Source organism: Ixodes scapularis, unplaced genomic scaffold (genome assembly GCF_016920785.2).
Source record: "Ixodes scapularis isolate PalLabHiFi unplaced genomic scaffold, ASM1692078v2 PGA_scaffold0__279_contigs__length_252992795, whole genome shotgun sequence".
NCBI classification, from domain to species: Eukaryota; Metazoa; Arthropoda; class Arachnida; order Ixodida; family Ixodidae; genus Ixodes; species Ixodes scapularis.
In genome coordinates this window covers 251,162,281-251,306,459 of record NW_024609835.1, presented here as the reverse complement: position 1 = coordinate 251,306,459, position 144,179 = coordinate 251,162,281, and the positions used below count along the sequence as shown (strand labels likewise).

The following is a 144,179-nucleotide window of genomic DNA, read 5'->3' as shown; positions in this document are numbered from 1 at the left end:
ACCTCGAGCGAAGGCTTCGCTTACCTGCAGTGCACCTGAAGGCGAACGTCATCAGAACCAGAACTTGGAAGCTCGACATCACTCGTTTTCTTCTCACAGCTGCCGGTGAGCGTATTGGAAAAATAGAAAAAAGAGCCTGGCACACACGTTCCATGGCATCCAAATGTTGCTTCTGCACCGCCCACTGCTTGTCCCAAACGAGACACCTGTAGCACAGCGATCTCCGAGGGCCGACGCCGTCTGTTGAGGCTGGCGACCTACATCTTTCGTAGGCGGATGGCGACAGCCAGAATCTTGTTTGTGGCGACGCTCTCTTCCTTGTTTTTCACTCAAATGCATTCGGTTCGCTAATGCACGTGGAACAACCTGCGTGTACTTATCTCTACGCGACTACCGTAGCGACCCAACTTGCAAACAACGTAAAACGAAGACCAGATAATGTCGTCATTAAAACTAGCTTGGAGCAGACTAAAACGCTCCGGCCGCGCGTGCGACCACTTCGTTTTGTTTTGATACGATATTTTTGTTCATGTCCTTTGCGCCTGTCTGCGCAAAGGAGGCTTGATATCGCTGTTTCGAGGACATTTTAAAGGCCTTCACACCAAATAACTGGCAAGGTCGCCGAATGAGTGGAAAGCGAGAGACACTCGTAGACTCAGGTTGGGGAGTTGATTCCCCGATCATATAAACGCCTTCAATCGGAGGGCTCTCGAAGTGCGCCTGCAGCCAGGCTATTGAAGTAAGCAATGATTACCTCATGCTTAATGCTTCAGGTTACAATGTGAAGCTCATATCCGCTCGTATCTTTTCTTCTTAATGAAAGCAGGTGGTTCTACGTAAGTTCGTAAGTCTGTAAATTTCGAGCTTCCGATTTCAGGAGATAATCTCCGCTTGTCGTGACGATCTAAAAGCTAGACCTTTCTATGGGTGTACTCCCGTGAGCTATATGAAGGTGAACAGCCATCTTCTTGTTTTTGACGCTCCTGTAAGTTTTGGAACAAACTCTGTTCTACAAGAGGGCTAGAACGCAATGTTTAGACCGCCAAGCCGCGTGCCATTTAATACATTGAGAGTCTATAGCTTTAGCGACCCGTAAAACAGACAAGAAACCAAATAAGGTGTTCACCTTCATATTGCCGGCGGTGTGCATGGGTATTAACGCAATTACAATAATTAATTGGTTTTCCTCTTTCTATTTTTTTACGTAATTCGTAACTGTAACCAATTCATTTCTAGAAGAATCGCTTTTGTTCGAAATTATTGACTCCTTATCATTGGAATTACAACTACCTTTTCTTTTATAACTTTGGAAAGGTGTAGTTTTGTTCTATGGGGTCAGTCACAGGCGAGAATCCAGAGTCTCTGACTCCTTGCCCTTCTAGCAAGTCGCAAGAAATTGAAAATGCCGAGGTTGTGCTGGGGCACAGACTGCAGGCGTACAGCTGTGCAACTCTCAATCCACAGCACCCGGTGAGGGGTCCATATCACATGAGCGAATGACGTTTTAGCGAAAAGCGACGTTTGAGCGAATCGAAGTTTTAGCGAATAACGGGGGCGCGCGTTAGCCCATCCGCCGCGCTGCGCTTACGCTGCTTCGCGGCGACAGTCTGCGGCAGCTCAATACAAAAATGTGAACCCATTTGACCCACCCGCAAACGCCGCTTCGCGGCGTCCGACTATTCGCTAAAGTGTCATTCGGTGAAACATGGGCGTTCGCTAAAACGTCATTCGATCAAGTGAGTGCCTCCCTCCAGTGAGAGGCACAAAAAATGCCCCGACAGTTTTGTCTACTGATAAGATGGTGTTAAATAACAAAAGTAACTGAATTGTGATAGGTTAATTAAATATATTATCATAGCTACTGGAGAATATTTTCAAAATATATAAGAATTAGCAAATTTTAAAGTAGTTCGAGTATATGTTAGAATTAATCGTTCACTTATTTGAAATATCCCAATAAGCCGCACTAAGAATCATGGTGTATTTGCATAATATTAAACTAACAAAATCCTGAGTATAATAACTCCTAGTATGTTAAAAGTCTAGTTCCAAAGTATTACAGAAGTGGATTCTGACGGATGTAAAACGTTTGTGATGTATTTTAAAGGTTAGAGTAAAACAAAACATTATCAAAGCCATGTCGGAAGGAACCAATGAAGGCCAGTGAGGTAGCTTTGACGTAAAAGTCATTTCGATTTAATTGTATTGCCTTGTAAAAGTAATGCATTATTGTAAACAAATATCTTTGTGCGCTGGCAATTTCGGGCTTAATTATTTTTAAATAAAGTAATTATAGTTCTAATTCCCATACATTTCTTAAAGTAATTTACCAAAGAAAGCTTCCGACCTTCCCCGGCGCGGGCTCATGCCTGCGCTGCAGTAGGATTTAACACGCTGCTAATTAAGTCACGTGGCGGTGTTGGCAGTACGCTTGAACAGGCACTCCTGTCTTCCGCGCTTCCTCCCGTCACTGGGAGGCCTTATAAATTGGATTCCATTCCCACGTCACTGTGACGCTGATTCGAACATAATGCCATCTCTGGCTCCCCTTATATAAATGGCTCCGAACCAAAAGCTTGAATCATAAGAAAAACTTGCGTTAACAGTCAATCTACAATTATATAGAGCCTTGGTGAGGCCAATACTTCAATATGCTGTTCCGTTTGGGGTCCGGGACATATAACATTATCAGACATTTTAGAATCAGTCCAAGACAGGCCAGCTTGTTTTATTCTTTCTAATTATTTCCGTAATGCCAGTTTTTCATCAATGAAAACAAATTTAGATTTATCTAACCTCTCCTTATGCCGTAAATACCTTCGTCCTTGTAATTTTTATAAATTATATTATGCTAACCTAATTTTAAAATGTCGACGTCTTTTTATGCATCTTAGGTTTCACCCCTCAAAGCTCACCAGTGCAAGATTGGCACGCCAACATCTCATACGAACATCTGTTTTGACTTTGTTATTTCAAGACCATTTAACGATTGGAACCACCTCCCGGCTTCATTCGTGTCCATCCATGCCTCAATATATCTCAAGCAGCTTGTCAACGATTTCATTTGTACCACCCACGCCTCCGAACCTTGAGAGGCTGAAAAGCAAAAATACAGTTCTATTTTTGGATAAATTGCTCGTTGACAAGCAGTGGTGTCAGAAGAAAGGGGGGGAGGGGGGAGGCACTCTCCCTTCCAGGTATTTCTGAAATGTCATGAAGACAATAAAGGGATGAGGGAGGGGAATCAGGCTCACCCAGCGCCTCCTCGACATGAAAGCAGTAGTGCTGAATTTTCCACGTTCCTCTAAAAGGGCGAACGCGGGGCAGGGGCTGGACACGTCAACGTCCTGCCGAGACTCGTGTCCTTACTGTTTGGAGACGAATCTCAGCCGAAAGCTGACGCAACACTCCTGCCCAATCCCTGCCCCGCGTTCGCCTGCGTAGGGACTCGAGGAAAATTGAGCACTACGGCTTTCTTATCTCTAGGTAGGTAACAGGTTAAGAGTTGTGGTGAAGGTCTTCCCATGGCAGGAGCTTCATAGGGTGCACCTAATGATGATGGCGTTGACGGAGAAAACGTCAGTTTTTATGTGCCTTTGCGGTGTCGTGTCACCGTCGTTGGGGGAGGGTAAAGAGTGGGTATAGGGTAGCGGAAGGGGAAGAAGTAGCTGTAGAAGTAGGGAGTCCGTCGTTTCCTCTACTGCGTTCCCATCTAGCACCAGAAGGACCGTGAGGTTGTTTGGGGCGCACAGACGGGCCTCTCTTTCCACTTTGGCAGAGCGAACTCTCGAGTGAACGTCGCCTCCTCCCCAAAGTTCATAATGCTAAGGTGGAAAGAGGTGGGAGGAGATTACTGTGAACTCTTAACCTGCCGCTCACTATAAGTGGTGTTCGCACTTCCACCCCCGTCGCCCTTTCCCCCTCCTAAACTGCCAAATAGTTCCGATGCATCTGATGGCATGAGATGAATGGCCTACCAAGTAAATTAACGAAGAAAAAATGTTTTGCGAGTTCGAGGTTCTCTTTGTATTTCTTATGCTCGGCTGCTGGAGTTAACCGACCCTCCAACTGAGATTATTAAAAGTAGGAAGCATTAGACGATTTTAATTATGTTCAAGCATGGGGGTAGGGAGCTTCTGGAGGCGACATGACGCCACCAGGGGTGAATCATGGGGAGACTTCCGTTTTGGAATGACACAGTGCCAACGATCACCTTGATCATCCCATAAAGTAGGTGTACCGCTATGTAGCACGAACCCATTTCAACAATCTTTCATTCCCGAAACTTCTTTGGATTGGAACCGCCTTCCCACCTCCATCGCCAAAATCCAGGCGGATGATTTGTTTAAAACTGCTGTTTCTAATTTCTATTGTTCATAACTAATATGTGCTTTGCCTGTAGGTTATTCATTGTATATCTTTTCTTGTTGAATACAACCCACTCACCTCTGTAATGCCGTTGGCCCTGAGGGTATTGAAATAAATAAATAAATAAATATTGGACGGACTTCGGCACTTTTGTGGACGTTTTCACCGAACGCGACCTCTACTTTCGGATTCACTTGGGATTTTCTCATATGGCTGCTTTGAGCCGGTATGTCGCCTTCTCTTATTTCTATCTCCGTGTCTTCAGGGGTATGCTGGCTCGAATAGAATAGCTCTGGCGCCATTCTGTCGGACTTCTACGTCTACGGATCACGCGGAGCTTTACGATTCGTACACCTAAATAGAATGTCTGATGGTTTATTTGGAGCTTGACTTATCATCTCGCGCCAGGATGGTGAAAAGCTTTTCCCGCACATTTAAATGCCTTGTTTTTTAAAAGAATACCCCAATGCTTTGTAGTGGTAGATTATAGCGAGGTAATGTCGAGATGTCATAATTATATTGGGGTACGTTTTGAAGAATTTTACTTTATTATTGTTGATCTGTTAAATTCACAAATTTTATCTCGTTTCTTGTTAGACATTACGTTAAATCCACGTGTTTAAAGCGAAATACGTAGTTGCATACCTAGAGTGCGGTAAATGTGATGCGAATAAATTAGGTCTTCTTAGAGACCATGACGCCACTGTGTTTCACATATCTTGGGCATTTGGCTAAACAACTTCAAAAATCTATTTGAACTAAATTGCAATTGTTTTAACTAAAACTGTTTGATTACAAGTAAATTACTAGGACTTCAAATAATTTTTATTACAACAACGCGTTGTTTAAGGTCATGAAACGTCTTCGCAATTACTTTTTTTTGAACCCAGATTCTATTATGTTGATGCCATAGCATTTTTACGCACTGACAGGTATACCTCAATTCCTTATCGCACAGACCATTATGCGGGGTTTTAACTCATCACATCACGTGCCCTTTTCTTTCCAATAATTATTCAAAACTTATTCACATAAAATTGCAGGCAAAATCGTATCTTGGTGCTGACTTCCGACTATGATTGGAATTTATTTTGTTATTTTCGACAGAATTTTTTTTGTTGTTTTTATCGCAGCAGATTTCAGTAAAGTGATATATGAGAGTTAAAGGCACTGAAAGAGATGCACCAGCTCTTCATAATAGTAAAATGGATAACAGGAGTCAAGAAAGGTTTTGAATGTAAGCATGATAACCCAATTATTTTTATTGTTTTCTTTCTATCCGAACAATGATGGTTACTTTTTATATCTGGGACATTATTAGCGCCTTTTGTGGTGCCGTGACTTTGACGGTTGCTCAGCCAAGCGACCACCAGGGTTGTAAAAGTTACTTCAAAAATGCACCTAAGATACAGTTACAGTTACTCATACGAAAATGTACCTAGGTGCGTATCTACCTACTTGCTTAAAAATGTACCTAGGTACAGGTACAGTTACTTCAAAGGTACCTCTTTATTTTCACGTAAAGTATTTTTCTCAAATTTGTCACATTATTATTGGAATAAATCCTTTGTATACTGGGATGTAAACAAAAACAAGTTTGATAAACGTACTTTATTGGTGTCAATGGGAGAAATAAGGCAAAACGCTCACCAGAGCATTCGAAGACTTTGTCTTTTTCACTTGAGTGCTCGATTTGACCTCAGAATCAGGACTTCGAAATATTCATCCTACATCTTCGATCGCAGTTTGGTAGCAATTGTTACTCCTATGCTTAAAACGCGCTTCACCGCCGCACTGCTTGGAAGCCCTGTGTTGAATTTTAAGAAGACGATTTTCAGCAGCGGCATGTGCTTGAAACAGTCCAGACTTCTTGTCGGAGCAAGTTTGGTGTACTGTACAGTCGGCGAGAAACAGCCACCGGAGGAGCCTCCAACTCGGTAGAAGTTGGCACATGGCAAAACAGAAGGGCCCGGGGGGCCAATAAGGTCACTGGACCGAGGCACGGGACGGCGCTGCACAGATGTCCAGATCGAAGTGGAGTCCTCACGTGCCTTACTCTCACGCTTCAATTGGCTCACCGAGGACACAGCTTCCACTGCTTACGACGTCCCGCTCAAACTCGCTTGTGGACGTGGCTTGCCTTTCAGCGCCAGCACTGGCATCGAAGCCGTCGGCGGGCCCTGAAGACGTCGGCCGCATGGAGAAACGAAGAGTCGAGTGCACACGCACCTAACCTTCGCAACGCAACTACGCGCGAAAGTCTTCAAGCTTTCACGTTTTTTCTTTCGTTTTTAGGAAGGAAGAGAATATTTTAACGCGAGCGCGTTTAGGAGCTCGTGTCACAGAAAATCCGTCGGATGTCGGTGGCGTCGGGGGCGTGACGGAAAATTCCTGAATGGTCGATAGGGTCGTGACGTCACAGCCACATGACTTCGCGCGGGAATTTCAAACAACCCACAACGCTCATGTGAAGCGTGACGTCACGCGCGGAATGCAGGTGGTTAAAAACATACGAATTATTGGTCGCAGGATGTTTCAAATGATCCCACTTGATAAACCAATTTATTCGCCTTAAAGAAGAATTTGAAGAATTTACGCAGGGTTGCACCCACGACCCTTCGGTTGCGAGACAGACATGCTACCGACTAGGCAACGGAGGGCTTGGGAATGGCACTGCGATCCTGCCGTCATTAGAGTGCCTCGATGTCTGTTTGTGTCAGGGTAAAGGCATTATCGCATCGAGTGTTGTTAGCGCGTGCCGAGCAAGCACAAAAACAACCTTGCGTGGTAAAAGGGCATCCAAAGCACTAGCAAAAGCTCCTCAATCGCGCCGGGAGTGTTGTATCATAAAAACTAGGTCGTTGTGTGACTCAAGAGCATGAGAAGCGATTGAGAAGGCCATGCGAACGGGGCCCGATGACCCTATCGCCTTCAACTCTTAAAGGCGAAGGTTAATCGTCCACCCAGTTTTTTTTCTTCACAAACATTTTCAGTTTTGTAAAGCGCAAAATTTGAGTTTGATTTATTCAGTGGAAACACTACGTGATGTTAAATTACTTTACGACTGTAATTATAATTTATTTTCAGTTATATGTTATATTGTATTTTCTACGATTTTGACGAAGTGAATAGAAAGTACCTGCAAAAAGTAACTTCACTTAGTTACAAGTTACTGGAAAATGTACCTAAGATACAGATACTAAGAAATTAAAGTACCTAGGTTTGTACCTTTGGTCCAACGAAAGTACCTAGATACCAATTTACAGTTACTCGTACCTAGGTACTTTACAACCCTGGCGGCCACTATCGATATCGCAATGTCAAAAACAACAGTATATCTAACTGAAAACATCTTCCTGGTTCTATTATCAAACCAGGGACCTCTCCATATCAAGCGGAGAGCTCTAACAACTGAGCTAACCGAGAGTTAGACGTCCATAGAGCAAACGGGTTTTTAACAGCTACCACAAAACTAACTTTCAAATGAAAAAAAACAACTCAACACTGCCTTACGCTGCTTCAATAGAAGAGCAAGGTGTTATTGTTACCAAGGAATGCTCATGAACACGTGTTTTTTTATTACTTTTTTATAATAAAAGTTTAATCTAATTTTAAGATCTTTATCACCCGTCGTTTGTAGGCTTTGAAAATTATATGCGCGACGAGTGTAAGGGGTTGACATACTCATGCATGAATATTCATATCTTGGCGTCTAAAATGAAAAATGGCATGCCATTTGCTAATTGGGGACGACCGGGCAGCACAATGTCAAGAGTTGCGTAAATCAGTGTTGTCGAAAAATAGTAACGCAGAATTATAACTCGCGGCCGCTTTCAAAATGCAACTAGTGCATTAATTTGCTACCGAAAAACGTTGCGCTAAAGTACTAATAATGTTACTTAAAGCGTGTTACCGCCAATATCGCCGTAAGGTTCCACGAGTTGGCAGACGGGTCATCATAAAGGCGCTCGGTGTAATTCTGCTTGTCAGTCACTGCAGCTTAAAGGGGCCCTGCAATCATATTTAAGCATCTACCTTTTTTGCGGTTTCCACGTCTCTTGGGGTTCGGGCAAGCCAGCGGTCACGGAGAGAGTAACTAAATATCACTGCGTCATATTTTAACCGGACGACGCGGAAACCTCCTCCACCGACGAGGGCGACCCACGGTACCGAAAGCGCGCAAAATGTGACGTCTTTGGTCCTGGCCTTGCCACTGGTCAAAGCCGCTAAGAGCTTTTTTTTAGTCGAGATACAAAATAAAAGTGTCGCGAACCGTTTCAATTATGTATGAAAGTAGTTTTTGTTCACTATTTTAGATCAGAAAAGAAACAAATGCAGTTTAGAAAGTGCGGAAACGAGAATGACCCGTCGACATACCCGCCACCAAGCGGCGGAGAAAAACGGCGCATACTAGAAAAGGCTAGTGGGATGAGGCTACGTCGAACGAGGAGCGTAGAAAGGTCCCGGATGTAGGCGGCGGCGCTGTGGTCGTATACCGGCTCAAGAATCCGACCGGTTCCGAGCGTTCCGAAGGCCTTCGGCGCGGGCCCTGCTGGCGATTTGGCCATTTGGCGGTGCGTCAGCGCGAAGTGGTTCCCGTTCTGAACTGATCTTTACCCCGTGTTTGCTGTCGTTTGTGGCCAATGAAGTGTTATGCCGAATTAGTGATTAGTCGCGCAGCAAATGTAATGCAAGCTCCCCTGGCCGCCCGCTTCATACAGCGCATCCAACACGTGCATTAGTGGCGCCCTCTCGAGCCGTCGACACGGAGTGCGGCAGCCGTGTGCGCTCGATGAGCTCACTCAGCTCACTACTCCTCCTCTAGTTCAAGGCCACTCAAGCCAGGACCTACAACGTCATGAAGGAGGTTATTTTTCGCTTGTTTTTGTAATTCTAATTTGCCTATAACTTTTAAAATAAAGCGAAATTTGAGAGAAGAAAAGTTGGATTAAGTTACTACGTTCAGTACGCTCAGGTTCAGTGCAAATTAAAAACCAGTCAAAAAGTCATTGCAGGGCCTCTTTAATGTATGTATAACGTAGCCGTAGCGCGAAAAAGTACCAAAAAGTCAGATGTCACAGTAGTAGAGTAATTTAAATGAGTGACTGTAAAAATAAATAAAAATTGTAATAGCTTTTTTTTTTTTAAGCGTCCATCAAACAACATTGGTGGTCGCCATCTCTTGGGCACATAGCGCGTGGTTGAATCCGAATTCCGTCACACGCTGACGCAGCATTCGTTTTCAATACAAGCGGAGCCGAATTAACGCCGAAGGCTAAGGGGGCCGACTTGTCTAATGTACGCTTAGCGTCCGTGATCAAGTAATGGACAACAGGCGATGGCGCGAACTTTTCCAGCGAAGCTGTTATGGGCTAGGGTCTGGGGGAAAATGCGTTCTCACATGTCAGCAGAAAAGTCCCCATTGGTCGTAGAAAGCACGAATAAATAAAAATAAAAAGGGGGGTAACCAGTTCCCCATTGCTCGTGGCAAGTATGAATAAATAAACGTAAAAAGAGGGGCAACCAGCGTGAGTCAGCCTTCCTTGGTATTATTAGATAGTGAGGTCCCCATCCCTTGTTACCACCTCTGGGCATCGCCCTCGAAGTCGTCCTAAAGGTCGTCCTGGACATCGTCCTAGACGTCTACCTCTAGGCGTCGTCCACAACGTCGTCCTAAATGTCGCCTTAAGGTCGTCCTTGAGGTCGTCCTAGACATCCTCCTCTAGGCATCGTCCTCGGAGTCGTCCTAGCGGTCGTCCTCTAGGCGCCGTCCTTGAGGTCGTCCTGGAGGTCGCCCTAGAAGTCGTCCTCGAGGTCGTCTTAGACGTCGTTCTCTCGCATATCATCCTCTAGATCATCCAAGAAGTCGTATTTGAGATCGTTCATGAGGTCGTCCTAGATGTTGTCCTCTAGGAATCGCACCCAAGGTTCACGGAAAAATGGAGGACCAGCTTCGCTGGTCCTCGATTTTCACGTGAACCTTGGGTACGTGAAGCGGATGGGCTCTACATTTTTTTTTTCAAACAGCCTATTACTTAGATTCTAAAGAATAAAATAAATTACAAAGTCCTCAGACGAGTAACAAAATCAGAGTGTTCAATTACAGTAGGTGGATCGTCGCCGAAGTGTAGTCTGCATCCCCTTGTGAGCCACTGCTTATTGCCACAAAATTGTGAATTCACGTCCTCCACACCCAGGTGCTCCAAGATTTTAGCCTAACTGGCAGCCTAAGCGGAAAGTACTAAGAGGACGCCGACCAACTCCTACATGAACCTCTTTCAAAACCATTTAAGGGGTTCACCACACCTTTTTCAATGTCTTCAAGTCCCTTCGAGGATTTCTGATTGGTCTGAAACGTCCCTCTTAGTTTTCTCAGAAACCCTGACGTACCATTCAACAGTTTATGAGGATTCTGAGAACTTTGTCATAGTTTTCTGAGAGGTCTGTGTGGTCTGTCACTCGTGTAGCTATGTTGGAGAGATCCAGGGTTGGGCAGAGATACTCAAAAATGTATTTAGAAATACAAATGCTGGGATACATTAAAATAGCAGCTAAAATACTGAAACTAAAATATATCTGTAAAAATGTATCGCGATACGTCTCGGAAATACAGTTTAAATAGAGGCAAAAATCTATGGAAACACGAAAACAGGAACACATTTTAGGGAGGGCAGAGATACAAATGCAAAAATACTGATACTGCAATACATTTTTCACATTTGTCTGAGACACCAACTGAGACGAAGCTTGAAGTTTGAAGTGAAAGTTTTTGATCCCGAAATTACTTTCCCGTAGGCTATACACTTTGTCTCAAAGGTAGTGGTTTTGGACAAAAAAAGAGTCTTCAATGGGCTCAAAAAAAAAAAAAAAAAAGTTCCCTCAAGCGCTGACCGCGGTCCGTTCCCTGACATCCTGTCTGTCTGACGAGGGATGCGAAAAGACTTCGACATCTGCATAAATTCTGTCACCCTAAATCCCATCAAAACGTCACCGCACCATGTCCAATAAGGACGCCTTTGTCAACGTTGATCACATGACGTCACGGTGGAATGAACTGGTGTTCTTTATCTGTAAATCTGGCTTTGAGCATGAAACATTACCACGCTGATCTATGAAAGGACAGTACGTAATTTCGTTGTAGGTTGCCTCGTTGGAGATCGTGCAAGCAGTGTCATTTGGAATTTTCGAGAATAGTGAACCACCTGAAGCATCCGGGAACATATGTCTATCTTCTGTTACGCTTGAAAAAACGATACGGTGGCATCTCTGTTGTGAAGGTCCTTCATGCCAACCCTCCGCCACCGACGCACGGATTTCAGTCCTCACGTTTCGCCTAGCATCATCCAAACAAAGACCTCGTGAATTGCGACCTGATATTGCCGACACAGGTGCGAGCTCTCCGAGAAAAAGCGCGGTTCAGACGGGTCACAGGTGTACGAAGTCTGGGTCGGCACAGCGAAGTCACGTCTGGCCTCCTCCCTGGGTCTCGGATCACCAGACCAGCTGTTCATGCTCACGTCGGCTGATGACGTACCCTTGAGCCGTGCAAATATTACGGGCGCAGCGAGACGCATTTGAGTATGCGTTGAACTTCACTGCGTGGGTCATCCTACTATTTCTAATCAACAACCTCCAGGCTCGTGCTGCAACGGACTGTGACTCAGCTTTGCCGGCTGGGTGTACTCTGTACGCCAAGGCAAGAGAGACGGTTAGCAGCGGGCATTGGATGCCAGCAAACAATGACTCAAGAAATCCCCCTTAGGACATGCGGCAGAAGATGCTCTGACTCCACTCCTGGCACATCACCTGCTTCGAGTCCCGACTACGCAACACTTCCCAGAAGAAAGAAGAGGACGCATAGAAAAATAGTTTTGAGAATCGGAGGTAACCTTGGTCAGCATTGTAACAATGCCCCAGCATCTCCTTTACTCTAATGCCCTAAAAAGTAAAAAAAGAAAAAAAAACACTTTTGGACTTCTTTTTAATTTTTTTTTTGGGGGGAGGGGAGTAATTCTTAAGAAATGTAACGAAATACATTTCATCCTGATTATATCGCAATACAAAGAAACATTCCAAATGTATTTCGATACAGGTATACAGATACTAGGAAAAAAAATGTATCACGGTGCAGAAATACAGATACGAAACGTATTTCTGAAATACTGTCGCGATACCTTTGTATCGCGATACAGCCGAACACCGGAGAGATAACATGACGCTTCAGGGCAAATATGGCGGAGAAGTCGCTTGACCATTTCGTATTGGGCAGCCAGAGCGAACGGTCGCTCAATACTGAACTCGCGTCACGCGCGTGGGACCTACCTCCTTGAGAATTTCGGCCTGTGGATAAGTAGAAGGTTTCTGAGCGCCCTCTTTTTGTTGCGCCTATTGGCCTGGCGCCGTGGACGCCACCAAGACAGCTTCAGAAAGAACACCTTGTCCGTGCTCACAATTTCCTCAGGGGAGGCGTGTATAGCTGGCTTTATATAAATCTGTTACTGACAGTGTTTCTGCGCGTGCGGTTATCTGTATGTGTAGTGCCACCGCTCGGTTTCAAGATTTGAGGTACCTTACATCCTAGGAATTTACCCAGCGGCATTATAAGTACCTTGAAATATGTTTTTGGGAAAAACAATCTGTTGCGACTATTCGGTCTGATCGCTTATTTCTAAGCGGCATGCGCCTAGGATGAAGCACACGTCGGTGTTTCTTGTATTTATGAGTTTCTACAAAAATGTAAAACTCAGTGTCAATAATAAAGTTTCATCGATGCTTTAAACCACTCCATTTTTAATATTTGGCTCAGTCATTTGGGCGTCTTAATATTTGAATCACTGGAGGGTGTTTGAAAGGCAACATGGTCTGCAGGGTCTGAAAAGTCTGAAGGGCTGTAGGGTTCAAAGGGTTTGAAGGACTGAGGGGTATGATGGGACGATTGGGTTTGAAAGGCTGAGAGCGTCCCCTAACACATCGGGCTGAATAATTATTATAAAGAGTGAAAGTAGTATAACAAACGCTCTCATTTCTCTCGGAAGTTGGAGCGCAGATTCGAAGCTTTAGGTTCCGGCTGGCCTTAGGTTCCAGCTGGCCCATTGCCTACCGTCCAATATTACAATCTAATTGTTTTTGGAAACATGTCAGCACCAGCTCAGTGGGACGGAAGTTTTGGCTTATGCACACACGCGTCGCGTGTCACTACATGTAGCATGCCGCAGAGCTGAAGTTGGTTTAGACTCTGCATTAAGCCATGCGACTGCGTTGTCGCGTAGCCGCACTCCCAAGCGTGAAGACGTGGAAGCGACAACGGGCGACCTTTATAGAGCTACGATCACAATAACAAAAACATTAAACTAACAAGCGCACAATTTCTTGTTTTCGTGGTTCTCCTGACAAACCCGTTTATTGGACATAATTTTATATATTGTTTATTTATTTTGCGCCAAAACCTGATAGCGATAATTTTAATTTCAAGTTGCGCGGTCTTTTGGAGGACAGACGTCTCTTCCCCCCCGGCGGTGCATGCAAGCGGACCTCATAAAGTGCACTCTTTTGTCCTGTTTTCGGAGAATTTATTGTCATGTTGATAATGTTTCACTCAAAAATTTAATAAAGTAATATTACGAAGTACATTAAAAGCGTGTTAATTACAAAATTACAGGAAAATTAATGACTGCAATGGATTGCGTTTCTTCCATGTGGGACGCTCCCCAAAGTTAAATCAGAGCTGAAAGCTGCGAAGTTGAGTAATTCTATAAAAGAAGAGGCTTAGTGTGAAATTCAGGGAATAAGTTCTGCTACGAAAACGTTTGTCTGCTACAAAGTTTTCCGATAAACAGTTTTATAACACATGCACAATGATGATTTGGGGTAAAATACGGATATCGCGAAATGTCCGCTCCCAAGGCGGTGCCGCGACAGCATCTGTTGTGTCATGGAGACGCAACGCGCCGTTATCGTACACGCCGCTATCATATGCCTCTGGAAAACCTAGATGAGCGCGGCACTCGGAGAATAAAAGGGATTCCGTTCCCTGGCTCTTGACTGGCTGCATGCAACATGACACATTATCTGGTGACGAAGGGGGGGGGGGGGGGGGGGGCAACCAGATAGCTGCCATTGACAGCGAAGGGTCGACAGAGCTTTGGGGTATATGTCGAAATTTTGGTTATTCGACAGCTGCGAGTAAGACGGCGAGGAGGACTTCAACTCGTACGTTGAGGAAAAAGCACTACTGGGCGGTGACCTAGATCAAGAACGGCAGTGTCAAAAACACCGCTTTCATCAAACCTCCTCCGGAAACACCCGTACAAACGCTGAAGGACCTGCTGCTGACTGCGACCCCGCAGTTCAAGTCGTTCGAGGGCCTGGTACAAGTTTTGAAAGAATACCACTATCCAGGAAGCCAAGTATTGGCAGAAAGGTTCAGGTTTAACCGTCGGTGAAAGCTGTAAACCAAATCAGTTTCGACGTATGCCGTGGAACTACGACATGTGGCAGCCAAGTACGCATTTAGGGACTTCCTTGACGACGTATTGCGTGACAGTTTTGTCCCAGGTTTGAGGAATCCGGCAGTTTTAGCAGCACTACTTCAGAAGAAAGAGCTGAACTTCGAGACCGCCAGCGAGCTCGCAAGAGTCACCGAACTCGCTTAAAAAAGTCCCAGGTTTTCAGGCCGTCCTAGAGTAGCATTACAGGAGGAGGGAAGCGTACGCGCAGTCAGTAAAAGCGCCGGCCACAATACAACAATAAGTTGAGTGCACCTTTAAGTTTCTCTCCAAACCGTGCCTGCTATAAATTCGGCGAGAAGCGCGACGCCAGCAGCTGCTAGTATAACAAAGCAAGACATCACTGGTGCCAGAACGTCCGTCACTTAGCCTGAGCATCCATAAAACGAACAGGGAAGGCGTTTAAAGCGTTAGGGGCGGAGCGCGAGCACGACCAGTTGCCATTCTTCCACATTCGAGAGATCAGGCAGCTGCGCTAGCCTTTTCTAGTGGAATTCAAGATTTCTGGACGGCCGGCCGTCAGCATGCACATAGATACCGGAGCAGTCCCGTGTCTATAATTAACAAAGCAGTCTACGTTAAACGGCAACGACAACACTGACTGAGACAATGTACGCTAGAGTTGAAAACGTACAGCGGCACACCACTGAAAACAAGAGAACAGGCGACCATCGCTGTAGAGTACGAAGTACAAAAAAAGTCTCTGCCAGCGATTGTCGTGCCGAAACGAAACCGTGCCTCTTGGGTCGGGACTGGCTTGCAGAGCCGAAGTTGAACTGAAACGAAGTGCTTAGTCTAGAAGTGGAACCGAAAGTAAGCGGTCTACTCCAGAAGCACAAGGAGGTGTTCTCTTCAGAAGTAGGCTTGATACAAGGACAACAAGCGAAATCGTCTTGAGCCCGTCCTGTGTTCTACAGGACTCGTCCAGACCCCTGCGCCATGAAAGACGCTGTCGAGTAAGAAATTTAGAACCTTCAAGAACGAGGGATCCTGGAGCCAGTCCTGCAGAGCGACTGGACCACACCACTTGTTGACGTTCCGAAGGCCGAGCACAAGGTGCATCGCTGTGGGGATTACAAAATGGCACTCAATCTATTCATAAAGACGAATCATTACTCGATTCCGTATTAGACGACATCTTCTCCGTTCTTCTTGGCGGGAAATTCTTCACAATATTAGAGTTGACAACCGCATACCAGCAAGTTCAGGTACATTAGGACTCTCAGAAGTTGCTAAACATTAACAAGCACCTCACGTTGCTCAAGTCTTTACCCATTCCGTACGTAATCTCATGTGTTCTGGCAATTTTTAAGTCCGTGATGGACGAGATGCTCAAGGGACTTGAGGGAGCAGCGTGCTACCTGGACGACGTCCTGCTTGCGGGTGCTTCAATCGAGGAATGCCTGAAACGAATGGAAGCTGTACATGGATGGTCCCAGGGCTGTGGAGTTTGACTGAGGCGATAAAAATTAAAGTTTTTCAAACTTCGGTCAAGTACTTTGGTTGCATGATTGCGAACTCTGGTGTGCGACCATACGCGGAAAAAGTTGAGGCTGTGACGAATTCGCCAGCTCCACGAAACCAAATTGAATTGACAGCGTACCTTGGCATGCTCGCATTTTATTCGAAGTTCATTCCCCATATGTCTGCAAAGCTAAAACCGCTCTACGAACTTCTACAAAAGAACCAAAACTGCCGTTTGTCAGAAGTTGATAAAAGATGCTTCAAAGAAGGCCAAAAGTGGCTTACACAAGACAGCCTCCTAATATTCTATGACCCGCCAAACCCATTAGCTCTACAGTCCGTTGCAACTCAAGAGGGTAGGGCGAAGGAAAGGAAGGTCGAGAGGAGGAAGCAGGGGGAACGCTGGAGATATGTATGGGTTTCTCCCTCTCCTTTCCAGAGTTCCGTCTACCTCCTCCTACCCGGCCTTTCTCTCTCTTCCAACCTTGATAAATTACAACGGACTACAGTCGCAGACGCACCTGCCTACGGATTTGGGGCAATGATATATTATGTTGTGTACGGTTGTGAAAAGCCTATCGCATATGCGTCACGAACCCTCAGCAAGAAAGAGCTGGGGTATGTGCATTTGGAAAAAAAAATGCGCTTGCTGTCGTGTTTGGAATAAAACGATTCCACAAATACATTTTCGGCGGCGAATTCACAATCTATCTGGATCATCTCCCGTTGTAGGGGTTGCTAGCCTATACCGGCATCAGCCGCGCACGCATGCTGTGATGGATGCTTTTGCTCCCAGCGTATCCACACACGTGGCAGTGTCGAACAGGAAAATCTGTCTCAAATTCAGACGCACTATCGCGAATTTCATTAAAGAACACGCATGCCGTGAGTGCCTACGTCCAGTTCTTCTCAACAACAGATGAGTTACCCTATCAACCGGTAACATTCGTCGGGAGTCGAGCAAAAACAGAGTACTGTGCAAGGAACTGTTGTACACGCGAAACAGATAGCCCTCCAAAGTACGCGGTGATGATCTGTTGCCATATTTTGCGACACGTAATGAAGTATTGCTCGAAAAAGACTGCATTACTTGGGAAAATTGTGTGGTCGTGCCGAGTTCTCTGCAGCGTTCGGTTTTGCTACTCTTACGCCCAGGCGGAACTAGGAGGAAAATGCTTGCGCGAAGACAAGCCTGGTGACCAAGACAAACTGAGGACATCGAGCAAACTATGAGGGAGTCTCCAGCTTGTCAGTTAACTCAGAACGTTCCGCCGTGCCTCCCCACAACGTCTTGGAAAACTCATCACGACGATGGCAAAAGATCCACCGAGAGCTCGAGTACAGCAATTCTTCTTGGTTGCTTGTGCTTGTGAATACGTACTCTAGATGGGGTTGAGGTTGTTTGCATGACTTTCGCAACTGCTTCAAAAACCGTCTATAAGGGGCGCATCAGTTTCTCAGCTTTCGGACTACCGGGAAAGGTAGTCACCGACAACGGGCCCCAGTTCGTGTCGGCAGAGTTTAAGATGTTCCTCTCAGCAAATATATTACGCCACAAGATTGCACCCCACTACCATCCCGCACGTCGAATGGCGCGGCCCAACGTCTCGTTCAGACTGTTTAAAGAAATCAACAAAGGCAACTGAAAGATGAAGAACAATTCGGAGTTCGCAAAACTATCCAGCATCGTATCAACAGGTTTCCTTTCACTACGAACACTCCACGTGGAGCAACTAGCAAGACGCCAGCGGACGTGCTCCTGTCATGGTCGCCCAGACGCGACTCAGCGTACTGTATCCGGAGCTGAGCGATCGCCTGACAAAGGAAGAGCGTCAGAGTGGAACGTGACCTGGCTCCCGGTGGCGGGGGTTCAAAGGCGGAGACGGAGTCCGTGTCACGGACACCAGACCAGGTGATCCTGTATGGGTAGCAGCATTGTCTTGGGACGGACCAGCGCAGTGACCTACGTTGTAAGCGTGAACAGCCAAGAGCCTTTTGTCCACGTTGATTACCTAGCACAGGCGACGTTTCCCTTCCTGAGCAAACTCTGGTTCGTCGTCCTCTAACATTTCCTAGAAGCTTTTCAGCCGAACCTCATCTGGACTCAACTCTACCGGCACCAAAACGCTAGATTCTGGAGCACTCTGACGATCCTGGAAGGCCGAAGACAACGAGTGCCAATAACGACGCTAGAAGAAGTTTCCGACATCTCCAGCCTGAAGCTACCCCGGCTGCTGCCCCAAGATCACAGCGAGCCATGCAAGAACAAAGCGCCATCTGAGCCAGTACAGCCTCGCCGAAGCACAAGAGTTTCGCGACAGCCGGGACGCTGAGGTTACAATTAAACTAAAAAGGGGAGGGGGGACGTGTGTTGTTTCATGGTGCCGCAAAGCGCCGCTGTCATACGCGCTGTTATCGTGCGCCTCTGGAAAACCTAGGTAAGCGCGGCACAAGGAGAATAAAAAGGACTCAGTTTTCTGGCATTTGACTGACTTCATGACTCATGACACATCAGCATCGATTGACTGTTCGTCAGCATATTTTCCAGCGGACTACATAGTATATACTTTACGTGGCATAAATTTGACCGTTCTCGTGTTTCAAATTATACCAAAAACACTAGCGTAACAGCTCTCCGTCGAAATAAAGATTGTCCCGCTGAGCACCAAGTATATAACACTGAACAATTTTCCTAGTGTATCTGCAAAAGCAAGATTCACACTGTGTTTAACTGCTAAGCGCTTGCTTACGTTTTTATATTTTAATCTAGCGGGATTGTATAACTGGGTTGCGTGAAGGTCACCCTGAATCGGGTTAAGTTAATCATTGTACGGCTTCGTCTTGAGCATTCAATAAATATTGATCACGCACGTTCGCTCGGTGTGTTTATTGTAGCGACATAAAATTTCATTTTTTTAAACTAATATTCTCACACCTAAAATTACCAACAACACACATATTACTCCTACAGCGCTTTCTACTGTTTCTTAAAGTGCACTGACTTACAGCGCTCCCGTTCTGGGGATATCTTTGGTATGGTCCTCGTCTGTAGCTGGAAGACGTATAACCTGTACGAAAAGGGGTTAGCGCGGAACAATCTTAGATGGAGACGTACTTTCGCCTGACGAACTCGAAAAACATAGTGTACGAAAATGTTATACTGAAGAAACAGAAACCTCCCCTCGCGCATGAACTTCTCCAAGGTGTAGACGAGGTTTGACTTGAAACCTAATTGTGGAAACCACATTTTTGCCTCTGCCTTACGGTAATCCACACTCTCAAACTCCTCACGACCTCTACTTCACGTGAAGAATTTTGAGTGCAGTGAACCATTCTTTTCATGCACAGCGTTATTCTTTGTGGATACCATGGTATCCACCTGGAAATTTATCGACGGGTTGAGCCAGCTGCAGCTGGCTCAACCCGTCGATAAATTTCCAGTTAAGATACTCATGAACATTTACGTAAAAAACAAATAAACAATTAACTCGTGCTCTTTCCAACCTCCATATCTGTATCATCCCATCATGTACAGGACTGAAACTAATGGTGGATCACGATTCGCGCCTGCCTTTTCGAGCACGTGCCTGGCACTTACCTTTCTGGCGTTCATTTTTTTTTTAATCTTCCGTACTCTCCTTCCTGCCCCCTCCCCCAGATATTTGCAGGGCCCCTCACTAACATCTTTAGTTTCCTCATCAAAGGTGAAGAGAGCGCTGAAAGGCACTTGACTCTGTATGTACACGAGCACCGTCCCACGGGGCATTCCCCTTCATCCAGGAGGGCACACCAATGGCCTTGACTTGTTTTCGCTCCGTTTGGGCCTGCCACTGGTCAGGCCGCTCCCAACCTCTGCGCACGCAACGGCGGTTGGGCCGCACCATAATAGTATCGTGTTACCTTATCGGAGGAGCATCGCAAGGGCAATGCCAGGCCAAACGCTCGTAGGCCACTACTGCATCCCTCGAATCTCACAGTTGGCGCGTTGAGCGAGGGCCTTTATATTTTCACTCAGTTCAAACTCTTTCTGTGCGACGAAATATGATTTAAATCGATTTGATCTTCCGGGACAAAGAACTGTGCAGTGAAGTGAACCGGTTCTTTTTGTCAGGGGATATCACGTCACCCGACATCGTTGAACAGCTGCACAGTGGAGTGCCGCCAGTGCCCTGCACGACCAAAGGAAGTGTTGTTTATTCACTCCTTTTGCATGTGTTTGGCTTGGGTGAGTTGCCCAATCAAAGTGTCGACTAGAATCGCAATCCCTCACTCGCGCGGTGAGTAGATTCGGCAGTGAAAATAATTCTACAATGAAGATTAAAAAGGGATGGCCATTCGCACCACGTTCTCAAGTTCAGCGTCTCCTCATAGCCCTGGTTGTCACCAAGGTTTCTTCCAGCTGGAATGTTTCTGCACAAAGTAGGAGAACTATTTATTACTTTTTCTTACTGTTCTTCATTTTCTCAGTGTACTAGAGCTAATCATTTCACAAGCACGAGCGAGTGCGCTATTCCCCCAAATGCATCTTCTCAAAACATTGCACTCTGCTCCCGTTTTGAGCACGCGTAGAGAGAAATACAGGCAAAAACGCACGGCATCATAAGGTGTTTTTCTTTGCGCGCACCAAGGCTGCATTTCTACTGCCACAAGGTTGTGCGTTGGTTTTCGCTTTATTATTTTATGCAGACAAGCAGATTGCGAATTGCAAGAAGCATGTTGCTATTCGCAATCCTGGGTTTTTAGGAAATTTTAAACTTTAAATGTGTTTCGAAAGTAATACAATTTGTATAAAAATACGTTTGTGCTTGAAACATTCCCGATATTACACTCTTAAAAAATAGTGACTGTACAGTGTTACGTCCAGTATTTTTCAGAAACCAAAATAGTTATATGGTATTTTGAAATCATAACACTCATGAGCCTGTTTTTCTTCGCAAACTTCTCCCTGCTTTCTTTATACTATTTTTACAAAAACATTTTTTTCTGTGCAGGTTCCTTAAACTAAGAGTTTTCTTTTTCTGAGCAAGATTCTCAGGTGTTCAAGGACATTATTAGTTACCCCCTGTTCGCCTGCGCACTCAAAGTCTTTCCACAACAACGAGGCGTTTCTTTAAAAAAATATTTTTCATGTGTTGTTGTAACAGCGACCAAATGACAGGTTTGTATGTAGTAAGCGCGCCCATACAGCGCTTGAATTCCGTTCTAAAATAAAAAAAAAACGTGTCAAATAACTTTTATTAGTTTTGTTGGAATGAAGTTTTTACCTTATTTTACTTTACGTTTATGTCGTGGCAAAAGAATTCGAAAACACGCCGCATGGATATCTGGCGTCTTTTCTGGACTCTGGAGACAGCATCTTTGACATGTATTGCGAAACAATTTTGTGATGCTAAGGTATTAATATTTGTATTATTGTTAGTATGAGTGTTAATATTAATATTATAATTATGATTGGTATTACAATACTATAAGCGTGAGTGTTAACAATAATATTATACATAGTATTACATTAACACTATTCAGAAGCACGAGTTGCGAGATAAAAACAGTGTAATGCTGCGGTTCTCCAGAACCCTCCCGGTACATAAACAGCCTAGATATAGCTACTGCTCCGAACCGCATCATGAATGTCTTGTTGCCCGTCATTTAACACTTGATCTTGTTATTGTAAGCTTTCTTCGCGTACTTCGTGTCTCTAAATATCGCGCGTTTGTCGACGAATCTTTTATGGCCAACGTGATCTGACATCTGTGGCTTTCAGACATTTTCGTCACAGACTGGCCTACCGAGTCGGCGGGTCGTCCTATCGACTTCAGCAGGATTATTGAAAAACAAGAACAGCAAAAGCAACCACGCTCACGAATGGCCATAGCGTATTGCCAATTGCGGCGCTGAGCGACCGCGTGCGTGGCCGAATGGTTATCGTGCTTGACTGTCCCGAGAAAGGGCTTGGTTCGATTCCAGTTAGCGGGCTGCCCTTTTATTTATTCTTTCAACTTGGTGTTCCACAAAGTTTGAGAACATTCTCGTCTGATCGAGTTCCGAATGTTCTACGCGCTATATCGTTATAGCCTGAATGTTCCAGAGACATACGTGGGTACAAAAGGTGATCCGCATGGCCAGCAGGAGTCAGTTTCGCCCCAGCGATCGATTCTGCTTTTGCACCGCTATCGACGCCCGCGACGCTCAATGGTTTTCTTCTGTTTCCTCTTTGTTTTGAGTACAAGTTCGCCTCATTAAGCGTTTAATTTATTTCAGTTTTCGTCGCCCTATCCATTGTCATTCGTGACAGTATGACTAAGCATAGCAGTGGCATTAAAAGTACCATAGTTGAAAGAAAGTTAATAACATCATGTTTTGACACTTCAGTGCCTCTAGATAGCGCCTTCCCATCCAACATCCGAACACTGCAATCGAGTACAACAATATGCATTGCACGAGCACAATCTCGTTGCTTAGAAAATACATGCCTGACTTGAGTTCAACGCAATGCACAGCGCAACGTCTGAGGCACACAGCGTGTTATGTCCTTGAGTTTAAACGAATATTCCTCCCAAGAATTCTTTATATAATGAAGAAATTTTGTCCAAGCAAGTCCAGACAGACAGGCATATGAATGTGTGCCCTTTTTAAATTAATTTAAGGAAAATGTTTTCAACCTATTTAAAAGAGACAGCATCAGCATTAAATACATTTTCATCTATCTTAAAAATGTGCTTTTTGATGTAATTATATAATCCTTTAACTAAGATGTATGGTACCTAGAAATGCTAATATTTTTATCACTCTAATCCTTGACCAATCCCGTTTTTAGTATGCTACAAAAAAAGTCAAAGCCGTTTACAACTCCCTGTTACGCCAAATTAGAGCGCAGCTCTTGAGGAGGAGTAGGGAAGGGTACTGAGGGGGGAGGAGAAGGGAAGGGTGTTGAGGGGAGGATAGACCCTTCCTCCTTCTCCTCCTCCTTCCATCATTCTTCAATATCCACCGGGGGGGGGGGGTTTACCTGACCTTGGGGGGAGGGGGTCACGTGACCTCGGGGGAGGGGGGGGTCACGTGACCTGGGGGCACGTCACATGGGCGGTCACGTGACCTGGGTGGTCCAGTGACCTCAGGGGGTCACGTGACCTTGGGGAGGGGTCACGTGACCTTGGGAAGGGGTCACGTGACCCTGGTGGAAGGTGTCATGTGACCCTGGGGGAAGGGTCACGTGATCTGGGGTCACGTGACCTCGGGGGGTCACGTGACCTTGAGGGGGTCCCGTGACCTCGCTGTTACGCCTACGGCGACGCCGCTCAAGCCGGGAACGGGCCAAGGACATCAACACTATAAGAATGCACCTGAATAAAAGGTCTCAACAAAGCACAGCCTTTTCAATGTGAAACTGGGAGTGGAAATTTATTTAATTCGCTGATACACGCACAGGCTTAGGGAAACTAATAATTTATATGCTCCGTGTTTTGTTTTTAATGCTACACACCTACCTATAGTAAAAAAAGCGTAATTTATGATAATAAACTTAACTGATAGAACTTTCGCTTTGGCTGGGATTTCTGCATGCTTCTCGGCTTTGACAGTTCCGTACCAAAAATTAACACGCGACGCTGAATCCGCAAACCAAGTTGTATTCCAACAAAGTATTCAGAAAAATAAAACAAAAGTCAGCCTACAATTTATAACCGGCTTATCTAAACTAACGCGGCAATGCGGTCGCGGTGACACTGTGCGCTTTAGTCTCATTCCGGAAATACGTAGCACCCCACCATCGACATGAGGCATTATGACGATCAAATCTACGGCGCGTGGGATTACCAAGAAATACAAAACAAAGTTCCAGTTGGTCACCATTATGAGATTCGAGAACGCAAAGAAGACAAAATGAATGCAAAATAAATTACGTGATAACCTTGTTTGGTGCGCGTTTTACTTTCCGTGTGTTCTGATCTCACACTTATCAGAAGGAACGGATTTATTAATGGTGTGCGTATGCTTATACAACCTGAAATTAGACAGCTCTAGTTTGCGTCTGGTGTCTCAGCTGTTGATGATAAATTTAGTCAGCGCAGTAAAACCGCTAGCCTGGAGTCTTTAACGTGCATCACGTATATTCAAAGCAGCCGAGTGGCCCCAGCGTACATCAGTCAATCGGCGTTTATTTCAGCTTGAAACACAAGCTGAGGGTGGCGAGCAAAAAGCAGTGTCATCCAATGCATGACGGGCTGTGCCACCCTTAGAAGTCAGCAATGTAAATGCAGTATAGAAAAAAATATCGAGACAATAAAAGGTATATTGTGGTACACAAAATTTTGGCGCGTATGTTACACAGCTCAACTACGCACAAATTATAGAAAAAGGTTCCAGAGGACAGGAACAGACATATCACTTCGATCACATAGAGGTGTATTCAAAAACGTAGGCAAGATATACCGTAACATTGTAAAGCCATACTTTCATCTGCTTCTATGTAAAACGAAGGTGTCGTTTTTCATGGTTGCATTAGGCGTATTGTGGGACACAGTAGAAACAACACGTGAAATTATATGATAATCTTTTTCCTATTGTATTTTTGTAAAACACGCAAAGGTATATTCAAATGAATTATATGCAGGCACAATTTTAAACTGGAAGTAACAGCCTATACAACTTAAAAATAGCTGAAACAGTCTTTAAAATAATAAAAACTAACGACCCACTCCCATTACATCTATTTAAATTACCATTACGGAATACGAGGGCTGCAACAAAAAATCTGTTTAATTGGCCACCTTGTAGAATTGTCTATGGAGAAAGGCTTATTGAATTCAACGGTGCCCCAGTATGGAATGATATCCCTACCGACATCAAATGCAAACCCAATATATTGCCATCCTTAAAGAATTATTTAATTAATTTGCAAGCCAATGAATAAGTTCAATATCATGTTCTGTCTATTTTTTTCCATTAGTATGTATATTGTTCTGTGTATACCTCGATATGTGCGTACATTTGTTTTGTTTGCCTGCCGCATTGTAAAGCTTATTTCTAATGTTGGACCCGCAACTAGCCTCCGCGGCTATGGGTCCAAGCAACGATTGTGTATTATAAAGAATAACAAAGGAATAATAAAGAAAAAGAAAGAAAGAAAGAAGAAAGAAAGCCTTCCAGGTTGGAGAATTATCTGGAGCTTTTGTAATAGCCTGGAACATTTTCTTTTGAAAGATCAGGAGATTCTGGATATCGGATGTTGTGGCTTTACCCCCGACAAGGAGTAAGTAGTTTAAATACGAATAAAAGAAATCGCAAAACAAATTAAGTTTAGTTTTTGAGCTAGAACATTCTTATTACGTAACATATTTCCAACAACCTTAGAAAGGGCGTGACATATCTAGTTTATGTGGGCGTCTCATGTCATCGTTGCAGTGACTTACACCGAGAGATATAAACGTTTCCACGTACTCGATTACGGTAACACGCGAATCTAAGTGTGGTGTGTGCAATACATGTTTTCCTCTGCCATAAAATATTGCAGCTTTAGTTTTCTCTGTATATTTTCAACTAGGTGACTAGTGACCACCGCGCTAACAATGTCAATACTCGGTTAGCAGCGCCAATTAGTGGTCCAACGTCGCAGGAGGAAAAGAAAAGGCTTGTATCGTCAGCGTAAATACCGTATTTTGCAAGAGTACTATTATATATATATATATATATTGTATATGGGTGATTTCATTTCAAATCGTGCAGGCAAAAAGGGTCGAATTTTTAATTTCGCCGAAAAAATATATATGATGGTGTCGTCTCCACATATGCAGTAGCCACAAACCGCAAGTCCGTCGGATTTTTTGTTCTCGACTTAAAAATTTTAAAAGAGGACGCGGCGGAAAGCAGTGTTTTTCACATCCGTCGTGGGTCGGATGTTTCGCTCAATCTCCCGCCGTGGATTTTGAGTCTATAATATAGTAACTTTTTTCCAGCACTCTGTGAGGACAGTTAAAAGGCTCTAATGTCATAAAATAATTTTAGTCGTTTTGTTTTTTTGTTTTCTGTAAAAATGTCAAAAACGCCCCTCGGTTAATTGTTTACGAACATTGAGAATTAAATAGTGGCGATCTACTTGGGTTACATGAATATTCTTTAATGTCAATCGAGAGCCCAAAACATGCTCTTTATATATATTATAAAATGTCACGGCTGTATAAAATATCCTTTGCGGGACGTTTACGTTAGTGTTATGCAAAAACCAAAAAGTACCAATTTTGATATCGATTTCCTAAAAAAAACATTTTTAATTTTTTTATTTTTTGTTAAAAGTAGATATGATAGTTGTCTACTCGAATATTAAGTCGATAAAGTGTGTGTTTTGTTTGTATATTCTATATTTAAGCCTCAATATCGGAAAAAGACGTCTTTGTTATGCAAGACCTAAGTCAGACATAGCGACCCGTGCGTTTCTATGAATTGTGAAAAAGTTGTTTTGAATTTTCGTCTGCGTGTTGTAATCAATTATAAACGTGTCTTGTGGCATTGAATACTTGTTCTTGTTTTGATAAGAGCAGGAAACCACGGGAAACTTATCTAACTAAATCAGCAGGCCCAGTAGGCATTCAGTATCGAAGAGGCACAAACGTTATATTGTTTCGATTTATTAAAAAATTCACTGTAAACTCGCATGACTAGCTATTAGCTTTCATATTACCAAGACATAGAAAGTCACCACATCACTGACATATTCTATACAATTATTTCCGAAACCAAACGCTAGGGTTTGTTCACCGCACATCGCAGAGATCCTTAGGGAATGGCCTTTCACTTCCGTAATACACAAAAGTAATGACAATGAAACGATCCGAAACACACGGAGAGACTGTCGTAGAGAGGGGTAGAGAATAAAAATAAATAAATAACAATAAATTTACTCATCTCCGATCTTAACAAAAATTGCGTAACAAAATAAACGATTTATGTTCGAGCGGTGGCAAGGCGGTAGGTCCACGCCTGGTGGAGAGTCAGACAAAGATGCTGACAACACGTAATGGTAAAACAAAAACAAAACAAAAAAAATTAATCAAGACGGAAAAATTCAGCCGCACACGGCAAGAACAAAAACCAACTCCTCCGGGCATTCCCTAAACGGGACACAACCAAATGGGCGCGAACACGCTCTCTACAGCACCGTCAGGCCGCTACGACATGACGAAATAAACCTAGCAACTAAACAATGCTAACAAACAGACAGAAAACAATCAGCAAAAAAAAAAAATTCAGCAGAACTCTACTCGAGAAACAAAGTTCAGCGGGGTGAAGAAACACACATGAAATAAAAATAAGAAAAAAAAAATCTTAACTGACCGACGCCGAGTAAAGTCCCACGACACTGAAGCCTGGCAGGATGACGGCGTCCCAGATGGTGCTCAAACCTATACTTCACTCTGTTCCGCACAGCCACGACGGCTGTGCGGAACAGTGGCTGTGCGGAACAAAGTGAAGAATAGATTCGAGCAGCGATGCGCGAGAAGGTAACCGAGACGTGACATGCCTCGTGCTTCATATCGGGAGAGGAGCTTTCGAAGTAGCTACTGCATTTACTCAAACTTTATCTTTCCCCTTCCCCTTTTTCAAAAGAACACGTCGGCCGGCGCTAACTTTTCATCTTGGGAGAATGCCACTCTTCACAAACGGTTATAGTTGACAAGGAGGCTGACTTCGACCCAACTAGTCTCCCTGCATAATAAACTGAAGTATATTTACCAACACGCTCGTTTTTAATGTTAGCCTCCGGGATTTGCTGTTTCCAAAAGAGATAACCTTTCGGTGCTATCGGATCTCAGCGGAGAGAGATAGAGCACCGCTCTTTCAAGGGATAGGGCGCTCGAAGCTTGGGCAAATACGCGGTATCGTTTCACGCGTGCACAATTGGCTGGTTTCAAAATTTCCCCACATCCCTAACGAAACCGGCCCATCCTCGCATGAGCGTCTGCGGGATTTTTGTCCCTCGCCGCCGGTTTTAGCGCGCACGCGGCGTTGTTTTGGCCGGCAGAACTGTTGTTGACCGTCGATATTGTAAGGCCGTAGTGTCCTCATCCTCCTAGGCAATAGTTCCTTTGCGTTCTCTTGTGATATGCTCTGACTGACTGACTCCTCCTGGGTGGCCTTCACTGTTCGCCACTTCAACGACAGATTCGTACCATTTCACTCCGCGTGACATAGGGTGCGTTGCTCACTTGACTGTTACGGGCCGTCCTATCTAACACAACGAGCGCGAAAGGTTGTGGTCATCTGCTGGTTCCGAAAGGGCGGAACGTTCATATAGGCCAATGAAGGCCCCGAATTAATACGACATCCGCCGATTTCTACACACTAAAACTTTCCGACGCCTGCTGGTCTGTTAAGAAGTGCTGCTTTCTCGTTTGAACTCCTCCAATGTAACTTGCCGTCTATATTAAAATTTAAACAATCAATAAATAAAACAGGATATTAAAATTTAAACAATCAATAAATATAACAGGGTGGAACTACCGTATTTAAGTTTTATGTGGGAACGTTGAAAAAAGACAAAAACATTTCTAAGTTTGTGAAGACGCGCTATTCGCAAGTCCGTTTCGAGCCCTAAAACATGTTTTTGTACGATATTGATGCTTAAATATAGAACATACAAACAAAATACACACGTTCTCGACTTGCGTTTCGAGTAGTCCACTGTCATATCTACTTTTTAACAAAAAAAAAATAATAAAAGATTGTTTTTTTGAGAAAATTGATTTCAAAATTGGTACGTTTTGTTTTTTGCATAACATTAACGTAAACGTCCCTCAAAGGATATTTTATACAGCCTTAATACCATTTTACAATATATATAAAGAGCGTGTTTGGCGCTCTCCCTTGACATAAAAATATTGATGTAACCCAAGTAGATCGCCAGTATTTAATTGTCAAAACTCGTCAAAAATTAACCGATGGGGCGTTTTTCACATTTTTACAAAAAAAAGTAAAACGCCTAAAATTATTTTATTGCATTAGAGCCTTTTAACTGTACTCACAGAGTGCTGGAAAAAAGTTACTATATTATGGAATCAAAATCCACGGCGAGAGATTGAGCGAAACATCCGACCCACGACGGATGAGAAAAACACTGCTTTCCGAGTATATTAAACAAGAGTGGATCAAAGATGCTACCATGAGGAACACCTTTACAAATCTGAAGGGCCTCGCTGCGAGAGTGATTTATGACATGTTGTAATACCGAGCTGAAATATGATTTTATAATATTGAGGACGTGCCCTCGTACAACCCAATGCTCGACCTTAGCGAGAAGTGTTTCATGATTTAGAGTATCAAATGCTATACTAATATAGATAAAAATACCAAGAGTAAGGCGTCGTGATTCAAAATTGTTCAAAATATATTCATTTGAAATAAGCAAGGTTGACTGATTTTGAGTAAACCAATACCTATCCAAACGAATATTACAGAATGCTTTAAGAAAAAGTTATTAAGACGGCAATGATGTATTCGTTCTAACCCTTTAAAAAACAACGGGAGTAAGATATTGGGCTATAGTTACCGAGGTCGTTCTTATTTCTGTTTTTATAAATCACGGCTACACTAGCTAGCTGCATAGCTTTTAGAAAATGTCCTGTCATAAGCGCTACATGATAAAGATGTTTCAGGCATGGTGTAATTATTCGTAGAACATATCTTACCCGACGACTTTTTATATTATGGGGGTCAAGGCAATTCTTATCTTTTAGACTTTTGCAGATTGAAAGAAACCTCAAACTCGTCAGTCGGCTCAAAGAATATTGATTCCGCCAACCTATCACCTGGGAAACACAACTGTAGTGGCTGTCACCTACCTTCGAAAAAAAAGTATTTAAATACAAGATCTGAACCCGATAGTTCATTTCTGCTAACTGTTACCATTTTGATCCCTTAGGCATTCTCATGTCCATTCAAAAGATTTAGACGCCACCAATATTCCTTGCGATTGCTAGAAAAATGGTGACCAAAGAAAATATTGTAAAAGACGTTCTTTGTCGATTTAATTTCCCTCTTTAGTCGTTTGCGTAAGGAGTGATATCCTGCCAGCAGAGTATGATTTTTTATTTAATAAACGTGGCAAATAATTTGTATTTTAGGGCGCAGCTCTAGACGCCCGTTTTCGACTTGAGCGGCATCGGCGTAACCGTGAAGTCACGTCACCCCGTGAGGTCACGTGATCCGCGTGAGGTCATGTCACCTCCGTGATGTCACGTGACCCCCGTGAGGTCGCGTGACCCCGGAAACGTCACGTGACCCCAGTGACGTCACCTGACCCAGTGAGCTCACGAGGGTCACGTGACGTCACGAGGGTCACGCGACCTCACGATTACACCGACGGCGACGGCGACGCCAAAGTCGCTCGGAGGGAAGAGTAGCAGGCAGGATGTAAAGGTGGGGAGGAGGGAGGAAGGATATATTTTCCCCTCAGTACCCTTCCCTTTCTCCTCCTCAAAAGCTGCGCTCTAATTCGGTGTCACAGGGAGTGGTAAGCAGCTCTCATTTTTGTTTACCAAGTACAACTCAACATGGACTCTCCCAGGGTTTACGCTCCCTTCTGCATGGAGTCATTTCTACAATGGGAAAACATTCATTATATAATGATTTGGAGAGGTCTGGAAAGCTGTTCACAGTAACATTTGGAGCGGTCTCATATTAAATAGGCCTCCGATCCACCAAAAATACGATTTTTAGAAAAGTCGAGTCTTCATATATTATATTCCAAACGAGCTTGTTGGTAAGTTGTGCTAGATAACAGAAAGTATAAAACAGAGAGAGGACGAAACACAGACGAGGTCATTTCTTCAACTCTCAACAAAGTTTATTCCGTGGGTTGCGAACGTATGTTGCCCTGCGCAGACTTAGGGAAAGGGGGAAATGGCAGAGACAGAGGGTGGAAGGAAGAGGAAGGAACGGCGGGTGGGAGAGGCGGCTGGGTGCGTGGACCCGTTGGGGTCGGGCCGCTCACCGAGGTCGTCTAATCACCCCAGACAGCTCATGGCTCAGAAAATCGCTCTCTCTATCAGAGAGGGCTAGCGGGGGGGAAGATACATTAGGGAGGTGTAGTACATCGTTTTTCACCTCCGCTACGGTATCCCCGAAGAAAACGCCGCAGCTGCGCATGCGCGCTGCCAGCCTTCTCTGCATAGTTCAATGTCTTGTGGAGGATTACGGAGCGCTATCCGGGTGCTTAGCGGGCGGCGGGAACGGTCTACTACAATTCCCTAATAGGGAGTTTTAGCGAGTTGTTTTTCAAGCACACGGTTCCGAAATCACGAACGGTACAACTGGTCCGTTCTGTGAAACCGTACGTCAAATTTGACACACTTTAGCGAATCGTGAAAGTGGCGCGACCGTGTAAACGATGATGATGATCGTGCTTAACGGTGGCGCCCTCTTCTAGTAAACATGTGAAACATTCTGCAACGTGTAAATCCGTGACGACGGTGGCGGACACCGTGGTGGCGGCTCGTGTTTCCGGCGTACGACTTTTGTAAACAAGACGGCCGACGTAACATTTGCCGGTCGGAATTTCAAGAACTGCGAAGCTAGATAGAGTAAAAAGTGTCTGAACGATCGTGAAGGTATGTGGTGTGTCTCCGTCATCTTGAACTTGAATGATCGTGCACGTTGTGTGCCGTCGAACCAAATCATTTCGTCTGCTCGCGGTCGCCACGGCAGCTATAGTCTGCCCGCAGATCGCAAAAATTTACTAGCATGCGCAGTTTACAGCGTTCACGATCGCTTACCATTGTGAGCAGTCCTCGAAATGATTTGGTTCAACCTCTCAAATGAAGCAGACTAACAGGACGGCAAATCGCCTCCCGCTGTCCTAAGCCTAACGCACGGCTGGGTTGGCGAAGGTGGTCGCCGAACCGACCGCCATCTTTTTTTTACCCGGGTCGTGAACGGTGCTGGCTGCCTTGCGTTGACGACTCCAGCGGCCGGAATGGGAGAAACGAACGAGAAGAGCCTCCCGACTCACCGAACGACTCGCGCGCACATGCGCATTGGCGTCGCGGATGTGTTCGAGGGCGAACCGTTCATGAGGAAACGACCTGCTAAATCTCTCTATTGACTCTTTATCGCAAAAGATTCGATAACTTCCCTGCCGAATGTCTGAAGATGGCGCCCGAGCACGCGCATTTTTTTGAACCTTGGCTCGCATTCTCCGCATGTGCGGCGATGTGCTGCAATCGGGTGCACCGTTCCCTCGCTGGGATCGGCGACCTCTTGGAAGTGCTCCCTCAGGTGGTCATTCAGGCACCGGCCCGTTTGCCCGATATATTCTCCCCCGCAAGAGAAAGGAATTTGAATAGATTTCCTCTCTCCGGCAAGAGTCGAACTGCTTTTCATGTTTCTTGCGACAGGGATTTGGAGGGGATGGATTATTGACCTGACGGCACATCTGCTTCAGTTCGAATTTTCACTTGAAGACGACTCCTACGTCGAAACGTTAGACGAGCGCCTTGAGGCGATGTGAATTAAGTGTTGTGCGTGTACGGAATGACGGCGAATTGTTTTCGGCGGGGTCGGGGTGTAGAGGGAGGTGTGTTGGTGGAAGTAATAAGCCTCTTTATAGTATTTGTCAGAAGGCCTTGTAGATATCTGGCTTTCCGCAATCTATCTGTTTGGAGGATAACGCTGTTTGTGCCTAGAAGAGGGCAGGAACTAGATCGCGCAGTCTTCAGGAGGGACTAAACCAGGCCTAGCTTGACTGTTTTTGAGTGCGCGCTGGTGAAGGGGAGAACTGGTTTTTCTGATCTTTGTTTGAATTCCCAGCAGAACCCCTCGGGTCGGAGGCTAAGTTGTAGTTCTAAAATTTGAAGGGTACCCCATACCGGATCCTCTTTTTTGAACGTGAGGCCGGCGGGGCTTGATGTGAAGGCTTTGGGAATGGTCTCAGGTTCGGTATGTTCCTGGTGCAGCACAAGATAATCATCTACATACCTGAATACCTGGCACCCGGGTGCCGTCGACTCCAGTTTTGCCTTTATAGCCCGATCCACATACATTAGGAAGATTTCACTAAGAATGGGCGCCAGGCAAGGCCCGAGCTGCCTTCTGGATGTAAATTTTTCCTTCGTACTCAACGAGCGTCGAGCGGAGGTAAAGGTTTAGCAGAGAAATGAACCCTTTAACGGAGACTCCCGACGCGTTTTGGAACCTGCACATGCCGTGCTCATCTATGTCGTTGCTCACAGACTCGAGCAGGTAATCGACATCTAGATTATAATACATGTCTTCGATATCTAACGAAAACAGACCGAGAGAGTGGAGAGGGGTGAGGTGTGAGGTCAGGTCAGGAGGAGTTTGTGATTCGGAAAGGTTGAGCGAGATTGAGAGAGGTTAGGTGCTTGAGTAGGAATGATGCCAGGCGCTTCTGCAAACAGCCGTTTTCTGATATGATGCTGCGGAGCGGAACATCGGGCTTGTGAGTTTTTGCGGAGAAAAAGACAGTGAGGTCTGTTTTCAGGGGGCGGCTATCGCGTTCCTCAAGGCTGGCAGGTCAAGGTTCGTGCACAGGTCTTTAACCTTGGATATCAGAGACACCGAAGGTAAAAATACCTTCGGTGTCTCTGAGATCCAAGGTTAAAGACTTGTGCACGAACCTTGACCTGCCAGCCTTGAGGAACGCGATAGCCGCCCCCTCAAAACAGACCTGACTGTCCTTTTCTTCGCAAAAACTCACAAGCCCGATGTTCCGCTCCGCAGCATCATATCAGAAAACGGCTGTTGGGAGAAGCGCCTGGCATAATTCCTACTCAAGCACCTAACCTCTCTCAATCTCCCTCAACCTTTCCGCATCACCAACTCCTCTGACCTGAACTCACATTCACCCCTCTCCACGATTTAACTGCCTTTCTCGGTCTGTTTTCGCTAGATATCGAAGGCATGTATATAATCTAGATTGTCAATTACGTGCTCGAGTCTGTGAGCAACGCCATAGATGAGCACGGCATGTGCGAGTTCCAAAACGCGTCGGGAGTTTCCGTTAAAGGGTTCCTTTCACTGGTAGACCTTTACCTCCGCTCGACGCTCGTTGAGTAGGAGGGAAAAATTTACATCCAGAAGGCAGGAGTCTGCATCGGGTCTTGCCTGGCGCCCATTATAAGTGAAATCTTCCTAATGTATGTGGATCGGACTATAAAGGCAAAACTGAAGTCGACGGCACCCGGGTGCCAGGTATTCAGGTACGTAGATGATTATCTTGTGATGCACCAGGAACAGACCGAACCTGAGACCATTCTCAAAGCCTTCACATCAAGCCCCGCCGGCCTCACGTTCAAAAGAGAGGACCCGGTATGGGGTACCCTTCAAATTTTAGAACTACAACTTAGTCTCCGACCCGGGGGTTTGTGCTGGGAATTCAAGCAAATATAAAAAAAAACAGGTCACCCCTTCAACAGCGCCCACTCAAAAACAGTCAAGCTAGGCCTGGTTAAGTCCCTCCTGAAGGCTGCGCGATCTAGGTCCTGCCCTCATCTAGGCACAAACAGCGTTTTCCTCCAAATAGATAGATTGCGGAAAGCCGGATAAGAAAAAGGTAATTACTAAGATCTTTGTAGTTACGACATCAAACATGTGTTAGTATGCATCAGAAAATGATAGGAATCGATTATAATTTACGGGCTGTAGTTAGAAGTCGCCAGTACTCTCCGGATGTGCGACGAAACAGGCGCAGGGGTCCCGCTTCGCTGTCGCTCGGGCAGTCGCGCGATGAAGCACACCGCATAAAAGGCTAAAAGCGGCGAGCGACCAAGGCGATGAGCATCGTTTTCTAGAAATCCCAAATTAAGCGACGCGACAAGCGACAGTGAAACATTTTCATCGCTCGTAGCCGACTTTCGTCGCTTGTGCCGTCGCTCGACTCGTCGCTCGTCAAATCGCGTTTTTTACTTGGAACTAAGACTTAAAATTTCAATGCGCAAATTAACCAGTAAATGACGTATTCGACGCAAGTTCCTACTTGACACGTCGAGTCCCTTTTTCTTGAGGGGGATTTTAGAGTTGAAATGTAGAGCAGCAAATTTTGCAGTGAAGCAAAAGTTGCAAGCGCGCGCGTTGCTTTGCCTAAAGCACGCGCTGCACAGATGTCTGCGCTACAGGCAGGTTAAAGCGTCAGGTCGTATGGCTTCATGCGTACCTAACATATAATTTACACGCGCAAGTTTGAAGCACCGCGAGCTCGTGCAAACCTGAAGCTAGGCGCTCGCGAAGCTGTCACGTCCACAAGCGATACCACGAGCAATATTATATTTGTATTTGACGCTTTGATTTCTTCAAACTAGCTGAACCTTGAAAACTCTACCTCCAAACGCCACAAAGTGAGATTAAAAACACCCGACTCAAACACCCAAGGAGCGTAGCGCGGGAACGGTTCGTGTTCCGTTTTTGCACTTCAACAGGGAAACGTTTGCGCGGCTACGCCGCCGTCAACCGATAACGAGTACATTTACGAATACGTAAATTAATACCAGACTTGTCCAGATACCCACTCTGCTTACAGAGGGTATACGCAGCAGTACGTTGGCACCGTGGGCAGGAATTGACTAGCGTCTACGGCCAACGCAGCGTATGCAGCAGCGTGCACTATCTTGCAGCATGGCGGCTGCCACTAGTTGCTGTTGCGTACGACAGGTGGCGCTTTTTTCTCGGATGGGTCTATACCATTCCTTTCTCTTGCGGGGAAGAATATATCGGGCAAACGGGCCGGTGCCTAGATGACCGCTTGAGGGAGCACTTCCGAGCGGTCGCCGATCCCAGCGAGGATACGGTGCACCCGATTGCAGCACATCGCCGCACATGCGGAGGATGCGAGCCAAGGTTAAAAAAACGCGCGTGCTCGGGCGACATAATCAGAGATTCGACAGGGAAGTTATCGAATCTTTTGCGATAAAAAACTCCGGAGTCAATGTCTCTTCCCCCTCGCTAGCCCTCTCTGATAGAGAGATAGATTATCTGAGCCAAGAGCTGTCCGGGGTGATTAGACGACCTCGGTGAGCGGCCCGACCCCAACGGGTCCACGCACCCAGCCGCCTCTCCCACCCGCCGTTCCTTCCTCTTACTTCCACCCTCTGTCTCTGCCCTTTCCCCCTTTCCTTAAGTCTGCGCAGGAGAACATACGTTCGTAACCCATGGAATAAACTTTGTTAAGGGTTGAAGGAATGTACTCGTCTCTCGTCCTCTCTCTGTTTTATACTTTCTGTTATCTATTTCATATATTAGCTGACGTCTAAATTTAGGGATATCTTTGGAATGAATTTTTTTTTCTACACCCAGAAAGACGGGTAGGTGATCGCTGATATCGGCGGATATATAACCGAAAAAAGGTGTATCGTTATTACTAGTCATAACTAATTATAAAATGAGAACGGAGAACGAGGAAGAAGTATTACAGCGTAAGAAGCTGTAATTCTAGTTGGATTGTTAATTACGTTTTGAAAACCCGTGGGACGAAGCGTGAGTAACATTTGTTGCTGCATTGGGCTTTTTGTACCAATATCAATGTAAAATTGCCAGCTACAGAAAACAAATAATTTTCACCCCCCCCCCCTCGAAAAAAAAAAAAAAAAGAAGCCTTTAAATATGTAGGAAAAATCACCAAATTTCCCACGAGGTGGTCGATAGACCGCCGAACATATATTACGTCCGGATTTCACGGTCAGCCTTTCAATATCACAGTTGCAAAGACAGTGGTCAGATAGGATATCACATACAAGCGATTTTTTATTAGTATAGGAACACAGCCGCCACACAATAAAATTATACTGTGGACTACGCACGACATCATAATGAGCCCGGTACCAAGTTTAAGAAAAAGACGTCGAAAGAACACAAGGAAGAGTTGGCTCATCATCTTTATTCATGGCAGATGGCATATACTTGCATATACACGTTGCGCTTCCATATAGTCATAAGCCTAGCAATTATGTTTCCTTCGTTTTCTTTCTCGGTTGTAACACTCTTTGCGATGCCATTTTCAGCGAGGTCAAGTGGTACTTGGATAACCCCGATTATTTTATAGCCATATCGTGTGATCCTTCTTTGAGAGTGTCACGCAGGTCCTGAATCTCAACGTTATTCAACTGGCTGCATTGCACCAACACAAAAATCCGTTCTTTAGCTTTCATCAGCTTCTCCGTAAGGCTGTTATTTTCTTTATTTAGCTTAGAATAGTCTTCCCTCGCCTTCTTCACCTCAGAAGTAAGAGCGCGAAGCTCCGTTAAGACTTTCTTGGATTCGTCACCAGAACGGTAACTTGACAAAAGCCCACCGGAGAAACCACAACAGACAAAAGCTCACCCGCCAAAAAGTTCGCCGGACAAAAACTGAAGGCGGCTTCGCACTTCTTAAACATGGTGCGAAAGATAGTCTGCATACAAATCCAATTGCGAGTGACCGCGATATCCTTGCGTCAAATGCCGCATGGATATGAGTTAAAGGAGAAGATTATGGCACGCGGCGTTCGAACCACGGATTTTGCGCTGACCCGTGTTTGCAAACTGTTTTTTTGTATGATGTATGAACAGAGCTTTACTGGACGAAATTCACACACGTAATGGGAACCCGGAAAGAAGTTCACTTCCTTTTTTTTTTTTTTTTGTAAATAGTTTCTACATAAAACAGGTTGGTCTAAGTTGGGAGCATGTAAGAATGAGGCAGACGAAAAGGCAAACAGCGCACAGTAAACGGGGACCAAAGGAAGTGCAAACAAGACAACCGCTGACCGAACTGAACTTTAATCACACGAAAACAAAACAAAGAAAACAGGAACCCCGCCCACGTCACATGATAGATTCAACACATGTCAAAAAAAAAAGTTTTCTTTACTACTCAAGCCCAGTGACGTTTCCTTTACTCATTTCGCGCCTGCTTTGATAATTGCATGCGCCTCTAAAATTTCTCTATTCACTCTGTTCATTCCATTGCCAATGATACCAGTCTTACTGAAGACAGCTTTGCACCCACATCCATAAGAATGCAATGGCAGATGCCCCCCTACAGATCCCACCCATGATCGCAACGACAAGCCATGCTCCCGCGTCTGTGATTAACACATCTGCCCGTCTGACCGACGTATGCTTTTCCACACGTTAGTGGAATCGTGTACAGAACTCCCACCTTGCAAACAACTTATTGATTCTCAAGCTTCACCGAGTAAGCGGGGCCTCTATCCTTCTTATCGCCGACTCTCGCGCATAGTTGCGCCAGCTTACACGGAGCGGAAAACACCAATGGCACATCGTACCTCAAAATAACTTTTTTCAAGTTCTGTGAATTTTTTGGAGATACGGTATTACGAGCGGTCTCTTATTTGGCCTTTGTCTCCGGGGACGGTGTTCCCCCTTGAGTTTCTCTAACAAACCCTCCGCAAGGCTCAATAAAACCGAAGTTGGAAAACCTGCCACTGTCAGTCTCTACCTGCCGTGCAAAACTATCGTTAACCACATGATGACATGACTTCTCGAGTGCAGCTTGTAGGCAAGACGAGGCAATGCTTCTCTTGACCCGCTTACAGTGCGATGAATCATATAGAAGAACACTCTTCTTTGAGCGTGGGTGAAAAGACAAACAAACGCGTTTATCAATTAATTATAATCTCAAATCCTAACATTGTAGGTAAGCCCCATCCTGAAGTTCGTGAGTGAAAGTGAGCCCCTCCGAATAATCTGTGAAAACTTCTAAAGCGGACGCCACAACATCTGCCTCACATATGCCCTTCAACCTAAAAAAAAAAACAGTCCAAAAGTCATCAACGTAACGAAACACTTTACAAACGCGCTCGTCATCCAGTTTTTCAGATATGGCCCTATCGCACTTGACTAAAAAAAATATGACAACGCACAGGCGCCACAGACGAACCAATACAAATTCATCTTTTCTGAACGTAAAGCTTACCGTTAAATGTGATAAAAGTTGACTCCAGATAAAACTTGAGCAGCTCTAAAAACCCATCAGTACACACAGCGCTAACGTTCTGGAAGCCAATCTCGCCATTTCTTTCAATACATTCACGCACCGAGACAACCAGAGCGCTATGAGGTATGGAATAAAAAAGATCCTCAGCATCTATGGAAAAGCCCCCCCCCCCCCCCCCCCCCCACATCTGGGTCTGCGCCAGTACTAAGGTAATCTATGACACTCTGCGAATCGCGCACCAAAAAAGGATCACAGGTCTGTAACCAACTTAAAGGGCCCTGCAATCATATTTAAGCGTCTGCCTTTTTTGCGGTTTCCACGTCTCTTGGGGTTCGGGTAAGCCACCGGGCACGGAGAGAGCAACTAAATATCAGTGCGTCATATTTTAATTGGACGACGCGGAAACCTCCTCCACCGACGAGGGCGACCCGCGGTACCTAAATCATGCAAAATTTGACGTCTTTGGTCCTGGGCTTACTACTGGCCAGAGCCACTGAAAGCTTCCATTTAGTCGAAATACAAAATATAAGTGGCGCGAACCGTTTCAATTATTTATAGAAGCAATTTTTATTCAGTATTTTATGCGAGAAAAGAAACGAATGCAGTTCATAAAGTACGGAAACAACAAATGACCCGTCGACATAACCGCCACCAAGCGGTGGAAAAGGCGGCGCATACTAGAAAGGAGTAGTGGGATCAGGCGCCGACACGGAAAGGTCCCGAATGTACGCGGCGGCGCTGCGGTCGTATGGACAGGAGGATCCGACCGGCTCCGAGCGTTCCGAAGGTCTTCGGCGAGAAGCTTTGTGTGCGGTTTGGCCGTTTCGCGGGATGGCAGCGCGAAGTGGCTCCCATTCTGAACTGATCTTTATCCCGTGTTTGCTGTCGTTTGTAGCCAATGAAGTGCCATGCCGAATAAGTATTTAATCGCGCAGCAAATGCAATGAAAGCCGCTTTGGCTGCCCGCTGTATACAGCCGATCCAGAACATGCTTTAATGGCGCCCTCTCGCGCCGTCGACATGGAGTCCGGCAGCCGTGAGCGCTCGATAAGCTCACTACCCCTCCTCTAGTTCATGGCCACTGTAGGGATCGCTTGAGGATTTGATCGTTTCCCGGAAACTGAGTTAATCGACGTTCAACCGTTCGGATGGGGGCACCCCGACGGCTCGCCCTGAGAATAGGCGGATGAGAGGCTTGAGCCCTTATTAATCTTGGGCCCGGGAAGGTGACAGACATTCTTGCCTGTCGCCGCGAGGTAGTGGCACCCTCCCCGACTTTGTCGTCACGGCGCGTTCCCAGTGACGGCTTGTCCAGTCGGGGGACTGCTACAATGAGGTTTTAGCGATGAGGGGCGCCGGTCTGGGTCCGCTTGAACTCCATTACGCTTTACTCGCTAACTTCGAAGGACACGGCGCCAATTTGTTTTGACGCAACGAAGTGGGGGGTGTTTTCCCCGTAAAGTAGTAAAGTATCGCCCCGATTGGAGAGTTCCCCAAGGGGTTTAGCATTGTTTCTCTTCTTAAAAAAGGGAAATAACGACTTTGGTGGCCTTTCTGTGATTGGTGGAGGACCCGCTTGGCACTGGGGCCAATAGAATTGTATAATCGTCCTGATTGGACAGGCCCTGTGTCAGCGGGGAGTTTTCTCGTCAGCCCTGGCGAGAAAACGATGAGTTTGAACAAGCCCGTGCGCGGAGCAAGTTATTTCCCGCGGTCTGCCGGTCCGCGTAGGTTTGTCGCGAGCGACGAGCAGTTTCTTTGAGCCTCACCGTGCGCGGTGGGCACTTTGCGGCGAGGCGCGGTTTTTTCACCTTTCTACTGCCGTGAGCGGACAGTAGAGTCCTGTAACCAAGTTTGCCGTTGTCGTTTTAATATATTTATTTTTATAAATCGTTCCTCTCGACTGGGAGCGTCTTTCCTCGAGGCTCCGCCACCACCAACGAGCACCGAAGTGACCATCCAGAGTGGCAGTCCACGATCGCCCGGCCCTGACCTGCAACTTCTAGGAGGGACCGGAACAAAACAACCTGACCCTCAGGGAGGGGCATTCTTTACTGCCACTCTCAAGCAACCAAGGACGTCACGAGGGAGTTTATTTTTTTGCTTGTTTTTGTAATTTTAATTTGTCTATAACTTTTAGAATAAAAAGAATTTCGAGAAAAAAAGTTTCTCTAAGTTACTACGTTCAGTGCGCTCGGGTCTGGTGCAAATTAAGAACCAGTATAAAGGTCTTTGCAGGGCTCCTTTAAGTGCTCTTGACCTGTCTCTGCCACATCCCCATCTCGGTAACGATAGTCCGCAGGGGTGCATTCACTTTATGTGTCTTAACAGAAAAGAAATATATCAAGATTACCTTTCGTGGTCTTTCCAAATTCCTTTTCCAGCTTGGACAGTTGTAATTTTTTACGCAACTTGGCTGCCGCACATTTGACCCTTTTTGGCTTAAGAGTGGTAATCTCGAAGTTCTTTTTAATCGCATCGTCAGCCTTAGTGTTCAGTAGGTTCCGGGGTAGCACAACAAATCCTCCCTCCTTATCAGCCTGTAGCAAACTGAGATCGTTGTTTTAAAAATAGGTAACAACACTTTGTAGAGAACCCAACCCAGATGCAGAAGGCCGTTTCGTAGCACAATTTAGTAGGCAGGCAACCCCCTTCTAAACACAGTGGTCTTTTTCCTAAGACGCAGCCTTTTCCGACACTCGCCATACATCAGCGAACAACTCATGCGCCATCATGCTAGGCGCAACACTATACTTTGGCCCTCTTTTCAGATTTCGGGCAACATGCTCAGGAAGTTGGGCCGTCTCCCAAAGCAACCAGTTCACTAGGTCCCCCCCGTTTACTGTGCGCTGTTTCCCTTTTCGTCAGTATGAACCAACTAACCCACATCGTCACCCTTATTCAGTTCATTTCTGCTACGGTGGGTTCTTTTACGTGTTGTAACAGCTACTACGACCATGCCATCAACTGCATTAACCTCATTGCCGTGTCCACCTGCCGTGTAAGATACCTCTCGATTTGCATTAAGACGGGTCAGGCTCCTCCTGAGGTCGAGGCCTTGTCCGGGTGTCTTCGTCCATCTGATGGGCTTTCCAAAAGCATATGCAAGATTCTGCGGTCAGAAAGCTGGAGGCAAGTGCGTTTTCTTCACGACTACCTAAGGATGTTGTGTTTCCAAGGCGGTTATACACCCCTAGCATACCGTCACCGCCAAGAGCATCTGAGACTTGTGACCCAGGCTACAGAGATTTTGTGGCAACGGGTTCGAACTGGGATACCCAAGAAGTCACGTTTGCCTGGGAACAGACCTAGTGGACTGGTCGTTTTGGGAGACGCCCAAGTTCCTGAGCATGTGGCCCAAATTCTGGAAAGAGGGCCAAAGTATAGTGTTGAGCCTAGCATGAAGGCACACGAATTGTTGGCTTATGTACGGCGTGTGTCGGAAAAGGCTGCGTCTGAGGAAAAGGACCACTGCGTTTCGAAGGGGGTTGACTGCCTACTAAAATGTGCTACGAAACGGCCTTCTGCATCTGAGGTGGTCAAAAAAACTGCTCCGACTTTACTCAACAAAATTAACAATTTAATCAAACGTTTCGTCTCCCATGCAGGAAACATCGTTAGTGAAACCTACAAACCTACAACCATTCCTGCTTGTAGGTTTTACTGACGATGTTTCCTGCATGGGAGACGAAACGTTTGATTAAATTGTTAATTTTGTTGAGTAAAGTCGGAGCAGTTTTTTTTATCATTATGATTCCCGGCTTTTGGAATATTTTTGCATCTGAGGTGGGTTCTCTACAAAGTGTTGTTACCTATTCTCAAAACAAGAATCTCAGTTTGCTATAGGCTCATAAGGAGGGAGGATTTGTTATGTTACCCCGGAACCTACTGAACACAAAGGCTGCAGATGCGATTAAGAAGAACTTCGAGATTACCAATCTTAAGTCAAAAAGGGTCAAATGTGCGGAAGCCAAGTTGTTCAAAGAATTACAACTCTCCAAGCTGGAAAAGGAAATTGGAAAGACCACGAAAGGTAATCTTGATGTATTCTTTTCTGTTAAGACACATAATGTGAATGCACCCCTGCGGACTATCGTTACCGAGAAGGGGGAGTGGTAGAGACAGGTCAGTCGATTCCTGCAAGAGCACTTAAGTCGGTTCCCGGACCGACTTAAGTCGGTCCGGGAAGCTCCACTGGGGTCCGACCTGTGATCCTTTTTTCGTGCGCAATTTGCAGAGTGCCATAGATTACCTTAGTGTTGGCGCAGTCACAGATGTGGGGGGCTTTTCCATAAATGCTGAGGATCTTTTTTTATTCCATCCCTCATAGCGCTCTGTTTGTCTCGGTACGTGAATGTATTGAAAGAAATGGCGAGATTGGCTTTCACAACGCTAGCGGTGTGCGTACTGATGGGTTTTTAGAGCTGCTCAAGTTTTATCTGGAGTCAACTTTTATTATATTTAACGGTAAGCTTTACGTTAAAAAAAAAAGAATTTGTATTGGTTCGTCTGTGGCGCCTGCGCTTTGTGATATTTTTTTAGCCAAGTTCGATAGGGCCATATCTGAAAAACTGGATGACGAGCGCGTTCGTAAAGCGTTTCGTTACGTGAAGGACTTTTTGGTTTTGTTTATTAGTTTAGAGGGCATATGTGAGGCAGATGTCGTGGGGTCTGTTTTAGAAGTTTTCACATATCATTCGGAGGGGCTCACTTTCACTCACGAACTTCAGGATGGGCCTCACCTACAATTTTTGGATTTGAGATTAGAATTGTAGCGGCCCGCTAGAGTGAGGAAGAAGAGGACTACTCAGGCACGCAATCGGGTGCGCGTGTGGTGCTCCCGAGACTCGAGCCATTCCTAATCCTACGGATGTTATAAAGCGACTGTTTCAAACATGACGTCTCACGACTCCACAATGGTGCCCCGGGCGTGATCGACCCACTCATCCGGAGTCGTCGAACAACGTAACCACGCAAGCTAACGGTGAGCCTACACCACTAATTGGAGTTGTCTCCCTTAAACGTTTACCCTTTTGGCCCGCTGATCTGGCCTTGTGGTTTGCCCACGTCGAATCCCTATTCGCTACGCGAGGCATATCATCGCAAGTTACCAAGTTCTACTACGCTGCCAGCGCACTCAGCCCCAGTGGAGCTGCCGACGTCAGGGACATCAGCATGACGCCGCCCACAGAGTTGCCATACGACAGGCTCAAGCACGAGCTTGTCAAGCGTACAACGGCGTCGGAACAGCGACGTCTTCGACAACTCCTCACCGAGGAAGAACTGGGAGACCGCAAGCCATCTCAGCTACTGTGACGCATGAGGCAACTGATAGGAACTGCGGCCATAGATGACTCGATTCTTCGAGAGTTGTTCCTGCAACGCCTCCCATGAAATGCACGCATGATTTTGACTACCTCATCGGGCGTCTCCCTGGACGCGATGGCAGAACTCGCGGATAGAATTCTGGAAACCGCGTCATCGACCGTGGATTCTCCGACTCTTGCCATCACGACGCTAACATCTCAAGATACGCAACTACAGCGACTTCAAGCGCAAGTAGACAGGCTCACACTGTTAATCACCGAAAACTTGCATGAACCAAGACCTCGTCGCCCTATTCACAGGTCACGATCCAGACCACGCCGCAACAGCCATTCCAGGGAACGCGGCGTTACAATGTGCTGGTACCACACTCAGTTCGGGAAGCAAGCCCGCAACTGCTATCCTCCTTGTTATTTTGCGGGAAACTCTCCATCCAACAACTCAGGACGTCCAGTGCTGTCGGAACATCTCCAGACCGTCTCACACTATTTTTTCTTACGGAACGACGAACTGGCTTGAGGTTCTTAATTGACACTGGTGCCGAGGTCAGTGTAGTACCCGCTAACAGTTACGACCTGAAGAAAACCTTAACACTAACACACTCGAAGCGGCAAATGGAACTCCCATACACACGTACGGCGAACGTTGTGTAACTTTAGACCTCGGTCTGCGTCGTACTTTTCGTTGGGTATTCATCATCGCTAAAGTCCGACACGCCATAATCGGAGCCGACTTCTTAGCTCACTTCCACCTTCTCGTAGATATTAGTAAAAAACGCCTGCTGGACTGTGAAACCCACCTCACTGTCCACGGAGTTCCGACTCAACCAGCGATCATTAGTCCGACACTCCTGCGCCCTAAACCAAAATCAAGTTTTGAAAATATTCTCTACGTGTTTCCAAGTTTTACACAACCTTGCCACGCTCAACGTCCGATCAAGCATGATGTTCTTCACTACATCAGCACAACAGGACCCCCTGTCTACGCACGACCTCGCCGACTACCTCCAGATAAGCTTTCCGTAGCGAAGCGTGAGTTCGAGCACATGCTTCACCTCGGGCTAATCCGTCCATCTCCCAGCAGTTGGGCTTCTCCACTACACATGGTGCCCAAGAATAATGGCGGCTGGCGTCCATGCGGCGATTATCGGGCGCTCAACAAGATCACAACACCAGATAAGTACCCAGTTCCCCATCTTCAAGATTTCACAGCCAATCTGCATGGAACGAAAGTATTTTCCAAAGTCGATCTCGTTCGCGCATATTACCAAATCCCGATGGCACCCGAAGATATCCCCAAAACAGCCATCATCACGCCTTTCGGTCTTTTCGAGTTCGTTCGAATGCCATTCGGACTCTGCAACGCGGCTCAAACATTCCAACGTTTTATCGACCAGGTCCTACGGGGTTTGAACGTCTGCTTCGCCTTTTTAGATGATATCCTTGTGGCCAGCGCATCAGAGATTGAACATCAACGACACCTCCATCAGCTTTTCGAACGGCTTCACGCTCACGGCATCTTCGTTAATGCCATCAAATGCGAACTAGGTGTTAAACAACTAGATTTTTTAGGACACCACGTGGAACACATCGGTGTTACACCTCTTCCATCTAAGGTCAGTGCCATACGGGATTTTCCACAACCTAAGAATATACGCCAGCTACCAGAATTTCTAGGCCTGCTAAACTTTTACAGACGCTTCATCCCACACTGCGCTCACCAGCTACAACCCTTAAACGAACTTCATGTGGGAAACCAAAGCGCATCAATTTCTTGGACTAGTGCGGCAGTTTCTGCATTCCAGGCCATAAAGGAGGCAATAGCCAACGCCACCCTTCTGGTCCACCCGAAGCCAGGCGCCCCGACGCACGTCATGGTTGATGCTTCGGGTACAGCGGTCGGTGCCGTACTTCAGCAGCAGACTAAAGGTCAGTGGCGACCTCTCGCATTTTTCTCAAAGAAATTAACAAATACCGAGACAAAGTACAGCACTTTCGGGAGAGAGCTTCTTGCAGTCTATCTGGCCTTGAAGCATTTCAGACATTTCCTTGAAGGACGTCGGTTCTTCATCCTTACTGACCATAAGCCCCTTACATTCGCTTTGGCTACAAGTGGAAATGGATACACGCCTCGAGAACTTCGACACTTAGCCTTCATTTCTGAATTTACAACCGATATCAGACACATTCAAGGAAATGCCAACGTTGTGGCAGACACCCTGTCTCGGGCAGACATCGGCGTCTTACAAACACCACCACATCATGATCAGATCGATTTCGCTGCAATGGCCGCTGCGCAACAAAAAGACAATGAGCTGAGAAACCTTCAGCCGTCATCATCCTTAACACTTGAGGAAATCGAACTGCCATCCTCCGCTCATCCTTTATTATGTGACACGTTGACAGGCTCTCCTCGCCCATTTGTGCCACTTAACTTCCGCAAGCCAGTATTCGAAACGCTCCACCGTCTCTCTCACCCTGGCATCCGGGCTACGTAGAAACTGGCCGCATCACGTTTCGTTTTGCCAAGAATGAACAAAGATGTACGCGCGTGGACACGTTCCTGTCAGGAATGTCAACGACAGAAAATCCAACGCCAAACTAAAACACCCTTATCAATGTTCCCCTTACCGAATGGACGCTTCGATCATATCCACATTGATCTGGTTGGGCCTCTTCCACCGTCGAACGGTCACACATATTTACTCACCTGTGTAGACCGTTTCACACGTTGGCCTGAAGCCATTCCTATACCCGACACTACCGCACCTACGGAGACCCAAGCTCTTATTTCCGGATGGATCGCACGATTCGGCGTTCCTTCCACCATCACCACTGGTCGAGGCCGACAATTTGAGTCGAAACTTTTCGCCGACCTCACACATCTCCTTGGAATCGCTCGAATACATACCTCATCATATCACCCTCAAGCTAATGGGATGGTAGAACGTTTCCATCGTCACCTGAAGACAGCACTCCGAGCTCATCAGACAACTAAGTGGACTGAAGTACTTCCGATAGTACTCTTGGGTATCCGGTCCGCCTTCAAAGAAGATCTGGGCTGTTCGTCAGCGGAGTTGGTTTATGGAACAACTCAACGTCTTCCTGGACAGTTTTTGCAAGCAACACCTTCAGCGTCAATCCCTGACATCACAGATTATGTGGCTCGTCTACGCGACACAATGCAGCTCCTACAACCAGTAAAGCCAGGAGCAACCTATAATCGGGGTGCATTCCTCAGCCAAGATCTACAAACATCAACCCATGTATTTGTGAGAAGAGACAAAGCCCGAAGATCACTCGATCCACGATATGATGGTCCTTATAAAGTACACTGCAGAGACACGAAGACGTTTACTTTAGAGATGAATGGACGACACGAAGTCGTGAGCTTAGACCGCTTAAAAGCCGCCCACATCGAAAACAGTGCGGCTTCATGCAGAACCAAGCCTGTGAAACACGTACACTGGGCAGCAACTATAAACACAATTCCTTCGCGCAATAGTGTATCTTCATCACCATAAACTTTATTGTCCCACAAGTAGGACGACTTTGATGTCACGGTCAATGACCTCAGTCCAGGGCTCCGTTGGGCTACCCCGATCTTGCGGGCACGCTCAGCCAGCCACGGCTGGCGTTCGAGCTCTGCGCAGCAGCTCCGTTTCTAGTAGGGGGGCACCTGTAGCGGCCCGCTAGAGTGAGGAAGAAGAGGACTACTCAGGCGCGCAGTCGGGTGCGCGTGTGGTACTCCCGGGACTCGAGCCATTCCTAATCCTACGGATGTTATAAAGCGGCTGTTTCAAACATGACGTCTCACGACTCCACAAAATTAATTGCTAAACACGTTTGTTGGTCTTATCACCCACGCTCAAAGAAGGGTCTTCTTCTATATGATTCATCGCACTCTAAGCTGGTCAAGAAACGCATTGCCTCGTCTTGCCTACAAGCTGCACTGGAGAAGTCATGTTTTCATGCGGTTAACGATAGTTTTGCCCAGCAGGCTGAGAGACTGACAGTGGCAGGTTTCCGAACTTCGGTTTTATTGAGCCTTGCGGAGGGTTTGTTAGAGAAACTCAAGGGGGAACACCGTCCCCGGAGAGAAAGGCCAAATAAGAGACCGCTCGTAATACCGTATCTCTATAAAAATTCACACAACTCGAAAAAAGTTGCCTTGAGGTACGATGTGCCATTGGTGTTTTCCGCTCCGTGTAAGCTGGCGCAACTATGCGCGAGAGTCGGCGATAAGAAGGATAGAGGCCCCGCTTGCTCGGTGAAGCTTGAGTATCAATAAGTTGTTTGCAAGGTGGGAGTTGTGTACACGATTCCACTAACGTGTGGAAAAGCATACGTCGGTCAGACGTGCAGATGTGTTAATCACAGACGCGGGAGCATGGCTTGTCGTTGCGATCAGTGGTGGGAGCTGTAGGGGGGCATCTGCCATTGCATTGTCATGGATGTGGGTACAAAGCTATCTTCAGTAAGACTGGTATCATTGGCAATGGAAGGGACAGAGTGAATAGAGAAATTTTAGAGGCGCATGCAATTATCAAAGCAAGCGTGTACTGCGTAAGCCAAACGTCACTAGGCTTGAGTAGTAAAGAAATTTTTTTTGGACGCGTGGTGAATGTATCATGTGACGTGGGTGGGGTTGCTGTTTTCTTTGTTTTGTTTAGATGTGCTTAAAGCTCAGTTAAGAGTCAGCGCCTGCCCTGTTTGCACTTTCCTTAGTCCCCGTTTACTGCGCGTTGTTGGCCTTTTCGTCAGTATGAACCATTCAACCCACATCGCCACGCTTATGAAGGAGGCAGGTCAGCAGTCGTTCGAAAACTATATTTTTTGATGCAGAAAAACCAGGATAAATATTTCCCCAGTTGTGCTGAGGTGATATAAGGTAGCTACAAAATATGCATAAGGTCATCAGCAAGGACTGGATTTTACGGCAGAGTCGACAACAAACAGCCGGGTGCTGTTGGAAGCGATAACTACGAAATTTTCTTTGAATATATAATAATAATAAATAGTTATCATATTACAAGTTTTTTATCAGAGTATATATTTAATAAACTGGAGTGTTCACTTGTAAGCAGTGTGCGTTTAGTCATAACACTTATAGTGCCACGCGCGTCGCTGAGTGAGCGCGTACGTCGCCGGATCTTTATCGTGCTTGGCTGTCGCGCAGAAGACGTGGGTTCGATTCCAGGCAGTGGTATGTTCTTTTATTCAATCTTTCTACTAAGCGTTCTCGCAAATTCTCGAACTTTCGTGTCTGATCGAGTTACGAATGTTCTACGCGCCGAACGTCCTCGGCCGAATGTTCCAGAGACCCACGCGGCTACAAAAGGTGCTCCCCGTGGCAAGGCGCACTGAGTCTCGGCCCAGCGTTCGATCCTGCTGCTACGCCGGCATCGACGTCCGTGTAATCTTCTGCTTTCCTTCTTTTTTTTTTTTTTTTTTTGGGGGGGGGGGGGGGGGGGGGCATAACTTCGCCCCATTAAGCGTTTAGTTTGTTTCAGTTTTCGTAACTTCATCATTTTTTATTTGTGACAATAGTTTGTGAGTTTCAAAAGTCGGATTATTTCTTCTTGTATTTATTTGTATATACGATACGATACGAGCTTTATTTTTCACCACAAATACATGTGGTGAATGGGAGGCCGGAGAAAAAGCTGCAGAAATGCAGCTTGATGAGGCTCCGGGCCTCGCATTCAGCAGCTATGACGGACTACATATACCACAGTGGTCGGAAAAGAGAAAATCAAATGAGCAAATTGAATATTTGGCTGTTTGGCAATTACACAATATCTACGTATTTAACAAAATATTCGTTCAGAATAGACGGTAAAATAAAACTTTTTCTTTGTTTTTTAGATTGGTCCTACATTTCGGAATTTTCCAGGGCTGGTGATTTCTTGATGAATAAAAATCGCTTTTTTCTTTTAAATCAGACAGTTGAAGAATTATATTTCAGCGTCCTAATTCCGCATATTTATACGCCATCGCTAAACGATAGTTATAGATTTGGGGTATATTGTCACAAATGACAATTGTTGAGGCGATAATATCTGAAGAAACTAAACGTTTAGTGGGGCGAACGTGTGCCCAAAAATAAAAAGGGAACAGAAGAAAGCAGAGCGTCGCGGGCGTCGAAGTCGGCGTGGCAGCAGAGTCGAAAGCTGGGGCGAAAATGACCCCGGCTTGCCACGCGGAGCCGCTTTTGTACAGGCGTGGGCTCCTGGAGCATTCCGCGTAGAAGGTTCGGCGCGTAGAAAATTCTAACCTCAAATCAGCCAGGACGATTCTCGAATTTACCAGAACATCACATTACAGTGTCAACAAAAATATGTAGCCGCGGCCAGGAATCGAACCCTGGCCTTCAGCGTGGAAGGCAAGCGCGATAACCGTTAGGCCACGGGCACGCTGCCTATTCGGTCAACTGCGCTCGCGGCATTATTCCCTCCTTTAAAAAGTGCATCAACGAACACAAAAATAAATCACATCCACAACAAAAGGACAGCAGAATCGCGAGCCGCAGTTCACAGCACACTCGTCGACGACAGTGCAAAGTTCTATCGTTCGTAATACGGCTTCAGCCGGACGACGTGCACCGCCTCGGGTCGCTGTTGACGTCTTGCGGATGGGCGCGTTCTGTCGGGAAGGGCTTCGTAGTTCAGATCGCCGAGGCATCGGAGGATCCTGTAGGGTCCAATATAGCGTTTCAGAAGCTTCTCGCTGAGACCGCGGCGCCGTATTGGTGTCCAAACCCATACCCGGTCTCAGGGTTGAAAGTGGACGTCCCGGCGACGAAAGTTATACGGCGTGCATCGACTCGCTGTTGGTCTTGAATCTTGACTATTGCCAGTTGACGAGCTTCCTCCGCGCGCTGGGAGATCAGTTGAGTGTCGTCGTTGCCATCATCGGTTGGCACGTGAGGCAGCATGGCGTCGAGTATCGTGGTAACCGCCCGGCCGTGTACCAGGTGAAACGGCGTCACTCCCGTGGTTTCTTGAACCACTGTGTTGTACGCGAACGTAACGTACGGCAACACCTCGTCCCACGCCTTGTGCCGCACGTCGACGTACATGAAGATCATGTCAGCGATCGTCTTGTTGAGCCGCTCCGTTAGCCCGTTGGTCTGCGGATGATAAGCGGTGGTTCGTCGGTGGTTGGTGTGACTGAGCCGAAAAACCTCTTGAGTCAGGTATGCCATGAACGATGATCCTCAATCTGTGATCAACACCTCAAATGCGCCGTGTCGAAGGAGGATGGACTCCACGAAAAACCTGGCGAATTCCAGCGCTGTTCCCGATGGCAGGGCTTTCGTCTCGGCGTATCGTGTAAGAATCGGTCGCGACGATAATCCACCGGTTTCCTTGCGTCGATGTTGGGAACGAACCCAAGTAAATCCATTCCGACCTGCTGGAAGGGCGTAGTCGGGGCAGCTATCGGCTGCAGGAGTCCTGCTGGCTTCATCGGAGGCCTCTTGCGTCGTTGTCACTCATGGCACTTCCGTGTGGACAGATAGGCTGTTTTAGGGAGTCTCAGCCAGTAGTACTTGTCACGAATCCGGACGAGCGTCCTGCTGTAGCCAAGGTGTCCAGCCGTCGGGTCGCCGTGCCATGCTTGAAAGATTTCTTCTCGCAGGCTGGCCGGAACAACCAGCAGCCAGTCAGGGTTGCTTGTTCCGAAGTTGTTCTTGAAGAGCACGCCTCGCCGCAGAACCAAGCTTGACAAGTCTCGGGCCAAGACTCGCGGAACGGAAGTTCCTTGACCTTCGAGGCGGTCGATGGCAACCATGACAGCATAAGGCTGTCATGACTGCCGACACATTACCTGCAGAGTTTGTAGATTTGGTGCTCAGAAAAGACGAACTCCTGCACCGCAGCAAACATAAGAGCCTTCCAGTTTCACGGCGTCGTTTCAGGAACTGGTTGAGCGCGAGGAGGTGTTCAATGACTGCGAATTGCTTGCGCGCTTCTGCTTTACGAAAGCGACGGTGGCCAGTTTCCTTAAGTCCCTGTCGCTCTAGGAGTGAGAGAACGATCGTGGTCTGCCGGTCCCCCCAATGCTCCAGCTCTTGATCCGATGCAATTCTAATCCGCTGGTGCATTCAGATGCACGGTAACTAGTGACCTGGTAAACGCTTCGCAACCCACAGTGTGCCGGGTCACTGGGCGATTGTCGCGGCTCATCGCCAGCACGTTGGGCCACCGCCTTGTGAATGTCTCGGATATCATGGCGGACCTGTGCATTGTGATATGAGACTTCTATTAGCTCAACATTTGAAGTTAGATTCCTTCGTTTACACTCCATAAATGAAACGGGTTAGAGAGGTGAATTCGTCTTTTTGGTCAAATCCCATTCTCACAGTAGCGTTTGACCGCATGACTAGTTCGGTCAAGAGTGACCGTCGTACGAGCCCTGCCATAACGAACGCATTAGCAATCAATTTTGTGAGAGCTTCCTTTGAGGTACGTTTTGTCAGGCAACAGGGAATTCCTGCCCAGGCATCGCAGCCCATTCAAGGAGTAGCTGTGCAGGCGACACACAAATCATGAATGTCCTGGCAACTCGCTGTCATATATACCCATTATTTTTATCTCACCTGAACTACTGTCATCTGGCCTGGGGTACCACCACAAAAACTAATCTGCAAAAACTATTTTTACTGCAGAAAAGTGTGCTAAGGATCGTAGGCAACGTGCCATATAATTTTCATACTAACCAAATGTTTGTTGGGCTGGGTGCTCTGAATGTATTTCAGTACTATAATTTTAGACTGTGTGTCAAATATGAACAGGAATATAGAGATATAAACAGCTTTTTCATACGCTTAGCATCCCTCAGAATCAAACCTATAACATATTGCACTCGCCATTCCGATTTCTGAGTAGTAGATGCATCTCCTACTAACTATGGTTTACAAATGATCAAAAAAAAACAAACAATGCCAACGTTTCTGAACAAAATAATCCGGTATAATTTTGATATAGACTTTTGTAGGATGTGTGATATAATGAGACATTTTCTATCAAAGTAATTATGTGATTACATTGACTCCCTCGTGGGCGTTTTTATTTTTTGTGTGCTCTTTGCTTTGATATTAGGAGATATTTTTCTATCAAAGTAATTATCTAATTACACTGATTCCCTCGTAGGTGTTTTCCGTTTGCTCTCGGCCTTTATTGACTTTTTTTTTTCTTTGACATAATTTATTTTTTGCTTTTGCAACCGCTCTGTACCTGTGAGGGGGCTGAGGACCAGTCAAGCTGCTTAGACAGCGTTTTTACTCAACTCCCACCATATATATATGGTAAATAAAGCTATTTATACTATTATTATTATTATTTTTATATTATATTCGCCTGTAATGTTAAGACGTCTTCCGCTACCATACGGATGCCATTCGTAGGGATTTCAAGTTTTTGGTTATTAACTTATTACTCGGACAATTTAGTTCAGTGACAATATTAGAAGCTTAATGCACGTTTTTCGGCCACCTCTGTGAAAAAAAAAATAAATAAATAAATAAAAATGTACCTACGTTGAGGAATCGATTTCAGCGGTTAATTCAAACAGTCATCGATCCCTTTGCTTTTCGCTATGCGGAGCGGAAGCTCGCTTCCTTTTTGCACAGGGGTTACGATGATGTAAAAACGCCGAGCTTTTATTGACAGATTAAGAAACCAAGTAGTGGGCAGAAACCAAAGAATCTAGCATTCAATTCTACCTGCCATCCTTTCCATGAAACCCAATTAGAGCACCACGCCGTACTGACGACACCGCGACTCCTGTACAAGAAGCAGATGATTTGCGAATTGCTTTTCGTTTAACGTCCCGGCATGCACAATATATTGGCTTCTACAAGCGTTCCTCAGCGTCTCTCCAAGCCCACCGACAAAGTGTTTGAGAGTAGTAAAAAATATTGGTGATCAACAAAATACCACTGCAACCCGAGCCGAAGCGTTATATAACAGGTTTACTATAATTTTTAGTCTCGCATTTTTCTAATCTTAGTGTTTGTTTTATCACAAACCCAAATATTGGTGGCGAGAATGGCGAAGCACGACAGAAAACCGACCCAAAGCTACTCGATTTTGCTTGCCCTCAAGCCTCGAAAGCTACAGGTGTATTTGTCGGAGGCCCTGTTGCGGAGAAGGTCCCGTAATCCAGTAATATGGGTTACACGAAAAAAAAAGATATATATATTTTCTTTTCTCTAAATAATTTTTTACTCCTTGTAAACTCCAAGAAGCACATCAATATTAAAAAAAGTTGATACAGTTGTGAATTTTTCAGCTTGCGGACGGAGTTACACAGACGAGTTCGCGTCCCTCAACATAATCGGAGGAACGCGCGCTTTCAAAGGGGAATTCCCATGGCAGGTAAGACTGCTATATTTAATCTTTTCACGAACTCAAAGAGGTATTTTATTTACAATAATCGCTGATAAAAAAAGACAACAAAGAATTTAAAAAAAATCTCGCTCTGAGCATGCGCTTTATGCCTTCCGCTGTGATTGAGTTCCGACCGCGTGCTCGAAGTGCAGAAGTCGCCGAGGCATTGTCGAAAGTAGAGCGCTCGCACTGGATGCGGTAAAGATGAAGCTCCTTCCTGCCGTCCGCACCTTATCAGTGACTAAATAGCACCAGTGTTAATTTTCCTAGGCTGTAATCTCTTAAGATTCCGTTAGAGGCGCTCTCGCGTGGTCTTTGCGTAAAGGCTCCGTTGTCGCCCTCTGCAATATTTTTTTCTAAAAGGTATTCAGCAGGGATCAAAACCAAAAGTTCCAATTAAGAGGGGGAACAATAGTTTATGTTGTCATTATTATATATGTATTCTTCGCCCCCCCCCCCCTTCTTTTCCGTGCACGGCGGGATTCACACAAACACGCCCATGAACTTCCATAACGCGATCGAAATGAAAACACAGCTCACTAGGATCATACTGGATCAGTTATGCCTGTCTTGACTCGAATAAATATCTACAAAGTGTGAACAAAAAACAAACATAATTTCTGCCCTACAAAAGACAGCATTTAAGGGGTCACTGGAAACCCCAACATTCTTCTGTTTTTGGTTGAAAACGGAGAAAAAAATTGCCAGGGATCGCCTAAAACATAGCTAGAACACGGCGCATGAGCAAAGACCCATTTTTTTCGAAAAATCTTTTTTGTAACTTTCGCCAGATCCTGTCAGGTTGATGGCGAAATGATGCACTTACGGCATTTTTATATTACTTCAAAGCGAAAAGGTTATTTAGCTTCCTTTCATTATTTCTCTCTAAACTCAGCATTTCCTGGAGCTCGTGTTTGCCAACCGGCCGTTCGCGCACGTATTTCGCTCTGCCCTTGCTACCTGTGCTTTCTCTGGGTGCAGATGACGTGTCACTTTTTTGTTGCATTTAGTTTTTGTTAGCCATGCTCTAATTAGTGACTTTGAAACGAATTGTAAAAATGTAAAGAGGCGAATAATGTCTTGGTAACCTGGCTGATGGACGCGAAGCATAACCATAACTTTGTGACCCCTTGACTATTGCTCTCTCGAATTCCGAGAGATTATTTGGCATAAAAAAAAGACCTCGTCACAGACTTCGCCTGCTGCCCTATCGTCCCGATCTGTTTCAACTTCTTCAGCACAGCCGCCGGGCACCGCCACGTAAAGAATAAAAAAAAAAGAATAGGAGGGGACCGATGTCTTGTCACCTAAACTTTGAGCTTGAGTTTCTTTATATTTCTATGTGAGCATCATGGCGCGTTTATCTTCGTCGTAAAAAATATACTTGATAAAATTCCTTAATAAATGTTGGAGGAATGCAACCTGCGACAATTCTAAACTTCTGAAAAAATGTCTTCACCTGCTACGTAATCGCAAACCTGAAGCGAGGAGGAGCACGCCTTGGTGGTAGGAGAGGGCGAAAATTTTGACCGGGTGTTTTGCAGGAAGGATTTTTTTATTCGCGATGCAATTTTGTTATGGTTATATCAGACGCCCCTGGAGCGTTAGAGACCATAACAAATATTGATGTTGAGGTTGTCAGTGGCCCTTCAAATGATGGACAAACGCTGCTTGTAATGTTGCCTTCATACCGTCGTGATTTCGGACAGTCCAGATGTCAGGATGTCAGGACAACAGGCGTATTGGGGAAAAATAATTTTAAAATTGCTTTGGGAAAAACTATATATATTTATGCAGAATAAAATTTATGTTAATAGTCGGATCAGTAACTCGAGTCTATAGTGGCACTGTATTGGGCGCAGGCAAACGGACATATGCAAGGCTCGACGGTGTATATGTCCGTTAGCTGGCAGACAGGACAAAATAAGTAGTGTAACTTCATTCTTTCACGCTAATTCAAGAACAAAACAAATGACTGTGCTGTGTTCCTGAATGACGCATACCAAAAAGCAGGGTATTAGCCATTCTGCGGAATATGCTGATATACAACAGTTTACGAAATAGTAGGAGGAAGTGTACTGAGCAGAAGAGATAAGGAGTATCGCAACATAGGCCTTTGGCATTGCCCAGGGAGCGTGCGAAAAGGGACTTGCTAGGACTTGTTTTAGGTAGTACAAACTTAAACTTCTCAAACTCTCACACAAGTAGAAGCGTGATTGCTCTGGCGGGGACCGCCATCACGAGGAAAAAACAAAGAAATAACAAAATAATCGAACCCCGTCGGAGCATAGGCGAAAGCGAAGGTTCTAACAGCGTGAGTTAAAAAAAGGCTGTTTCACGTGTTCCAACAAAAAAAAAAAAAAAAAAAATAAGAGAGAGAATACGGTAACAAAATTGTGAGCCATTCCACTTTGTGAAGGTGGATTACCAGCGATATCGTTTAGCACACGGCACAGACGTGACACAGCATTTTGAACAAAGGTACGAGCACATTTATGCACGATCTCCCTCGGTGGTGTTTGCCCCCCGCCGCCGCCGCTGACATTCTCGTTGCCGTTCCCGCCGTTGCTCTTTGTAGGCGCGATGCTCTTCGGGAGACCGGACTACACGCGGCCCCCGCATTACGACGGGAGAAGAGAAGTGAAATTGAAAATGGAGAACGGAAACTTGCCCTCCTGGTTTTTTTATATACATTCGTGTAGACAACTGTCGCCGCCCCGAGGAGCCGGAGGTAACTAGACATGCCGGGCGGGACCGCCACCCGACGGAAAGTAGACACGCGCGACGGGAACGAAACTCGGGAAGAGCGGAAGGAAACTAGGCACGCAAGCGCTTGAAACGACGAGAAATAGAGGGCGCTGCGAGTTGTTGTTGACGCACATGAAAAATCCACGGAACCCTAGCCATATACAGCTTCGCTGCAAAAAGCGCCGGCATGCCACATGTTCCACGTAACCATACATATATGAGACGCGTACCTTGTCGGTGGTGCTATAAATAGAATATTTTAGATTGTCTCGAGGTGTTGAATCCACCTGATATTGGACGTCGAAAGATGCATTTAGCGTTCTTCAGCACTACAGAAAAAGAAAAAAAACAAAAACTCAGCAAAGGCGCTACAAGTAGTGCAAGGCCCAATAGGTGAGTTTGTACTACCCGAAATGAGGGCGCCAGTTTTTTAATGCCTCAACTACACTTCAGCACAGGAAGCCTGTGGTACAGCCACCGCTTATGTGCTCTCTGGATATTTATGAGCGTTTTTATGCAAAACGTAAATGTAATAATTGGAAAAAAATTACCCCGCAAATATCCAGGAATACGTCAATCAAAGTGTACCCATGTTTCAATGCCAATAAAGACAGTACGGAAGAAATTTTCACCTTGTTACATTCAAATAGCCGAAATTTCTCTTAGAAGACCGTTTAATCTACATGAGATAAGAAAGTCGTGCCATGCGAAGGTTTCATTTCTATTCGCAGGTGTCTGTCCGCAACCTTGATCCTTCCGGGAGATTCACGCGCCATTTCTGCGGTGGAGCGTTGCTCAACGACCGCTGGGTTCTCACTGCTGGCCACTGCGTAGTCGAGTAAGTCCCACTTCTTTCCTGCGAATGAAGTGAACAAACACGAAAGCAGCAGATACCTGCATGTATTGTACAAAAATCTGGTTGACTATTTCAAGTTTCCTCAGATGTAAAGTCGAATACTAGATGTGATTTGTGAAAACAGGTAAAATTATCTTCCTTACCGAATGTTAGTTCTCTTCCATTGCGTAATTGTTGCCGGAATTTATGATTACATAAAAAAATATCAACGAAAAGGTAAAATTTTTTTACGAATACTTCAATAGATTCGAAACGCACTATGAACAAAACATCCCTTGCCAAAGACACTGATGCTGCTATATATCATTTACAATAAATGGTCGTGCTCCTCAATATCTGATACTTCCAAAGAATCAATAGAGTCAATTTTGCACGTAAAATACGTTGGTTAATTTATTTTGATAGAAGTTTCGACGAAAATAAGTAAATTACTTTGATTGTAAAGTTTGAATTAGCGATTTTATTTTTGTGAAGCGCTTGGTGTTTTTAGTTTGCTGGCACCACTTCCCAAAATTATGACACTATTTCAGCAAAAAATGTCTGAAAATTGTGTTTGCCAAAAAAAAAAAAGAACGAATTTTTCTTCTCATTGCTGAAAATTATCAACGTAATCCCAAACGCTCCGTTCCTTCCCAAATCCCAAATTGACAAAATGCCGGAGGTTCATAATAAAGCGTATCCAATTATAAATTTATATTCGGTTTTGTAAGAGTTTAGAGAAGAAAATGGTGACCATGAACATTCGCGAATTTTTGCAAATGTATGACATCTGTTATTGTGAACGGACTGCATTTTCTAACTGAAATGTTTTTTGTTTGCTATTTAAATTGTTTATAATTATTGTGCTGATAATTCTGAAAATATGGCGTTCAACCTCTACCGCTCGCGGTACGTTTAGTCGGAGGACGAGCGTTCGGCAAACTGTAGTTTATAATAATTTTTTTAGATAAAATCGGAATTTTTGTTTGCCTCGAAACACCCGGCATGCAATTTGTTTTACTCTTTGGGGTGTAGTAAGCTTTTACAACGCTTATTATAAAGGAAGGCTCGAAAACAGAGGCGTGTCTGCTTCTAATAAAAACTCAGAAAGTCCTCTCTAGTTCCACTCAGCTATCAGAGACACAGCCTTCGATTGATTAGGCTTTTATTATTTTTTGCCTTTTGGAATAATTTACGGATTAATCGCCCTTTACAATCCAATGGCCAAAATATCTTAGAAGATAGCTCTTTATCTGCTTAGAACTGCCAAATATTAGAGTAGTAACGACAGCAACAACCACTATTTCAAAACCGCATCTCCACACTGATGTTTATGACTGCAAAATGGCGCTCCTGAAATTTTAGAGTAATTTCCTGTGCGCGCAGCAGGTAAGCTGGTCCTCAGGTTTCCATTCTACGTTTGCAGTCCAGATTGGTGATAATCCTGTATAGACCTCCCTTGGAAAAACAAACGCGGGAACCCCCCCTCCCGTGTTACAAGGCAACACACGCAGAATTAAACTCTCGCCGTGTAGTACGACACGCCTTTTAATGTTGCGCAAACACAACCAAAAAGTTAACAGCCATTGAGACGGTCATCTGTCGATGCATTATCCTGACTGCAGATGAAATTCTGTGATCACTCCATGCACTATTATCAGCAGTCCGGAGCATAGATGTGTAAGATAAATTTTAGGGGGAGACCTAATCGAAAGTTACGGCTATGAATGTGCCAGCGTCGCTTCAAATAATATGGCGGAAAAAAAAACAGTTCTTGCGAGCTGCAGCGGGGTACCGGATTGGTTGAGCGGTGGGATATCGCGCTGCTGAGCATATATTCTCGCGTATTTCTGAGGATTACACGGTTGAAGTTAGCGCATCGTGTTGTCTCGTTTCTCCCTCTTGCCCGTGTCAATAAAAGAGATCACGTTTTCAAAGATTCAACACAAACTCGCATAACAGTAAGCATTGATATATGAAACACAATATTTATTCGTTTAAAAGTAGATTTGGATCGTTTAAATGAGGCTTATTTTATGTAAATGAAATCAGACACCCTTGTACGCCGTCTCACCATACGTCCGAGAGCGTACACGTACAAACGCAGAGACACAGACCACAATAGCGAGGTTATGGAGCATTGGCTCTGGTGATAAACTAAGCCGTTGACACTGCGCCTACATCGAGACTACGACGAGCTCACTCAAGCAACGTTTTTAGCAATGCTTCATTTGCCCCATACAGAAGGCTGCGTTCGGATTTATTGCGACACGATGTATCACATTGTATCATGATTTTACCTCTCATTTGTTTAAAGTGAAAGCAACACGAGGAGTTGCTTCAATGTACCCCAAGATTAAGAAATAATCCGTAAAAAAAGTGTCAAGTCGTAAATGTAGTGTCCTTCAATCTGAACGTTGGGAATTGGTAGCCCAAACATTTATTTTTACGGCATTTTAGAACTCAATTGATAGCAGCAGCAGAACTTCTTTCCAGGGCAGGGTTAGGGAAATAAAAGCTTCACCACGTGGCTCGGCCGGTAGGCGAAGCAATCGCATAAAAAGAATTGTTTGGCAGATTGCCCCGCAATTGTGTAGCTGCGTGAAACGTTCGTGGTTTAGCGTTAGTAACCTCCAGTATTTAGTCTCTACCCCATTGACTTCTCTCCTCACCATTGACCCATTGACTTTCCCCACCAGGTCGGCCTGTGTCCGCATAGCATGGAAAGAATGACGGGTAGTGGGGAAACTGAATTTATATGTAGGACATGTGACGTCAAATGTCGTGGAATAACTAGCGGAGAAAATGAATTTGTATATAGCTCACTTGACATGAAAGCATGTAACATCGATTTCCTCGCAAAGTTTAGCGGGAAACTGTATTTGTGTCGAGGTTACGCAACGTAAATTTTCCCGCTAAATATAGCGGGGAAACTGAATTGGTGTATAGGTCACGTGACGTCATTGTGGCGACGCGTGACGTCACAGGCCACGGCTTCGGAAAATCCGGAGCAAGCAGCCAGAGAACGTTTCGCATTAAAATTTGACATAGCCAGACAATGTCGTATTGGCTTGAAGTTTAGTGAGCGCTGCCCTTCTATCTCATTCAAGCATTTTTATACGATGAATAGAATAGATGAATATGAACAGCTTCGAACTATAAAGGTGCCGCAACATTATTTCTGTATTAAATGTTGTTAATAAGCATATTTGAGCTCCATTTAGCTCATAAAATAATATTACACCCAATTCATCAACATATTAATAGTATTTGGGCAACTTGATTAAAATATTAAACGGCATCTACATGTTCTGTACTTCTAAACTCGAGGATAAAGAGTACCATAAAAACGTTCCCCGCAACAGTGCACTTTAATTCTGAGATGCTGCTGGCCAGGGAAGTATGAGGAAAGGGCGACTTCCGATTGCCGCTGATCACAAATTGAGTATCCAGAATTACGTGTAGATATATTTACACTTTTCTCAGAAATCCCAGTCCGCAAATGCAGCTACAGAGTTCTGTCAACAAACGCTCGCCACTCCGGTTACCTATAAAATGATTGAGTGAAGCACCCAAGCAAAGTAATAAAGGCGCCCTGAGACGCTTTTACGAAAAGGGGTACACTTTCAACAAAAGGGTTGTCGTAGGGTACTACACCTGGGGTAGTCAGAAGCCGTCACAGATATCGCTACCCCCCTTCGTTATACTAACAACCCCATGGGCAGTCACACGGCACGCAATCAGCAGGTAATCACAGTGAGCACCCCCAAAAGCAACATGGCGGCTGGCAAGCGACAGTGGAGCAATACGAGTAAGGCCTAGCGAGCTGGACTGCTTTTTGCTAAAATACGACTCTCAAGTGCGTACGCCCGTTTGCTGCCTTCCGTGCGCACAAAGCACTCCGAAACGCGTTTTGAAGCACCGGCACCGCACCTAATACGAGTAGAGGCGACGATGTGAGGGGGGGGGGGGGGCGCATTCGGGGGGGTTTGTCCGCGACTGCTTTCGCGAGGCCGGCTGCATTTACTTCGCGGCCAGAAAACATTTAAAGAAGGAAACAAAATAGCGACAAATGGAATGATGTCTTTATTGAACAGAGCATCTGCTTGCTGTGCTTGCCGCAAGTGATCTGGCGTTTTCGGTTGACGGCGGCGAGGCGAAGCATCACCGATTTAAGCGGCGTCGGTTCCGATCGTTCAACGCTCCTGCTCACCTGTTAGCATCCGTTATCCACTTTCAAGTCCCTGGTAATCCTCACCGCGTCTGTGCACGCACTTGGCGCTATTCACCGCACGGAACACCCATTCAACTGGCTATGGGACTGATCCCATTTGGACGAGAGGCCGAGAACCGAACCAGACCGAACCCTTTGTGGCTGCTACGTGGAACCCTGGAACGTCTCCATGTTTTTCACTCAAATAAGTAGACACATCAACGCGCGACTCCTTGAGCTGGGCGGCGACACGCGCCACCTAACCGACAGCGCTCAAACTAAAGAAAAAAAGAAACCAGCAATTCTTGCTTTGAGCGCCTTGCCAGACAATGCCTTATGAACATAACCACGCCTCACTTCACTCATACGCGACATACAGACATCACAGCATTTTACACATCAACGCATTCAGAAACAGCACAAGATACAACATCACATATCGACACTCTACATTCCTATACGCACGTCTAGTCGACACCACCAGCTTATATACTGCTGTATTTTATGTGACCGATTAGGATGGTGACCACTGTCATATTTTGGATAAATACGAAAAGACTGTGCAAGATTTAGCCGTATATATTCTTTTCCTCTTCTGCCCTTAGGAAGGCGCTCGTATCTCTAATGTAGGGCCATTGCAAAAGTGAACTGCAGGTTATAAATAAATTTGAATAGTTGCTACACGTCACATTTCGAACAGTTTCGTTTTCTCGCTTGCCTACACTTCAAGTATACAGAAGCCTGTTTAATTAATTGTATTAGTTATCGAAACCAATTTCTGCAATCACAACTTTCTGAACACACTGATGCATTTTCTTTTCTCTTTTCACATATCCAGACTGACTTTAGCGGCGGTTGGGTACACGTTGAGTACACTGAGCACGCGCAGGTGATTTTAGCGAAGCCCGTCCGCCGGTCCTCCCCGAAGCGTTATTTCAGTTTTCTTCTTTTCGCTAAATATCCGTTCTATGCGCTCGCGCTCGCGCCAAGAGGACAGTGCAGAATTGCTGCTTTCGGGCCCGTGCCTTCACCTGCAACGAACGCAAAATACGTATGCTAAATTATCTAAACCCTGGTTCAGACAGTAGTGTTTGACTGCGTGAGTCTGACTGCGTCGCGGCAGCAAGAAATCAGGACATCCCCGCTGCTTATATCGCGTGCCAAGATGATTCCTTGAATTGGATTCCACGCTTGATACGAAGCACAGACGTGCCGGTGAGTGGCTTTTGGTTCTCGACGGAACGCTGTCAAACGCTAGTGTCTGAACCGGCCTTGTTTGAAGCATTTTTTTATCGAGTATGCTCGATGAAATGTGCCAAATGAACCAGAGAAGGGGAATCATGTACCTCGAGACAGAGAAATAGTGAAATACACGGACATGATCCCAGATATCTGTGTACGTTCGTCCTGTCCGGCCTCAGTCGTGGTGTTCAATGCTTCATACTTCAGTGCACTTGAAAGCAAAAAAATTGGGTACGACAGGCGCGCAAGTTCGGCGGAAGCGAGGAGGCCAGTTGCAACTGATCTGCACGCAGAACTGACCGATCACACCTTTATTGAGAGCACGCTCTTTACTGAACCGCACAATAAAGACGACGAGAGTATCTCGTCCGGCGAAGATTCAAGTCAACTCACGCCTGTGCGTAGCGTCCTGTGCTTTTCTAGAGATTTGGTTAAATTCCTCGAGCACGACGCCAGCTGCCAGCTGTTTAATGCTGTACATGGTAAAACCCGCGACGGAACCAAAAAGGACAACCGGGATGCTTTTTATCTGCCACGGGTTTCAGCAGGTGCCTACCAAGGTTGCCTGTACTTGTTTGTTTTCTGCCAGTTTAGGCGAACTGAGCCACACGCTTGTTTCGACCGGTTCAAATTTGAATAAATGATAACCAACGCACAAAGAAAACAAGTTTCAAGTACTTTTTGAGATTTTTGAAGTGACTTTTACTATTGAACGACTGCACGCACTTGAATGTTCAATTCAAGAGTTTATAAAACGTGACTACCCCATGCTTGTCGCCTGCCAACAGGGTGCTAACTCTCAATGGCTCGAGCCCAGTGGGTAGTTAAAGGGCAACTCCACTCAAAAAGTCGACCATATCGAAACGACTGATATCTCTTTAGGAGGTCAAAATACGGTCATACCCAAAATATTACGACAAACCGACGCCGCGTTACCGATTAAAACCAATATTAAAAATGTTCTCCCGGCTCGGTTAGCGGCCCGAAAGCGGGTGAGCAACGCTGGCACCGAGTGAGCTAGTGAAGCAACACAGGGCAATGACGTAGTTCTAGTCCTACGCTGTCGTACGGACGCCGCGAGCGCTTCGTTTTCCATGGCATTCTGCGATTCTGCTGACGGCACGAGGTGTTTACCACGTTATTTTGTGTTTCCTTATTTTTATTAGCCTCCAGGCAGTTCCTTAATCTCCAGCATTGCTTCCGCGACAGCGCGGAAGAGAGCGAAGCGGTGCCGCTCGCTCACGCGCGCGTCGTGGAACCGGAGAGACTCGCCGGACTCGCGTTGGGCAATGTCGAGCAGGATTTGTAGTGCTCTGGGTTGCACCAACAACCCGGTGCGCAACCCGGAGCTGCGGTTCCACCAGTTCCCAAGAGACCGGAAGAGGCACAAGGTGTGGGTCGGTGCCGTTTGCCGGATAGACTTCGGAAGACCGTTGACTCTGAGCTCCAACGCGAAGCTCTGCTCCCAGCACTTTACGTCAGACACCTACACACGGGATCTGCGGCTGCTGACTGTTGCGGGTTTCTGCACGAAACAGGCGTCTTTGAAGAACGATGCGGTGCCGTCGCTGTTCGCGTACCGTCCGCCGGCTGCTCCATCACGATCGGCCGGACGCAGCAGGTCGCGGCTGATCTAACTAGTGTTCACATAAAGGCACCTTAGCTTAGCAACGTAGACCACTTGTGGATATATCTGTCCATCTATCTCCCATTATTTCGTTTTCTCTCGGTCCGCGAGCAAAAAGCAAATACAGTCACGCTGCGCCGGCACCGACCGCGTCATATTTATAGCAGTCGGATTCGCTTTTCGGCCGGCAAATTTATAAATACACACTAAAACTTACTACATTTGGTGCATATTAACATAGTGAAGCGGTAAAAAAAGAAAATGTGCATCTAACCTTCTGTTTTGAAACTCCACGTGCGATTGAGCTGACCTTATCGGCGCGTCGGCTCAGAAGCGCGGGACAAGAACTAGGTCATGCCGACGACGCGCCACTAGTATCAGTGTTGCCAAGCTGCTTCAACTGGTAGTTTCGGTTTCGCCGTGCCGCCGGATCAATACTTGGATTCGTGATATCTACAAAACTATACACACTACCGAAAAACAAATTATATCTCGTGATGCAGGGCCGCCGGCTTCGACTAAACAAATCATAACCCAAAATTTATAAAAATGGAGTGGAGTTGCCCTTTAAGTAAGCCTGTGGGGTAGTTACAGCCGTCAAAACGCAGGATGACGAGGGGGGGTGCTCACTTTTTCTTAGAGTCTATACTCATTTGCCGCTTCACTGGCAGGGCTGTTGTACCTACCTACTTTAACCCCCCCCCCCCCCCCGCTTACCTGCTGGAAGGTTGAGCATCATTTTGATATTTCGCACCAATGTGCATATAATTGAAGTTCAATGAAACTTTCTGAGTATATGAATCAAGAATTGGCGTTCGTTCCACCTATGTAAAATCGAACCCAAAAGCCAGCCAGCATACTCAAAGAAATCAATATGAATTGCCAGCGTGGGTCGATGAAGGCTCCGAGTTTTACAGCAGATTTCTTTTGAGTTCAGACATATTAATTGACAGAAGTAACATAAGACGGAAAGGTTACATTCTTTTTAACCAAACGATCGAGATATCCCCAGTGTTCAAGGTAAGTCATCAAGTACTATTTCTGCTGTACTTTTTTTTTTTTTTGCATCCTAACAAATGTATATGGTATTTTGCACGTTAATAAGGTAGGGCGAGAGAAAGGCAGATGACAGAGGAGGAAGCGAACGCAATGGCGGCGTGGAGAGGGGGTTTCCTCCTCCCCTCTCCAGCGTTGGATCCCTACCTTCTTGAGTTGTCACCGACTATACGTGCATCCGCCAAGTCACACAACACGATTCTTGAGGCACACTTAGTCACCGCAAACTCACATACTGTCTATGATTGATTCGCCGTGGACACAAAGTTCCATAACGAAGTTCCACCATTGCAAACAAGCTATTTCAATATGTTACCTTGCTTCTTGTCTTTCTGTGTTTGCGTTTCCCGACAGCTTCTGTAGGGAGGTGCAAAGTTATATTCTTCTAAGCTCAAAAGTTTGACGCACTTTGAAATTCTGAACAAAAGTTCGACGAAGTTCAACCCAGTTTACCCTGAAATTGGAGTGTAAACTACACTAGAGTTTCACTGAGCCAATCATACCACCAACGAATCGTTTTCAAAGCACTAAATGACAGCTCAGCGGTGACCTTGTCCTCTTGCCCCATACCTTTTTCTCGGGCCTTCGCACAGAGCCTCTCCCATGCAAAATTATGTAAGTTTCCCCGAGGTAACCGGCGGGCTAATGGTTACCTGGATTGCAGGCTTTAAATTTAACCGAGGCGCTTTGCTGGACCGTCGTTCATGAACGTAACTCCCCCGATTTTCTTCAGTAAGCAAATGGTCGGGGAAAAGCTCACGCGAACAACGACCCCAATGCACTACGGCAAATGCTTGATCGGCGCTAACACCATTATTATTGGGAACCGGCTATTGTTTAGAACGGCCAATGTCTTCATTTATTCTTCATTTATCGAAGAAGAAAGCACTAACTTGTCCGCAAGAATCATCTTTCTGCGAATATGCCCTTTAGGCAAAACTTCAATACCTAGACAGAAAATTCGAACCTCTCCCTATATATTTCTTAATATCTTTATTTCAGGTTTATTCCTTTCTATTTATTCATTTATTTATAATCCTTGAGAGCCCTGAGTAAGGGTTTTACATAAAGGAGTGGGTTAAAAAAAAAATGCGAGGTTAACATTTGGCGGAACGAATCGATATCTTGAGCAGAGACGATGGCTTCGGGCAGGCCGTTCCAGTCCACAGATGTCGCCGGGAAAAAAATTTAAGGAATGCTCTAATTCGAATGAAAAAAAAAGCCAACTTTTGAATGGTGGTCAATGCGAGGTTATATGCGATGAGGTTGCAAGATTAATTAATTGTGTAGATGATCGCCGAACTAAAACCTGTAAAAAAGACATACTTTAGCGATGCGCTTGCGTGAACACAAATGGGTTAATAGTAAAGTTCTTTTAAGTTCAGTAACACTAACAAACCTTGAGTATTGAGACGTTATAAAGCGAGTGGCACGAGTTTTAACTGATTCTAAGTCGGATACAAGGTATTCAAGATGGGGGCTCCAGACTGACGATGCATATTCTAGTTTCGGACCTACCGATGTGACATATGCAAGTCGCTTCACAGATGAGGACGCGATACGAAGATTACGGCGTAAAAGACAAAGAGTGCGGTTTGAGTCGGAGATGATAGTATTAATATAAGTTTTCCAAGAAAGGTCGCGAGTGAAGTTACCGCAAAGATACTTGTAAGTTGACACGGAATCAATATTAAGATTACCAACAGAGTAGGCAGAGTGAAAATGTTGACGCGTTCAATAGAAAGAGAGGCATTTGGATTTTTATGTATTTAGTAGCATCTGCCACTTTAAACACCCATCGTTAATTCGGTTTAGATCAGCCTGTAGGTTTCGCAAGTCGTCTGTGTTAGATATGGCTCTGTGGACTACGCAGTCATCAGCAAATGAACGAGCGTTAGAAGATAATGCAAAAGGGAAGTCTTTAATATACACGAGGAAAAATAGGGGTCTACGAACAGTTCCTTGAGGTATACCGGAGGTTACAGGAGCGCATCGAGAACGGCAGCTGTGAATTTGCACATGCTGGCTTCGAGAGGGGAGAAAGCCTTCGGTCCAGGCTAGAAGGGAAGAGTCAAGAGACAGTGTGGACAGCTTCGCTAGTAGAGGTTTATGGGAAACGCGATCAAAAGCTTTAGAAAAATGGAGAAAAATGGCATCAACTTGGTGACACTTTTCTACAGAAGAATGATTATCGTGACAGAATGCGGCCGGCTGCGTCTCGCATGAACGGTGTTTCTTAAAGCCATGTTGATTGGGGAGAAAGAAATTATTCTGTTCCAGGAATTGCATAACTTGAGAATGAATGACATGTTCAATGAGCTTACAGCATACAGAAGTTAATGATATTGGCCGGTAATTTAGACGGGAGTGAGAATCGCCACATTTGTGAACCGGAATGACCTGACCTTCTTTTCAGTCGTCGGGAACATCACCGGTATCTAAGGATTGTTGTAATAATGATGTTAGAAAAGCAGTTGACAACGGTTTAGTCATTTTCAATATTTTACCGTTTAAGTCGTCAGCTCCTGGTGGCAATGTCGTTTTGACCGCGTGTATTAACTTGCGCCGTTTTCAAAAAAAAAAAAAATAATAAATGCGTATGTGGCACGGACAGTGGTGAATTATCTGGCGGTGATGTGATGATAGTATGATTTAACACGGCAGAAAATGTGTCACAAGTTTCAACAGCGTCATCATCGGTAAGGAAAAGCCAATTGTCATTTACTAAAGAGTCTGGTTTACGATACTGGAGATTAATTATGCTCCAAAATTTCTGAGGGTTACTTTTGAGGATAGCGGCAAGGTCGTGCTGATACAATTGTGCTTTGGCTTTTTCGACGGCTGACTTGTAAGGTGCGAAAGCAACAGAAAAGCAGGACCATGCCTTTATCAGTGTTAAGAAGACGTGCACGTCGGTACAATTATTTCTTCCTGTTACAGAGCGACTGAAGCTCTGTGACAGGAAACTGTACTAGCAGTATGTGTCTCCTGAAACTGTACTAGCAGTATGTGTCTATCGGTTAGGGCAAGTAGCGTTTCTTTGAAAAGAATCTGACTCTCCTGCACAGAGCGATCCAAAAAGTTAGGCATATATGAGTCCACAAGAGAGCTGATGCGGATGTTAATGAGGTCGACGTTAGCTCTTCGATATACTCAAAGTTTGCGGCAGGACACCATGGCCGTGTCGTTTTTAATGTGCAAGGAGCAGTGGATGCATTTGTGATCACTAAGGCCGTTAAGCATATTTACATCTCTCATTATTTCACTGTGCCACGCGAGACTAAATCAAGGACCGAGGGCGATGGCTCAGTCACTCGTGTTGGGTGTGTTACAATTAGTTGCTCGAAGATAAACGTTAGACACAAGTTTATTAAAAGATTAGACTCATTCCTAGTCGCAGTTGCTGATGCAACGTCGCTGCCCCGTTCGATGTCTGGGTAGTTAAAGTCTCCAACCAAAACCAGTTTTGTTAAAGGGGGCCGCATTCTCCCGTCGCAGAGTGCATCATGCAGTTTGCTAACAAAGGAAATATTACAAGAAGGTGGGCGATAACAGACACCGACAATGACTGCACCGTGTAGACAGTTTATGGAAACAAATACGATTTCTAAATCTAATATAACGCTCAATTTTCGGAGCTGAAGACGATTATTAATAGCAAGCAGGACACCACCGCGTCCCCCTGAAACCCTGTCACTACGAAATACATCAAAAGAAAATTGATGACTCGAGTTCAAAGATATTTCACTATCTAGTATTTCCGACGTGAGCCAGGTTTCAGTTAGTGCAATAATGCTAACATTCATGACACCAAGCAACTCTTTCAGGTCGTCACGCGTTGGCATTAGACTTCTAATATTCGCGTACAGAATGAGACAACGTGTTGGTATCGCTGGCATTACTACGTTGTGACTGTACTGTTTTCCTACTAACTGGTCGGGCCCCATTTTCACGAGTTGGACGTGCTCGAATTCTAGTTTTACTAGCTGATTGTTAAATTGCACATTCAAAGATAGTGTCGTCAGATTGGTCATTGATGTAACATCGTCCGTTCAGTAAAACTTTGTTGAAAGAACTTAAAAGGAGCTGCTTGTGACTTTCCATATTCGATTAGCTTGCTGCGTGCACTACGTGTACTGAGCGAGAAGTCTTCTGCTGTCGCGAAGATTGGGAACATAGGAGCTGCTGCCGCACTTCACCCAGAGTCAGTTTAACAATTATAGAACGTGTTTTGTTTGGGGCGGAGCGACTAATGCGATGTGCTCGATTGATATGTAAGGGTCCCAGGTCTATTCCAAGCTTTTCTTTGCATAGGGAAATCACATTTTGCTCTGACTGAGACCATGTTCTCCTCTGGTGCGTCATTAATCCCCCCAAACATCAGGTTCTCTCGACGCGAGCGGTCTTCCAGCTCATCGAAACGGAGCCGAACTTGGTCTACACTAGTTGTTTTCTTAGTCACCGAGTCTTTTACGCAAGTCATGCCATCCTTTATTGCCTTTACGTCGCTTAGGTTGTCTTCAATTACTGATACCCGCGAGTTTAATTCAGCCAAGGACTTAGTTGGAATTTCCTGGCCTACGCAGATAATTCTTATTTCAGAAAGAAGGGATGCGTTCATGGTATCCAGTTTATCAAGGACGGTTTGCAGGTTTAGAGTATCATGACCAGGGTTTAGCTTGACGCCTTCCAAGAAAAACAGACGTACGAAATACAAAAACACTGGTATGCAATAGATATTCAGGCCGTTGGGGATGGCAGCACGAACAAAAAAATATCGTCTCTTCGCTTACAGAAGTAGGAGACATTGTTACTCACCAGAAAATACATGGCGAACATTCTCTTACTGTGCACTGCTGACGTGCCACCATCCCCACTGGCGAAAAAGCTGTCGAGTGGCGCATAAGTACAGCCGAAGCTGCCACCAGAGTGAAGTCCAGTCGATGACGGTAGCAATCGCTGTCCATCGATGATAACGTGCTGATCCGCGGCGTCACCTTGCCTCGGATCCGTTTCAGTGATGTCGACGAACGTGTGGGTCATCGTCCATGACGACTGCTTCTGCGGCGTATGGCCCACGTAAAGTCAATGACTCGTTCCATGCGCAGAAATCAGAGTGCAGGCGGGCAAGAGCTGAAAATACATGGCGAACATTCTGTTACTGTGCACTGTTGACGTGCCACCATCCCCACACCCAAATATTTTTGGTTTAGTGTATGTTCAATAATTACTTTAAACATACTTAGCTGAGTGGGTATGTCAGCGAAAAATCACGGTAGGTGCCTGGCCCTTGAAATATTTATTTATTCATTTCGGTACGTTCTGGGCTCGGGTGGCGTTACGCGGGGAGTAAGCACAATCTGCTATCGAATTCATAAAGTTAGATATATTCAAACCGAAAAGAACATATTAACAGGGTGCAGGACTAAACAGTGTTCAATTATGGCGGTCTTAATGGAGATGCCTTTACTGAAGGCTATAAAGGGGGAAGTCGGTTTGATTTTCAGCTGGCTATGCTTATGGTAGGTATAAAAAACATATTTGTGCTGCCAAAAAGATTGGCAACTGTATACTGGCAATTCATGAGCGATGAAAGCTTCTGAGTCAGTGAAAAAAGATTGTGTTCCAATGAAGATGTGCAGAAGAAAGAGTTATAAAAAATAGACATAAACCCACTATAGTGGTTTTCTATTTATGTTTATAACTATTTCTGCCATGAAGGTATAATGCCATAAATGTATACGTTTATGGCATTATTTCGATTCGGTTTTCACCTATGTTTACCCGGTTTCTTGCTTATCGCTAATTTGCTTTAGAATTGTGCTTTGTCAGCGTAAAAATACCTAAATATGGTAAGGGTGCATAAAATAATCATAAGAGATGAATTTTAGCGGGGTTACTGTAAGTGGAACGACCTATTTGTTTTTGTTTATTTTTAACGTGGAAATACTGGATATCAATATGCACGTACGTCTGCTTTTCAATTATCTGCGAAAGCAATTGAATTACTTTAAAATATTTGTGTTCTAAAACACTAAGGCTGCATTTCTTCTCTAAATACCTTGTTCATAAAGTATTCGGTTCTTAATGCGCAATGCAGAAGGTATTTAGTATCGCACATCTCTTCTGTTTTGTACCTTGCACAAAACTTGTACGCTTGCGTTCTCTACAGCGACTACGGCCGCACGGTCCTTCCGTCCAGCCTGTATGTACGGGCAGGCGAGCACGACGAAACGGTACACGAGGGCAGCGAGATCCAGGTCCGCGTGACGCACGTGTACTTGCACCCGCGCTACGTGCACCTGCACAGGGACGTCGCCATCGTGCGACTAGCCAAGAGGCTGCGCCTGTCCCGCTTCGTGCAGCCCATCTGCCTGCCCCCCGGGGACATCCTGCTGGACCCGGGCCTGAACTGCACCATCTCCGGCTGGGGAAACACCTTCGTGCATGGTACGCCCCGTGCTCGTTTCTCACTTGATATCAATTAAAGACCAACAATTAAAGGTCCACTCAACCGAAAGTTATATTTCCTGCTTTTAATGCGAAAGAATTAACTGTTACATGGAGTGAAGTTGTCGTTGTCTGTAGCAGCGAAAAACGGCACCTAAATTTCGTTGGCTGAACGAGACCGCACCTAATTTCCCATTGGCTGCGACGTGTCACTTGGCTCCACAACAACGGCGTCAGCGTTTCTAAGGAGCCAGCCGAACTGATGGCGGCTCAGCAAGAGGGGGGACGCCAGTATGCGCTGGCCATCCTTGCGCTCGTCTGACGTTAGGCCTAATGTTAGGGCTATCGTTACGCTTTGACGTCTAACGTTGTCAAGCGGTACTGGACGCGGGAAAGCGCTGGCCTGACGTTAGGCCCAACGTTAGGCCTAGACTTATGCTTTGAGGTCTAATGCCGCCAACCGGTACCCGCAGCTAGGGCGATGATGATGATGAGGGGACACGTCATGTCAACACGCGCCGTGCCGAGCTTCGCACTCCCGCCGCTGCCGCACCCAACGGCGCAGAAGTCACCAACGAGCCAGGGTGGTTTGCGCGGCGCACCGCCGCACTTCCTGCCGGCGCTGCGGCCGCTTCTGCTAATCTCGGCGCCGAGAGTGCTTGCGCATTAAACACTCATAAGAAGTGCTTAGGTGTGCTCAAAAGTTTTTTTTTTTTTTTTTGAGAATCAGTTATTACACTTAGGAAACTGTAATGCTGTTATTGAAAATGTAGCTATTATTTAAATTGCCCTTAGCTGCACAAGGTAAAAAAGCCGTCTTATACCCATTAGGTCTCGTTGCAAACCCAGATTGCTCACCCCTTGTTGCTACGTCGTTTTACGGCTGTGTATTTGGTGTAAGCTTAAAAACCAATCGGGTTTTGAGCCTCGAGCGTGAGCTTCCTGCATTCGAGGCGACTTCGTCGAACGCGCAGCATAAGCCTGGCGGAAGGCAACGAGCATGTGCTGGAAGCAAGCTTCTTCTCAGTTATTAACCTGTTACCAAACAAATAACTTAATCAACGTGATTCACATTATAAGCAAGCACAATATTATTCAGGTGCATTACAATTCTATAAGAAATTTGTAAGCGGAGGGCAGAGGAAGAAATTGAAGAGGCTTAGCATTAATTTTGTATTCCCGGGGGGGGGGGGGGGTATACTAATTCTTCGAGTAAATTTTGTTTGATAAAATGCCCATCTCTACTCTCTACGCGCGACGGGATCACCACCCGGCACGAGTGGTGATCAGATCACCACTCGTGCCGGGTGGTGATCCCGTCGCGCGTGTCTAGTTTCCTCCGGCTCTTCGGGGCGGCTCTGTGTGATGAGCTGAATTGCTTCGCTGGTCATCTACCTTCACAGTGGAATGGCTCATGATTTTTTTATATGAGCTTAACATCAATCAGGCATCTCATATTATGTGACGATGATTAAAACGAACAGCGTACAAGAACAGGGCAGAAGAAAGACGACACACGATCGCTTAACTTACAAATGAAGTTTAAAGGAAAACAAGTAATTTTGTATTTGAGAAAAGGACAGCTAAAGTCTCTTTAGTTGGCCTCTAGGATTACAAATATCAAATTATAATGCAGATGGATATGCCAAGTACCACAAGGGCGCTTTGAGAGAAGCGCCAAAGTCCCCCCTTCTCGAAGCATTCGGTGCGAGGACGAGATCGTAAAGTATAATACAGAAACCTGCGCCGATAAAAGTTTTATCATCCGCATCCTACCCGCATCCGCAGACTTTGTATCCGACTTCGCACCGCATCCGCAAAATTCGAGAGACACTACATGAAGCCTAAACTAAATTTTAAAAAAAAGTGTGTGGGTGGTATTTTATGTGCCGTTTGCTATCTTAGTGCACACACTGTTCAAGTAAGGTTATTGTGAAAGTCATTTTATCGCATTTTGTTTGATCGTTCTTGCATTATAAGCGATCATCCTTCCAGAGACACTTCGCGTTTCTGGAAAGATTATGGCTGTTACGAAACCGTCTTGGGAGTGTGCGAAATTCTACCAAGGTGAGGTCAAATGAAAGAGCATTTCAAAACACATTTTTTTTGTAACGCCCAATTTAAGCAGACGAGTAATTTTTGGACACAAAGCTTTATAAAGGAAAGACAGATAACAAGGTGGCGTTCTATCTAGGCCAAACTATAAAACAAGTGGGAGAGGAAAGGCGGTCACTCTCCAGACTGAAGTACTCTTATATACGTGGCAAGACGCGAGCACATTAAGGCGAAAATGTAATCATAAATAATGGCACCACCTTCTATCGGTTTCAATCTTAAACACGACCCCGAGCTGCGTGCTCCAAAACACATACTTATCAGCAACTTGCGAACTGTCGAGTAAACAATAAAACGCACACACACACACCACGGATCACTCGTCGAGGAGGCTTCTTCTACTTTCTTGTGGTTCGTACGCGTTGGATTTTCTTCGCCAAGATACTCTTTCCGTTCTTTTCCTGTCAAACAAGAACATGCTTTCCCAGCACGATTGATGCCCCTGCATATTTCCATTTTCCTGGTAAATGCATTTCAGGCGATATGGAAGGTTCTAGAGCAATATTTTAAAAACCTTCGGGTCTTTTGTGGTGTAAGAAGCAATTGTGTCCACGATTGGCACCGACGCAGTAATTTTCTCCCGCGAAACATTCGATGACGCACTTCAGAGAACCACTTATTTATTTACTAGTACACTCCGAGGTCACGCACGTCTGTGGGTCGCCTCAGCAAACATGTAGATCCGGACCCGCGGATATGAGGATCCCATCCACGAGCCGCCAAATCTGATAACTTTCTATCCAGATTCGTGGATGATCCCCGGATGATCCGCGGTTATGCAGAGCTCTGAGTATATGCAGAGATCTCAATATTTCCTCGCTTTTTGGAAGCCTTACCCGAGCACTCAAAAGCGCGGCACGCGTTCCCTCAGAACCGGAATGGGCAGGGAGGCTCAAACCTTTGTGTTAGACGTCCCACGAGCGAGATTGCTTTTTTTCCGTTTTTTTCTCGCGTGTACTGTTACGTTCGGGTCATAGGTTTGGGATTTTCAAAATTCATGGGACAAAAATACTCTAGAATTCACCTCTAACTCGTTTGTTTTCTTAAGGACCTCTAGCTTTTTCCTTCAATCATCAGGGCACAATCTTATATTCCACGACCAACCAAAACACACACACACACACACCAGTTGACTTCAAAAAATTTGTCGTTATCTGGTAGAGTTACAACTTCTTGCACCATAGTAACAACCGCAATCAGCGCGCAGGAATCTGCTGGTGTGCCTTGACGATTAAACTGCAGTTGCAAGTTCGTCGGTTTTGTGGCCTCTTTCATCTCTTCTGTTTTTGTGTTCAATAGGTTTTACTCAGTACTCCTTACCAACAGGCCCCAGCTCCCATTTAAACGGAATATGTGACAAAATGCAGAATGGATAATGCGTTTCTTTATGACTTAATGCACCGTTTCGTAAAACAAAAAACTACCTCACATACACCTGTTTTCTCTTGACATTCGTAGTTTCTGTGGCTTCCTGTATAATATAAGTACATATTTGTCCAGTGATAAATCTGTAAAATAAATTACAGCTTCCGGCATTCGAACAATTTTATTAAAACAAGCTATTCCATTCTGGATATTGTTTAAACTGGCAGTAAGTAGACACATCTTAGAAAAAATTGTTTTGCCAGCAAATACTTTCCATTTTGACTGCAGTTGGAAGGTGTAGTAAATTCTTTCTTTCGCTATTAAAAAGTAGGACAACAAGACTTTTCGCGGCCATTTATAATATGTGACATTTTTCGGATAGACATTACAAAAAAGTTTGTTACTAAACAAAACGTTTAAAAAATTTATAAGCAGTGCAGTCTATTACAGGTGACTTGATTCCTCGTAAAGTCAAGACCAGAGATGACCTTCTAGCGCGTTTTCCTCTGCAGGCACGACGTCCCCGGTGCTGAACAAGCTGCCGGTTCCCCTGCGTCCCCTGAGCGACTGTCAGCAGGTGTACGGACGCGTCTTCCGGACGCACATAAACGCCTGGCACCTCTGCGGAGGAAGTCCGCTGGGCTTCAAAGGCGTCTGCTTCGTGAGTGGTCTGGGGGCTTCCTTGGAGGTCGCGCTGCTGCAGTGGGCGCCGTAGTAATCCGTTCAATAGAGTAGCGACATCATTTGGGAAGGCAAGTGCCACATCTTAAAACGCGACCACAATTCTGCCTACCTCATTGCGCTGTCGTTTTCAAACGGGAGACCGGTGAATAGACTGGTGCCCTTGAAAATGCCGAATGGGGAAGTACTCGTTAAGGTCATAAAAGACTATTTAAAGTAGATGCTTCCTTGACTCCGCAATGCAAAGATACGTCGCACATGAAGACACCTGCAGAATTTTGTCGCATTATCACTAGAGCAGGCGCCGAAAACCGACGCATACTTGACTGAGCCCGCAACGTTACATATTTTTCAAATCAAATCAATCAATCATAGTTTATTCAGACAACCGTCGAGGAATAGAGTTGTCTGGGGGCCGCCACAAAAGGCATCGGCATGCCTCACAAGGCGACAGCCCCCCCCTCCCCCCCTCCCCCTCCAGGGTCAGACGATCCAGCATGCCAGACAAAATGAAAGTCTCAGAGGATGAAAAATACATGATCATGAAAGACCAAACGTCAAATCCCCATAAGCAGCAAAAAAAAAACACTGTATGCAAAGACAAACACAAAGAACTAAAACCTGATTGTCCCCCACGTTTCACAAACAACAACGACGCACATCATTTTTTATGCCTGTACAAACACGGGAGACAAAGGGGCCACACACAACAACACGGTGCACCCAGCCAGCCATCTCTGCAAGGAGATTTCTTCAAGCCTGCAGGAAAATGCTGCTCGAAAAAAGGCACAGGCGCACTTAGAAAAAACAACAACACAATTTGTTACTTTTGAAGAGACAATAGATAAATGTTTATATTTTTCTTTAAAGCGTGTATGGACATAGCTCCCTGAATGATGGTCATGAGATCAGGGCGATCATTCAGAAGTGCAGGTATTTGACGATCGAATTTTTGTATGCCATAGTTTGCGCGTACTTTTTGCTTTCTTTAGTTCGTGTGCCGAAAATCGTATGGATGATCTTTCGAAACGTATACGTACTGAAAAAGGCAGTTTTTTTCTAATTTGATTTAATTATAGATTAATAAAGATAACTTCTAATCTATAATATGTTGAATCGTTGATATTCTGTGCTTTCTAAAGAGCGGGGTAGAGTGAATCCGGTAAGGGGCATTTTCAACGAACCGCAGGGCCTTTTTCTGGAATATGTGCAGGGTTTCTATATTTGTTATTATTGTAGTCCCCATACACGGAGACAGTGAAGACGTGAATGAACTAAGGTATAATATAGCTGTTCTTTTTTTACCCAGTGAGGCAGCAGTTTTTTAAGTGTATAGATAATCCCAATAGATCGTGAGATCTCGGTTCTTACTTTCTGCAAATAGAAAGATGAATTTAGAGTTTGATGAAACAGAACACCTAAAAAGCTGAGGAGATATAGCCCGTTCGGTGATTTTGCTTTGAAATTGAATTTGAATTTCCTGCTGAATACATATATTTCGTGGTCAAAATTTGATATCATTTTTTTTCGTTTTTAACTGAATTTGGTTTACTCCAAGCCTTGATGATAAATTTTCAAGCCATGCGTTGGTTTCTTGCTAAAGTACTTCTAAATTTGTTCCAGAAGAAAATACGTTTGTGTCATCAGCATAGAAAATTATATTTGGTTTCAAGGTATTTTTATAATGTCATTTATGCAAATTAAAAATAAGAAAGGGCCGAAAATGGACCCCTGCAGGCACCGTATTTGATTTTACCCATATTTGACCTTGCGTGATTAATGTATGTATATTGGGAACAATTTGATAAATAGCATTTTATTAAACTAAGTGAAATTCCCCTAATTCCATATATGGTGAATTTTCCGAAAAAGATAATATACTTGATTGAATCAAAAGCTTTTCTGAAGTCAAGAAATATTCCCACTGTATGTAACTAAAGCGATTCCGCGTCACACCACAAATGGAAATGCTCAATTACTGCGTAAGCAGCTCGTGGATTTCTACAAATGAGTGGGAAGTAAGCTGTCGGCACCCTAGCAAACGACAGAATTGCCCCCCCCCCCTCCCCCTTGGAGGGCTGCCAGCCCCATTGAAAATCCTTCAAAATCTTTATTAACCGCAGAAGATTCTCTAGCGCAACCAGAGCGTAATGCCTGCGCCGTAACAGCGCCCAAACGGGTTGAGTATTACGGAAATGGAATGTTCACTGGTTACAAGTATACACTCCACGTTTTGTGATTGCTAGAGCTCTAGTAATTGCAAATTGACAGCGACCTTTATCTCCAAAGTCCTATAATGCATCAAATACAGTATTTAGGAGCGAGTTTTTCAATTGTTTGGAAGACAATAGACAGTTGTTCCGGGGTGAATAACCTCTACGTTTTATTTATTTTGTGGAAACTGAATTGGTGCGTTACGTGACCAGGAAGGGGGTTGGGGAAGGCAGAGGGCACTGAACGAGTATAAAGAGAGTAATTGGGAGAGGGTACGACAGGGGAGGGAGGGGATACATAATCGGTGCATCCCATGACCAAACAGGAGGAAGGGAAGAGAGATGGGAGAAAGAGCACCTTAGGATCATAGGAGAAAGTTACGAAGAGAAACAGAGGGGGGCAGGGTGGAAGAGGTAGGGAATTGGAGTTAGGGGGTGAGGAAGCGGAGAGGAAGAGTAGGATACAGATGGAGAGGGCATCCTGGGAGCGGGGAGGAATGGGGAGAGCGAGGAAGGGGAAAGAAGAGGGGAATTGGGGAGGGGAATTTGTGTGTCACGTGACGTATATTTCGCTGCTAAATTAGGAGGTAAGAAATTGTAATTCAAATATTTATTCATTTATTTCAACCAAGGGGCCTGTTAAAGGGGCCCGCCAACGACTTTTTTACTGTTTTCAAATTTTTACCGAAACTGGACACACTGAACGTAAAACTTAGTGAAACTTTTCGTTTCTCGAAATTGGCTTTATTTCATAAGTTATAGGAGCATGAAAATTGCACAAACAAGCACAAAACAACGTCTTTCATGACGTCCCTGGTCCTGGCTTGGGTTGCAGCCTAACTGGATCTGTCCCCCCTTTTCCCGCACCGGAGAATTCCTCTTGCCCTCGGACACCGCTTCCCCCGGTAACTGCGGAATGTGGGGAGAGGAGGGGAAGACGGGGAAAGGAGCTGAGGTTGAGGAAAGGGAGCAGCTCTCTCTCTTGGGGTGACTAAGACCAGACTCGTCTCTATTTCGTCACATGCCGCGCGCTTTTGGCCCCACGGTGTGCCCCCGTAGGAAGAGGGGGTTTCCGCGTCGTCCGGTTGAAATATGGCGCAGCGATATTTAGTTATTCTCTCCATCCCCGTTGTGTTGCCCGAACCACCAGAGACTTGGAAACCGCAAAAAAAGATAGACGCTTAACTATGATTACGGGGCCCCTTTAAAGGCACCATATAAGAAGAGAGAGGGGGGGGGGGGGGTTAATCCGGAATTATACAATTACACTCAAAGAATTTATACAAAAATTTTTCAGGCTTTCCACTCTGGTGAAGAAGGAAGACCAGCGAAGCTGTACTTTGGAGGGAATGAAGCAATGGCCGGCCGCGAGTCGGCAAGCTAGAGTGGAAAGGCTGAAAAGGTTGCCGCCATCTAGAAGCGACGGCGACAACCAGACAACCGGCAAATCAGTTGCCTGGTTGCCGCCGTCGCTAATAGATGGCGGTTGCTGTCAAGAGTTTTGTGTCAAGGATTGTTTGCCCACGGACACGGTACTGGGGAAGCCAGTCTTTAACAGCTCCGATGCAAAAAGAAATGTTGACAACAAAAAAGAAACAAAGTTTATAACATGAAAGATGTAGCTATCTAAAAGAAAAAAAAGTAATAATGATGATTATTATGAGTTTAATGGCGCAAAAGCAACATACGCCATGCTGCGCACAAGAAATAATTAAAATGTCTATAATAAAAGAAAGTAATTACTTTGTAGGTCGATAACCGGTACGTGTACCCAATTTGTTTAAGAAAATATAAAATGTGACCACAAGAAACTAAAAGTCCATTTCCAAGCAGAAATGCTGGATGAAATGGCGTCCGAATAAGGCGGACTTGGCACCGCTGCATAAACAGCATCGGCGAATGTGTCTTTCATATTGGCGGAGACTGTACATCTCGTGCTAATGTCACCTCAGGTTCCTGGCCCGGCTCGCGAACTGTGCACCACACATGTCAGGGGCGTAATCCTGTGCGAGTACCTACTGAGGCCCATTCTTCTTTTTTATGCTTCCTAAATATATCGATTTCTTTCTCCGGTAAGTCGAAAAGCTGAACGCTTCTTGTCATTGTTTTTATTTTTATTTTTTTTTAACGGAGTCCTTGGACGTCCCGATCAAGGAGCCGTCCTGCGAACGAAAAATGTGTACTGTCGCGAGGGGCTTCAAGCCTTACAAGCTCTGTAAAACACGAACAGATGTATGACCCCGGTCTTTCTACATGAAGAGCTCGTTCCGTTTTCTCCGCCCTTTATGCCCTGGCTTTACGCACCGGATAATGGAACATCCGCTGCACCGCTAACGATCGGACTAAGGAATGTCAGTTGCCATCATTACAAAATTAAGAAAACACAATATGTAGCCAAGTGCGAGTGTTCTCAATCGAAATGAATTTACCGGCTGCATTTGAACACACAAATAAGCAGTATAGACTTTGCAGCGAAGCCGACCTGCGGAAACTGCGTTTGGTCGTTCTGAGAACGTGGGAGCGGTTTCGATCACTTCTAGAGAAGATACAACAAAAAAGGGGGAAGTCGCATCCAGCCAATTGAAAGTCCATATGATCGGCATCATTAATAAAAAAAATTGAACGCAATAAAACATATTTGTTTTCGATAAAGTTGGTTCAAAATATCAGTTAATTTCATTTTCGAGAAATCTCAAATTTTATACAAAAGATAATGTAAAAATAATATAAACTAAACTTATGCCCATCGAGAGCCCACGTATAGGGCTACACCAGCACAGTATTTCGCAACCGACAAATGTAATAACTCATGAGTTACAAGGCCATGAAGATGTCCCCGGATATTCACGTGGGAGCGATTTCGATCACTTCTAAAGACGACACAACAAAAAAAGGGGAAAATCGCATCAAGTCAATTGAAAGTTCATATGATCGCAGCAATAATAAAAAAAATTTCATGAAAAAAAAATGGCCTCTCTTGAGCAAGTGGGTTCAAAATATCGGTTAATTACATTTTCAACGATATTTCAAATTTTATATAAACAATTCCGTGAAAATAAAATAAACTAAACTTATGCCCGTCGATAGCCTACACCCGCATAGTGTTTGGTAAGTGAGAAATATAATAACCCGTGGGTTACGAGGCTCTGAAGATATCACCGGATTGTCAAAGAGACGATGTTTGTCATTTTTTACCTCAATAAACAAAAATACAAAAGTATTTTCCTTTGAGCTAAAATATAGTCGAAATAAGATACAAGATCACAAAAAATTACTTTGACTTTTGTATGCTTTCCGTATTCATACCAGCGCACAGAACTGGGTAGTAAAATCATGAAGTAAAAAACAGATTTTCACCCAGCTCCACTCAATATTTTTTTCTGAAGCGAAATATATATACATCTTTTTTTATTTTGAAAATTGGTTTTGTTCTTTCTGGAAATGGGGCAATGCATACAATTTTCAGAAAAAATCGAAAGACCCACCCCGACAAGCATGTTCGATTTCAAATGAAACCACCCTCAAGGTGGTTCTGAAATGACCAAAAACAAACTCCATTCGACACATTGAAAAGACTGCTAGCCTCCGAAGCAGTGGTGAGACTTCCAGACCTCAATCGCTCCTTTGTTGTGGAAACGGATGCTTGCAGCGCGGGGATCGGAGCTGTTCTTCTACGGGAGCGCGCTGGAACATTGCAGCCTGTATCTTTTGTTAGCCGAGTCCTCACCGGCCCTGAGAAAAACTACAGAGTTCAAGAATGGGAGTGTCTAGTCGTGGTGTGGGAAGTGGACAAATTTCGACCGTATCTTGAGTACATCAGGTTCGAAATATTTTTCGACCAATCTTCTCTCTCGTGTATGTTTATCACCGATCAAGCATCGCCCAGGGTCAAGAGGTGCGCTCTTAGACTGCAGGGTTTTGATTGTAACATCATGCATCGACGAGGAAGCGCCAACATTCCTGCTGATGCGCTCAGCCGTGCTCCCCTGCAGCAAGTGAATGCTCCAGACAACGGCCTCGCTGAATCGCTCTTTCCCTTGACAACTTTCGACTCAGAGGGTCTGATTAGCGTTGAGAAAACAGCTGCAGCGGCGGGAAAGGACGATACACCACTACGCGATGTCTTCAGTCTGGTTGTAGAACAGGCCCGCGATCAACAACTTAGACTGCTGAAAGCTCAGACCCTTGGGGCTGCCTCCTTGATGGAGGGTAGGGAAGCACGGCTTCTGCAAGACCTTGCAGAGGAAACAGAGATAGAGCGGAGTGGGCGGCTTGTACAAGTCATAGGGGAAAAGTGAGTACCATGGCTCCTACGACATCCAAAACTACTCATCCTTGAAATGGGGCACGATCACCCCCTGAGCGCCTGTTCAGACTTCTTCAAAGCACTCGAAGGTATTTTCAGTGGCTTCGCTGGATTGGAATGCGTGCTGACATATCCCGGTATGTGCGGGGCTACCAGGTATGTCAGTGGACGCAGCCACATTGCCAGACACCAGAAAGATTTATGGACAGCCAATTGGCCAACAGGACCAATTAAAGAGCTGAGCGTCGACATTATTGGTCCTCTACCTCCTACGCTACGCCGATACAAGTACTTGCTGGTGGTACTTGACAAATGATCGAAGTACAGTTAGCTTTATCCACTGCGGGAGGCTACCACGCGGAACATCATCGACCGTATGGTTGAAGTCTTTTGTCGCCACGGTATTCCTTTCCGTCTTCTTTCTCAAGCGACAACGGCAAGCTATTTGTGAGCACACTTTGGAAGGGCATCTTAAAGCATTGGGGCGTCTGGTACCGTCACACTGTGCGCCATATCGCCCAGTGGGCGAAGCTGTGGAGTACCACAACGCCACTCTGTAAAAGTGCCTCGGGCGTACTGCCAGAGCCACCGAAAATGCGATCGTCATATCCCCGTATAGCCTTTGCCATGAGGACTTCGGAGAGTGTCGTCGGGCGTTAAACGCCGGTGTTCCTTTGCCATAGAAGAGAACTCCGCACACCGTGGGAAGCACCAGATGCGCCGAGTGACACGGAGCCCCCAGAGGCCAATGTTAATGCATTCGCAGCTGAACTCTCCAGCAATGTTCAGGACGCACACCAGCTTACCGTCTATCATCAAGGAAAGGCCAAAACAGCACAAGGGCGCCACTTCAATCAGCATCGGCAGCCAGTTTCCATCAAGGTCGGCGACCTGGTTTCAAGGAGCCTTCACACTCTGAGTTACCCCAGCCAAGAAATTCCAGCAAAGCTGGCACCTCGGCGGTCAGGCCCTCTTCAAATAATTGCAAAAATTAGCACCAACGACTTTTTCTTGGCTGGTCTCGACTCCAGCGCACGGCGTGGAATGGCCCACGCCGACCAGCTGTCCCTCTACCTTCCTCCGTGGTCACCGTCATCCCCTCTCTGTTCACCTTCCGAGGGGGAGGAAAGTTGCAAGGGGCGAAGCAGCGGGGCGCTCGTGACGCCACGACGCCGAGTTTCCACTCGCACGGAAAAAGGGAAAAAAGTGTGGAATGAAAGGATAGAATTCACTTGAACCTAATATTCTGTTAGAGTGCCTGGCCATATATGGTGTCCCCTGGCCATTTATGCTGTTATTTTATCCTTTATATGGCAATATACATATATTTATAATATATGGCCGGATATGAAATATATCTGGAGCATATATGACAATTTTTACCTTTTTTACCAGGCTAAAATGTTGTAAGATGGTAAATTTTGTCTATTAAGGTATTTTTGGATGGCACAGCTGATTTTTACAGTTGAGTTTGATATAAAACAGGCCCCACAACCGTACTCTCGTGAACAAGGCTTACGCCACTTTACGGAAAATGTAAAAACAATAATTATGAAACTTGTGCGTAATCAAGTTGCTAGGGTTCCGGCCATTATTATACAATTTTTCGACCCTAATAATTTCTTGAAATATTGTGTCTGCACTCAAGACTATCCCTGTACAATAGCTGGCGCGCAAAACTCCAATTTGTAAAGCAGCCCGAGCAAATTATTCAAGAAATAGTTTCGACTACTTGTGTGTACACGCACACAAAGTGAACCTAGCACCAAAACTTCGAAGTCTTGATTTTAAGAGTGATTTACTAAAAAAATGAACATAATTCAGTTGAATACATTGAGAACTCAGCTGAGTATAACTTACGCACTGCGCTGAGAACTTCACCTTGTTTACTTTCTTGAGATTCAACGACTTGTAACTCACATTTTGCTCATATAATAAATAATATAAAGTTACATTAATTGAACTGCATATTTTAACTTTTTACATTACGCCCTTGCAGGGCGACTCCGGAGGGCCCATGTCCTGCCAGCTGACAGACAGCCGCTGGTACTTGGTGGGCCTGGCGTCCTTCGGCCCCGGCTGCGCCAAGGACACCACGCCGGACGTCTACACCAGGGTGTCCTACTTCTCCACCTGGATCTTGAGCACCATTGAAAGCCACGTCAGACACACCAGACCCGGCGGCATCCGGCCAGGAATCTGGACAACTGCACACAGAACGGCTGTTGGCTTTCCTGCTGAGCAACCTGCTCCTCTTCTACACTGGACTTTCCGACTCGCCGCCAAGAAATAGTGCTACAGGATATTTGCTTTCGAGATTCCTAGACGACTTAATCTTAAAGGACGAGACCAGACCATTAACCACCCTTACCTGAGTTAGCTTATTTTATATCTCATACACCTGTACTACTGACTTCAGTGAAGCGTTGCTAGGACATATCATTTCACAACATCCTATTTTGCCGCTAACTCTCTTAAATTTCAAAGTGGCCATAGTTACATGACTGTACTCTATTCATGTCGTTGAACTTTGTCATGAAGTTAGAGTAGCAATATGTAGCCAAGGTACGAAGCTCTCGAATATATGCTGACTCTTTGGGGGGCAATAAGGCGTTCCAAGCACCGAACGGCAAAAGTTGACAGCTGCGACGGCGGGTGAGAAATTGCTCGATAAAGTTGCGAAAACCTCGGTTCGCCGCAGGATTTAATCAAATAAATATGGTAGGCCATTATGACCGGGCAGCCTATATTCGCTTGGTAGCAAAACGCACCGTCTAAAAACTTCCTTGCTCTAGTAAAAGGTATAAGTCGCAGCCGCTCACGGTGTCAAAATAGCCCGTACACCCCACTAGCAACACCTTTCTCGTTCTTGTCGAATTACACCACGTCGAAGTGATTGAATGACTTGATGGAGTAACAGCGATCATAACCCGCAATCTATACTGCAAACACACAAAACCTTTGTCAACATGCCTAAGAATCAAGACGAATCATTACTCCCTTTGTATTCCACTGATATCTTAAGGTCCAAAATAAACGTGTTCTTGCATGCAAAGCAAGAGCTGCTTCGAAGAAAGCGCAAGACTTCGATATCTCGTAAGTTGAAAACAGTGGTCAGCGTCAAACTTCCTCGGGTGTGCCTTGATATTTGATATTTAGAAACTACAAATTCCGCTAGAAACCAAGGGGCAGAGGAGGAGGTGAAAGTCCGCGGGGACGGCAGAGCGCCCAGCCCTGATGGAAATGAATAGGTGCAATGCTACCTGTCTTTGCCCCTACTCAGTGTTTGAACCCGTTTAAACGCGAATGTCGAACGCCAGACGGCGGCGTTTGTCGCTTGAACGAATTTGACGAGTGAGTAGAGAAAAAAGCAGGCAGCATTGCGGCTACCTACCATTATTCCAGCCAGAGCTCATTGTTCTGGTGTCTCGCTCGCTCCTCTGTCCTTGACTTCCTCCGTTTATACCCGCATAGGAGAGTGGCAAATAGCGCGACAAACAAACATGTTAGTGTTTTATGCTGTCTAAAAAAGTAGAAACAAACATGAGAGTGGTAAGTATAGTAAATCTCATTTTGTATTACCTTCCGAATAATTGGACAGACTAAAATGCTGTAAACTCGTATAAAATAATTCTAAAGAAAAAAAGACTCTCGTCATATATGCCATTGCTTTCTCCAGTATATGGCAGATAAGAATCTGGGCACAATACGCCATGTGCAAGAACTAGGACTTCATACCTAATAGTTGAAAATATCATGTAGAAGTATCGGCGCCTTGTGCTTCTCTATCGATCTTCACCACCCGCTGTATTCGATACATTGAACCGAGCGCCGCGCCCCTCGTAGGGAGGCATTGCTCAGACACTGGAGGATAAAGGGTTCTGGCAATGGGCAATGAAAGGAGCAAAGAGCGAAAACAACACTGTGTAATAATTTATGTCATCTTTTGACTACACATCATTCAATAGAGGACATAATAAGCGTAATAAGCTTCCTCGCCTCGCAATCACTTGAGTTAACACACGGGGTCCCTCGCAAACCAAAGGTACTAAGACTGCAAGGCCCTAACGCACTCACAAAAGATTCAGAAATCATGAAAAAGTTCTCATTAAAACCTGCCCATGAGTCTCCATTCTTGAATAAATAAGTACTTGTAGGGTTATTCTGATAAACCCGGAGAACACAAGGCTATGTCGTTTTGGCAGCGTATCCAAAACTCTGAGGACACCTAAGCATTTCGTATGAGTTTCGAATGCGAAAGCATTCTCGGAGCCGAAAGGCGCAGAAGCGGCCGCAGCGCCGGGAAGGAGCCTGGCGGCGTGCCGCGCAGACCGCCTTGGCTCGCTGGTGACTATACTGCGCCGCTGGGTAAGGCAGCGGTAAGAGAGTGAAGCTCCGCACGGCACCGGGAGTGCGATGCTCGGTGCGGCGCATACTGAAATCACGTGTCCCCTTATCATCATCATCGGCCTAGCTGCGGGGACAGGTTGACAACACTTGACTTCAAAGCGTAACGTTGGTCCTTACGTTAGGCCTAACGACTGGCGAACGCTTGCCCGCGTCCCCCTCTCCCGCTGCACCGCCAGCAGTACGGCTGGCTCCTTCGCAATGACGACGACGTTGCTATGGAGCCACATAACGCGTCGCAGCCAATGGGGATTTAGGTGGCGTTTCGCTGCTACAGACAACGCCGGCTTCGCTTTATGGGACAGTTAATGCTTTCGTATTAAAAGAACCAAAAGCTCCCCAAGACAAAGCACCGAAGTCCTAACTCACGCGTAATGTTTGCTCGAGACGTTCTAAGCCCCCCGGTTTTATCAGAACAATGAAGACAAGTTTTTTTTTTTTTTTTTTTTTTTATTAGTGTGCGTCGCCAACCGTTGTGCAATCACGATCTCAACATCTTGTTCATCTTTGTTACCCTCTTCTTTTGCCGTTATTAGAACAGCCGTTTTATTTTGTGTCTTGCTTGAGTTCCTTCCATGGATGTAATTTTTTTTTACTTGTTACTTGTTTCAGAATATTATATACGTGTTTTGTTGCCTGTTCTCTCGTGGTCCTGTTCACGCGCGCGCGTAGGTAAGGCGACGTACGTGCAAGCGGCGGAATTCACGGTTCAGCCCCGCGACGCTTTTACAGCATCGTTAGAAGCTCGTGTCGCAGAAAAGCCGGCGTCGGTGGCTGGACAAGGAAATTCTGATTGGCCGATAGTGTCTTGACGTCACAGCCCCATGACCTCACCGCGAAATTTAAATCAACCCACAACTCTCACGTGAAGCATGACGACGCGCGTAGAATGAAAGTGAGTAGAAAATATGATATGTAATGTGAATTAGTGGTCGTCGCATTTCTCAAATGATTTCCCTTTATAAAATAATTCATTAACCTTTAAGAAAGATGTGAAAACATTTAAGCGGGATTCGAATCCGCGACCCTTTGGTAGGGAGACAGACACGCTGCTGATTATGCAGCGGAAGGTACGCTTTCTCGGCCTGAGAATGAGTGGGAGTTTATATGATTATATACTTTGCTATAGCGTTTCACTCTTAAAAGCGAATCTTAAGCGTCCTCCCAGTTTTTTTGCGGTTCTTCGATGCTCTGTTTCTTTTTTCGCGGTTCTTCGATGCTCTGTTTGATAAGCTCTCGTTTGTCGTGATCTTTGATACTAGCAGAGACGCGGTGAAATCTTGACCGGAGCTTAAGTTAAAATACGTATGTTTATACAAGGATTGATATATCATACTTTTTTATGATCTCCTTGGAATTCGATGTATCCGGATACGACTGTGCCCAATCGCGTAAAAGCACCCAAGCCGAATTAAATGAATATTTAGGGCTTAAGAATTTGCCCCCCGTCCTTGACTTTGTACGACGAAGAGACGAGCCGCTCGCCACGTTTTATATCGGTCCTTATTATTACCTTTCTTGGAAATAAAGTTTTTTACTCCGTGGGCAACTCACAAGAGATAAAACGCGGTACTGCCTTGTCATGTCTGCGATTCTTCCTATTCAATGACTGTAGCCATTGGCGATGGGCTAGCTCCCTGGCACACTTGGACAGCCTGTTAGCCACGAAACAGCAAAGTGGTTGTTGTGGACGTTGCAGGGTTGATCAAGAAGACAAATGCAGACTTCCCTGGCGGTTGGTTTCCCTAGTATACCAAGCGTGAGATGATGTAGCGCCACTAGTGGGTTTCACTTTAAAATGAAGCAGCGTATCAAATGCGAAAACGTGTTTAATGCTCATATATTGCAAAGGCGGAGATATGCGCGTGAAGGGGGCTATTGATTTTTTTTCAAGTTGCAATAAACTGAATAAAAAAGAACTAAAATACTTATACACAGAACGAAGGCACAAAGAATAGCTACTTCTTCACACAAATATCGCCCAGGATTATGCGGTTATTACGACGTGGAAGAGGGTTTCCGCAGGTGGTCTCAGTCATTTTATCATGTATCAGCAACTTCGGTAGCCACAGATGTCTAAGGTGTTTAAATTAAGATGCATTACGCTTCCGGAAGAATGGAGAGAAGTATTTCATGACGGGGGTCAGGAAAGGAGGTCTCTGGCGACTGACAGCACTTCTTTACAGAATTCACGACAGAATGACCAAGAACGCAGGCGACAATATTTATTGGGGAGAGCGGCCAAAATCGTGTGCCACGTCATAATAACTGCCTAAATCTGTGTGATCATTATGTGAAGAAGTATCTGAATCATGCATCTACATCTTTTGTGTATTTAAACAGTTTCATTGTTTTTTCGCCGAAATGGGAGAACTTTATGATAAAAAAATAGCCCACGTACTCGAGGCAGAGAAATGGCCTTTTCGCGAGGATATACATGCGCCATCAGAGCATCTTAGTGTAAAGAGCGACTGTGCGTATACATCTCATTTAAGCGCCGTTAAACGTTTAAGCTGCCACGATTAAACGCCTCCCAAAGTAATGATGTATTTTTATCAAGTCACAAACAAGTAGCAAAAACTGGTGGCGCTGAGTCACTAGCGATCGAAAACGACAAGGTAAATTTTAACGAAAAGAGTGGCCCACATAAATGACCTTACTTTTGGTGGTTGCGATATCGTGGCATGTAGGAAAATGATCCTCAACCAATTAATATTTTGTGCGTTCCCTCATATTTCTTGTATTGCAAATTGACTTCAACAAAAATTCACCTGAAGACAAATTTCATACATTATTAACGTTAAATTTGGTCTGCTGAACCGTAGTAAGGGCATGGTTATATTTCAGAATGTTCCATGTAAATATGACCTCAAAATAACGACAGCCTGCTTTATAAAACGAGACTTCGTCGGACATTTTTCGTCGCAAACAGTAAGCAAAAACAAATCGTTATGATATTTTAGGGTGAGCAAGCAGGAAAATATTTTAGCGGTTTTTTACAGTGGAATCTTGGCCAGAAAGATTTTTCTTCTCTGTTTTTCTTTTTAAGTTAACGTGACATAACAGTACATGAGGTATTTATGTCTAACATGTCAGTGCGAAACTGCATGGGATAAACCGGCCAACATTTTAAGGATTTTACGTACCGTTCATTGTTTTCTGTGTTGTTTTGTTCTTCGAAAAGGAAGCAGTTATTTGGCGTCATTTCCGCCCCAAAGATTCGGTATTTGTAAGTGTCAATGTTCAACGTAGTAAAAATATTAGCATTTATCTGGGCTTATGTTCAATCAAACACGAGATAAGCATGGAATTCTCTAGCGTCCAGGTCACATGCGCGTCATCCTAATCCCTATGGCGAATTGGCGTGGTTTTCTGCGCCCTCTCGCGTGCCCTGGGAAGAGCTTCCAGAGGGCGCGAGATCAAGTGGCGGAAAGAGCGCGGTGGCCTGATCGGGTGGTTCTTTCCGAGCGCCATTCCCTCTCAGAGCGCTCTCTACACTCTGTCTTTAGCCGTCGAAGTGTGGAGCTGCGCGCGTGCCACGTGGTAGATGGACGGGGATCACGTGGTTTTGTTGACGATGGCCGGCAGGGATATGCGGTGGTCTGCAGGGTCCGCATGATGGCGATGAATATCTGGTCGTACAAACTGCTTGTACAGAGCGCGACACTGTTAGCGCGAACAAGTGATCGCCGGTTTTTTTCAGTTTTTCTTTTTGAAACCAAGGGATGTGATCCAAGTTATTATTGCTACGGAAAGAGCTCATTTGATTCTATAACGTAAGCGATAAAATTTCGTGCTCGCTAATACTATTTAGAAGTAAAATACAAAAATGCGCCGATGTCGTGTTCGCGCTAACAGTGTCGCGATGTGTACGTTCGACGGTGCCAGGATTACAACGTACAGGAGGACATTCATTAGCTGTTGCCGAGGCAGGAAAGCTCAGCGTGGGATATATTCGCAGTGTTTTTACGATATCGTTCATCTCACGGTGGTGGACACGCTAAGCTTAACCTGTGAAGAAATATCTCCGCGAGCTCGCTGTTGTTTTACCGGGTTTTGTGGCCATATCGAGAAATTTTCAGGTTTGGTAAATGCGTGATCAAGTGTTTGTGTTATAAAAAAAAGGGAGAGCCAACTATAAGGCACCGTAATTTGTGTCACATGGCGAAAAGTGGTATGTCCTGTGAGTGATGTTTGCACGATATTCCGTCGTGAGAAAAATGCATTTCAGTAATCATTTTCCTGTTCTACCGTACCTGTGACTGCTACCGCAGCGCGTCCACTGACAAAGCGGGATGAGTTTGCAACTATTTTCAAGTATTCGTTTCCGTTTCGTTCTGCAAAAATCGACTCGCATACTGCTATGTGTGTGTGTGTGTGTGTGTGTGTGTGTGTGTGTGTGCGTGTGTGTGTGTGTGTGTGTATTTTTTAACAACAACATGCTGATGCGTAGAACAGTTCATAGTCCGTCACAGCAATTATTTCACCACGTTGCGAGCGTAAATTTTGTTCAATCGTCTATTGTACGTTGTAAAATCTTCTTTATAGATTACCAATATCAAGAAGTTTTACCCGTGACTAGTCCGAGAATGTCAGAGCGCTGTGAGACCAGCCGTTCTGATCGGCTGAAAAGAATCTCGAGCAGCTCTGGCAGCAAGGATGAGGTGCTCTGTTGAATCAAGGTCAGATGAGAGAGGCGACTACCCGAATTCTACATTAACAACGCCCGAGACCGACAAGTAAATGAATCGAGATAAGGGTCAATTTCCTCGCCCCCCCCCCCCCCCCCTTCGAAAACAAAAATGCAAACAGGAAAACAAACAACAAAGGCAGCTTTTTGGACAGTTCGTTTGGCTTCCTTCTTTGCTAGCAAGGTAAAGCTGTAGATGAAAATTCCTTTCTGTGAAGTTTTAGCTCCAATTCAGAGCTCTTTTGTTGCCATCCAATTTCCTTATTAAAACGGCCTCGGGGGGTTGTATATTTTTCTATATTCTGAAAACACCGAAACCCTTCGTATCAGGTATCTTAGTGTCGATTTTATAATGACCATACACATGCCAAACAGAGCAAATGACACATTTTAGAGCGCAGCTTTTAGGCGTCCGTTTCCCGGTTTAGCGGCGTCGGCATCGGCGTAACCGCGTTCGTTGCATTATGGTACGTAACATTTTCCGCGATAAATTTAGCGGGCAAACTTAATTGGTGTTGAGGTCATGTGATGTCGATTTCCATGGTAAATTTAGTGAGCAACTTAACCACCTTAATTTAGCGGGGAAATTTTTGCTAAATATCCCTCAAACTTAGCGGGGAAATTGACGTCACGTGACCTACACCAACTCAGTTTTCCCGCTAAATTTAGCGGGGAACTTAATCCGCTTAATTTTGCGGGAAAATGTTTCCGCTAAACATAACGGGAAAATTTTCCGCTAAGTTTAGACAGTTAAGTTCCCCGCGAAACGTAGTTGGGAAATGACGACACCTGATTTCAACACTAATTCAGTTACCCGCTAAATTGAGCGGTAAAATTGCCCTACTAAATTTAGCAGGGGAATGTTCGCTAAAATTTTCGCAAAATGTTCCCTCAATTTTCGCTAAATTTCTCTCTAAATTTAGCGGGAAACTTTCGCTAAATTTCCCGCTAAATATAGCGGGAATACTTCCCCGCTACATTTCGCGCGAGAATTTTCACCAAATTTAGCGGGAAATCTAGCCACCATTTCCCGCTAAATAGGAGGTAAGCAGGAGAGGAGGAAGGGACGGTGCGGAGGGGTGTAGGTGCATACCCTCCCCTCCCCCTGACCAAGAGCTGCCCTCTTATTCGGCATTACAGAGAATTTTTAACGTCCTTCATATTTTTTGTTATTGCCTGTTTGAAGAATGTTAGCATCGCAAGAGAATATAGAAAAGCTTTCTGAAAAGAGTCTGATTTTACGCCGGCCTAGGTAGCGCGACAAAGAAACATCTGACTTGACACAAGTTTGTCAATTCTAGGTGCCTTAGTTCTGCCTACTACGATTTTGCTCCAGGTGTTAGCGTCAAAGTAATAGTTTTCGGCGTTTCTACGACTTTTGTTTGGCTCGCCACATAATTGCCAAAGTGCCACGCTTGAGCCAAACATGACATGCAAGGACCAAAAAACCAGCAGTGAAGCCGCAACTCGCACACGTGTGGTAATTTAGGCTCGAAGCTACCGCATAAAAATCGAACAATTCAGAAGTGAAGCCTAACTGAGGCACTTGTTTGGCGATGTAGGCCCAAAGATGCCAGATGACAGCGAAGTACCAGCAGTGAAGCCTAACTTTGGCACTATGATTGTAAATAAAAGGCCCAGATACCTCTGACGAAAGAAGGTCAGGTTCGGTTGTACCTTGGATATTTCGGGCTTTTCAATGCCCTAAATTTTCAGACAAAAAAAATTAATTTCCGCCCAAAGAACTGTGTTTACTGAGGGAGGGTTGCACCGATTTTACTGAGGATCAGCACGATCAAATAGCTAAGTATTAAGATTCTATAGGACACTAGATGCTACACAAAAAGCAGAAAGTAAAACAACAGCATATTTTTGAATGCGGTCTGTGCAGAGACACAATATTAACAAATGTATCGAATGCAATTATTTCCGATTTACAGCAGTTCGAGAGTTTATAAAATGAGATGGGAAAACCAGCCTCTTCAGCGACCATGAGCTTCTCAATTGAAAACAAAACCCTTTCAAATATAACGTCAAAAGTTAAATATGCGTATACTTAAAAATTAAAACATTTAAAATTCAATGAGGTGAAATCTTGCCTGCATCTAGGCAAAAATACATCATGACATCATGTTGAATCCTACGTCAACGACAGAAAGATGACATCTTTCATGCTGCCAGCCAGGACTTCATTTGTAGAGGTAATGTCGTAAATAATATTCTGTACAGGAACATGCAACACGTTTCAAGATTTCGCTGGAACATGCCCGAAGGGGAGAGTAAGAAGCAAATATTTTTATTTGAAAGAAGAGGTTAGTCAAGCTGAACGATGCTCGCTCGCATCATTTGGAGAGGGAAGTAAACCTAGACAACTATACCATATGCTCCGAGGTAAAATAAAACACACATTGCCGAACTTCCGGGGCAGTACGTTGCTTCCGGTTGGTTCTTGTTTTTGCTTGATATTGAGGACAGGCAGCTTTTTGCTTGATATTGAGGACGGGCAGCGAGTAGCGCGCACTTTAAAAATCTCACCACCGAGGACCAGCTGCAGTACGTTCCGAAATCTACTTATTCGGATTTTGCACGCCTTACTAATCCTTTGGATGAAAGGAAAGAATACTTGTTCCTCAAATAAATGAAAAATCGGCCAAAGGTATTGTGGGTGCATCTTCACGATTACTTATTCGAGCCGCCTAGTCCATATCCCTGAAAACCACCTAAAACCTTCAAGTCCTTATGCGCGTTAACTACTTCGTGAACGACAAGACGCCGACGATTGTCACCTCCCTCCCCAGGCACCAAAGGCACGAGCCAAGCTTTCCTTCAGAGGTCGCTATGCCGCGTCATTATTTTAGCAGAAACTCTCCCGAAAGAGTTTAATACGCTTCACTCGGCGCCACGTGAGTGTCTCGGTGAATTCTGGTGGTCGCCTCTCTCCTCTGACCTTGATTAAACAGAGCGCCCCCTCCTCGCCGCCAGAGATTCTCGGGATCCTGCTCAGCCGATCAGAACTCCTGAACTCAGAGCGCTCGGACATCCACGGGTCAGTCATTGAAGTAAAACTGCACAAAATTGGCGATGGATAAAAAAAATAATTCTGCAGCATACTGTTGACAATTAAGAAACATTTACACTCGAAACGTGAGGAAATAAGAGCGGCTCCGAAGAACTGGACAGTTCTAAACATTAAAATTTAAAAAAAAATCAGCCGAATTCGCATTGATTTGTCCGGACCAAAATAAAGCTAATGTTTGAAAACAGTTGCCAATTCTTTTCATTTTCGACAATGACTGCGATACGATATCGTAACGTATCGCCTTCCATCCTTTTTAAAAATGTTGTAAAGCCTGCACGTGAGTACATATCAACCCCGTACATTAGGTTAGGGCAAATCTTCGCTAATATCTTGATTACCCTCGTGAGGATGCTGGTTGGCCAGAAGTCCTTGACGCTCTGACAGGTGTCAGAATTCTCAGAAATTATTACAATCATTGCCTGTCGCATGTATGACGAAAGCATGTCCCGCTCAGAGATATCAGATAAAAGGCAGTAGAGGACCGGTGCGAGATCTACAATATTCTTCTGAAAGGCAGTTCCAAAGCCGAGAGGTTTCGTAGGTATTCTCTACTACATTTGTTTAAATCAAGTAAAATACTACTAAGGGAACATCTTAAGGCCCAACCACGTGGCCGCGTTTTTCCTGTCCTTCGTTGTTGTCCGCGTGTCTCGGCGTCTGAGGCAAATGATGAGAGAACGGGCGATCGACCCCATGGGGACGCGCGCCAAGTGCTCTGTGCAATGTCGCCAGAAAGACTACGCCCAAATCATCGGACAACCAGCGACCACCACCTGTTTCGAGCGTATTAGTTTTGCACAAAGAAGTTCATTTAGAACGTAGAAACCTTTCCTATTAATTTTACGTTAACAAAACTCCGTTAATCCCGAGGCTATCGTAGACCTTATTGCACGCGTGTGCACGCATCTGCCCGGAGACTGACTCGGATGTTCCAGAGGTCGCGCCAGGCGCGCCCGGCCTCACTTCTACCCCGCATGATTCTGATTGGTCACTTCCTGGCAAGCCACGTGCCTTGCGACTCCGAGATCTGGCTGAAGCAGACATTGGATCTCCGCGAATGTCGCACTGGGCGCGTTAAGTCCGCGCTTTTTTACTTCTAATCGGACGCTCCGAGTTTCATACTCCGAGAGTAGCCACTAAGCGGAGCATAGCGTACACGAGCGCAGCATACCGAAACTATGGACGAGCCGCATGAGCCACTTCGGACCACACTGTTATGTCCAACGCGGCAACTCGGGGATACGGGTAGCAAAAGCCGAAATTATTTAGAAGTTTAATTAATTAATGCTCTGTGGAGCGGCAGTGTAAATAAAAAAAAAATAAAAAAGACTCTGGCGTTAGGAAGTTTCTACAAATGCTTTAATATTCGTGAAAGCTTTGAAGACTCACTTAGAGAACATACGCGAAATCTTTCCTCGACCGATGAATCTATCGACCATGCATGGTGTTCATATTTAAATGTACATCAATCTTGAGCCCGCAGGTCGACGCAGGAAACTGTCAAAGCATCCGATGCTCCGTTGTTCCGTCTTCCAGCGTGAGACAGAAAAAGTCGATGTGCTACTCGGATACCGGCACACCACCGTTGAATAGAGAGCACGTCAATTAATCTTCAGTCGAGATGCATAAATAATTATTCTTGCAGCGCTATCTAATCTCTCGGCTGTCCGATCAAAGTATCTTTATTCACTGCATCTTCTTAAAAAAAGCAGCGTCCCCGAATGTCTTCACTCAATAATTTTTAGTCACTGTACTATCAGCACGGAACCGTTTGAGAGATGAATTAGTTTTCAGACGAAATGCACAAACAAACCCTTTCCGAACATGATAAAGCAGCACACAGAACATGTTGAAGCATGAACTAACTCAAATCACGACATTACTTTTCTGGAACGCTAGCTGTTCTCTTGGCTTTCAAATGAAATCGTTTTCACCTGCTGGATTAAGCGCTATTCAACTGAAAAGCGGCAGCCGTCCGGGAGCTCCCTTCGTCTCGACAACGTTTTGGTCAGAGCAGCCATCTTGTTTGTGGGCGTGACGTCACGAAGCGCGAAGAAGTCACACACGCTCTTCAAAACATTCGGTACACGAAGAGCGCGCTCGAGTGTCATTCTCCGGCGGCGCTCCTGTCCGTTTAGCGAACAGAGCGCCGTACTCTCGCGCACGTGAGCATGAACCAGCCATTTTTGTATGTGGCCTCGAGCGACGCACTCCGACGCTGGGAGGCGCCGACGCGGGTAAAGGCCCGTTCACACTCTTGCGACCGAGTAAGACCGAGAGAAACCAGAGCGGTTTTTAAACCTCTTGCGATCTCTTAGGATCAGCTGTCCTAAGAAGGATCAGCTGCCCTAAGAAGTCGCAAAAGGCTTAAAAACCGGTCTGGTCTCTCTCGGTCTTACTCGGTCGCAAGAGTGTGAACGGCGCTTAAGGCAAGTGAAAACGCCTCATGTGCTTGGGGCTTTAAATAGAACGCATCAATTTTGAAACTGAAAAAAAAAGATTTACTAGATCTTTGAAAAATATATAATAATTTGAACCAAATCTCGCGAACCATAACGAAAATTCAAACTGTGCCTGACGCTTGAATTGCGAAACATTTTGTTAACAATGGTTCTGAAAAATGCACGTGAGCTACTCAGCAACAATGAACGTTATACTTGTTGATGTAAAACCAGCGTCCTCGGATGTAATACCGCCGCTGCACAAAGCTCCCGCCAATGGCATGACGTCAAGCTGCGAAACCACCCGGGTCGAAAGTTTGAAGAGCTTTCGTACCTCTCGCAACTTACAATGCGCTTGACGGGTTCCAGTTAAATCCATAGCCCGTCGAGTACTATATATTCTGCCTGTTTACAACTCTGACCCCCTCGCGTTCGGCTTTATCTTGGCGATTATTCTTTCTTACTGTCCACAAAGTTGCCGAAGTCCACATATAAAGAAAACAAACGGGAGCCTTCGCTTAACGAGAGCTCTGTCCCCCCAAGACATGTCCAGACGAAATGGGAGCCCGGCAAGTGTCTCTCCGGCCGGAGACACGCATCTATCTGAGCGACGAGCGACACTCTTCCCAGCCCAGTTGCCCCCGCGCGGCCGAATCTTTCCATCGACACGGCATCCATCTGCCGGGCTGACAAGGTCCCCGCCGGGTCAATGCATCCTCACTGTGGAGCTCGATGCTTCGGGTCTGGCTCCGGTAGGCATGGGGACTCCCGGCATGCTAAGTGCCTGCCCGTGCGGACGTACTCGGGGCAGGAGGGGGACACCCTCCGCAGGGAGGGGGCAGAGGGCGAGAAGGACGAGGGGGGCGACCCGAATCACCGGTTTTTCGCCTAGGGAACGACGAACCACGAAAACAGTGCCCGCCACCCACCGGTATAAATCTCTGCAAGGCGAGCCGCGCCTAAAAAAGACCAGCATCGCTGCGCATCGCACCACCGTGGCAATGACGTCCCACTGGCGAGCCGTTGTCATCTGGGGTTTCCTATGCGGATTGGTTGGGGACTACGCATCAGCTCAATGTAAGCTTTGCATTTTTATTGTTGTATATTTAAGGTTAATCTCGATATTTTCACATAAAATAACCTGACGCATCAGTTATTCCAGCAGTATGAAACACGCATGCAACCAGAACGGGGACGAGAAGAAGATAAGCTCAACTCCATTTCACATAAAGTGCGAACATAGTTGTGGCTAAAGAGGGAGTTTCGGGCTATTAGCGTCCCTTTTAAGCACGGTCGCTCGTGCGGTACAAATGATGCTCAGGTCGAAATGCTCGTGCCGCTAGCTTCCGCTTGGGTAACACATAAGCTTAAATATATCATAGCGCTCGTTCAGGCTCCTCCGTCTGCTACACTATTTGGTTTCCACCATTGCGCTATTTGCGTTTTAGTACATCTTGGTACAATGGCAGTTTTGATTTTTATTAACTGAGCCAAGAACTTCGGTTGGTGTAATTCACTGTTTATGGGACGTTAAGATGGGCCACAAAAGCGAATGCCCTTGGCTTGACAGTATATTGTGTGATAGAACACATCAGCATCCATTACAGTCGCAACCATATTAGAGTTTAGGTTTCTGATTATTCCATGTGCATAAATAGCCTTGTCTTGATATTAGAGGGGTTGGACAAAGGATCGAAATAACCTAAGCAGAAACACTAAGGAAAGAATTGAGGAAGCGAATAGGTGCTATTAAAACGCCGTTAATAAATAAATAAATTGACACCTTTAATTTGTACTTCATAGCGCATAAACGTCTCACACTAGCAGGCACTCACTCAAATAGAAACACAAAACAAAGCACAGAACCGAAGACCTTCAATATAACACATCAACGGGAAACAAGCTTTATTTTAAAACGTCGAACACTCACGATCATTAGTTCAAGCTCAGAGGCGTGTTCCCTGGAGATTCACTCCGATAATCGCACTAAGTTGGCGTCTTTAAATTTTCGGCCGTGGCCTGAATGTCATTAGACGCATGTCGCGCTCATCTTACAGTCCATAAACAAACAATGCCGTAGTTACAATCTTGTTGAACTGAAAGGAGTTTGAAAATTCCATTCAAGTTGTGAACGCGCAAACCATGCAAGCAAAATAATTCATTATGAAGTCCGCTAACACCTTAGATTACTAACTCATCCCATGGAAAAAAACGAAGTGCGATAATTCAGTGAACACGTGGCATAACCTTTTCCGCGCGGGAAGTTTGAAGGGTGCACACCGTTGACTGGATTGAAAAGATCGCGCATTTAGGCGGCAACTTCTTCACTATAACACAATGCACGGTATAGGCCTCCTGCTTTGCCCAGGAAGCGCTGCGGAAAAACCGACTTGTAGCAATTTGTTTATTGGTATTGGGTAGTACAAACATTTGAATTTGTCCCGCGTGTAAACGTTTGTCGGCGCTATGAATTCCCCCATTGCGATTGTTTCACGGCACGGAATCAAGCGAAGTCCTAACGTGGAAAGCTTCTTTCGTTCCTCAACACATCGAAAAGAAGAAAAAAAAAAAAGAAACTGAGCGATGCATGCAACTGCAAGCAGCGTCTACGCCATACAAGAACCCGGAAATTTGGTGTAAGCGCGCTGTCACTCGTAAACAGCGAGCTTCCTATGATGTCGAGCATAAGGTGAGCATTACGAGACACGTTAACACGCCTTGTAAGCACAAACTCTCAAACTGCAGTCCCCGCGTACAGCGAGCGCGATTAGCAGGCGACCAACCTCAAAAATGCGCGAAAGCAGACGCAAGCGATCGAGCGGCGACCGCCTATCTGCCGGCCAAGCAGATCGTTCCTACTGCAGACTGCTTCTCGAGCTCTTGCAGTTTTTCTTGCGCATTTGCGCTGTAAGCTTAACGCAAGATAACCTCAAGAGTTGGAGCCTCGCCTACAGCACATGCTTTTTGTCCTCTGTAGTGCGTCGGTGCGCGCGCACGCTCGTCTTTACAAATGAACGCTCTCGTTGGAGGCGGCTCTTTCAATGCAGATCTCATGTTGCAAAAGATGTAGTTCAGTTGAATTTCTCCACTTGTCGGCCAGTATAGCGTTTTCCTTTCGTGAAATTCGCATGACACACGTTTTGATGCATGTCACGGCCGCTTGATCGTGTGGCCGTGCTTAGCAGAACAACCTGGAGGGGGAGAAAAACAATTGTCTCGCTTACTTAGCCCGCTGGGCGGCTTGTATTGATCCCTCCGCTCGACTTCCTACGGTTTCGATTGGGAAATCGTAGAAGTTTACTCTAGGGCTCCTCCTGTTCTTGACAGTTGACGACGCAACAGTACCGTCAATGTTTCGAACGCATCCAGGCTGCTTGCTCCCGGTTTCGACATGCCTGGACGAAGGAAAAATTACTAGTTTGCGGCGATCTGGAATCTTCGAGGTAACGTTATGTGGTGACGACTACAAGTGGCACATTTTGAGTCGTGACCACGCGAACGCACAAATAACAGCTGCGTGCAGAGGTTAACAGTCGCCCGAACAGTTTGTTATTGTGCGAGGCCGCGGGACTTATACTACTCAGACACTCTATAGCTCGCCCCTGGAGGGCGCCTCGATACGTTCAAAGATTCAGCGCAGAAGACCTATAGATTACCCAAAGACTTATCTGTGCGATCGAACAATCTAGTCTGTTGCTTGACCATATTAGCGCATATTCACCTACGCCAACAACAAATACAAGGCCAGCCCATCAAAATTCTTTTCAAAATATCATGAATGATAGAGTTGAACAGCTACTTATGACAATCACGGTGGTCTGAACCCTTAACAATACAAAGAATGCATGAAATGTCAAAGATAACATGAACATATATTAGCTATATATGTTTTTTACGGAACGGATTCTTTATTACTAGCATTTGTAGCAAGAGTTTTCAGCAAAGGACCTGCGTTTCTGTGGATAAGGTCACTCACTTACATTTTTGAAGATGTAACACACCTGAATTCACGCATAGCGACACTACCTTATTGTTTAAAAACAAGCAAATACTATAAAAACGTACTGTTTTCAAACAGAAATTTTCAACGAGAGTTTCGAACTACCCGTTTTTTAAACGAAAATAGTGCACTGTCTACTTCAAATATGTACCAGCCTTGTTCCTAATTCGTTCGTTCTTGTTTTCACCCTTCAAGGCAAAGCCTCTCCTTTAGATGTCTGATTTCTACTTCTTTAAATGGGACAGCATCTCTTCCTGTAGCGCTTCTGGAAACTACGTCAAAATGATATCGGAATTTGACACACACCGTCTGCAGCAAAGCACCGAAGAAACAGCTGATATTATCTTGCAATCAGTCAACTGAAGCGCTTCCGGACAATTCAACCAGGGGGCAAGTCAGATGCGAACATTATTTCTCAATTCATTGAAAATTATATCAAACGGGACAAAGCGCCGAGTTTGACGGTGCCGAACGCACCTCTAATAAATGGTTGTAATGAAGGGTACCTGCGGACTCCGGGATTGCATTAGCACGATTAACCTCTTTCACGAGAACATGTAACATCGCTGCAGGTCTGGTTGTCTGAAGTTTTCATTTCATCGCCGAAGCACAAAGTCTGAATCTGTAGGGGCGAATTCATTGTCACACCATAGAAGTTGAAAAAGTTTGAGTGATAGCTGAATTTTGGAGACACCCTCATAGTCTCCCATAGTTGGCGACCTTACATAAGAGCAATCTGGTGCATTGAAGGAGGGCACAAAATAAACTAAACAGCGTTATCATTACGCTGCTCGAGATAAGACCCTAATATACCCTATTAAAAATTGTGATTGATTTTTGCTCGTGGTGGAAATTTCTAGAGAACGGACTGAGAATTTCATTCAACCATTACTCGTTTACACGGGTCATCGCAAAAAAAGATGCTGCTTCGGCATTCATCAAACCGACTAATATCTTGTGGAAGAAAGATAACACATTAGTTTTTAATATTTTTACATGCACTAAATAAACAGAAATAAAACAACAATAAAAATTACGTACGGCGGGTGTGGGATTGGATTTTCTGTCCATTCATTTTTTTTAAGCCCGCTAATCGGGGCTCCAACGAATTTAATTGAGTGTCTTTTAAATTACCCATTTCTAGCACTTGCCATTTAACGACGCCTAATATTTTTGTCTCTTCTTGTTCTAATTTATAACACCATAACAATTACTTTTACGAATAACAACCTCATACCTTTAAAGTTTAAGTGAATTGAAAAGATTTATTAAGAGGAGGATGGCGCTTTGACCGACATTATTGAGAAGACAACAAAAACAATTTCCTATTCGACGTGACGTTAATGCAATTAATGCGAAGGTGCAAGCGAGCTGACTGTGTTTGGAGATCTGTGTCTGTCCTTCGTTCGTTATTTCTCCTTCTCCAGAGATTATTCTTGTCATATTTGATGATCGATGTCTGCATCGCGTGAAAATTCCCATAGAGAAAGCAGCATGTCATGTGTCCGGATAATGTTGCTATTTACATTCCGTGCTTGTCGAAAAGCAGTGTCACTGAGAAGTAAAAGTGTCGCATTGAAACATAAAGATGTCTGTGTCATTAATGCAAAACGCCTGAGAATGAAAAGGAACATTCCTTTTCGAATACAGAAAAAGCAACGAAACTTCCCGAAACTACTTCGGCATTGCTGCTGACTGCTCTTTCGGAAAAGAAAGTTAAACCTCATTAGAACGTTCCATAGCATTATATTACTCACTAATTGCCAGTGACGAAGCACCGGAGACATAATTAAATAGGTCTAAAACAAGGGGAACAAACAGCTCTTGAGAAAGGAATTTCTGTCAAACGAAAGCTTTTCTCGACGTTTTGCATTGTAGCAAAATGACGCACCTGAGATTGCAAAAAGCTAGAAATTTCAGTAAACATGTATAAAAAAACCGTGCATTGTAGAAGTGTATGGGTATGTGTAAAACAGATATCAATCATTCTAAAACGTACCAGATAAGATTTTTTTTTACCACCTGCAGATTTTCATTACTATGATGTAAATACATCTTAAAAACGGCCTGTAGGATACACAACGAGAAGTGACAGTAACAATACGGGCATTTCAGCCGAACTATTAAACTAGGCATGATTCATATTCTCGAGCATCCGAGCCTAAATGAAGTGCCATTGTGCCTGTGCAATAAAGTGTACCACACATTTTTATTGCCTTATCTGTATGTGATCAAGTGTGAAACAATGTTCAAATTGCTGCGACTAATTTGATCACCCAGGCTTGCCTAGCTCCCTGCATTGATCGAGTGTGCTTGCCACGCGTAATATTTCAAGCCAAAAGAGCGCTCCGATTCTTCGGGTCATACAGGGTGTTTGACAAACATCAGAGAAACATTTACAAACGGAACTTTGACAAACAACAGAGAAACAGTTACAAACGGAACTTTGACAAACAACAGAGAAACATTTACAAAGGGAACATCACGCGTGAAATGAAAGTGATTAAACATGACATGTAATGCGAATTAAAGGTTGCGGTACGTCTCAGAACATTTCCCTTTATGAAGTAATTCATTTGACTTAAAGAAAAAAATAAAGAAAATTCTAGGCAGGATTTCAACCTTTTAGTTGCGATCCGGACACGCTACTGCCTAGGCCACGCAGATACGCTTGTACGGTACGCTTTGGAACGAGCAGGAGTTTATATGTTTAGCTACGCGTTGCACTATCGAAGGCGAAGCTTAACCGTCCTCCAAGTTTTTTGCCCTTAGTATTAGCGTAGCTCACTCTCGGCAGCCTAACCTTAACATTGAAAAGCGCCGATGACGTAGTTTTATGGTACTATGAATTGTTGTAGCGTACATGGACGAATGACAACACATTTCTAATTAGAATGTACCTCATAAGCAAAATATAAAATAGGAAATTAAGGGATTTTAGCTGTTCAACTGGAAATTGTTTTAGTTGTTCAATTGCAAATTAAAGTATTTTAGTTCATTTAATTTAAAAGTGAAACTTATCCACACCGCTATATTGAAATAATTATGTTTTTATTTCAAGGGTACGTTTTTGGCTATGTTACTCCCCGATATCAGTATAACACTGTGTACATTTATCAGTGTTCTTCTTTTGCCTTAAGAGATGTTTTAAAAGATTCCGTGAATGCTACTCTGTCGCGGTCGGTACAGATGGGTTATACGGTCGGAGTGACAATATACAGAAGGCTAATGTTCACGCAAAGACGAAGGAGTAATTAAAATTTGTAATTTCAATTTTAAAGTAATGATTACTTTGATCATGTCCCAATTGCACAATTAACGCTAGTGACGATTGGAGGCTTAATAAATTTAAACCGCTTCGAGGTACCAGCATGCTTCGAAAGAGTCATCAAATATCTTCCGTTTTTTGCGTGGCTACGAAACTCAATGTAATTAAAAAGCTGTGTGCCTCTTCTGCAAACATGCGTAGAGGAGTAACATCCTTGTTTTTGTAACAGTCACCACCTCTGCTGTTTCACGTCGGCGCATCCCCAAAGGACCCGCTGTCGGGATTGAAACGACTCGACTGAAAGTACTACGTGTCACTTCTAGCCCTCACAGTGGGCGAGACATTAGGCGCGCTCCTGTGATGCCTGGAAATTATTTGACAAATACGAAAGAGTTCGTCGATGAATACCTGGAAGAACGCTGTCACTTTGAAGACGGTTTAAATTGGTTTAGTCTTTAGCCAGCGTGAATACTGCGCTCGGAACAGTACGCATCTAAACATTAATGAAAAATTGTCAACAAATTATTTTAAATATCCTAATTACGATGAAAATCAGCCCCCTATAAGTCGTCCTCCCTGCCGTATAACCCACCCGCAAGAACATGTTTTGTGTACCTTTTCTTTCTTTTTTTTTTTAAACAAAATATGTTAAGGCTATAAAAACACTCCGTGTGCTGTAGATACCTCACGTATACCACCTGAACTCTATCGTAGATGACTCAAGTAATTAAAGCAATCTTTGGGAAGTGCATGTGCCGGAATCAGTTCATTATTTGGAAGGCTCAACAGCTTTTGCTATTCCGAATGTCCTCTGCCTTAAGAGAAGTTGTTCTTGTCCTGTTCATTAGACCTATGATTTCAGAAAGGAACACCGAGGAGGTCGTGTTTTAACTAATGGTTTGAAGCCTCATGTTTACAACTATGACATCGATCATACTGTAATCACGTTCTTTCCATGATGTCTTTTGCTTTACAAAGAGCCGGTTTACTTTACTAACCTTTACTTTCTACATCAAGGTCAAGGCTCCCAAAGGGTTGGTGGCATATTCGTTCTACCGCGCAACCAGTCTTTCCTGCTGTATTTTAAAGTGCTACTTATTTAAATACGGCGGCCCCTACTTATCTCAGTGGGCAATGGCGATGCTCGTCATTCTGCTGCCCGGATGAGAAAGAGCGTGCCAGTACACCAGAGAAGCAGGCATTCGTTCTTGTTTTGTTCTTATTTGAACTATTTATAGCTTTGACGTCGCTTTTACTAAAGAAAAACTAGAGATACGAATTAAATCATGTATTGGAGAGTAAGATATGATATTTATCTCTCTTCACGCATTAAGAAATTGACTTCGTACGTTTTCAGCACGAAACTGGATTTTTGGGATCTCCTAATGGATATCCACCTAATTTGTTATTGAAAACTTAAGACCTCCTAAGTAGTATCTGGGTTCTATTTCTTGGCAGTGATGCCGCTTAATTTTACCTGTTTCCTTAACTGCACTGCCTATATAAGCCACACAGGGAATTCGTTCTCTTATCCCGTTTTATTGTACAAATCGCAGGTGAAAGTCAGGAAAACAAAATCCCAATCGCTTCAATTTGACTAACTTTAATAGTCATACATGCTCTTATATTGTTATTTCTAAGGTTCACTTTATAGTACGAGTAGTTTCAACTATACAATTGTTATTGCTATGGTAAAGCAATTTTGTTTTTAATATCTTTTAAATAGTTACAGTAAATAAACTAGATATTATAATGGTTTCACGGTGCACTGACAAATATTTTGATTGGGCACCTCGCAGCCAGTAACCCCATTTTTTTATGGAAACGTACCAGTTTTCATGTAAACCCGGACGTAATATAAAAACTGAACATGAATTCTGATATACTAGTTCAAGCCACTTAGAGAGGACACTTGCGGAAAGTCTTACAGATTGGATCCTTGACAGAAATGTGCTACTTTAAACAAATATCACACACGAAGTGACACATCAAAAACATATTGTGGCACCAATTTTGTAAGAATGCGATATCCTAGTCGCGTGCTTTCATCATTTTGTTACAGGTGTCTACACTTGGCTTCAATCTAATGTTTCAACCATTCATTTAGCGGATTTTTGGCTTTTTGTTTTGCAAATCACGTTAGAGAAATAGATATTCAGAGAGTAACGCCTCATATTTGGGGGAAACCAAGAACTTCCCTGAACGTCTTCTCAGACACAAATATGATGTAAAAAAGAAGGACGTGCAAGGAAACGCTCTAGTGGAACATGCGGAAAAGAACAACGACGTCATCGACTTCGACAGCAGTTCCGTCCTGGACACCGAAAGAAGCTGGAAAAAACGACTCTATTTCGAGTCGTGGCATACCCAGAGCACCAAGAACAACTTGAACCGGTCGATCGGTGCCCTCCAGAGCAGCTATATTCACGGACTCCGAGGAGTCACAAGAAGAAGTAGACGATTTGAACGGCACCGACAAGGAGAAGAAGAAAAAAGTGAAAGCCGTTTACAACTAACTCCCTGTAACATCGAATTAGAGCGCAGCTCTTGAGAAGGAGGAGGGAAGGGTACTGGGGGGTGAAGTGACCTGGGGGGGGGTCACGTGACCTTGGGGGTCACGTGACGATGCCGATGATGTCATCAGTGACGTCACTGATGACATCATCAGTGACGATGACGATGCGGACTCCGATGACGTCATCAGCGATGATGACGATGCGGATGTCAGTGACGTCATCAGTGACGTCACTGATGACGTCATCCGTGATGATGGCGATGCGGATGCCGGTGACGTCATCAGTGACGTCACTGACGACGTCATCAGTGATGATGACGATGACGATGCGGATGCCGGTGAGGTCATCAGTGACGTCACTGATGACGTCATCAGTGACGATGACGATGCGGATGCCGGTGACGTCATCAGTGACGTCACTGATGACGTCATCAGTGACGATGACGATGCGGATGCCGGTGACGTCATCAGTGACGTCACTGATGACATCATCAGTGATGATGACGATGACGATGCGGATGCCGGTGACGTCATCAGTGACGTCACTGATGACGTCATCAGTGACGATGACGATGCGGATGCCGGTGACGTCATCAGTGACGTCACCGATGACGTCATCAGTGATGATGACGATGACAATGCGGATGCCGGTGACGTCATCAGTGACGATGACGTCATCGGGGAGGTCACGTGACCTCGGGGGGGGTCACGTGGCCTCGGGGGTCACGTCACTTTGGGGGCCACGTGACTTTGGGGGTCACGTGACCCCTCCCCCAGGGTCACTTGACCTCTGGGGGTCACGTGACCTTGGGGTGACCTTGGGATGACCTTGAGGGTCGCGTGACCTTGGGGTGACCTTGGTTACGCCGACGGCGACGCCGATGCCGCTCAAGCCGGCAACGGGCCCCTAAGAGCTGCGCTTTAAAAGACGAACACTCAGCCTAATATGTCACCCGTGAACAAGCGACCCAGAAGGCCGCGAAATGTCGGGCAATTTAAACCATTTGGTTAGAGCACTTTCAGATTCGTTTCTTAATACTCACCTACCCAGGCAGATTTCGCCAAAATGTTTAGTTTTCGATATTCAGAGTAATCGCAAGTTTCATTGTAAACCATTTGAACACCCAAGGGAAAGACCAATGATTGATTTAACAACAAGCTTTGGTGGGAATTAAAGTCCATGGTACTGTAAGATCTTGAAAAATCCTCAACCTCTTTATTAGTAACAAATACCTATAACTTATGTATGACCTATTCTGCGATAAGTTTAGAACTCACAAACGTTTTTTTTTTTCTGGATTATAATAGTTCTACCGCATATTTTACACTTACTTAACCTTTAAGTTTATAGAATATCCACTTAAAGCTAACTTGTTTAGTATAGCTTTGGTGAAACGAGACATCTTGTGAAATTTTTTCTTGACGATCAAGAAGTTAAATACGCAACATATATTGTCCTTTTTCTGAAGTACGATCCATCTGTGCCGGCGTGAAAAAGTCCTTGCTGTATTTGTATAGCTTTGAAAAAAAAATGGGTTAACATATGATTAAGATATGAAGGAAATCGTCACATTTGAGAGCATTTGTGGCCATTAGGCGTCATTTTACGGGGTTAAAAACTCGATAATTTCAGACGCGTTTCTAAGTTTCGGTGTCCTATCGCAACGCATCTTTGCGCCGGTAGTCCTACTACCAAGTCAAAAAGACGCGCAACGTGCTCCATACTTCCCTCCACCCTACGAGGGAGGGGAGGCGGTGGCTTCGCACCTCGGGTCACCGGGGAGCAGGCCCTTTGGCGGAAACATATGCTTTCACGCCAAACTGAAACCAAGAAACGCGCCCCATTTGAGCTTTTTTTCGCAACGCCATAAGGCTGCCTTATACCGTTCTATAATAACTTGATTTAGGTATTTTCGAAGGTGCTAAGCGAGTCGCTCATGTAAAAATGTGTTTATTTTATGTAGTTAAAACCTTGATTAGTAAAGTTTGGTTAAGGATTCAGCTAATTAGTATGTTTTGCTGTCTTCGACGTCCACCGTGGCTGACAGTTTGTTTCCGAAGGGAATTAATTTACTCTCAGCCACAACATATTTAGGCAGTCTTGAAAGCCTTCTCTGAGACACCCGGTAGATTTAAGCACAGTTCCCTTCTTTTCATTCAAAGTTTGACAAGAACGTGACACGTTTTTTTTTTCACAGCCAGACAAAACGTTCTAATATCAAGGTAGCTCCTTAATACGATATGACGATATGGCGATAATTTCATGCGAAACTGAACCCAATATAAGATATGACTTAAAGAAGGAATTTCCTTCCGGTTTAAAAAAGAAACTTTCTTTCTCCTGATCCTTCCTCTTTTTTTTTTTTTTTTGATAAGTGGGTTGGTCACGCGGGGGCTATAAGCTTGCCCCCCACCCGCATTCCTCCATTTGTCGACTTCAAACCTGTTGCACCTTACTTGACTCTTCCTCCTCTCTCTACGGCTCCACAACGTCACATCTGTCCCGTGTTACCTATGCCTTTGTATATACAGTAATATTACTCTTATCTGTCATCTCTGCTTTAGTGTACCTGAAGAAGACCGTTTGATCGAAACGTTGTTCCCCTCCTTTCCTTTGGCACTTATCTTTCTTTTCATATCCCTAATAATACACTAACAGTGCCCGGCAGAACCCCACATCTTCAGATTCCAAGCCATCACACCTTTCTCCATGTCTAACGTAAGTGAAAACTCTCTTCGTTCTTTGTTCCTCGTGTTTCTCAGCTCTGTCCTTCTCTTGAACAACCCTCCACCCGGTTCCCGTAATTTGCCACATCCCCAGTTCTACCCAGCTCTTGAACTTTTTTCGACCACCCTCAAGCTCACTAAGGCATCTGGTCACCTATCTTTTCTGAAGCGTTGCCTGCGTAACCGAGAAATCCCTAAAGGCTTACGCCTGCACTCTGCTAATCACTTTGATGATCATGCCCACGGCGTCACAACCAAATATTAGATAATGCTGCTTCCCACCTAATAAAGGCACATCTGAGATTTCATAATGACCATTGTGCCCAATTACGCCAAAAGCTCACCGTCGCTAAAAGACTCCTCAAGTCCATTGACGCACCCTTCCATTCTTACTCACGCAAAATTATCGCCAAAATTCTTGAAGTCAACTCGTATCTCTAAGCCGAAGGTCTTTCCTCTAAATCAAGGAAACTAGACACTTTCTTGCCCCATAATGACCAGGCTGCCGTCCAACGCAATAATGTAGTCACCGTACCAGACGATTTATCGCTCACTGCACCTGCACGCGCCATCTGATCGAAGGGTCTTTCCTTCGTCCCTTCACGTCAAAGCCGACCTGATCCTTTTTCTTTGCACGTGGAGAGCGAACCATACTTCCGACGCCTACTCTTACACGCCCACTTCACCCAGCACCCGTCAAACTTTAACCACACCATTTTCGACACCATTAACCCGAATACTAGTATCTGGACCCCGCCTCCCGCCAAACACACTGAAACCGACAATTTAATCAAAACATGCCGTATTATCTTGCCAACTCGTCTAGCAACCTAATCTCTAAATCCCGCAATGCAACCCACAATAAGTTACTGCTTTAAAATCCCTTCGAAACCGCACTGACCTCGTAATAAAGCCAGCCGACAAGGGTGGAGCCGTGGTGGTCTGGCGTAGTGATCTCTACACAAATCTCCGTTTCTGAGTTTTACGATCACATTTCCTCCGACTCCACCACCGTTTACCAAGAAAAAATCACAACTACCGCAAAGCTCCTAATTGAAACCAAGTTCCCTCCCCTCGCTGCAAATCGTCTAATCGTTCGTGATCCCCGTCCCGCCTCATTCTACCTTCTTCCCAAAATTCACAAAGCTGGATCTCCTGGCCGACCTATTGTGTCCGCCATATTCTGCCCCACTTACTTCATCTCCGCTTTTGTGGATTCGATCCTGCCGCCTATTTTCCAGAACCTGCCCAGTTACGTTAAAGACACAACAGACATCCTCCAACCAATCTGGCCCCGACCCCCGACACTATCGTCTTCACAATGGACATCAGATCTCTCTACACGGTAATCCCTCACGCCGCAGGACTACAGGCTCTCTCCTCTTGATCAGCGTCCTTTTCAAAACCCTCCGTCTCACGCCGTAATCCGGCTCGCCGAACTCGTTCTAACACTAAACGGCTTCTAATTCGACAACTCCTTCTATCGCCAGAAATGTGGTGTAGCGATGGGCACAACGATAGGTCCCTCGCTCGCCAACCTTTTTGTCGGCTACGTCGAGCACTCGTTCATTTTAATTCCTTTCCACACCCCCCCCCCCCTCCCTCAATTCTAAGGTCGCTATATTGACGATATTTTTGGTTTTGGCGCCCTCCCGTAGTTGACCGCTTCACCAATGCACTTTGTAACGCCCACGCTTCCCTCAAGTTTACCTCACTGATATAGAATCCTCTGTCAACTTGCTAGAGTTAAAAATAATCAATGACGGTCACAAGTTCCACACCTCTATGCATTATAAACCCACTGACAGCCATAGCCACCTTTTCTACTCCTCAAGGCATCCTAGATCCCTAATCAACTCTATTCCTTTCTCACAATTTCTCCGCCTCCGTCTCCTTACGACATTGATTTCTGTCATAAGCTTAAGATGATGACCACCTTCTTTATTGAACGTGGTTACCTACTCGGCCTACTGCGCAGTACCAGCGGTCGCGTTTCTAACGTTTCGCGGCACGACGCCCTATTTCCCCAGTCAAGGTCTAAACCCCCTTGCAATCCCCTCATCTTCACGTTCCATTCTTCCAAACCTAGACTTGGTAAACTAATCATGGACACCACTTCCCACCTCGTAGACTCCAAAGTTCTTTCTAAAGCACCCGCGCTAACTTACCGCCGACAGATCAATTTACGATCCCTTCTAGTACGCATCAACCGTTCCCTAAGACCTCAGACTTTACTCACCGGTACCACGCCGGGCGGCGCCCCAAAATGCCTTACGTGCAAACACGCCGGCCCTCCTCCCGACCTGCTAATAAGAATCCCTGACAATCACACCTGTAAATCTTCTAATCTGATTTACATCATTTCCTGCACACTCTGCCCAACCTTGTTATACAGGGGGATTCAAGGAGACGCCAGGCTCTTTAAATCGACCGCGAAATTCGGTTTCTTAACCTATCGCGCTACGACTTTGTGCAGCGTTGCCCACAGATGGTGCATTTATTTATTTTTTTTTTAAATATGCAAGGAGCGAACTTACCTGAGGAAAAAGTGAAGAAAGAAGAAAGCTTAGTTCCTATGGAAATACAGCGACGCCACCGGTCTTCAAACAACACGGCGCCGTTTCGCACGGGAGACAAGATATGGCGCAACGAACGCCGCCGACAAACGAGCATACGGCACCGAGAGCCGGCGTTTCTAGCAGACGATCTTTTCGACTCAAAAGCGGCGTGCGTTCCGCAGGCGGCGACAGTCGCAGAAACAATAACAGGCGCGGTATCAACAAGGAACTGCAGTTCCTTGTCTGCTTAAGACGTCGGCTCTCGGCGTCGTATGCTCGTTCGTTGGCGGCAGTTGGCGTCGCGACCACTTGCGCCATCTATAGTCTCCCATGCGAAACGGCGCCGTGTTGTTTGGCGACCGTTGGCCTCGCTGTGCTTCCATAGGAGCTAAGCCTTTTTCTTACTTTACTTTTTCCTCAAGTAAGTTCGCTCTTTGCAAATTTTACAAAAAAAAAAAAGCACCATCTGTGGGCAACGCTGCACAAAGTCGTAGCGCGATAGGTTAAGAAACTGAATTTTGCGGTCGATTTAAAGAACCTGGCGTCTTCTTGAATCACCCTGTATATCGGCGAAACTGACCGCCGACTCCACGAACGCTTTAGAGAACACCACAGACTTGTAACACTAGGAAGAGCGGCCCAACTCAAACATTACCGCTCTACACACGTATCTACACGTTTCTCCTCAACAAATCAGTCTGAACTTAACATGCGAGTATGCGTCATCAAATCAGCTTCCCATACACCCACCTCACGAAAGAAAACAGATTAATTTTTAGCTTAAAAACGTGATTTCCTTCCGGTTTAAACAAGAAACTTTCATCCGGCTTTTAGACATTCCCCTTTCTCCCGCTCCTTCATCCTTTCTTTTTTTTGATAATTGGGTTGGTCACGCGGGGGCCCCTTCCCCCCCCCCCCCCCCACACATTCCTCAACTTGTTGACTTCACGCCTCTTGCACCTCACTTAACGACTTTTCCTCCTCCCTCTCTCCACAACTCCACAACGTTGACTCCACAACGTTAACTCCACAACCTCACATCTGTCACGTGTTACCTATGCCTTTGTATATACGCTATTATTATTCTGATCTGTAATCTCCCCTTTTAGTGTACCTGAAGAAGACCGTTTGGTCGAAACGTCGTTCCCTTCCTTTCCTTTGGCACTTATCTTTCCCCTCATATCCTTACTAGCTCTGTTAGAATTCGATGAAGTAACCCAAGTTTGTTGTATTACCAGATTCAATATTGTTATACAATAAAACCGTTATCGGAATCCAATATAATTCGAGTTATCGGAGCCCTATATATTTAGGTTTTTCGACAGCCAATACAATTAGTGGTATTGAAATCCTGTACAATATTCTTGGTTTTACGGTTTTCATAAAACTTTACGATTACTACATCTTTAATTTGGGACCCCATCTAAAATTTGACACAGCAGAGAATCATTGTTGTCAGGGTTCGAAGTACACTTCTGCAATCTCTAACCCTATCACCAGTTCTTTTTTTTTTTTTTTTCCTCTGCGTGTACGTCTCTATTTTACTTTCGGTTCATAACACATTACTAATCATATTATGTTTGTGCATAAATATGGTTCATGTAATCGGTTTTTGCTTGCTACACTTTTCTAAATCTATCGTCTGACAGTGGATAATTTGACTAATGAAACGGTTTAAATATTTTCAGGCTAGTGGAGAGTGTCGCAATATAAGAACATTTACCAATGCACCAGGCGCAGTGTCCGTGTGTTCACAGGACGGAAATAATAGAAGAGGACTGCACTAATTCATCTCAACACACGCTTTAGGTACTTCTGGTTAGAGCTAAAAAGTTAAAGCCTACAAATTATTGACTCGCGAAGCTCTGGTCAAGTCATATCATCCTGCATGATGGCTGCGTTCACCCTGCTTCGATCGCTCTCTGCTTTGGCTCAGCTAGTTGCAAACCGTTTTTGGTTGCCCCTATCTCAGAGGATGAATTACATAGTTCGAGAAGCGTATATCTAATTTTATTTGGCAACCCTTGCTACAATCTAAATTGTCTAATACACATGCATAGTTTTCCCTGCGTGGTGCAAAGTTTCTTTAGGGCGCTCACTATTACTGAGTGTGATGTTTCTATAAGGCGACACAGTCGACAAAAATCTATATCCACGCATAGGACAAAGGTCGGAAAAATTAGAAGGACATGTTACCTCTAAAGTGAGGCCGCGCCTCACCAGATTATGTTGACTTATTTAGAGGAAAAAAAAAATATTTAAAATCGTTGTTTGTTTGTTGTTTTTTTTGTTTTTTTTCAGGAGCGTTTTTTTATTTGTTATTCGGCAAGAACTACGCAACTTTCGAAAACGTTCTTACATTATTCCTAAAGCAAAATTTTGTTTCGTAAGGACAAAAAGACGGGGGGTTTTTAGGCGGTCGAAAACAAGGTAAGATTGTCATTACTACGACAAGCAGACGACGTCGCGTTTATTTAATCTCCCTCCAGGGTCAGATGAACTTGCTCGCCCTACAAAGACCGAAAAAAAAAAGACTTAATATTTCAGAAAACATTTGTTATATTTTGTAGAACCAAGACTTTAGTGGGCAAACGGAAGTTAGCTCTTTGTTGACCAATGTTGTCTACAGTCAGAAAGAGAAAAAAAAGACGATTTATATTTCTTTATTTAATATATTCGGTTTTAGCATTTTTTCTTAAATCTAGCAGTCCCGAAACATTCTTGTAGATTAAAACTGCAGCTCCATGTAGTGAAAAGTTATGCAAATAGTTGACGTGAAAAGTAAGTTTGGTGCGCAAATGTGCGGCGACCGAGAGCGGCGGAAAGGCGAAAAATATGAATAAGGGTTTTTGTTTTGTCACTAATATTTTACGATTGGTGACGTTTTTGCTTGAGGCCATCGTATCCGTAGATATTATTAACATTTTATAGTGGTCCAGTGAGGTTACGCGAGGTAGCCACTTTCCAACTTTTGGGTGGTGTCGCCCACAGGAAACAAAGCTATCGACCAACACGCTGTCTACAAACAATTCCGCGTGTGCCCACACAAGGTGTGGGCACTGCGCGTGCGCAGAAACCGAATTCGCGTGAAGTGAAGCCTCTGCGCATGCGCAGTGCCGTCGACAGCGCCACCACAATTGCGTGACGTCAGGGCCACGTGTTGGTCTATACTTGCAAGTTTACACTAGAATTTTTGCTTTTATTTTAGTTCTCTTCTTTTATTCTATCTTGTTGAACATTAATATGCTTAAAAAATAAACGTTTTCTGTAATTTTTGTATATTGTCAGTAAAGAGATAAGGACGTAAAAGACGTTCATTTTCCTCGTGCGCACGACCGTGTTTCTTCCTCCCACCCTCCTGTCCCTGCAGCGAGCAGCTGTGGGGTGAGCCTCCTAAACGAGAAGAACATCGAGAGAATCGTCGGCGGCCAGCCGGCGGACCCCGGAGAATATCCCTGGCAGGTGAGACAACGAGAGGAAGCTGCAAATTGAAAAAAAAAAAGATGAGGTTAGCCTAAGCTAGTTGCACTGCTTTATTGTTAAAAGGACCCCGGATTCCCAAAATAATATTTCTAGCGTGCCTAGGTGGGGACACGTATGTCACGAAATAAACTTTCTCTAAAAACGAAACTTTTTCCGATATATTTTCGGCGCAAAACACAATTTAGGTGAATATCTGTTCCGCTTAAAAATTAAAACGGCGCAAGGACACGGACAAGAACAACAAGGCAGACGCACAAGGCGCTGATCTACAACGAAAGTTTATTCGTGCTACCATGGAGTGTAAATATTCTAACGTCATAACAAACAAACAAAAAATACATGGCATGGACGCCACATCCTCCTTAGCCACCGTCACGCGCTGTCACTGTGTGTCTAAAAAGCAACATTCCTAATCGGATAAAGATACTGAAGGAGCGCCGACCACAGTTCTCCCCCAGTCTTCCCATTTTCCGAGCTTAAATGATTTCTCGAGTGAATTTATTTTTATTCCTTCTAATCACCTCACACTTATCAAAGGCGGGCGTGCAACAACAGTCTCGGCAATGCAGGCCAAGATGACATGGCAGAATTCTATAAACGTTATGCTTATTGTCTAGCAAGCGATCATTGATACAGATCATTAAGGCATGTTTAAGGCCTGGCAAGCGGTCACTGAGAAACATCACTTATACATCGATATTTCAAGCAGATCTCCGTACTTTTGGGAAGGAAGGGCGCGATCAAGGTTGGACTATGACGTCATTGTCCCCCTGGAAATATTGAGAAAGAAGGGAAGTGGTCTCGCTTATCTCCTCCTCGCCCCTGTGCACCAGCTCGACGGAACGTGGCGAGAAGGAGAGGAAATGGGAATCGTGACGTGACTTGTCTCGTGGGCCTCGTCTGCCGCGTTCAATCGTGCACTTCTTTTCCGAAAAATACGGCGATCCGCTAGGGATATCGCTGCATGAGTGATGTTTTCGGTTTTATAGCGTCCCGCCTATTTGGCCAGGCTTGTTTTGTGAGCTTGATATTTTGTTTTAGCATCCCCTTAAGCTATTTCTTTTCATTGAATATCTTTCTATTTGCGTGCTTCTAAATGAAGACGCTTTAGAAGCGTCTAAGTTTTGTTCACATAACTAACCCCGTTTTGAACGAGCTAAATACGAAGACAATGTCGCTAAGCAAGAAGCGATACAGGTTTGCATTTACTTGAACCTTAGAGTAAGCAGTGATTGCGTGAGTGTCTATAATTCAAGATCTTGTAATTATTGTTTGGAACAGCTTTGAAGTTCAATAACCATGTATCAAATGTCTGAAAGGTCTCGCGGATGGCTCTTGGTGCGATATCTCACTTCACAAAATATTTTTTACCGTACACGTAGCAGAGCGCGTTGGAAAACTACAATATGCTAAGAAATAGTAAATCACGTAAAGGACAAACACATAAACACACACATTTTGATTTAAATTTGGCATAGTAATAATAATAATAATATACTTTATTTTCTGGTAGTGTCCACAAACGGCCACGAAGACCTACCTATTGGTACACTATAAACAAAATAACCATCAGATCAAAGATGCATTTGTCTCTTAAGGTTCAGGTTGAGGTACAGGTTAATCAATACTAGCCACAAAATTAACAAACGCAATACACACGTACATCAAGACGCTACAGATAACACAAAGAGCTAAAATCAAAAGAAAACACAGTGCTAGAAACGCAAACAAAATTTTATAAATGCTTTACCATTTTTAAGAAACGTACCTGCGTAGATGTCTAGATCAGGAAATAAAGCTCGTTATAAAGGTGCTGGATCATAGATATTGGCGAGGCATGGTATGATGTATTTGCGTAAAATTGCAAAAGAAATCTACCAGTAAGAAAAGGTACATGAAAGTTCACAGATGATAAGAGTGAAATACTATCAATTCTACCAAAGATGACTTTATGCAAAAACGAAAAATCACGAATGGTACGCCGTTTACTTAGCTCTCGTAAGTCAAGATATTTAAGTAGTGATTCGTAACTATAATAGCAACGACGATTAAAGTATCTATCGTATGCAATTTGAACCAGACGCTCGTGAACTCTTTCAATTTCGTTGCAGTGATTCACAAAAAAGGAGTTCCAAACTACGGAACTGAATTCAAGTCTTGGTCGAACCAAAGAACAAAACAAATGAACCAAACATCTGTAATGAACCCACGTCGTACGTGAAATCAGCCCGAGTACACGTAGGGAAGTACCGACCATTGAAGTGACGTATTATTTGAATGAAAGACGGCCATCAACGATAACGCCAAGGTCACGCGTGGTGGTCACACGCTGAATCATTGTCGCATTCGGTAGCGTGTATTGAATAACAATCGGGTCGCGCTTTCTGGACAAATAAATAACTTTCCTTTGTCCAGAGACAATAGTCTAAGCCCCGCACCGAGAAATAAAGCTTGATGTCGTCGGCGAACAGTAGAATGTTAGCACTCTTGACAGCGGAAACAATATCATTTATAAAAAAATAAAAAAAGGAGAGGGCCCAAGTTTGAGCCCTGTGGAACGCCTGACGTTAAGATGAAATGATCCAATAAAACATTCGAAATCCGAACCGCGTTTGTACGCGAAGAAAGGTATGATTCAAACCAAGCAAGATACAAGGGGCATAAACCATACGACCGCAGTTTTGACAGTAGCAAAACATGATTCACCGTATCGAATGCCTTCGACATATCAAAGTAAACAGTATCAACTTGCCCCTGGTTAAAAACGACTGGAGACGAGTAATTGAAGAATGTGCATAGGTTAGTCTCAACTGATCTCCCCTGAAGGAATCCGTGCTGCGCAGGACTGATTTTTTTGGCGGATGGTGTAAGTTATATACGAACGAGCATACGGCGCCGAGAGCCAGCGCCTTTAGCAGACAATCTTTTCGACTCAAAAGCGGAGCGCGTTCCGCAGGCGGCGACAGTCGCAGAAAGAAAAACAGGCACGGTAACAACAAGGAACTGCAAAGCAGAGGGCACCGGTACACCGAAAAGAACTGCCAAAATATCCCGACAAACCATTTTTCTAATCGATTATGTGTCCATTTAATATGTTTTCTCTGTAAGGATGATAAAATAATGCATTGGCAACCGAAATCAGAAAAGCCCGTGCCGCTTTTGAGTCGAAAAGATCGTCTGCTAAAGACGTCGGCTCTCGGCGCCGTATGCTCGTTCGTTGGCGCAGTTGGCATCGCGGCCGCTTGTGCCATCTCTTGTCGCCCGTGTGAAACGGCGCCGTATTGTTTGAAGGCCTTTGGCTTCGCCGCATTTCCACAGGAGCTAAGCCTTTTTATTTCTTAACGTTTTCCTCGGGTAAGTTCGCTCCTTGCAAATTTTACGAAAAAAATTCACCATTTGTGGGCAACGCTGTACAAAATCGTAGCGCGATAGGTAAAGAAACCGAACTTTGCGGTCGATTTAAAGAGCCTGGCCACTCCTCGATACTCCCAGTAGATAATTTTGCTGATATTTGTTTATACGCAGTTTTGTTTTTGATGGTTACGGCAGTGTTCCACCTTTTATGCTTAGTGATGTTTTATGGCTCATCAAAATAAAATAAAAAATATTATAACCAAATATATGCACCACGCAATTGTTAAAATATCAATCAGGTCGCTTGTTGCGCCCCGTACGGAACTTCTCAAGGCTCGGACGTTAGACCTAATACGTCCTTAGGGAGTAAGCGACGTCTTTAAAGGCACAATGTAACAATGTTTTTACCTTCAGTAAATTCCGCTTAGAATTGACCTTTGCCATTCTAAGATTAAAAACGCACATTTTTTTTTTTTTTTTGCATACGACGGCAATTGTTTAAGAAATTCGAGAATAACAAGCAGAGTTTACCCCCTCAGCTCTCAGCGAGCAAAAGCGTCCACGCGATCTGGAGCCTGTTATATGCCTCAAAAGTATATCATAATCACGTCCAGTGGTTCGCAAATCACGGGGAATGGGCTCAGTTCCACACAACACTAAGTTTTGAATATTCTCGCCGTCGCAGCGATAGAGGTCGAGCCAATACAAAAATCCAAGTCCAAGCAATAATTGTGTCGAGACCAAGTGGAATGCCCACGCATGCTCGTCCACTGTATGAGCAGCATAAAATATTGTAATTGCGGTAGTCGTCAAGCTTGATGACGAACTCCCAAGGTTCACATTTTTTACCAAGACAAAAATGTAATGCCCACAATTTCGTCATAAACTTTTGCAAGGAGACTCAAAAAAACAGCGTCACCTTTTATCCTTGAAAATACTCGGCGACGAGAAGCTTTTTGGTAAGACGCGTTGTGTGCGTGTACATTAGCGTTCCGCTATAGTGGCAGTAAACTTCTGTAATGTAAGAAACTTTCCTACTAAATATCGATGCATGTACCTTTTTAAAATTGTTCTGTTCGAAGCTCGAGTTGACAAAATCCCTCCCCTTGTTACGACGGCCCAAGTGTTGTCTGTTAGTTTGCCAGGGCGCTGCTATTGATAATTATGGAATGATAACGAAGCATGATATGCTTTTTAACAAAACTCTTTGGCCAATATTTTTGGACGCCCATCCTTCTGTGCGATTTCAACTCCATTTAGCGGAAAAAATTTACGACACGTTACTTATACATCACCGGGCCAAGTGGAGAAATTAACGCCATGTGACCTGTATGTAAATTCAGCTTCTGCGGTAAGTTTACCTCCAAAATTCACATCTTGTTAATACAAATTCAGTATTCCCGCTAAATTTAGCGGGGAATTTTACGTCACTTGACGTATATATCTATTCAGTTTCTCAGCTACATATAGCGGCAAACTTCGTGTCATGTGGCTTTATTTCCAATCCAGTTTCTGCAATACATTTAGCATTTAAATATGTGTCACGTGGCACTTATTTTATCTCCTAGGGCGTCGTTACCATTCCATTCCCACTTTTATTTCTTCACATTCCACAGATTTACGAGCACCCCCTTCTTCTCCCCTCCCTCCTCAATTATCTCCAAACCCCTACCTCTACCTCTCTCCCTTCTTCCTTCTCCGGCCCTCCCCATCACTCTATCTCCGCATGTCTCCCCCATTCTGCTGCGGTGCCCTCCTTCCCCCGTCCATTGCTTCATCCGTCATTCCCGGGCCGCAAAACACGGGGTTACATGACCCAAAACTTCGTTGCCTCGTTCCCCTCTCCTCCCGTCCCTCTCTTTCCCTCCCCCCAATCCCTCTCCTTATATTCCTAAAGTTTCATCACCATTGCTTCCCTTCCCCTCCCTGTTCCCTTGTCGCGTTACTCACCAATTCGGTTTTCCCAGAAATTCGCTTTGGAAAGACTGTTTAATTTCTTCCGAACGATTGAAACAGTCGCTCATAACTACTGTATTTCATGTAAATAAATGGCCGTGCCAATTTTTTCATGGTAACACCTCAGAGAATAACACCTTAGTTGAAAGATTCGAACACACATAAAATATATGTTTGCTTTTAATTTGAACTGATTGAAAAAGAAAAGAGTGTGAGTGTTAGAAAAGTGGTCTTCAGCTATATGTCAGGGTCAGTGTACTTTGAATGATGTAATAATCATCGTGGGAAGCTCACTGATTAGCTCGAATTCGTTGGTTAACTTTTTAATCATGGTTCTTCGGATTTATGTTGGAATTTCAGTATTGCCAACAATTACTATTGGAAGGCAGACTAGGTAAAAGAATCGGCAAAACAGATTTTGAGGTAATAATTGATCGATGTTCTTGAGGTTCGGCCCGATATAAAGATTGCGCACAAAAAGAGCACCTCAAGCACCGCCCACAATGACGGTTAGAAGACTGACCTGTGGTTGCAGTTCTGCCGCCACATGTGTCCTCAGCACACCTACCAAGGACAGTAGCGAGAGGAGATGTTTAAAAAACTAGGTCACTCTTCCAAGCCTCACAGCGACCAGGGTTTGTGGTGACTCTTTTGCTAACATTTTTTTTTTTAACTAGAAAACGCAAAAAAAATTATAATTGCTTAGAAAACATTTACATTTCCTGAAAGGTTAAATGTTCTGGCCTCAACCGTAACCACCGTCCATGCTGCAATGTTAATACTATAGTTACTTCGAGCGTGTTTTTGTAATGTATACTTAAAAACGAAATAATAAAAACATAGAAGACGTACACGGACGACCACACTCTTCTGAATACCAACGACATATGGAAACTTCGTTGCTATTTGAAAGAGACTGCTCGTCCATGTACGTCTTTTGTCTTTTACTATTTCTATTTTAAAAAAAAATGTAATTTTAACACGCCCCTTAGAACAATAATTAACGAATTAAATAAAGGATTTAAATTAATCAGTCTACTTATTATGACTATCATTCCTTCATCGAATGACTAAAAGGGCACTCCTCTTTCATCCGCTCTTTTTAATTTGCTCCAAAAAAGCAAGAAAACAAATAGCGAAGGTGCCACGTCTACCACCCCTACTATCCACTGTCCGTTCTTCCTGTTCCCAGGTGTCTCTGCGTAAGGTGGGGCGTGACGGACGGACACGACACTTCTGCGGGGGAGCTCTCATCAATGATCAGTGGGTAGCCACGGCAGCCCACTGCGTGGTCACGTGAGTTTTATCTATTAAAATAGTTATTTTTGTCGTTTAGTGATTGTTATGTATTGTAATAATATACAGGGTGTGCGAAGGTAAATATTAACGAATAATAACCCAGTTTCCGGGTAAAGTTCTGGTTGGCTATTGCGTTTGTTTGTTTTGAGAACCCTCAGTGAGCAGTGCATACTTTAAAAGTCCACCATACCAAGAAATTTGTGCTATCGCATGTTTGGACCATCTCTTAGTTGGTTGCGGCAACGTTCTCATAGAAGCCAATGTATTTACTATACAAATATGGCCATAACACTAAAAACGTTACGCTTTGAACAACTTGCCATGCTACTACTCCGTTCTGTCATAAAAAAAAAATTCTTGTGCCAAAATGTTAATATTGTGGCGTATAAACTAGAGGCTCTTCAGTCGAATAACATTTTTGATGTATTGCCACTATGAAAATTATCCAAGTTAATCGAAGTATACACTGTATTATTGGGTATAATAGACTCGTTATAACTGTATAAGTTACGTGGAGTCTGTTCTGGATATTACAAAAAAGTATGTGCTGTACGTAATGTGTATTACGTCTGTAAAAATTATAAATTCCAGTGGCACCTCACGCAAATTATTCAGACCCAATGAAGTTTAAACAAGTAAAATTTAAAAATACAGCAAAAAATATTTGACAGAGGGCTGTACAAGGGAAAAAAACAATATGATTGGCTGAGTGCATCTTTTTTTCAAAATTATTTTCTTCTCTTCTTTAGACCAATTTACCAAATAATGTAGATTCGTCCTTGATTAGACGTTTATGTAAGTTCCAGTATTCTGCTACTGACATCATTAAACTAGCAAACAAAACAGCTGAGTTAAATTAATATAAAATAACATTATAAGAAGTTTTTAAGACATTATTGCTCTTTATTAAGTCTATGTGGTTATGACAAAACAATATTTATTGTAAGGAAAGCGGTAAATAAATTATTTATGAGAGGATGACTGTTTTTCGCGAAATTACCATTCAGATGTTAAATGTAATATTCAAGCACGTACTAAATGTTTACATTAAATGAACTTTTCCAATCGCGCTGCACACAAACATGAAAATGATCGGGAGAGGAGCTTATTGAAATACACGACTTCGTATCACATACCTCGAAGATAGCGGAAACTCGAGATTTTGCACAAGCACCGGTTTGTAATCGGCGGCATTAAATTTTGTATTTCGTCGTCAGTTGGGAACTTGGCCGATCTAGAAACGACCCCAGACAAGGCATGGGTACCCAAATTTAAGATATAAAACGAGTGCGTGAAAACAGTCGAACCAAGTTCACTTTGAGACGTGTGGGCACTGTTTGACCAGACATCGACAAGGAGGGCATACTAACATGTTTTTATGAGTTCCAGAGCGTAATTTTAGTTATTTACAATTGCCTTCTTTCCATTTCGGACAACACTTGCCTCCTTTTTCAGGAGGCATCGCTACTACTCTTCGGATACATTGAATTGAATCCTGGCATTGGTAATGAGAGATCAAAGGAAATGTTTGAAAACCTTGCGGAAAAAAAATGAAGAAAATCAAAAACAAACTCGAGAAAGGTTGGATGCGATCAGTTTAGGAACGGGTGAACTTAAATACAAAGTTAAACTCTTAGAAAATCAGGTTCAAGATATAACACAAATTAAAGAAAGACGTTTTTGAGACAACAGTTAAATATTTAGATGCTTAGCTTGTTTGTACACGCAAGAAATACGACTCCCTTTAATCTGGAATCGACGACCCAAATAACCGGGTGAGGAGGAATAACCTGATTTGCCGGGGCGTCCCAGAAAAACCGAGCGACACGTGGGACCAAACAGCGAGTACTATCAAGGAGTTGATCAAGACTGAGAAGTCAACACATTTCACCGGATATTTATATGATGCTCAGATGTAATGTAGTTTATCAGTTAGCATCTGAGTACTTTGTTTACAGAAAAAAAACTCTGTCACAGACCTCACTGTCTACGTATCGGTTTTTCAGGCAGCTGGGCGGCGTGGTGGAACCCGCGAGCACCATCAAAGTCCGCGTGGGCGAGCACGACCAAAACTCACTAGAGGGCGAGGAGATCCAGGTGAACGCCAAGCAGATCTTCAAGTACCACGGCTACCAGGGCTACAACAACGACATCGCGCTCATCAAGATGGCCAAACGGGTGCGACTCAGCGGCCGCGTCCAACCCATCTGCCTCCCGGCCCCTGGCGAGATCTTCGAAGGCATGAACTGCGTCTCCTCCGGATGGGGAGCCACAACGTCGGGAGGTCTGTAATCGCACGCCGGCAGCGCGCCATACGCCACCTGTTCTAATTAAGAGGTCATTTTGTAACACAACCAGAATGACATAAACAGGTTTTTCGCCACTAAAAAATACAAGTAAAACTTTTGAGGTTTAAAATGGCAAATGGGGCCAGTTGGTTGATTATCACGCTCAAAACGCCGAAAAACACAAGAACGATAAGAAAGGTGACGAAAATAGGCCGCCCTGTTTTCGCACCCTTTCTTATTGCGGTTTGTGTGGCTTGGACACTTTGAAGGTAGAAACTTTAAGAGTTAGAGTTCATGAAACATGTTTACAGATTGAATGCTTCAACTGGTGTTTTACATGTCGTCAAACGCAGCTGTTCAATGAGAAATAGTGTAGCTTTCACAAGCCAGCCCTTCACGAGGGAGCTTCAGTATGAATCAATTAATAACGCATACTTTGTTGCTGGTGCTTGAAGTACCATTTTATAGTGATGTGACTGCGAACCAGTGCTGCGCAATTGTTTTTTCTTGTTGATTCATGTATCTAAACTTCAACTCATCACTCGAGTGACGAGTGCGTTCAGAACGTCAGTGTAAAGCGCGTTTTATTAATACTTATACATTTTTACTTAGAGTTGGATGACACACTTGAATGTTCCTATAGTATTTACCGCGTGCAATCGAAGTGTGAACAATCCGCCATGCTTATTTGGCTGCCCTGCAGGTATTGGAAGAGTCTTGTGTCCTAATTAGTGCTGAAACTCGAAAGACTCTCTGGTCCGACTAGGTGTGGAGCTTTCATTTTCACTCACTGAAAGGCTTAACAAGTATGCATATATTTTGGACTGCTGGGAACGCAGTTGTCAGTACAGTATTTATTCAAGAAGAAAAAGTATCGTCATATCTAAAATAATAGATCTTAAGTTTAGAAAGGCAGACCTTTCGAACGTTGTGAATAAACCTCTCGTCCTAATGTGAAACATAAAAAAGAAAGAAATAAACATCCCAAAAGTGACAAACCGCTTGTTCGAAAGTTCCTTTTACACAATTGTTGCCCTCCCACTGGGAATTACATTAAGAGGGATTTATTTCCATTGGAATGTTGTATGGCTTACAAGTCTACTTGCTCCAGATATGCAGCAATTATTTAGATATGTTTTCCTTTATCAGCTCGGTGACACATAGATAATTACTCGCTATTTTCTCGCGTTCACACACACAATAAAAGCACCACCAAAGCAGATTACACAACCATCAAAGACACCCTTTGAAATGAGAACTCAGTTAGATTTAGCAACACCTCTTTGTTCATCAGCGTGGCCAGATCTGCGCGTGTGCAAGCTTGATCGGAAAAGCATGCATAAAGTGTTTGCACGACATACTCGAAATGTATAATAATCCTAAAGTTGCAGGGAACTGGATGTATTTTTATGCGATTGGACGTCTGTTGCCTTTTTATGACACCCACTATTAACCTATCTCGATTCTACGACAGGTGGCGCCCCATCATCTGTGCTCCGGGAAGTCAGCGTGCCGGTGTATAACAACAACGTCTGCCTGGGGCCGTACGCGCGGAAGTTCCGCATCAACATCAGGAACTGGCACCTGTGCGCTGGTGCTCTCGAAGGAGGCAGGGGCTCTTGCTACGTGAGTGGCCTTGCATACTGACCCGTATTCTTCCCTCACAAAACTGACGTGCAATGTGAATGTAGTATGTATCGTACATCAAGGCACGGGCAATGTTTTCGCCAAATGGTTAATAACTTCTCTGGAAATGGCTACCTAGAAGCGTTCAAGAATTATTATTGTTTCTGCACAGATGTCATACTTTGAATACCGCTGCAAGAAATACCCTTTTTGTCCGGTGGTGCAAGCACACATAGTGGGCATCCACCTCTTTAGTGGCGGAAATTTACTGCCCAGAAGCCGCCAAACTGAAGCTAAGAAAAAAAAAAAAAAAAAGCACCGAACACTGCTTACCGAGTAGACAGTAAAATGTAGCGCACATAATTTACGACCATTGGACCTTTGGATAACACACGTGCTCGCAATGACTGACTATCCTTGACCGCTGCTGAGGCCCACGTTACTTCCGTGAGAGACTTCCAGCGCCCTTTTGCCTATGGTTTCGTTGCCTCAGACTCCTCACCGCTTAAATTTACAAAAAAAACAGCGGAACGGAATTTACTTGTTCGAGTTCTAACAAAAGCTCAGGCATGTCTTGACAACGGGCAACACATTGCTAATTTGATTTTGCCCTCCAACAAGACGTTATCAAGAGCTAATTCATTTGCTTGTTTTTCCTTTAAAGGGCCCTGCAAGGACTTTTTACTGGTTTTTAATTTGAACCGAAACTGAGCGCACTGGGCATAGTAACTTAATGAAACCTTTCTTTTCTCGAATTTCGCTTTATTCCAGAAATTATAGGAAAAGTAAAATTACAAAAACAAGCAAAAAACAACCTCATTCATGACGTCCTTGGTCTCTTGAGTGGCCGTGAACTAGACGAGGGGTAGTGAGCTCAGCGAGCGGTTACGCCTGCGGCGCTCCGTGTCGACGGCTCGAGAGGGCGCCACTAAAACATGTTCTGAATAGGCTGTATGAAGCGAGCAGCCAGGGTGGCTCGCATTGCATTTGCTGCGCGATTATACGCTAATTAGGCATGACAATCTATTGGCCACAAACGACAGCAAACACGGGGTGAAGATCAGTTCAGAATGGGAGCCACTTCGCGCTGCCATACCGCCAAAGGGCCAAACCGTAAGCCAAAGTTGCCCGCCGAAGGCCTTGGGAACGCTCAAAACCGGTCGGATCCTTCATTTCGTAAGACCGCAGCGCCACCGCGTACATCCGGGACCTTTCTACGCTCGCCGCTCGTTGGCGCCTGATCCCACTACACCTTTCTAGTATGCGCCGCCTTTTCCTCCGCTTGGTGTGGGGTATGTCGACGGGTCATTTCTTGTTTCCGTACTTTATAAACTGCATTTGTTTCTTTTCTGTTCTGAAATAGTGAACAAAAACTACTTTTATGAATAATTGAAACGGTTCGCGCCACTCATATCTTGTATTTTGAGAAAAAAAAGAAGCGTTTCGCGGCTCTGACCTGTAGTAAGCCTAGGACCTAAGACGTCACATATCGCGTGCTTTCGGCACCGCGGGTCGCCCCCGTAGGTGGAGGAGGTTTCCACGTCGTCCAGTTAAAATATCGCGCACTTATATTTAGTTACTCTCTCCGTGCCCGCTGGCTTGGCCGAACCCCGATGGACGTGGAAAGCGCAAAAAAGAGAGGCGCTTAAAAATGATTGCAGGGCCCTTTTGCGCTAATAAGCTGACGCCTGCCGATGTCCGAGAAGTTTTTCCCTAAAGAATAATTATTCCAGGTTAAAGTGCACTTTTTCATCGCTCTGATTTGTTGGCTAATCCTGTATAAACTGCTGTGCTTTCGGCTACACCCACCCAGGTCATTTAATGTTTTTTTAATGATTGGCACGCTTTCACCGTAGTTTGGGTAGGTATAGATGATCCTACGCATCTAACATTTACCACTAAGTAAGGGTGGGCCACTTACGTTTCACATGCTTGGCAGAACAGCAGCGACTCCGTACTTCCATTACTTATAAAGTGTTCCCTGAAAAGGCAGTTAACCCCAGGGCCATGCTGGCGTTTAGTATAGGGACAAGCTAATTGCGCGGCCTCTCGTCTAAAAGAAAGACTTCCACTTGGCGACGATTTCTTGCAAAAACCCTGGAACTTTCTATCTCCCGACTCACTGTCGCGTTACGGCGAGAGTGTGAGACCAACGTCTTCAAATCTGCTCGTGCAAAGAGTTTCTGTTGCTTTTAAAACGTAATAACTGCGACTATACTCAAATTAATGTCAAGCAACTGTACATACATTTTCAAAAAAGAAAGTTACAACACTTTTATTAATGTGTTATGTGCTGGAGATGTGCTGACATGTGAGTCAGTATTTTTGTACGAGTGAGTTCAGTCAGCATTTTAGTTATTTTTTTTAGAAGACTTGTTTTCTTTACCGTACAAGAACGCGGGATATATTATGCACCTCCCAAATATCCATGACAAAAGTATTCCCAGGAGAAGAAAAACAAGGGGGACAAAGGACGAACACACATCTTCAAACAAAGCTTGGTGACTGATGCGTGACTGAAAAGATCTGCCTCGTCCGAGTACCAGGCGGAATTTTTTCGTCGCGCACCAGTCACCTGGCTGTGTTTGGAGATTTGTGTTTGTCCCTCTTGTTCCCCTTCTCCAGGGATTATTTTCGCCATTATTTTTGCCATTCTTGCCCAGCTCGCTTGCACCTTTGCATTTAATTGCACTATCATCCAAATGACTATCTCCGTAGCTAGTGTTTTGAAACTTAGATGATCAGCCGTTAAACTCAGCTCCGGGCTATTGCAAAAATTCCTCGAAGCTTATGAAACTGTGAATATGAGGTTCCATACCTTTTTTCTTTGAGCTTCTAACAATCCTTGAGTTGTGGCCAACTACCCGACTACTAGAAGGACGCACATTTGATCTCCATTTATAAAACTGGTCTAAAGAGCTATACTGTTAACTATACGCCAATATCGCTAACTGGTGTTCCCAGTAAACACATAGAGCACATAGGCTTTTCAAACATAATAAATTGCTTATGCACTAACAATTTCTCTTCTGAAAACCAGTACGGTTTCCTCTTGTGAATTAGAACTTTTTGAGTTCACTCATTAAGAAAAAAAAAGTCATAATTTCAGAACAGAAACGCACACTATTTTTATTGATTTCCAGAACGTCTTTGATAAGGTGTCTCGTCATCGTCTAAATTTAAAAATGCGTTTGATAAAACTAAATTGGTTAGTAACAGAGTGAATTTTTAGTTTTAACTTAATCGTACACAGAGCATGCATTGCGGAGACAAAAATTCATCAAATCAACACGTAAAATCTGGTGTACCTCAGGGAACCGGGACCGGTGCGTTGCTTTATCTAATCCTTGTAGACGACCTGCCAATTCGTATTCGGTGCACAATTATATTGTCCGCCAACGATTGTATGATCTACCGAAAGATCGAGCCTTTGGATGATTGTGCACTTTTGCAGAGCGATCTATCCTGTCTCGAAACATTGTGTAGAAAGTGAGAAGTGCAAAATAATGTTTCCAAAACAAAATACTTGAACTTCAATAACACACCTACTTCACCACACTCCAACTACGCCATGTTCAATACCTCAATAGAAAAAGTTCCTACAAATAAAGAGATCAGGGTCCATTTCACATCCAAGCTTTCCTATGAGCATTTCATTAATTACATTATCCAAAGAAAATATAAACGTAGGCTTCCTAAGGCGACGTCTATATCTGGCATTACGAGAAACAAAACTGATCGCATGCTCGAATCTCATTTTACCAATGCTTGTATACGCATCTGTCATCTGGAATCCACATGAGTCCTACCTAATTGATAAACAAGGAGCTGTCCAAAATGGAGCGACTCGCTTTATCCTCCGCAATGGCAACCGTCATTGCGGAGGGCACAGTGCTAAAATAAAAAGATAACAATTCTCCTCTTGCAGACCGACGTAGAATATCACGTTTGGTTGCCCCACATCAGTTGTACTATCATTCACCGAAAAAAAATATATATACTGTAGAGCCGTCAGGCATATCTTGTCACGTACAGACAACACACAAAAACTTCACCTCACAACTCCTAGGACTAACTTCTTAAAAGTTTCCCCTTTACACTTGTCAATTTTTGACTGGAAGCCCCATCCGGGCGACATTGTAATCTAACCGAGGCCAGTCTAATTCCGAGCCGCACAGGCATCTCTTCGCATTACGTAAACGACTTAACCGTCGCTTTTTCCGGTGTTTTCCTAGTGTTAAGTTTATACACCTTCATGTCCCCCCCCTCTCCGCCCCCCTCCCCTTTAGGTAAAACCCCTAAAGTGAAAACGAAATGAAACAAATGAAAGACGTTTACAATTTTTTGTAATGCCGAATTAGAGCGCAGCTCTTGAGGAGGAGGAGGAGGAGGGGAGGAGGAGGGGAGGAGGATAGGGTATGCCCGTGTGATGTCATGAGGGCGACGGCACTCATGACCCTCGTGACGTCACATGTGATGTCATTATGGGAAACGTCCCATAATGTAACAGGCGGTTACGCCGACGGCGACGGCGACGGTGATGCCGATCAGCCCGGAAACAGGCGCCCAAGAGCTGCACTCTAAAAAAAAGATGTGTAGGCGGAAGAAAGCTAGACATCGCCAATTGCATCTGGTGTCTCCGCTGTAGGAGAGGAATCTGGTCAGTGCAAAACCACTGCTACCCAGGGGACTGACGTGCACAACTTAGTCGTGACACAACCGCACGACGGTACGATGCTCACTCAGATTTATTTATTTATTCATTTATTTATTTATAGATACCCTCGATGTCTCGGGGGCGTTATAGAGGGGAGTGGGTTAGTACAAGTGGTTTTGAACGGCTAGTCGGAATCGCCTAGAGTCGGGTATGGTAACTATGGCTTCCGGGAGGTCATTCCAGTCCACAACTGCTTCAGGGAGGAGGGAATGCTTGTGTGCTTGACTTGATGACTTAAGAAGGGAGATCCTGCATGAATGGTCCATTCTTGATGATATGTAGGTGGGCGGATTTAGAAGAGACATTTTCAAGAAAGGTGTGTAAAAGGCGTAATGAAGAAGAGAACGACGGGAAATTCGACGGGGGGAGGAAAGTAGAGAAAGGTTAAGACGAGACTTCATTGATGATACACTTGAAGTACGAGAAGAGTCATTAAAAATAAAGCGAGCAGAACGGTTCTGAACGGATTCAACAGAGTCTGCTAAATTTTTCTGATGAGGACGCCAGATGGAGGACGCATATCCCAATTTAGGCCGAACGATAGTGGTGTACGATATACACTTTAGGTTTTCGGGTGAGGATCTAAAGTTTCGGCGAATGTAGCCTAGAGAACGGTTTGCAGAGGATATAATTGTTTTAATACGAGTATTCCTTGAGAGATTAGGTGTGAGATGCAAGACTAAGGATTTGTTTTGGTTTGTATAATCAATGGGGACAGAGTTCAAAAGAAGTACCGGGTAGGTAATTGACAATGAACGAGAAAAGCACATGCATTGGCCTTTGTTAGGATTTAAGCACGTGCGCCATGTGTTACACCCTTCAGAAATTTTAGAAATGTCGTCCAGAAGCGTCACAATATCATCGATAGAGGTTATCTTACGGTAAATTACACAGTCATCGGCAAAAAGCCGCAGAGTGGAAGAGATATTGAGAGGAAGGGAATTAGTGTATATTAGGAAGAGTAATGAGCCAAGTACTGTCCCCTGGGGGACACCAGAAGAAACAGAGCACAGGGAGGATTCGGTGTGGTTAGCATAAACAAACTGACGACGCTGTAGAAGGACTGATTCGATTCATTTCAGTAGATTAGGGTCAATCTTTAGCATCGAAAGTTTCAGCAGAAGAAGGCTATGTGGCACTTTGTCAAAATCCTGAAATACAGCACTAGTGGGGTAGCCGGAGATAAGGTTTAGGTGAAGGTTAATGAAACGGGCAGGCGTGGGGATTGAGCCCAGGGTCTCTGGTTTCCGAAGCACGAGGATTTGCTTCGCGCGGCTTGAGCTGCGGCGCGTTAAAGCACCTTTTCTTCGTAATGCTTCATCGTATGGTCGTTAATTACTTTATCCACGTATAGTCACGGCATGCCTAACTCAAGCCATGTCAATTGGACGGCACAATAAAATCATGACGGGATGCTTGTACTTCTCAGACGCAAAAGGAGCACCTAAGCTTCCCGTCTCGCAATAAGAAGCCCTCATAGTGAATCCGACCTTCTTCTTAGGGCGACTCCGGAGGTCCCTTCCAGTGCAAGCGCAAGGATGGGAACTGGGCCCTCGCAGGTCTGGTGTCCTTTGGATCCGGCTGCGCCCACCGAGACTACCCGGACGTGTACACAAGGGTCACCGAGTTCCTCTCCTGGATCAGCACCACCATGAACAGCGCGGGCTGACCGGGGCCTGGAGCCACCTACCGATAACACAAGTTCCACTTTCACGAGAAAAGATTTCATGGGTCTTCAGTGTGCGCAATACACAAAAGATGCTTCAAAGTGGACTTTTGCTTTTTTCTGGTTAAATGGAAATATTTCTACGTGCGCAGAAAGTCGGAACACCGAGTAACTTGAGAAATATGCATATAACATTAGTCCGCAAAAAATGTGTGTCCCTTCTCGTGCAGCATTCGGAGAGTTAATCACTACAATTTTTCAAGGTACCTTTGAAAATAAAGCTACCGAATGTAGTATTAGGGCAATAGTTCGCCACATGACAGTAATTATTAAACTCAAAACGCGAGTTCGGCTTTTGTATTCGCAGATCTAATTTGTTTTATTCCAGGGATTAGCGTTTCATGGGCTTTCATTTAACACTAGACGCAAATGAACCGTATGAGTATATTTTATTCTAAAAACCGCAATGAGGTCTCCTTATCACCCAGTTCACAGGCAGCACTTAAGCTCCCCTTGCTTGTGGGGCTAAGCCTGTCGGTGATGAGAAATTTCGGCAGATGATTTCTTCCCGAATATCGACAGCGCCATGACGTGGCTTCGCGTACGCTCGGAGGCAACGCAAGCACATTAAGCTAAAGTCTTACAAAGCTAAAAAATTGTTAGTACCTAAAAATTCATCTCCACATAAAAAAAACTTAACATTTTTCAATTGGTCTAAACATTTCGAGGAGCACATCAAGAACACTGACTTGCTTTCTGCCCAACACGAACGGTTTTGGCAGAAAGTGCTATCAATAGTTCCTCCCGTCACTTCCCTAAAACTGTGCTTTGTTTCCCCCGAGTGCATGCGATCGTCGACCATTTCTTTCAGGACCGGGAAATGTTCTGACATGCTCCAACTAAAGCTAATCAAAATAGGAATCCACATGAAATAAACAGAGAACGTTTTCATTTGGGATATTTATTTCACGGCTCACCCTCCTTAAGAGCGGAAAATTAAGAAATGGAAATCAGCAGTTACTGTATTTTCATGATGATACTGTTGTAATTCTAGATATGATAAACTGGTGTGTAGAAAATATAATTTCGGTTGTTCTTAAGTAAAAAAGATATATATATATATATATATATATATATATATATATATATATATTATGCAGGGTTAAGTATAAGCCGTCTGGCAACGTATTTCGTCACTGATGCTCGATCGGTAAGAACGTTACCCTAATATAATTCTAGCACACCGAGTAACGACTTTTAACACACATTATGTATTGCTTTTTTTTTAGGAAATACCAAATTTCTGTGTTTATTATAGCCAGCTATTTCTTTATTTTGTCTTATGTCCAGAAACAGCCAAGGCATTAGTACTGGGTCACAGTCACGCACAACATACACTTTAAAAAAACAAAAAAAACACGTACAGAGAATGGCAGAAGACATATCAAACCCGAACCCTGGTGTTAGTAAATGCAATATTTTAGTGCGCTTTTAAAATCCCACTCACTCTCGGAAATGTCAACCACCGCGCTCAGAGCATTAAAACTGCTCCGAATTCATAAAAATTTGGAAAATGAACGTATGTCTTGTAAGTAAAACGTGTTGTGGTGTCGACAGTCTACTCGATGGACATGTAGAGAAAGCAGAGAAACAAGCATAGGATAACGTATTTTACTATGCACCGTTTTATACAAAAATACATAATCACAAAAACAGCCACGAGCTTCAAGTGATTTCAAGTTTAGTCAATCGAACATAGACTCGTAGCCATAAAAAAAACGGCGCCTTTAATAACGGTCGTAAACAATGCGTGCCAACTTCAATGTGTATCACAGCTCTCTAATGAAGAGTTGGGGAACACTTTAGTCTGAATTACTATGTCATGTGATGGATGACTACTGCCTGCTTACCAGTTGCGCTGAGGAAGACTGGCTGATGACTCATTTAGGAACATTGCAGCTTTGATTGACTCCAGCAAGTCATTACAATTCGAAAGTAATTTTTACATCATTTCACGGTGAATAAAAAAATCAATATCTAGGAATGATCGTGCATCGCACCTCTGAATAATATCCAAATGTAATGCCTCGTTGTCTTGTGGAATTCTGCAGCTTGACTAAATCTTCATGAAACGATTTTTACTGCTATAGGGACACACTATAGTCTTGCTACTAAAACAGGAATCAAGTGATTATATTTCTAACTAAAATCGAATAGGTGATAGGCACAATTGCTCTTCCATTGACTAGTAACACGTCTAGAAGAGTGCTTTTTGTAAAAATAATATTATTAAAATAATAATATTAGTAATTATCATTACTATTATTATTATTATTATTGTTATTATAAATTGGATGCGCCTTCATTCGAAAAGGAGCAATAAATTCGGTAGCTTTACAAGTATGTCGTTGGTGGAAAGAATTATGAAAGGGAACGGTATTGTGATGAAATAGTTTTAATATTCCGTACACACGTCGAAGACGACGTCTTAGACGGCGCCTAGGACGTCGTCTTGCAGCCTCTGGGACGACCTATAGGATAATCTCTGGGACAACGTCAAGGACGGCCTCAAGAACGACGTCTAGGACGACCTTTAGGACAACCTCACAGACGACGTCAAGGACGACGCCAAGGACTGCATCTAGGACGACGTGAATGACGACCACTAGAACGACCTTAAAGGCCGACATACAACCTTGGCTTTCTGCAGGGAAGATAGGCCTCTTATGCTCTCCTCTCCCAAGCTGCGAGGAGAGTGAGACCGGGTCAAGTTAAAAAGTGGAGAGGATATAGGAAAGGAGGAGGAGGCGGGCAAAAGTGGAAATTGCAAAGTGTACGTCGGTCTTTAAGGACGCTGTCTAAGAAAACGTCGAGAACGACGTCAAGGATGGTGTTTAGGACGACGTACGACGTCTATGACGAACTATGTGACGACCTCTAGGATGACCTCTCGGACGACATCTAAGGACCACGTCAAGGACGACATCAAGGACGTCAGGCCACGCCAGCCTCAGCTACCGATGCTTACAAGCGTACACGACCGGCGCTTACGCGAACGTGCTCATACAACCGGCGCTTACGTGACCTTGATTTCCCTACATTGAGCTTCAGCCGCAGGCGTTACAACCATTCTAGGACATAACCTTGAGGAGATGACTTTGAGGACCAAGACATGACCTCGAGTGTAGTTGGGCCTGTAAAGCTACCGTTTTAATAATAATAATAATATTAATGATATTGGTATTGTTAATAATATTGATAATGTTTACCGCAGGTGCTTCAAGTATAGCGATGTATAATAACCTCGTAACGGGACCATTAAGGCCGTAAAGACTTGATGGTCCAGTTATCCCGAAAATTATTATGTACCTAAAAATAATAAAGCGAATACACACCTAGATAAAAATATGAAAATGCCGAGAGACCGAGATCGTGAGGAAAGAAAATATGTACAAGCAGGGCACTACGTCACGACGTACAGAGTTCACGATAAGTGAAATAAAAAGTAAATTGTAACGGCATATTAAAACAACATTATGTGCATGAACAAAAAGCTTTGTTTCAAAACTCCTCGAGATACAAATACAATACAATAAACTTTATTTTTCAGAAGTACTGGACGGGTCCCCAGACAAAAAGCTGCTAAAAGCAGCTTGACTGGGTCTGGGTTCCCCTTATACATGACAGCAGCTCGGACAACAAACATATAAAACACCTTACCAGGATGATAAGAAAAATAAGACAAGTTCACATAACATTGAAGTAGCAGAGGAACAAAATTAGTTAGGAATAGTTGAAACAGTAAGTACGTAAGTCTTTTCTGCTAATTGTGTAGATGTTTATGTTGTCCGTGAAGCATTTATTTAACACGTATACGGTACTATGTAATGCAATGATTGGAGGTTGTAATTTGTGCGGCACCGAGGGAGGAGCCATGTGTATACACGGCGTGTGTTTATATTACTTTCACGTTTCTCCCCCCCCCCTCTCCCCTCCAAGTTCAAAAATAAAATACAAAAAATCCATGAATGTTCGCGATGAGAAACGAAGGGGACCTGAGTTAGCACTCGGGGAAGGTTGTTAAAAATGTGAGGTGCGTAATAATGACCGATACATTTCCCAAAATGCGTGACGATGCGCATCGCTGTAAGCAGTGTCATATATCGAAGGGCGACATACTTTGTTGGGAGGTTTAAACGTGCTGTTCTAGTAGTGTTTGAGTATTACAGTTTGCTAAAATAGTGCTTGAAATAATGGTAGAGGCAGGTCGTTAAACAGGTTATCAGATGGTTGGAGGATCGAGTCATAAAACCGCCTCGCAAAATGACCCTAAGTAAAGAGTTCACTTTAGAGCGTAGTTGGTCCGTGCGCTACTCGAATACAGTTATCCAATAGCGAAGCGTGCTACACACAAGCGTATGCACCAGCCGTCTCCAGGTTAACATTGGAAGAAACATGCGTAATTTGTAGAGAGTGCAGGAAGCAGTTCGTAGGGCTTTTTGAAAAGGTAGGACATGGGAGAGTTCCATGATAGGTCACAATCAAAATAGATTCCTAAATATTTTGCGATTTTCACATGACCGATTAGCTAACAGTTGCAAGGCACACAGTTTAAGGCGTGCAAATAAATGGGCTTCTCTAAGACTATGGATCTTAGTGGATTACGAAAGCGAATAGGTTGCAATTTTTAGCATTGATCTGGATGGCATTGTTGGAAAACCAATCCATTATCCGTGTTACATCAAACTGAACCAAATCAACGGCGTCGTGAAAGTATCATCGGCTCATTGCAACACTTTACAGAACGTTACAGCCAGCGGAAGGTCGTTGACATAAATACCGAACAAAAGAGGTGACAATATCGGGATGTGCGGAACATGGAGGGACATTTTCGTACCGTGAAATTCACATATCGAAACGAGCTGCATACGATTTGACAAAAAGTTTCCAATGAACGAGTAAAAAGGGCACCGGAAGCCATGGCTGTACAGCTTACTTAAAATACTTAAAATACCGTTATGGAACGGAGTCAAAAGCCTTAAGAACAAGAAAAAGCGCAAATGTTAAAAGGTTGTGTTCAACGCACTATAAAGAATATAAAAAAGAATCGTCAATCATGAGTTGTGTTCCTTTTCCCATAATAAACTCGTCCTGCTGTGGCCACAAAATATCGAATTTATCTAGAAAGATGTCATTGACAAGAAAGCGTGTTTTATCTAACAGTTTCGCCATTGAAGGCAAGATGTAGATTGGTTGATAACTTTCAAGTTTGCCATGGTCTCCATTTTTATTAAAGACCTCACGATTGCCGTTTTCAAATATGTAGAAATATTACCTGATGTTATAATGCTGTTGAATATATTCAGGATGAGACTCTTCAGTGGCATGCCAAAGAGCAACTCTTCAGAACAAATTTGACTCTTCAGTTTCATCCCGAAGAGACCTCCTTACGTTCATAATGCTAGTTTGGAAAACATCGAATTATATTCCTAAAAAGATTATTTTCTAAAAAAATACCTGTCGTAAATGATGCGCACAAATCGCTTTTGAACATGTTCTTTACTTTCACCTGCTGATATCGCGATGGAGTTCCACACAACAGATACACACTCTAGTTTCGAACGCTCATGAATACTGTAGAGTCTCAAAATACAGCAATGAGTGCAAAATTCTCTTGTTAAACGAGACATTATGGAGTTTACATGATAAACATGAAAGAGTTGGTAGCCCAGAAGAACTCTTTAGTACCGTCCCTACGTGGTCTGACTGCTAGTTTAATTTTCTAGTACATATGCATACAATAAATTGCAGCGCTTTCTCGACAGGGTCAGGACGTTTGTTTTGTGGGGATTGAAAAAAACAAAGATTTTTAGAATTTCACCATTTTAGCACTAAACAAAGCTCGCACTGGAGCAAAGTGCAGTCAGTGATATAAATGAGCTGTCGAAACAACGTCCCGTTACCTGGAAATATAAGTACTTGAGAGTGTCTTACGGACAACGCTAAATCATTTATAAAAATAAGAAACAACAAAGGTCCGAGTTCGAGCTGTGAGGCACTCTTGACATGGAAATGAAAGCACGAGACCACAAACCAGATACTCTTACACAGTTATTTTTTTATAAAGATGACTCATATACCAAGTATTGTGCTCAGGAGTGAGGCCATAGTCCCTGGGTTTTAGCAGTAACCACTCATGATTGACCTTATCGAAGACTTGGACATGTCCAGAAGCATTGTGACTACATGACCTCGACTCTGAACAACTGTCAAAGGAAAATATTAAAAAATGTGCACAAATTAGGTAAAGGGATCTGCCTGTGACGAGACCGCAATCTAGAGGAACGAACTTTCTTTTACAAGTTATTAAACGATTGCACAGTACCTTCTCAAATGCCTTTGAAAATGCATTAAGAAGACATACTGGACGATAATTACTCAAACCACCTGAATCACCTGACTACAAAATCGAGACGACTATTGTATATCGAGAAATGCCACCATGTATTGATAAGGTAAACACTTTTGTTTTCAAGAACAGGAGCAAAGCATTTGCAACATCCTTTTACAATAAATTTAGGAATACCATCTAAGCCTGCTGATAGCTTACAATTTAGCTTTGGAATAACTAAATGCACGTCATGGACCATAGTACTAGTAGACGGCAAATAACTGTCGAAAGTAATGTTACATGTCACAGGTAAATGGTTCTTAACATTAAAAAAGCTCACGAATAACTCACGAATTTCGGGGACATTTCGAGAGCTGATACGTTGCGTAGCGATTTGTTCAGAAAGAGCAGTGAAAGCTACACTTATGCGGTTTGCGCAGGTGAATTATACGACCAGTAGATATAATATTTATGTGTTTATTTATTTATTTATTGAAACGCTTTGGCGCGCGAAGGCAACACAGAAAAGGGGAGGGAAGGGGGGCGTAGCAACAATAAACAAACAAAACAAATATACCTAACTAGTGAGTTAAACAGGACAAAAATATAATCTGAAACGATACACACACAAACAAATTGACGTAAAAGGGGAGTTATGGAGGATACAAAAAATAATTGTAAAAAGAAACTAAAAAATCAGAGGTCTCGGCAATCTCGACTATAGCTGCGGGAAGGCGATTCCAGTCCAGTGACGTATTGGGCAAAAAGACTGAAAAAAATGCGATGTGTGACAGTGAGCAATGCCAACTTCATATCGATGGTCGACGCGTGATAAGACGCGCGAGGACCATTGACAAAATAAGACGGTTGTATTATAAGAAGCTGGCGCATTGACGTGCTGAGATAACAGAATCTGTGAAATAAGCACAAGCGTGACACTTTCCTGCCAAGTGAGAGGTCAGGTAAGCAGAGATTGAATGTCATTGCTGATACGCTGGATGTTCGGTGATTATTATGTGGTATGAATCGAGCAGAACGGTTTTTAATGGCTTCAAGGGATATTGCAAGCGTCATACCAGGGTCCCAGATAGCTGCGGAATATTCGAGTTTACTTTTGACGGAAGACTTATAAAGAAGTAGTTTAAAGAAGTGGAAGCAAAAGAGAAGAAGTTTCTTTTAAGATAGCCTAACATGCGGTTTGCAATATTGATTGCGTATTAAAAGTGAGTGCCCCAGGAAAGGTTATTTGCTATATGCACACCGAGATATTTAAATAATAATACAGATTCAAGGACAACGCCGTTAATAATATAAGAATGGCATGTTTTAATTAGATGTGATACTCTCATTGATTTGCGTTTGTTAGTGTGAAGTTTCATACGCGATGTGTTACACCACCGGGAAATGCTGTCAAGGTCTGACTAAAGAGATCGAATATCAAAATCATTGGTTATTTCCCTGTAGAGTACTCAGTCATCTTTAAATACGCCGATGAATGAACAAAAATGAGTAGGTAGGTCAATAATATATATAAGGAAGAAAGGTGGACCTGGTACGTAACCTTGGGGAACGCCTGAACTTACTGGTGAATGGACTGAGTTACAGTCGTTAACATCGACAAACTGTAAGCGGTTAGTTAAAAAGAAATCAATCCAAGCTCTCCTTTTCTGTTTCTTTGATTTATATGTTCATTTCTGTCCCCGTCTCAGGATTATTTAACATGGTTAACATTCACCAGCTGGCCTGTACCCTTACTGTATTATATTTCAAACATGGGGTTGTATGGTAAGGAGAGTGATTTTATGAAAAAGAAGCCTGTGGGAAATAATTTAAAATGCTTTTGAGAAGACTAAAAATATACAATGTACCACGGATGAACGATCACGTGCGACAAAAATATTGTGTTAACGATTGAGATTCGCACGAGAATAGTTTCCTAAATCTATGTTGAGCAGGAGTAAAAAGAATTAGAATTAAAAAATCAACAAGACGAGAGTAAATTATACGATCCAGAAGTTGGCAGGGGATGCTCGGTAATAAAATCGGATGATAATTACTAAGGCTACACTTATCGCCACCTTTATGGGCCGGAATCACATTCCCTACCTTCCAGTAACTGGGAGCAGTACCAAGATTGAGAGATTGCTGGAAAAATCTTAAAATAACAAGAATTATATTTTCGTTTTTTTTTTTTCAATTTTTAGTTTATATTATTAGTGCCAGATTACAGAGGACAGATTACGACAAGAGGACAGATTACGACAATCAATAATTTTGACAATGCCACCACATTCTATAGTAATTGTATCCATAGTACAAAAGTTTGATGGGATCAAGTCAAGGCATTAAAGAATGTTTGATCTAGAAAAGGCGTCGACGAACATTGCATTTAGCGCGGAAGCACACTCACTCTTTGGTATCTCTTCCCCGTCCGAGTTTGATTCTCTTGCAAATTTGTAAGAGAATTCACTTAAAAAAATAAACACCAATTAGCTTTAACGGAACGCTCGGAAAAGTTGCGCAGATATTCCGCCAAACACGATCACATCTTGTTGCTGGCTGTAAAATCATATTAAGCGTAGTCAAATATCCGTTTATATCTTTTCGACGATTTACACTTAGGGATATTTAAAGTAAATAGAACAAAGAATTATCGCTAAGACCGGATAAATGCGTGAAAGAGGAGCTAAGTTCACTTGACGTGGTTAACACAAGTTCTGATATAGTGCCTATAGAATTAGTAGCCTGTGTAGGCTGCACAACTGTCTGCGCAATGCTAAAGTATATAAAGAAGTTTGAAAAATTATTACCCTCTGCGGAAAATGGGTTAAGGGAATGGCTGTCGCTTGTCTACAGAATTTTTGCGTAATTGAAATCTCCAAGGAGTATTACAAACACATTTGGAAAGCGGGCATGGGTCGCGTTAACGACATCGTGAAGCTCGGCAACAAAATTTGCGATATTAGTGGGAGGGTAATAGGACGCACCAAAAGCATACGTTTTGTAATTCATACAAACAGAAACCCCAAATTATCTCGAGGTTAGCGACCACATTTATACAAAATGACGAAAGAAAATTGGCGACAGCGATAAGAACACCGCCTCCAGCCCTACTCTTTCTATCTTCACGACATATGTTAAAGTGTTTTTTTACAATGGAAAATTTCAAAGTTACGGAATTTGCTTGTTAACCAGAATTCAGTTAGAACAACTCTTTCAGCACTAGATAAGTCGATAATTGAACACAAGTCCTTAGAATGGATGCTTGGGCGAGTTGGATATACATATTGTAGCAGAAACGCGACAGTAAACTCAATCCCGCTGAAAATGCACGCACACCAGAGAAACGCGACGCGCGACGTGAGTGACCGTTTCTCTGGTGTGCGTGCATTTTCAGCGTGAGTGAGTTTACTTTGGCGCTTCTCCTACTATATGAACACAAGTCCTACTTTTCAGGAACAACACTCCTGATATTGGTAAACAGAACGGAAACGTTATCACAAAGCAAAGGTTGAAGATAACCACCACCCCCCGCGGCATGCTATTGAACATTTGTTATAGGGGAACGATTTCCATTTATTTGGTATTAAAGACAGGTGCAATGAAATTTATTTTAGTGGCTAATTGAATATTGTGGGCCAAGGGATCATAAATGTAGCACTTTCCGTTGACGAAACGTTTGTTATACCTCAGCCGGAAGGTTGTGTTTAAAAAGATACTAAATTCCGCGTCATTTTTTTTTTTTTATAGCCTGGCGCGTCGCGGGGCAGAAGTCCTCACTAACCGGTGTCCCTGCAGATTTTCGTTTTTCTCTCAATTTATACGAAGAAATTTTGGTAATGACAGGTCTACATCTTCCAACCGTGAAAAAGC

General features: G+C 44.4%; 2 protein-coding genes across 2 annotated transcripts; both read left to right on the top strand.

Annotated features, from left to right (window-relative positions):
- Window positions 1-54,770: 54,770 nt before the first annotated feature.
- On the top strand, window positions 54,771-73,007 carry LOC120839951 (trypsin-1-like; the record flags this gene model as incomplete). The annotated part of the gene is made up of 5 exons (XM_040210353.2): window positions 54,771-54,774; window positions 54,893-54,978; window positions 58,470-58,571; window positions 62,751-62,758; window positions 72,914-73,007. Coding segments are annotated over exons 1-5 (294 nt in total), but the record flags the coding sequence as incomplete, so codon positions are not given.
- A 10,868-nt stretch (window positions 73,008-83,875) lies between these two features.
- LOC120839953 (trypsin-like) lies at window positions 83,876-133,918 on the top strand. The gene is made up of 6 exons (XM_040210354.1): window positions 83,876-83,978; window positions 116,897-116,988; window positions 123,512-123,615; window positions 125,625-125,902; window positions 127,381-127,532; window positions 133,751-133,918. The coding sequence occupies exons 1-6, from the start codon at window positions 83,876-83,878 to the stop codon at window positions 133,916-133,918; spliced, it is 897 nt and encodes a 298-aa protein (XP_040066288.1).
- Window positions 133,919-144,179: the final 10,261 nt, after the last annotated feature.

Bases quoted from the DNA above. Each gene is read 5' to 3' on its own strand.
- LOC120839953 (XM_040210354.1), top strand. From the start codon at position 83,876: ATGGGGCACGATCACCCCCTGAGCGCCTGTTCAGACTTCTTCAAAGCA. The intron at 123,616-125,624 runs GTGAGTTTTATC...TCGGTTTTTCAG, and splicing joins GCAGCCCACTGCGTGGTCAC to GCAGCTGGGCGGCGTGGTGG. The intron at 127,533-133,750 runs GTGAGTGGCCTT...CCTTCTTCTTAG, and splicing joins GAGGCAGGGGCTCTTGCTAC to GGCGACTCCGGAGGTCCCTT.